At 45.3% G+C, this 144,179-nt stretch overlaps 1 protein-coding gene across 1 annotated transcript; it reads right to left on the minus strand.

Moving 5' to 3' along the window:
• Window positions 1-26,159: 26,159 nt before the first annotated feature.
• LOC311226955 (E3 ubiquitin-protein ligase TRIM71-like) lies at window positions 26,160-105,772 on the minus strand (the record flags this gene model as incomplete). Its single annotated transcript, XM_084312423.1, has 7 exons — window positions 26,160-26,732; window positions 32,490-32,630; window positions 33,393-33,890; window positions 38,120-38,362; window positions 50,116-50,250; window positions 70,777-70,944; window positions 105,002-105,772. 7 exons carry the CDS (start codon window positions 105,770-105,772, stop codon window positions 26,160-26,162), a joined length of 2,529 nt encoding a protein of 842 aa, XP_084168549.1.
• Window positions 105,773-144,179: the final 38,407 nt, after the last annotated feature.

A 144,179-nucleotide genomic window follows, 5' to 3' on the forward strand; every position in this document is an offset into this window, starting at 1 on the left:
TCCCTGGTCTAAATGTCTTCCCTATCTGTGTTGGTTTTGTGATCTGGTCAGTGTTGTGTTTGTGTGTATTTATATTTCAACTTGGTAATGTTATGTGTCACTCTGTTTCCCCAGCTGAGTCTAATCACCTAATTACCCTCCTGTGTCAATCAGTGTCTGTATATATGCCTGTTACTTCCTGTCTTCCCTGTCACGTCATTACTCTGTGTTCCCTGGTTCCAGTCGTGTTTTGCTCGTGTGTTTGTCAGCTGTTCACTGAACACTTTTGTAAGTAGCATAACTTGTTTTGTGGAAGTCTTTATCGCTCCTTGTCACAGAGGATATTATTATTTATTGTGTTTATGATTTGTAGGGCATTTAGCACGTTTGGAGACTTGCCCTCTCTCTTTGTTTTTGAGCCACTCATACCTACATTAAAGGAGCAGTGCTCATATTTCAAGATTCAACACCTGCCTCCTGTCTATCCTCTGCTGGTCTGCGCTTGGGTTTTACTCTGTCCACCACCGTCATGTCTAATCGTAACACTGTGGTGGAACTAGACTCGTCAATTATGTCGTAGACGGATCTTCATGATCAATATCGGTTTAATAGTGAAACACAATAGAACAAAGTACATATAGATTAAACAATCTTGGGCGGAGGAGTGCTCTCATCCTGGCCAGCTAGAAGAACACTGAGGGAGAGATGGAGACACTGAGGGAGAGATGGAGGGAGAGATGGAGACACTGAGGGAGAGATGGAGGGAGAGATGGAGACACTGAGGGAGAGATGGAGGGAGAGATGGAGACACTGAGGGAGAGATGGAGACACTGAGGGAGAGATGGAGGGAGAGATGGAGACACTGAGGGAGAGATGGAGACACTGAGACACTGAGGGAGAGATGGGGGACACTGAGGGAGAGATGGAGACACTGAGGGAGAGATGGAGACACTGAGACACTGAGGGAGAGATGGGGGACACTGAGGGAGAGATGGAGACACTGAGGGAGAGAAGGAGACACTGAGGGAGAGGAGGAGACACTGAGGGAGAGATGGAGACACTGAGGGAGAGATGGAGACACTGAGGGACACTGATAGAGAGATGGAGACACTGAGGGAGAGATGGAGACACTGATGGAGCGGTGGAGACACTGAGGGAGAGATGGAGACACTGACACTGAGGGAGAAAAGGAGACACTGAGGGAGAGGAGGAGACACTGAGGGAGAGATGGAGACACTGAGGGAGAGATGGAGACACTAATGGAGAGATGGAGACACTGAGGGAGAGATGGAGACACTGATGGAGAGATGGAGACACTGAGGGAGAGATGGAGACACTGATGGAGAGATGGAGACACTAATGGAGAGATGGAGACACTGAGGGACACTGATGGAGACACTGAGGGAGAGATGGAGACACTGAGGGACACTGATGGAGACACTGATTGAGACACTGAGGGAGAGATGGAGACACTGAGGGAGAGATGGAGACACTGAGGGAGAGATGGAGACACTGAGGGACACTGATGGAGACACTGAGGGAGAGATGGAGACACTGAGGGAGAGATGGAGACACTGAGGGAGAGATGGAGACACTGAGGGACACTGATGGAGACACTGAGGGAGAGATGGAGACACTGAGGGAGAGATGGAAACACTGAGGGAGAGATGGAGACACTGAGGGACACTGATGGAGACACTGAGGGAGAGATGGAGACACTGAGGGAGAGATGGAAACACTGAGGGAGAGATGGAGACACTGAGGGACACTGATGGAGACACTGAGGGAGAGATGGAGACACTGAGGGGGAGATGGAGACACTGAGGGAGAGATGGAGACACTGAGGGACACTGAGGGAGAGATGGAGACACTGAGGGAGAGATGGAAACACTGAGGGAGAGATGGAGACACTGAGGGGGAGATGGAGACACTGAGGGAGAGATGGAGACACTGAGGGAGAGATGGAGACACTGAGGGACACTGAGGGAGAGATGGAGACACTGAGGGGGAGATGGAGACACTGAGGGAGAGATGGAGACACTGAGGGACACTGATGGAGACACTGAGGGGGAGATGGAGACACTGAGGGAGAGATGGAGACACTGAGGGAGAGATGGAGACACTGTGCTTAAGAGTAGAGGGGGTGGGGGCTTTAGCCCCCTTGGCTCTCATCAAGGTATGAGATTGTTAAACTATTGTTGGGACGACCAAAAGGGATTCCTAGATAGCACTCCGGGTAAGAGGGAAAATAGTTATTTAGAATTTTGGGTGAACTGTCCCTTTTTTCCCTTGTGCCTCCCTAGAACTGGTAGCACTCATGAGGCTTAAGAGATGAAAGTATGGATCAAGTTGAAAGTCCTATAATTTTAACTGTTTACTATTTTTTTTTTTTAATCCCACAATTAACATTAAAAGCCTAATCTCAAGATATCTGTAACAAATTACAAATATTTCAGAATTTTAACCACTTATATTCGTGTTTGTTTGATACTAAGTCCGTTTTTATTGAAAAGAAACTGAGAAACGGCCATATTCATCATATATCTATACATTTTAGACACCATATTACAGCGTGTGAAAACTGGACAAAATCCCTGTGAATAAGAATCTGCCATTATAAAAAAGAAAGGTTGACTATTTCGGTCAGAAATAGCGGTCAGAAATAGCCGAGAGGCTAACGTTAGTAAGCACCGGTTATTACTAATCTATTACTAAAAGGTATGTATTGTTTTATAGTGCATGCCTGGTGTCATTATTCTGTTTATTTATCGATATATGATGTGAAAATTAGGGAGGAGATATTATTTTTTTCCTATTTAGACTGTTTTTATTGCGGTTTTGTGTTTTTATTAACATGGAAGTGGATGGGATGAAACTGGACGCCAGGGTATCTCGTGTACCCCTATATTACTAACTTTTTTTTAGAGCGTTTCAAATCATAATCTTTTGACATAATGAAAATATATGTAAAATGAAGATATGGTCCAAATGAAATAATAATAAACACAGACACCGCTGTGCTCACACACACACACACAACAGCAGCACGGTGGTGTAGTGGTTAACACTGTCGCCTCACAGCAAGAAGGTCCAGGGTTCGATTCCCGCTTGGGGACCAGGTTTCCATGATGCCAGGTACCCAGTTGGGTGATCTCCCAGGCCTTTCTGTGTGGAGTTTGCATGTTCTCCCCGTGCTCGCAAGGGTTTCCCCGCCGATAAGATAAACCCAATGGAAAAACATGCACAACAACAGATCGCTAACGCTGTGGCGTCCTTGACGAAGACGGGCAGGAGCACTTGGATTGGTCCCCGGGGCGCGGCTCACGTTGACGCCCTATCTGCTCCCGGCTGCCCATGGGGGGAAGGACGACGGGATGGGTCAAGTGCAGAGACTCAATCGCATCGGCGACTGAGAAAAAGACAATGCATGTGTGTGTGTGTGTATCCCGGTGTGTGTGTGCCGCTCCAATTGCATGTCCAGTTCGTTGCATGCCGAATAAAGACCCCCTAAAGAGGTCCTGCATTATTACAAAAAGTAATTTGTAACTACCCCCCCCCCCCTCACAGTGAACTGTGGTGTTCCACAAGGAAGCATACTAGGACCACTACTGTTCCTAATTTATGCAAATGACATGTCGTCAGCTTGTGACTGCAACTTGTTCCTGTTTGCGGACGACTCAGCCCTGCTGGTCTCTGACAAGAACAAGTTACAGGTTGAAAAAACCCTCAGCTCGGAACTAGGCAAAATCTGCATATGGCTCGCCGACAACAAACTATCATTACACATGGGCAAAACAGAGTCCATTCTCTTCGGTTCAAATAACAAACTCAGCAAGACCGACGGCTTCTCAGTTACAGTGGGTGACAATATTGTCACAAGGAAAGATGAAATTACCTACCTGGGTTCCATCCTAGAGGCTAATCTTTCCTGTGACAAAATGGCATCCAATGTAATAAAAAAAGTCAATCAACGAACTCGATTCTTGTACCGGATCTCCTCCCTGGTAAACAAGAAGACTCTGGCAGGAGCACTCATTCACGGGTACTACGACTATGCTTGCACCTCATGGTACCAAAGCACCTCAAAGGCACTAAAAACCAAATTACAAACATCTCAAAACAAACTAGTCAGACTACTGCTTGACCTGACTCCTAGAACCCACCTCACCCCTGCACACTTTGCCAACCTAGGATGGCTTAGAGTAGACGACAGAGTACAGCAACTTGCAATGGGCCTGGTCTACAAGATACACTACACGACCAAGGTACCCATGTACATGTCAAAATACTTCCCAAAGGTCAGTGAATACCACGATCACAACACCAGAGGGAGCTCCACAAATCATGTAAAACCCAGATTCGGCTCAAACAAGGGACTAAACACGTTTCGCAATTATGCCACAACAATGTGGAACGCCCTACCCAAAGCTGTAAAGGAATGTGAATCACTACCCACCTTCAAAAACACTCTCAAAGAACACCTACGGGAGACTGCAATTCAAAACTGGCCCCTACAAATGTCCTAACCCAGTTGTACAATAAAGACCAAGCATGGCTTTGTCAGTATTCCAATGTAGTTTTTTATTTTGGTCCGTGGTCTTGGAATGACCTTCAGTCAAGCCTCAAACTGATGGCAAAGAAAACTGGGGGGAGAAAATTAATGAATGTGGATGAGAGCCTCGACATTAAGTGGTTGTTGCTACGGCTGTGGGGGTGCTGGAGACATGATGCAGTAGACTTTTATACACATGAGTCTCCAGAACACGGCGCAACCAATCCCAAGTCAATCGGCACTTTCTCGGCCGAGCTATAGTCGCTTTTTCGCACCTACTCCTGACAAACTACGCATGCGCAGATTGATAGACCTAGACTCTGTGGCCAATCTGCGCATGCATAGTTCGGGCGAAAAAGCGATTATAGCTCAGCCGAGAAAGTGCCGATCGACTTGGGATTGGTTGCGCCGTGGTAAACTAAATACAATACAAAATGAACGGAATACTAAAGAAAATAGATCTTATGCGTTATGAACAGTAACTTGTTCGAGAAATATAAAGCTGAGTGCCAATACCCTTCGCAACACGTGATTTAGAAATAAGGCTATCTGACATTTCAAATGCTTGCTTCTGAGATGATGATCAATACAGTAAACATTTATTTCTGATATAGGTGCTGATCAGCAGTAATGCAATGTCATGATTATTATTATTCTGAAGTTATTATTATTATTATTATCATCATTAAATTAAGAATTAATTAATAATTCATTAATAAGAACTTGTCTCCTTCACTATAATCTAATTATGGAATCAGATATAGGCCAGGGCTTTACAACTTAATAAAGAATATATATTAAATGGGATAGGAACTAAATTAAATGTATACCATATACAATGAAATAATATTATAATCATATTGGACTATATTCCGTTTATATCCCATTTAATTGTATTCAATCTCTTTATTAAGTTGTAAAGCCCTGGCCTATATTTGATTTCATAATTAGGTGAAGGAGAGGAGTTCTTATTAATTCATTATTAATTAATTTTTAATTTAATAATAATAATAACTTCATAATAATAATAATCATGACATTGCATTACTGCTGATCAGCACCTATATCAGAAATAAATGTTTACTGTATTGATCATCATCTCAGAACCAATCATTTGAAATGTCAGTGCTATAGCCTTATTTCTAAATCACGCGTTGCGAAGGCTATTGGCACTCGGCTTTATATTTCTCGAACAAGTTAGATTCTGTTTATATACAAGCATAACCCCAAGGCCCACAACGTTATATAACGATATTTAAATAATGAGTACGATTGCATGGTATCGCTGCATGAGCTTGATTTGATATTGTCCTTCGAGATATTCGATAATATCTTTCACGGTCATGTCTCTCTGCTACAATTACTGCTGCCATGATCACCTGTTTAGAGGCTCATTTACATAGAAAGGGGAGATTTTCCGCCCATGTTACCTCATTTAAATATACGCCAATTGCACGGACGCAAAGCCTATGTTTACGCATGAGCAACCTAATTTCATTCATTTGAGAGTGAGATGCGCCGGCTTTGCTTCGGAAAAAACATGCAAAGTCTCTGTGGATTCCGGCCTTAGTGTTGTAGAGGGAGAAGAGAAGGGGTCCTAGGATCGAGCCCTGGGGGACAACCGTCCGCAGGGGGCGGGTGGCCAACAGGGTCCCTCTCCATGACACTTGGTAGGAGCGGTCATTGAGGTATGATGTCAGCCATGTCAGCGCAGAGCCAGCCACTCCAATTCCTGCGAGGGACGCGAGGAGGATCTGATGGTTGACTGTGATGAAGGCTGCAGATAGGTCTAGGAGAATCAGGACAAAGGAGAGGCCTTTCACTTTTGCTAAGTGTGACCACTATGAGGGCTGTTTCAGTGGAGTGGCCAGTCCTGAAGCCTGACTGATTAGGGTCTAGGAGGTTATTCTGTAAGTCGAGATAAACAGTAAGTTGGTTGGATACAGCACGTTCAAGTGTTTTAGAAAGGAAGGAGAGAAGAGAGACAGGGCGATAGTTGCCTATGACGGTGGGGTTCATGGTTGGTTTTTTTATGAGCGGTGTGACTTTGGCTTGTATTAGGGAGGTGGGGACCACCCCCGAGTTGTGGGAGGAGTTGATGGTTGCAGTTAGGAATGGGAGGATGTCTGGTGCAGTGATGCCAGTAACGCGTTACTAAGTAACGCGTTATTGTAATCTGATTACTTTCCCCCGAAAATAGTAATCTAACGCGTTAATCTTTAAAAGCCAGTAATCTGATTGCAGTTACTTGTCCAAGTGGCTGTGCATTACTATTTCGTTACTATCTCATCATAAATTCATAATGCAGGCGGAATGCAGTATTTTATTTCGTTTTCGACAGTCAAAAATACATTTTGAGCTGTTTTTCTTTTGGGAGTGACGTGGTGTGGCAGTGAAAAGGTTAAATACAAGAATGTGTCCCGCGGCGTGACTGGTCCCTCTGTCTGTGAGTGACTCTGCTTTTGTCCAATCACATTCCCCATCCACAGTCTGCGAATCAGAGGCAGAGTAGGGCGGGTCTTCACAGCACGTCATGTGACATATGCGCCAATCGTGTGACAGCAGGGCTCCGTCGTCGGAGAATTCCACCCCAAAACGCTTGGCAAAATTAAAAGTGAAACCGCAAGATGACTTTTGCGGTTTCTGTTCAGAATTCCACCCCAAAACGCTTGTCTAAACGTAGCCTCAGTCACTACTTCACGGCGGAGGAAACAAAATACTGTCTACCGCTAAAAACAGCACATCCAATTGCATTGAAAGCATCTGGAATCACAACACTAGCCGACGCTTCGACTAGGTACAGGAGGGTTGATGGTGGCAGAGCAAAAGCTCTTATTTGCCAGATTTACAGTTAATTTACATGTTAAAGAGAGACTGATTGTATGTTTATAGAGAGACATTTATAAAAACAATTTAATAGTTACAGTTGATATAATTGAATAGTTCAGCCTGCATTTGTTAGATGTGATACACTGGTTTTGTAAAACCACTGGCTGGCTGCTCTAATGCTGTGAGCATCATAGACTGTTGCTTTACCATACTTGATGGTACAGAAGCTGAAGCACTAGTTTAACAATTTACGTTATGTGCAGAGAAACAAGTTAAAAACAATTTATGCACTTTCAATAAAGCGTTTAAAAAAAAACTGTTGGGGGAACGACGACGACTTCGTAACCTAGTTACTTTCAAAGTAACTAAGTTACTCTGATAATCAAGTAATCAGTAAAGTAACTTAGATTACTTTTTAAAGGAGTAATCAGTAATCAGTAATCAGATTACTTTTACAAGTAATCTGTGGTATCACTGGTCTGGTGCTATGGTCTGGAGGAGTGGGGAGGGTAACTGATCCAGCTGGCATGTAGTCGGGCGGTTCGACGTTACCAGTGTCAGGGTCCCAGCTTCTCGCAAATCTCCACAAAATGAACTGACTGTCATGTGTTATTCTTACAGAGCACATTCAGAAGCCTAAATAATTTTGCCACAAAAGTTGGCAAATTATTAGGCAAATTATTATTATTTGAATGAAAATAAATCTCCTATCCTACTGTAGGTCTACAACTAAATTGTTTATTAAGCCTACTTATTTCACAGTGGCACAGGATCATTTGCCAAGCTTTTGTTAATTTTCAAATAAAATATAAAACTATAATCTTTGTCTTGGTATGTTAATCTGGTCTTGTTAGTAGTAGAGGAAATGGCATGTTTGTAGCCTAAAATATATTCTAGCCTACATCATAGGTGGAGACCAGGTTAGGTGGGGTTCGTAAAAATATTCCCCAACTACCCAAGTGGGGCCTGATTGAAATTTTTTGGGAACCACTGCTGTAAATGGTTGTGTAGGAAGTAGATGATATTCCTTCAAGAGGACATCCTGTACCATCTGCCCATTCAGATTTCACTGACCAGAATAACTCTACAAATGACACTGGCCTGAGAACAGTCTGACCAATTACCGCTACATTTATGACTCAATACAATAGCCTTCCGTATCTTTGAGAAAAAGTATTTAGGTATTTTACATGATTGGCTGCCAAATACAATTTATAAAATACATATGAATGAAATACGTATTTCAAATACATGAAGGTATTGGAAATAATGCCCAGCTTTGAGCACGAATCAGCTAGCCTAGTTGGTAGCTATGTAAAGTGTGTGCATGTGTAATGAAAAAGGTCTCTGGATATCTGGCTGATCGCTTGCCTTTTTGTAGTGTGTGTAGACAGAAGTCTTTCAAGTCTGTGTGTGTGTGTTCATTGTTACATATTCATTTTCTTTGTCCTATTTACTCAGAATTGCACATTAATGTCCATTTTATTAATTAATCTACCTGTTAGAACTAGATGACAGATGACATTCGGATTTAGAAGTTAGTGAGATTTTGAATTAGCCATGAAGAGTAAATAACATTCATATTTAGAACAGCTGGCAGATTGAGTTAGCTAGAAATGTAGTCGGTTGGCGACTGCGTTGATATTTTCATTAATGGTCTTGTTTAATACTACTTTGAACCGCTATTGTCGACCCTGTGTATTCTCTATCTCCAAAGAGACACTGCACTAGCTCAGATATACAGTATACAACAACTACCGGTATGTCTGGTTCCTCCTGCCAATCAGGGAATGTAAGAGACTGTAAAACAGTCGCTCAGTCATGAGATAGTCGATACGGCAAGAAAAGACTTTAAAGGTGTTTGCGTGGAATACCGGGCAAGATCAATGTCTCTCACTTGGTCTCTCTCCTTTGCCTTTAACCCATTCTCTCTCTCTCGCCCCCCCCCCCCCCCCCCCCCGCCCCATGCATTGCATTTACCCCCATGGTTCTCCTTGCCAATGCCCATGGTCACGATGAGCAGCTGATACTCCTCCAAGTACTAATACCTTATTGGCTACGAAGGTGCCACAGGCAATCTCGTCCTTCAGAGTTTAGACCACGTCACTCCTACGTCAAGACCGTGGGAATGTTTTCAGAAGGTGGCGAGAGCTCCTTGGGACCCATCACGTCTGCACACGCCACTGTATCGCTGGTCGACACCGTGGCACCACTTGGGATCTTGCTGAGCATTAAAAAAAAACAATTGATTTAATTGAATTTAAATTGGATTTTATCGGCATGAAGTGTATAAATACTTACTGCCAAATTAAAATCAACTGGTAGGCTACAAACAATCACTAAAATTCTCACACTCCCAACATCTCTCTTGTAACCAAAATTATGGAACCCATCAATTCATATTCCTCTCCACTAAATTAAAAAACCAAAATGGACTTTTGCGATAACTGTATACAAGTGTTCGACGGAAAGGTACGGACACCCGTAGCTTGATTTAGTTAAAAGAACAATTGAATTCTAAGATGCATCTGTGACTTGACCAAAAAAAACTGGCCTCACCCGACCCTCTCGATTTATAGGACAAAAGTGACTAATGGGTGCCGCTGAGGTAAGACTGTGCTGGAGAAAAGGCAAAATGCTGGAGTCAGGACTGTCACTGAAGTGACAACCTGGATCTCTCTGCTCGGTGCAGCATCTTCTCAGTGTGCTAATTGGCTCCTCTGAGAGCCACTCACACACAGATGCACGCCCACACACAAAAACACCCACACACAAAATACACACGTGTACGCACACGCACCGGCACGCACACACACACACACACACACAGCAACAAGGACCTCCCAGCCATCTGGAGGGGGCGGCGTGCACATGAAGGTGCTTCAATCTCCAGTCTCTCTTTTAACATCCCTGTGGTGGAGACGTTTGAAGGTTCCACCGACCTGCTGTTGTTTGATCAACACCTTGTTGTGTCTTGTCACAGTCATTTTCAAGAGCACTTACGGTTCAGATCAGAACGGGTTCTCTGTCCAAGAAAAAGCCATGTCTCTTCTCATTAACCCCTCCTGTCATCACCACCTGTGTACAAGGTATCAAAGCGGCTCCAGAGTAGGTTTCGATGCCTCACAGATTGTGTTCTCGCGCGCCTGGGGGTTTGGCGGTGGATTCTGGAAGAATTGGCTCATTCTCCCGTGAATTTATCTTGTGTGATTTCTGTTCTCAGGCTGAACCTGAGATGTGTCACTGCTGACCTCAAGTTGTAGAGGAGAGGAACTACATCTCAGACCAGGGACGTGCACAGGACTTTAGAGGGGCAGGTGCTCAAAGGCTGAAAAGGGCACTATATCAATGTGTATTTTAACTGAGCACGCTCAGCGAGCAAGCCTGATTTTTAAGGGCCCTTTTCGGGTGGGGGGGGGGGGGGGCTTTTTATGCTTTTTGGGGGGTTTTGGTGATCAAATATTGAATATTGAACTATAATAATCAGTGCAGGAGCTCACTTATCCTTGAAAGACACTTTTATCACTGACTTAAAAGGCCCATACATCTCCATAAATGTTCAGGGGGGAGGGAATAAGTGCTTACCCTACAGACCCCAAGAAGTGCTGTATATTCGGCACGGTGGCGTAGTGGCTCATGCCACAGCCCTCGGCTGCTTCCGGCTGCCCTTGGGGGGGGGAGGACGACGGGATGGGTTAAGCGCAGAGGAGTATCACATCGGCGATCCTAAAGAAAGACAATGCATGCATGTGTGTTCCGGTGTGTGTTAAAAACTAACCACTGTGTGTGCCACTAAAACATTGAGTGTCGTTGCATGCCGAATAAAGACCTCTGCGACAGGTCCTGCATTATTATTATATTCTGTATTGTTTAATATAAATGCATTTTTTATTCCAATCCCGATTTGTATTTGAGATTCCCAAATCCCATCGGACTTGATTTCTTTGTGTACCTCAATGAGTGTAATACCAGCATTCAACTGTATGCGCCACAGCGGTTTCTATCATCATCATCATCACCACCCATGCTATGCATAAAATATATAGGTCCGCACAGAGGCACGCTGAGGAGGCTGTGCAAACTGCAATGGAATATGGGGCATCTCTCTCTCTTTACCTAATATTTTGATTCTATCCTGACATTTTTCAGTTGGAAGGGCGTCTATATATGCGTAACCTCCCTGGGAGGTGTGTTCCACCCTCTGTCCAACGCAATGTATTTCCCCATTGCCCATTTCTAAATCGCCTCGTTTAAAACAAATAAAGCATTAACATTGGCATGGTGTACATTTCTGTGCTTATTCATCCACAATCTATAGCTCAACATGAAAATATTCGCAATTAATCATAAAAAAGATCTGCGAAATTTTATTTCAACCAAAAATGTTGGTAGAAGGGAACTCATTTTGTGCAAAAATGGAAAGCTTTTCAATTTCCATGAAGCAGAATTGTTACAATAGCCGATAATCCATTTTCCCAATGATAAATCCCTATACGGGTGGAACAACCAGTGACGTCAGACTACACCTCCCTATTGGCATAGCAGGGACTGGAAAAGCTGACGATACCTTTTCCCCCCAGTATTCATTTATGTATTTATATTCATGTATATCTAGAGGAAAATCATCATATGGACACAAAATTATATTCAGATAAATATATCTTTCGTTTTTTTTTTACTCTTAGTGAGATACAATATGCTACCATGTCAGAGACAAAGACACTGAACATATTTTTTAAGTATTTAGTATGTATAACGCAAATTAATTTACCCAAAGTAATGAAAAGGTTTTTAATATATATTTAGAATAAAGGTTGTGGCACGTTCATCCCTGTGTATAGACTACTACTACAAATTTCCGAACTTTTTGTTCTACGTTTATAATTGTAATATTCTGCCTATTGTTTTGACTATTTAGTTTCGTGAAGCAGCATTAATTAATTAATTAATTAATTAAATTTTAATTTAGGACCTGCTCCGAGGTCATCAATTGGCACACATGCGATGCATGCATGCAATTCGTATCTGCAATTAACCCATCCCGTCGCCCTTCCCCCCCAAGGGCAGCCGGGAGCAGACAGGCGTCAACGTGAGCCGCGCCAGGGGACCAATCCAAGTGCTCCTGTCCATCTTCGTCAAGGACGCCACAGCGTTAGCGATCTTGTTGTTGTGCATGTTTTTCCATTGGGTTTATCTTATCGGGGGGGAAACCCTTGCGAGCACGGGGAGAACATGCAAACTCCACACAGAAAGGCCTGGGAGATACCCCACCTGGGTAACTGGCATCATGGAAACCTGGTCCCCAAGCGGGAATCGAACCCTGGACCTTCTTGCTGTGAGGCGACAGTGTTAACCACTACACCACCGTGCCGCTACTAGTGCTAAGTTTTGAACCCAAACGCGGAAGTGAAAGTGCGTTAGGGAAAATATACGTACGCGAACGGGCACTTCCGCATCTCTACAGTGCATCAAACTTGACCAATATGGCGGTGTTCTGCCAAATTCTACTGCACACCAGAATTCTGCTGCCAGCGCTCCTGCGCATGACCCACTATTGTTCACTCAACAATATTCTGCCACCTTACTGCAGGTGTGACTGGTTCTCCAGTGGTGCCTCATCTTTCAATACCGGTATTTATGTATTGATTGATTGATTGAAAACTTTATTAACAGATTGCAGAATGGGTACAGTACAGTACAGCTCAATACATACAATTGTTAAGAGGATGCAGACCAGAGAAAGACTTTCGTCTTGTTTACATCAGGGTCCCCCCATTTTCAATTCATCGTAACATACATGACATACAGATAGACAGTATACTGCTACATCTATACATTTATGACATACCAGATTTGCAAATACAGTACTGTTTGTGATACGAAAAGAGTCCAGAAAAGAAGTATATACATTTGACATAGAAACTGTACATTGGAGGAGGTTGGGTAGGTGGGGGGGTACTGTACATTGGAGGTGGTTGGGTGGGTGGGGGGGAGGTTGGGTAGGAGGGGTGGGTGGGGGACACTGTACAACTGTACAAGCAACACTGTACATTGGAATATTGACAAGACCATACTTGGTCATTTTTACTGTACATTGGAGGGGGTTGTGTTAGGACATTTACATGGGCCAGTTTCGAATTGCAGTCTCCCGTAGGTGTTTTTTGAGTGTTTTTGAAAGTGGGTAGTGATTCAAATTCCTTTACAGCTTTGGGTAGTGCGTTCCACATTGATGTGGCATAATTGCGAAACGTGTTTAGTCCCTTGTTTAAGACAAATCTGGGTTTAACATGATTTGTTGAGCTTCCTCTGGTGTTGTGATCGTGGTATTCACTGACCTTTGGGAAGTATTTTGACATGTACATGGGTACCTTGGTCGTGTAGTGTATCTTGTAGACCAGGCCCATTGCAAGTTGCTGTACTCTGTCGTCTACTCTAAGCCATCCTAGGTTGTCAAAGTGGGCAGGGGTGAGGTGGGTTCTAGGAGTCAGGTCAAGCAGTAGTCTGACCAGTTTGTTTTGAGATGTTTGTAATTTTGTTTTTAGCGCCTTTGAGGTGCTTTGGTACCATGAGGTGCAAGCATAGTCGTAGTACCCTTTAATGAGTGCTCCTGCCAGAGTCTTCAGGGTATTCTTGTTTACCAGTGAGGAGATCCGGTACAAGAATCGAGTTCGTTGGTTGACTTTTTTTATTACATTGGATGCCATTTTGTCACAGGAAAGATTTGCCTCTAGGATTGAACCCAGGTAGGTAATATCTTCTTTCCTTGTGACAATATTGTCACCCACTGTAACTGAGAAGCCGTCGGTCTTGCTGAGTTTGTTATTTGAACCGAAGAGAATGGACTCCGTTTTGCCCATGTGTAATGATAGTTTGTTATCAGCGACAGCGACCCATATGCAGATTTTGCCTAGTTCCGAGCTGAGGGTTTTTTCAACCTGTAACTTATTCTTGTCAGAGACCAGCAGGGCTGAGTCGTCCGTATGTGCAACAGGGTTGAGAGTTCAAAGGATTTATTGTAATCTAAGTGGGAATGAGTTTGACTGTATTTAAAAAGCTCTCCATACGCCAATCGACTGTAAACACAGTGGTATAACAATGCACAGCCAATCAAATACAATAATAAACTATTTTGATATAATACATTCAAATGTACCTGTCCATGTTCTAAACAAGAAAAACTATGATCAAAATCTCATTTCTGTTAGACTTCAACAGATAATGTAAAATGAATTCAGTTGCAGAATGTAGATGAGGTCGTTTTCCAGTTACAGTTGAGTTTCTTCTTGTCAGTTGCATGTTATATGAATTCAGATGCAGCAACTTTATGAACCCAAGTCGGTAATTCGTATACAAGTTGCTTCTGTAACGCTGCAGCCTTATTGTCCTCCTTTTCCTCTCATTTCCACAAGAGGGCGTGGTAACACACTGAGAACCATGTCTGTATGGTGTGTCCCTGGGATCACAGGGGGCCTTGGCTTCCCCTGTAGCCAGCATCAATTAGATTGATTGACGACTTAAGTCTCCCTAGACTGGAGGGCAGTGGAGGCACCATCAAATGGTTTCCTTAAATCACATCCTCACGTCAAGGTGTGCCTGCAGTCTTCTCCCCTTGTACCTCCCAGTACAACCGGACATCAACAGCCCCCCCCCCCCAACTAGCTTTAGGGTCAGTGACATTGGGTAGATGTTGTTTTGATGATGCCTTGGGGAAGGTTCGGGAGCGGTCAATGGCTCTGGATTTAGCCCGTGTATACCCAGGATGATAAACAAATCCAGGGACTGATTATCCGACATGCCCTTCTAATGCTAGGATACTAATAACCCCGACAATGGTCTATTCTTCACAGATATGCGTGTGGCAGTGTTGTAGTCTAGTCACAAAATCTCAAGTCTGAGTCGAGTCTCAAGTCCGAGTCACCAAAGAAGAGCCCGAGTCGGGTGACCCCATTACCCTAGTCCAAGTCATCAAGGTAGAGTCCACTCCACTCTGGCAGTAACCTCTTAGGTCTACATTAAACATAAATTACACAGCGGTCACCATTTTCAAAGGGAGTTTATTTACTTACTTGAGTACTACAACACTGGCGTGTGGAATGGAAACGGGTTAAGTAAGAAAGTGGAGACTAGCGGCACACAAGAGGTTCCTCTCATCGACCTCCTTCAGGTTTTGCCTTGATGGGAGTTTCTCTAGTGTGCAGTAATTCACTCTTTTCTATCGTTCTTCGCAAAGCACCTCTTCATCTGCGTATATTATCACATCAAATAATATTCAGAATTTGCTGCCATGACAACTTTCGCTACTACTCTCTGTGCAGAAAGGATTATCGTCCCGTACATGTCAAGTATCACCTCGAGTAGGAACAGTAAAGACTATACAGAGTTCAAGTGCTGGTTTAAAAAAAAAAAAAATCAGTTTTATGGCTCCGCTCTCATCAGTGTGTGTGTGTGTGTGTGTGTGTGTGTGTGTGTGTGTGTGTGTGTGTGTGTGTGTGTGTGTGTGTGTGTGTGTGTGTGTGTGTGTGTGTGAGAGCTTTAGCCTTGGGGCAGTCAAGGCTGTAAAGGGAAGTGAAGGCAGCATTGAACAGCAGTGTTGTGCAGGGCGGTATTCCACTAAAGAAATTCATAGTCCACCCAACAGTCTTACATTTACATTTAGCTGACGCTTTTATCCAAAGAGACTTACAAGTTCTGTACGACAAGTCATCAGGAAGGGCACAACTCTATCAGCTGAGTAACAATGTTCATCAAAGTGTTGAGTGCTACAGTGTAGGTTAGTTTTTTAGGACAAGTGCATGACAGTAGGGTTAGATATCTTTTTTTATTTTATTTTTTATTTCAGATAATGGTTGAAGAAGTGCGTCTTTAGTCGACGGCGAAAGATTGGACGGGTTTCGGCTGTTCTAACTGGGGTGGGTAGTTAATTCCACCATTGTGGGGCAAGGACTGAGAATAGGCGGCTTCTCCTTGATGACCCTCCCGGAGCTCGGATAGGTGTAGGTCTGAGGCGGCCAGAAGATGCAGAGTGTATGGGTCTTGAGGGTGTGTAGTTAGAGACCATTGACCGGAGGTAGGCGGGAGCGGTTCCCTTTGCCGCACGATTTTGTTAGTTGATTTGATCGACCGATCTGTAAATTGTGTTTCTCCCACGTGCGATGATGCAGAAGGAGCTCTGTAAATCTACTGCTTACCTGAGACATGCTTAGAAATGTGGACACAAGTCATTCAGCGTAGAAAGAAAGCATAGGAAAAATTACAAACGACTTAAAGGAACACGCCAACTTTTTGGGAAATTAGCTTATTTGCCATCTACCCTGGAGTTAGACAAGCAGATACATACCCTTTTCTTCTCTATGCATGTATTAGGCTTGCACATTAGGCACAGTGATTTCATCACCTCAAAATCCCTCCCTGTTGCTTTTCGAAAAACTGGGCTTTTGAGGAGATGAAATCACTGCGCCCAGGCAACAGTGGTTTGGCAAAAAAAATCTGAGTATACATCTGCTTAGAAAACGAAAATGTAGAATTTTATTTTTCTCCACGTGGTAAATACACAGGTCACAACATGTTTACAGGAAAGTGTTGGAGTTGTATTTCGTGACAGTTGGGAACTAGGCTACACTGGCACACCTACTTCCAGTGAATGATGCTAAGCTAGGATAACGGTGCGGCTGTTCCCTAAGCCTAATGCAGAAGAAAAGGGTATGTATCTGCCTGTCTAACTCCAGGGTAGATGGCAAATAAGCGAATTTACCAAAAAGTTGGCGTGTTCCTTTAAGGTCAAACCAACCTCTGAATCGAGCAGGGGGACAGCCCAAATTGTGCATGTGTACCAATTATTATCAGGTATTTTGAACTAATAGTCACCTCTCTCACTAAAATAATAGTCTAATATAATTTTGTAGATAAGAATCAAACAAACCAACAGAAAAGTGGCAACTAAAGTGAATAAAGTCTTTATTTATTGTTCAGCTGGTTCATATACAGTAGAAACTGTACCGCAAACAGAGAAACTCTAGGATTTGGCCTTGAATGCACAAGGTGAAAACTCGCCACAATAGTTGAATCCTTTCTATATGAACTAGCCGTGCAATAAAAGTTTTTTTTAACGTTTCACTTTAAGAAAGTTGTCCTGCTTTTCCATCTCTCCCTTTTCTCACATTTACAGTCCAGCCCCTACCTAACAGCACCTTCTTTAGTGAGCTCCCACTGACTTCCTACCTGATTGATTGAACATTTTATTAACAGATTGCAGAATGGGTACAATACAGTACGGCTCAATACACACAATTGTTAAGGGGATGCAGACCAGAGAAAGACTTTCGTCTCGTTTACATCAGGGTCCCCCATTTTCAATTCATCGTTCACCTAACAGCACCTTTAGGACAACGGGATGGTTAGGTGCAGAGAACATTTAGTCAGCGACTCAGTGCATGCGTTCCTGTGGGTCGCCTATCGCATGCGTGCGTGTTAATCTGATGACAAATAAAGACTTCTACTAACGGCACCTTCTTTAGTAAGCTCCCACTGACGTGCTTTCTACCCAACAGCACCTTCTTTAGTGAGCTCCCACTGACGTGCTTTCTACCTAACAGCACCTTCTTTAGTGAGCTCCCACTGACGTGCTTTCTACCTAACAGCACCTTCTTTAGTGAGCTCCCACTGACGTGCTTTCTACCTAACAGCACCTTCTTTAGTGAGCTCCCACTGACGTGCTTTCTACCTAACAGCACCTTCTTTAGTGAGCTCCCACTGACGTGCTTTCTACCTAACAGCACCTTCTTTAGTGAGCTCCCACTGACGTGCTTTCTACCTAACAGCACCTTCTTTAGTGAGCTCCCACTGACGTGCTTTCTACCTAACAGCACCTTCTTTAGTGAGCTCCCACTGACGTGCTTTCTACCTAACAGCACCTTCTTTAGTGAGCTCCCACTGACGTGCTTTCACCCGTTCGCTCGTCTCCATTTGCAATTTAATTTCATACTCATGCATCTTAGGGTAGAAGACAAAAAAAAGAGTCACACGATTCAAAGAAATACAAGTTTATTTAAGTGTAAACAAAAAAACTGCATAGGAAATGTTTAAAGTCCATCCAAGACAGAGTGGGCGGCAGGTGGCTGATATATTATAGTCTCCTTTACCTTATTTAGACTAAAGACCTGACATCTGCACTTCCACTCAGCACTGTGTGTGTGTATATAGGGGGGGGGGGGGGGGGGGGGGGTATAGTGGCAAACACACTTTGTTGCAGACAAAGAAACACACACACACACACACACACACTTGTGGCATAGGTGGTGGAAGCGCCAGCAGCTATCTAAACTCAGCCGGCCACACTGGCCCCCGCCCTGCCTCTTGGACTGTGAGGAGCATACATTCAGTGGAGTTCTGCTCAGCGACGACGAGGATGCGTTGCACAAACACACGCACACTCACCACAACGACCAGCTGCCCCAGAGAGGCACGGGAGACGGGACAGAACCGAGACCGGATGAGTCTGTGGCCATTTTCCACAGACCAGAGACTTTGTCACGTGTGTTAAAAAAGGGATACATTCACGTTTTTTTGTTGTTGACATTTTAAAAAGGACAAACATTTTGGGAAATTAGCTTACCGTCTTCTCCAGAGAGAGACAAGAAGATACCAGTTTCCTCTCTGCGAGTTCAGTAGAAGGCTATCTGGCTGCGTTAGCCTAGCTTAGCACAATGAATGGAAGCGGACATGACCAGTTAGCCTAGGCATTGTCCAATTAACACCTCTCCCGAAGGATAACCGGTCATGTCCGCTTCCATTCATTGTGCTAAGCTAGGCTAACGCAGCCAGATAGCCTTCTACTGAACTCACAGATAGGAAACTGGTATATATCTTCATGTCTCTCTCTGGAGAAGACGGTAAGCTAATTTCCCCAAATGTTGGCATGTTCTTTTAAGTTGGTTATTGTTCTTTGTTGGGAGGGAAAACATTCACGGTTTGTCCTCCCAGTTCTCCCCTGAAATGGCTTGCTAGCATTGTTCGCATTCCTGGTTGAAACCACGGGGCACAGCTAGCTCCAAACTCGCAGCTAAGCTGTGGCCCCCATTCGTTTCAACGAGGAATGCAAGACATTCCAGGGCGACAAGGGGGACAGACGTAGAAACCCTTCTTCCAGAAAGAAACGTAGAGTGTGAACAACAACAACTAAATCCAAATGTACACAGTATTCCAAAATGCTCCGGCTCCACTGGGTATCGAGAGCTACTACAGTCGCGGAACACTCGGCACAGCGAAGAGTTAGCCAAGCGTTGTTGCTCTGAACGGTCTCCGGAGCCTCTGGTCCCGTCTCGTGTCGCTCCGGGGCAGTTGGTTTTGGTGAGCGAGAATCAACCTGATCCCAGTCGACCCTTTTCTTCAAAATAAAAATACATTCTAAAAGGGCCGATGAGCATCAAGTGATCTGGAGTATTTGTACTTGTGTTTAGAAAACAAATGTTGTGTAGTATGTGCGTGTGTGTGTGTGTGTGTGTGTGTGTGTGTGTGTGTGTGTGTGTGTGTGTGTGTGTGTGTGTGTGTGTGTGTGTGTGTGTGTGTGTGTGTGTGTGGAGAGGGGGGGGGGGGTATAACAGTAATCTGGGGAAATTAATTGAAAGCATTATTCTTTTCTTATTTTTTCAGACTGAGAAATAATGTGTTCTATAATATGCAAATGGACACACGGAAAATAATCAGACTAGTACTTGAGGGCATAAACGGAGAAAAAAATCACTACATCATCACTACGGGACACGTTTCACTGGGACGCCTGCCGAACAGGGCCGCCGAGAACTACCTGAGTTTATCTTTTTTTTTTACTTTCTAAATTTTCCAACTTTTTTTTTTCTTTAAAGATTATACAATCGTTAAAAAAAGGAGGTCTATGACCTTGCCCACGTCACCTGGTGCAGTTTTGCTTTTTTCTTTTCCTTTCCCTCTCTCTCTCTCTTAAAGCCGTGAGAGGCCAGAAATAAAAAATGGTGGACAAAAGCACGGGGGCCCAATAAAAACCCACCCAACAGGAAGTGCAGTCGACCAATCACGTGCTCAGCAGCCGTCTCTACACCTCGCGGGTTCTTACGAGACAGAGAGGGGGGGGGGGGGGGGGGGTCATGCTGGCTTTGCTTGATGTGCACGGGAGTCGTTTGCACTTTTTCCCCACTCTGGGCAGTGAACCCTTAGGTTCCGGTGACTTGAGTCGAATACAAAAACGATGGAAGAATGTAAAATCCATGTTCATTGGGAAGGAGATCTGGTGAGCTATGTATGCCACGCGATATAGGCAGGATCACGTCTACGATGACCCGTAACTCTCAACGTTTCAATGGTCTCGAGTGCAATAGCACAATATATAATAATGACACTATCAATATATGCATATTAGAGGGGGATTTTAACAATTAAGCATGAATGGGCGGGGGGGGGGGGGGGCACACCAGCGTCTGTATAGTCCGCCTACTCACCACCTTAGAAATGTAGGCATGACGGGCTGAGCCGTGATCGTGCTCTGCAGAGCCTTCGGAGAACAGGAAATACAATCGCAAAGGTCAAAAGGTTAATTCCATCCAACGCCATCCTAAAAACGCACACATACACATCTTTGGGTATATATTTTGTGATAGATTTCAGCTACCCACCCCAACTGCGTTTTCAACACCTATCTGAGAGACGTCGGTATAATACAAGGATTTTTTTTTAAGCATGCAACAAATAATAAAAAAAAAAGTTTAAAACACATTTCTTTTTCTCTTTAAGAGTGAAGACCTAAGGATCTTAAAGATAGAATTCTGCAAACTTTGTTTAAAAAAAAGAAGAAAAAAAAGAAAAAGAATGATGCAGACATGACTGAACATTTCATAGAGTAATACTGAAACGAAGACAGTTGTATCATCGGCAAAGCTAGGTGTTAAAAGCAGCAGGGTCTGTGGACTCTTAACTGGCTGGCCATTTTTTAGTTTTTTTTTGTTTTAGTTTTTTTAAATGTGCTGACGTCTCTCTCTCTTGATAACGCATCATATACACGGGCTTATCGTCACCGGGAAGAGACGTCGTAATAATCACTCGATGTGTTCCTTTAACCACAGCTTGCATTGTCAACAAAAAAAATTGAGTTTTAGACTCATCTCAAGATACGTTTTTTTACAATCCTCCACAGCTAAGCGAACACAATGCATCTCTTAAAAATACATCTTCCTTCGCTTGTGGAGCAATGGTAATTTGTGCTGAAATAAGAGGTAATTCTTGTGCATTGAAAAGGCGGACTGCTCCGAGTCCCTAGACTTTTTAAGAGGCCACTCCCTCTTTTCCCCCCCTTGCGCACAGTAACCAAAGTACAAGTGGAATCTACACGCTCGCTATGAGGTCAATCAACATGGGGCCCAGCCCTCCTCCTAAGTGCGTCCAATCAGAGAAAAGGATTCATCCTTTATGATACTCTGAATCGTTTAACACTTATATCTATGATATAATGGTCCAATGAGTTTTTTTTTTCTTTTTTCTTTTTTTTTACAACAGTGTATTTCCCAGTGCCAACCCTGTTTGGCACAGAACTCAATATCTTTTTTTGGCACAATGCTCATATCTGCAATATTTGGTTTCTTGAAGATAAAAAAGGCATAGGCTACCAGGTAATTTACAGTAGATTCAACAAATGAAAACATGGATGCAAGACAGGAGCGGTGACCATAATGCATCTTTGATGTTTTTCTTTTTAACTGGAAATGGAGCCACTGTGATTGAGATCTTTGGTCCAACAAGCATGGGGTGGGGTGGGTGCTCGTACTGTAGCGCAGGAGGAGGACCCAAAAAAACGAGGTACATTTGTCATTCATAAATATAATCAGATGAGGCATGTTTAAATACGACAAGAGTAAAAATTGAGGTACACAGTATGAGGTATATGGGAGTTGAGGTATTTGAATGTTCTGAGGTACAGTAGGTACATGAGAGGTTCTCGAGGTATTTCGATAGATGAGGTATATATGAGAGGTGAGCAAAAAAAAAAAAAAAAAACACAGAGGCAAATTATATTTGAGATATGAGGATGTGAAATCCTGGTCGTGTGCACACTAGCGCTCTCGTCTGGAGGTCAGAGCAACTCGAGTGAGTCATGCAATAGGTCCCGTATCTCTGTGGCCGACCGAACCTGAATCGTCTAGCAACACGCTCCCCGTTGGGAGAGCGGCCGCGCAGAAACAAAAGGCCTGCAGGGAATTAATGCATGCGTCCACAAAGGTATGAGGGTAAATGTCAAGTTGTCATGTCAATACTAATTAGCTTGGGATGCAAATGCTAATTTGAAAACGCTATTTCGAGTCTCGGGGTAATGTAATTGTTGATAAGCACGGGGGGGAGGGGGGGGGGGATTGTGGGTCGGGCTGACGTGAGAAAGGGGCAGAGGAGGGTTCTCTTTGGTGCGGTGAGACCCGGGCCCGGTTTCCCCAAAAAAAATACGTATTAGCACTAAGAACCACGGCCCATTGACTCGGAATGGCACCAGGTTGATCTTATAGAGAGGGTTTTGGGGAAACCGAGACCACCTCTCCACTCTTCTCTTTTATTTTCTCTTCTCTTCTCCGCACTGACCTGTTCAGACATGGTACAAAAGGGTCTTCCTTCAAAGCCACCATACAACTTAGCAACTTTACATGGCTAGCAACCATGTCTCTGCAAGTTGTAAAAATGACCTGTGCATATCCAACATCACCCCAAGCAGGCTTTACATCTTAATTCTCCTTGCTTCAAGGCTGGGATTGACAGTGCTGCAAACTCAATGTTTTTTTTTTCTCTTTTAGTTTTTTCTTTCTTTTTTTTTGTTTTTTTTTGTTTTAGACTTCCCAGCATCAATGATGATTATTCGACAAAATGTCTTTGAGGGGGGGGGGGGCTTTAAAGTTTCTTTAAATACCACTTAGACATTGTGCAGAAGGTCTACCTTTGGTTGATTCCACTAGCTCATCTATAGACCTCCCGTATTTAGGGCAACGGTCTACTAACATGCATTCTAGAGATCTCCCCCGACTCCAAACAATCATCAATAAATAGGGCAGGGCTTTGCAATTATGCCCCTAGACATTTTTGGGCGGCACGGCGGCGCAGTGGTTAGCACTGTTGCCTCACAGCAATAAGGTCCTGGCTTGGAACCCTGGCAGGTGGGGGGGGGGGGGCCGTTCTGTGTGGAGGTTACATGTACTCCCCCGTGTTTGCGTGGATTTCATCCGGGTTCTCCGGTTACCTCCCACACCAGAAGACATGCACGCTAGGTACACACTCCTGCTATTTGCCCTTGACCAAGGCACTGGCATTACAACTGGAGTTGGTCCCCGGGCGCTGCACTGTGGCTGCCCACTGCTCCTAAGTAGTTAGGATGGGTCAAATGCAGAGGACACATTTCCCCAAGGGGTTCATAAAGTATAACTTACTTAGTAAAGGATTGTATTAAATCTCAGGCCCCAGGAGCCGATCGGAGTGGCATTTTAACCACAATCCAAATCTAAAGGACTGCTTGAAGATTGGCTTTTATTGATGTCAGTCTTGTCCTCTATATAGCCAATCACATGTCTAGTTTAGAGGCTTTCTAATCTTCTTTTTAGCCTCACCAGCAAAAGGTGTCAAACATGATTAAATCTCTTACAGTAAGATCACTAGCAGATCCACATCTTGATAATTCATCTCTAAAATCCTTTGGTGCGTCCTTCCTTTCGGAGGAGACAAAGCTCTCCTTGCATACTGATCTTCGTATGTTTACTACGATGCACGAGCTGGACTGTAACAATCCAGCTTTTCTTTATTCATTTATCCATCTTGACCAACGTATGGGCTATAATTCATGTTGCCTCACAAGATGGGGGCAAAGGGGAGGGGGGGGGGGTAATTGACCAATCACGAGCACCGCCTACCTTGGCAACACCTTGACAACCACCTTTAGCTTGTCCTGCACGTCAACATCAGTGTCTTGACAAGCTCGAAACACCAAGCCGATTTTATTTACAGAGGGTGCCGTTTCTATCCTTTATCTGAATTTGCTCAAATGTCAGCATTGAGTTTGTGTGGTAGATAGATCTACAGTATCTGTAGTGTGGGAAGACCTCAACATCGGATGAAAACAAACACAGGATCTAACGTTATGTCTGTTCAAAGGTGGGTGACTGTTATTTAATTCACTGTAGCGTTAATAGTTGCTATATAGATGCAGCCAAGCCGACAATAACATATTAGCATTAGTTACTACTAGCTACTTAGGCTAACGACTGCTAAAGCTACTCATGTTTGCTATCCCTCTAAAACCGACGCCCAGCAAAGGATAGTGGTAGCGTTAACATGTCATAATGCTATTGAACAACTTTCTACTACTTACTTAACCACTACCCCTGGCTAGTCCCCGGTTGTCTCATGCAGAATTAATGCTAGTTAGCAGTTATAGCTCTATGTAACATTAGCCAGCATGCTATGCCAGTGGTAAGAATAGCATTAGGAGGTTAGCGCTACCATGTGTTAGCCTTCGTTGGATCACCTTGGATGTCGTTTCACAGAATGTTATTGTGGATGGCAAAAATGGTCCGTCATCATCGGTCCTATGAAGTAGTGAATGCAGGGGCACGTTCAATCTGAAAACGATTCGTCAGGCCGAACGCGACCGTGGTCAAGCTAAGGCGTTTAGCAATGGTTGTTAAGGTATGATTAGAGGGTCAAGAAAATAAGGCGGCTCTTGGAATCGGTCAATTGGATACTTTGGGTACATATAGGATTGGGGGATTATTTCCATGAACTCCTAATTTCCTAAATCATCAAGGAATTCATCCTGGCCAAGTCAGCATCAACCGTGACCAGACAGCCAGTAAAGCTAGAAGGAGATCCTGAAAACGACTGATGGGTTCTACGACACCCTGAGCCGTCTCTGATTCGGACAAGTTTGGCATCACTTCAAGCATTCTTCTTAGAGCCATCGTGACACTATACACTCTAAAAGAGCCACAACGAGACAAAAGGGTTGATGCATTAACAAAAAAAACAAAAAAAGAGATCAACTAACGAGCCTAAAAACATGAAATGACGCCACTGAACACTAACTTCCTCTCCGGCTAAAGCCTTCTGAATGAATCATGCAGCCTCTAACCAGCGGTCTGAGTATTGTCTCAGCAACAACATTCAGGAGGTTCAGTTTTAACTCATATTTCCAACCGCACAGCAAGAATTCCATTAATCCTGTGCAAATATCAAACTGAAGAGTCTTATTCCTTTTTTTGTCTCTCTTTTTTTTTTATATAAAGTATTGAGGTAGACTTTTTTTTTCTCTCTTTTCTTCTTTGTAAAACTTCACGGACTACGTAAATCTCTGCTCAGTGACTATGAGTACATTCATAAAGAGCTAGATGAGGTAGGTATGGAGCAGAGGGTATACAAGGTTTCAAGAAAGGTGAGAAAATTCCCTGAGATGGCGCCGCGAGGAGAGCTCACAGGGGAGGGTTCAGAGCAGCCGAGGAAGGGAAAACATGGCTCTATTTTTGTTTTTCCTACTGATTATCAATTCGTAGTGGTCCCCTTGGTCACGCATACCACAAATATCCCATTTAGAATATGAACGGAAATGTAAAAAATAAGGATCGACAGTTTTCTTTTCCCTTCGTCGCGCGTTTCTACGTTTCTCCTCTGAAGCCTCCCTCTACTCTCCCCCCGTTGTTGTCGGTCTGTTGATTCGTTCTCTCTCCTCCATTTCCTGTTCCCTGCTAAGATACGGAAGGGCAAATGGAGCGAGAGAAAGGGAGGGTAAAAAAAAAAGAGGTGGAGAACTCTTTCAGAACTTGAGGATGCGGTTATTTCCAAAGTCGACCACCACGATGACTCCGTCGGGCGTGACGGCCACGCCGGAGGGCCGATCCATCTGTCCAAAGCCGCTCCCCTGCGTGCCGAATTTGCATAAAAAGTTCCCGTTGGGCTCGAACACTTGGACGCGGTGGTTCCGGGAGTCGGCCACGATGATGCGGTTCTCCTGGTCCACCGCCACGCCCTGGGGCCGCAGGAACTGCCCGTTCCCGGTGCCCTCCGAGCCCAGGAAGCGGGCCGACTGGCAGTCGGGCCGGATGACGAGGAGCCGGTGGTTGTTGAAGTCGGTCACCACCAGGTGGTCCTCGTGGTTGAAGGCCACCCCCCGCGGGGAGTCAAAGTGTTTCCACAGGGCGCCCTCGAAACCGTACTTGTTGAGGAACGAGCCGTCGGGGGCGAAGAGCTGCACGCGGTGGTTCCTGGTGTCCGAGACCAGGATCTTACCCTCTGAGTTCACCGCCACGTCCCAGGGGTAGTTGAACTGCCCGTTCTTGGTGCCTTTCTCCCCGAACTTCAGCAGGAACTGGCCCTCAAACGTGAACACCTGTCAGACGGAGCACACGCCAAGTCACAGGGTGAGCCAGTGTAGAATCTGGGCAGCGTTTTCTTAGAAGATAAAACCATTAAGACAATTATATATAGGACCTGAAGCCCGAGAGAGTGTTGATATATAAAGAACAGTCTATTCTTATTTCTGACCCAAGTGTCAACATGCTAGTTAGCTAGACTAGATGGGTATCCAGATGGCATCTCTCACAGGGGGAACAAATCTAGGAGAACCGAGGTTGTCTATCTATCTATTTTCAATATATATATATATATATTTTTTTTTACCCAGGAACCGTGCACGGGGTGTAATGGTACACAGAAGCCACGGTTCAGTACGTACCTCGGTATAGGGGTCACGGTTCGGTACAAGTTCGGTACAACAGAAAAAATATATTTATAATTATTAATATAATTTTTTTTTTAATAATAATTTTTTTCATTTAATTTATATATTATATTTATGATAATTATAATAATAATTTTTTTTTTTCACTTTTTCGCCTTATTTTTCTCCCATCCCAATTTCGCCTCGCCAATTCTCCCCTCCCCTGTCTCGAACATTGCTAGACTATGCCTCCCACTGGTCGGCTGCAGTGAGGACCAAGCCTTGCATCACGTGTCCCCTCCGGTACACGAGGAGGCAGCTGTCGCATCTTTTCACCTGAACAGCACGATCTCTCAGTGGCGAGGAGTAACGCGTGGGAGGCTCACGCTTCCCCCGATACTTCCCGATTCTGCTGTACAGGTGCACCAACCGACCTGTAGGAGTCGCTGTCCACAACGTCCAATCCCCACCCACCGGCTTTCCCACTGCTAACACTGCCAATTGCCAAGCCGGTAGCAACGCCGAGAGCTATTATTATTAAATAGAATAATTTTCTATAGGCTTGCCGTGGTAGTCAGTGATACTGGTGTCATTCTGTGTTCAGGCATCCAGAGTAGGGTTGTCACGATACCAACATTTTAGTTTCGATACTATACCAATATTAATTTCGATACTTTGATACTTTTTTTTTTTGCACTCAAAACAGTTGCTGTACAAGGTTTCTGAACCCAGCTTTCTCAACTGTATATATATTGGAACTTGGTCCACACAGATGAACTCTGAGACTGCCCTGTTGAGCCTTTTATCATCTTTGGACTAATTTGTGTACTTAATATGCTGCTCAAAAAAAGCTGGGAGGTTAGGTTGCTGGGAGTCACTCTGTGAGCCAAATGCAGCAGACTTCTGTAGTTAAAAAAAAATCATGGGGTAGAAAAAGTATGGTTGTATTATTATTATACATTTGTCATAGCAGAGGGCCTAATTAGTTTGAGATGTAATAACCTAGAAAACATTTTGATGAGTGACTGATTATATATAGCCTATCATAATCTAGAACTAGGTTATGTCATATTGTAGGCTGTTTAACAAAAATAAAATAGATTTCCGTTGTCTTTATACAGTATTATGTATGAACCATTAAATGGGCAATTGTCAAATGTCTCTGTATAAATCACGTTTTGTGACTAAGCTATAGAGATGCAGTGTGCATCAATTCATTTATGTTGTGGGTAGGCAGCAGGGGATGCTGTGTTTACTAGCTTACAGCACGGGAGTTTAGGCTGTGTATAGCTTATTATTAGGCTTTTCAATTTATTTTCTGTTCTTGCGGGTGGCGTTGTAGACATTTTCTGGTGCTCGTATGGGGAACTTGGCCCCTTTCGTGACTGTGATGCGGCCCTGGGTTGAATACGCATTCACGTGTTCGGCCGGGGGTTGCATCGCAGTCACGAAGGGGGCTAAATAAGGAACTGAACGAGAGCTGGCATAGCTCATCCAACAAATGTTGGTATCAATGGCATGACTACAGTACTGATAGGAGCTACTGTAGCATTGGCGTAACGTTAGTTGTCATGCCATCGGCAGTTGCAGTGGGGATCTTTATTGACGTTGGCTAGCTAGCACATTTAGCATAGAATCAACTCGGCTAACGTTAGCTTATATAGCTAGCGAACTATAATTCTAGTTAAAGCTGGCTGGCTGGCGTTAATCAATGGGGATCCTCGCTGCGATTGTCGATGGTTGTGGTGGCTTGCGTTACGTTGATGCTAGCTCTCGTGACTACGGTTCCTTGTGCGAGCATTGGAGGGTGTCCGCTGTGCTGTTCGCAAGAATAGAAATCTCAATCTCTTTCCATCAGAGCTCTCTTCCGGTAAACTAGCGCAACGTCACCACTGACAGCAGCGCTGTGCTCCAATAGGAAGGCATTCGCATGCATAAATGAATAAATAAAAATAAAAAAGTACCGTTTTTCCCCAAACGCAGTATAGTATCATTTCGAACATAATACCGGTATACCGTGCAACCCTAATCCAGAGTAAATTAATTGCCTAGTGCCCCTTTAAAAACGTATAGGCTTGGTAAGTTTCAGTTTCACTTCTAGAGAGGATTTAACTTCACGTGAAGCCGAGACTGAAGACTAGAGAACAGATGACATGTTACACAACAATGGCAGAGGATTATTTGGATTTAAACACAATAGCAGTTCAACTGGAGAGGAGCTCAGATGATCAGTCCGAAAAAGTATGTTTATTTTTTTTATTTGATCAGCGTGAGTCCGGCGGGGGAGAATGGTGTTGTTGTTTGTTGGCGATGCATGCAGAAGAATTTTGCCAAAACAAACCAATAGTATCCAGCTGCAGAACGGCAGACCAGCCACACTCTCAGACCCAAATAAATCTTTTTTCTTTTTTTTTATTTCTTTTTTTTTTATCCCAATTTCTCACATTACATTCACCCTGAATGTTGACGTTATCCAGGTGAAAAGTTAACTTCATTCAAGCGAGGCATTGCAATCCTTGACATAAATCATTTGATGTATAATTAAATCAAAGGAAATGCGTTTGGGTCTGAGAGTGTGGCTGGTCTGCCGTTGGATACTATTGGTTTGTTTTGGCAAAATTCTTCTGCTCTGTGTGACAATAAATAAATGAATGATGATATGCAATTTAAAACCAAAACTAAGGCCTCAGTATGAGTTTAAGACGTGAACATGGTCATGTTTGTTGAATAAAAAATAAATAAAAAAATAATAATAAAAAAAAATAAATAAAAAAAAATGTATATCTTTTTTTGATCGGATCGGGAAATATCGGTATCGGTAGATACTCAAAATCACATGATCGGGATCGGATCGGGAGCAAAAAAACGTGATCGGGACATCCCTAATTGTAATGAGGCTGCAGGCTGTTCTTCTAATGTAAATGTGCCTTTCTCCGTGCACTTTCGCTCGCTCTGAAGTCGGACTCTGTGTGCCCGGCCACGCGCACTGTTCTCGCACGGACCTCGCGAGTGCCTGCATGAGCGACTGGTATGTTTGCACTGTCACGTATTCGTCGTATGGCTGCATGTGACGGCCGTACCGTAAATTCGCGGGACGAATACACGTACCGTTACACCTAGGGATGCACCGAAAATTCGGCTACCGAAAATTAGCGGCCGAAAATGGTTAAAACGGCTCTTTCGGCCGAAAGGGTTTTAGCACCGAAAATATATGACAGAAAGTCAAATAACGTGTTGTTGTGATGACGTCATCAAAACGCGACTACAGACATACCGGTAGCATGCGCAACATGTAACGTGAGCAGCTTGGCAGCTCTTCCTGCATTCTACAGCCTGTGATAACTAACTCCTCTTGGGAGTAGGGATGCCCCCCGAAACCCGGTTCTAAACTAAATTAGAAAAAACCGGAGTATTGATCAGCTCCGACGTTAACGGTACTGCTATCAGTAGTCTAGGAGCGGATTAGCTACGGAGCTAACAGTGTACCATCCATCTGCGACGCAACGGTGGCAGCAACAGTGGACACTGAGTAATGTTAACGTTATGACGAGTTCATACTACACTACACGTATGAACTCGACATAACGTTAACGTTACTCCGTTTAAATGAAGTGTTTAATTAGCAGCAATCTGTTGTTGAAAATGTATCGTTAAACCGGAAATGGAAATGCGAGGACAGGAAGTCGTCATCAATCGTTGTAGTCTTTTAGTCTTAACAGTCTGGAATTAATGTATGCATTCAAAAGTGCTGAATAAATGTTTTATGGGCCCATAATAGTGATTATTAATATTATTTAAGTTAAGTTTAGCCATAATCATGTCTTTTGCCATAATCAGGTAGCTAAAAAAAAAAAAAAAAAAAACATATATATATATATATATTTATATTAATCATTTTCGGCATTCGGTTTTCGGCCAACTGTTTCCTATTTTCGGTATCGGTTTCGGCCAAGAATTTCCCATTCGGTGCATCCCTAGTTACACCCCTAGTGCACATTGATCTACATCTTCAGTTTCCACATCAATGTAAATGTGCCAGAATGAACTAATGAGCTAGTTTTCTTCTATAGTCCCTGCCTACCATTCATGTCTTTATGGTGAGGGAAGAAACCAGAGTACCCAGAGGAAACCCACGCGAACACAGGGAGAACATGCAAACTCCACACAGAAAGGCCCCCTGCTGGGGTACGAACCCAGGACCTTCTTGCTGAGAGGCAGCAGTGCTAACCACTGTGCGCCACCATGCACAATTTAAGGTGCCAGAAAGGGAGATAAGTAAGGAACGGGTGATAACAAATGGGCATATTATGCCAGGGAGAGAGAGAATTGGGAGTGTCTCTTTTGGTATCACTTTGGTATTTCACCTACTTCGGAAGCCCTCTCAGGTATTTCAGCTTGGAGGAGAGAGGGCTTCTTCTGTCTCCTTTTTCGGTATTCAGCTCACACAGAGAGAACCTGAGAGCAACCTAATTGTAACTATTATGCCGTTTATGCCAATAAAGCTGAGTTATAAAGAGAATACCAGGAGCCTGTGTGTCATATATTATTTCAAGGGGAGATTTCATTGAAGTGACTTTACAAGTTCAACAACATCCAACAACACAACACAGAGTCTATCCTGAAGGAAGACAGGATAAGTAACAGTAATTGAAAGTCAATGAAATCTAACACCAGGATTTCTATTCCATCTGCGTGAATTCAAGGTATATTAGCAAAAAGGTGACACTAAATAATGATTTAATTTCTTTAGATATTTCTATAATTTCTGGCGGCTGAGTGGCACAGTGGGCAAGGCGCTCACCACTAACGCAGGATATGCTGGTATCGAGCCCAGCTCTCGGCGTTGCTACCGGCTTGGCCGGCCGTCATACTAACACAATTGGCAGTGTTAGAGGGTGGGAAAGCTGGTGGGTGGGGATTGGACGTTGTGGACAGCGACTCCTACAGGTCGGTTGGGTGACGCCAGTGCGGCGGAAACAGGAAGTATCGGGGGCAGCGTGAGCCTCCCACGCGTTACTCCTCGCCACTGAGAGTTCGAGCTGCTGCGGTGAAAAGATGCGACAGGCTGCCTCCTCGTGTACCGGAGGGGACACGTGATGCAAGGCTTCTATCCTCACTACAGCCGACCAGTGGGAGGCATAGTCTAGCAACGTTCAAGACAGGGGAGGGAAGAATTGGAAATACGAAATTGGGATGAGAGAAAATAGAAAAAAGTGGATTAAAAAAAAAAGATATTTCTATATTTCCTGTGAACACGTACTTTGCATACTTTTCTGAAATGCTCTTCGCAGTCCAATTTGTAGATATTGTGTTTTAGTTGCATGTATCAACAAGACAACGTGAACAATTTTACCTGCAATCAACAGAATTTATTTTGACATCATGGTATTTTTTGCAGTGCGACTGAGGGGCTGAGGGTCAGCTCACCTGTACACGGTGATTGTCCTTGTCGGCCACAATGATGCGTCTCTGACTGTCACAGGCAACCCCGGCTGGACGGTCAAATTGCCCAGGCCGGGATCCCAGAGAGCCAAACTTATGGTGGAAGGCACCGCAAGGCTTGAAGATCTAGAGACACAAATATAAATAACAAATATAGTCAGGATTAGGGGTGGGACAATACCAGTAACTCACGGTACAATACTGATATTTGGCCCTCGATAACGATAACATACGATAATCAATATATTGCAAGAAATATCATCCATGATACGATTGTGATATCTGTGTAACTGAAGAAGAATAAATACCCATAAGAAGGCAAAAAGCAGGAATTATGTATTTATTCAGAGAATTTACATGAACGCTTATCAGATTCTTTAGTGTGCATCACAAACTGGCCAATTGTACATGAAACAATGTACAACAAATTGCATAGTGCCTCTTTAACACACTGACCGCAACTTGATTGTTATTAACTATTAATTATGTCCCCAACAGAATACTTTGTTACCATCTACAATAATATATATATACATCATCCGTTTAATCTAATAAGATAACGTTTCCAGTCTGTTCACCTCATTCACAAAATGTTTTTTTTTATGTATATACCATCACAGTATCAATATAATATTGGCGCGCAAAATTTTACGATATATTGCTTTATCAATTCCCCCCCCCACCCCTAGTTAGGATATAGAGTCTAGAAATTTACTGGCGAGGGAGGGAGCGAGGGAGAAAGACTTGAAAAGGGGGAACGATGAATTGTAGTCAGCTTGTGAAACTGAAGTTGTTATCATGAAGATGCAGTGAGAGAAGGGCAAGGAGGTGTAGGAGGTGCATCATATAGAAGGGGGGGGGGGTTTGAGGAGCGAGGCCAGTGTCTACCTGTACACGGTTGTTGCTGCGATCAGCCACCACCACATATCCCTCCTTGTCCACGCTGATTCCCCAGGGCCGACAGAGCTGTCCGTCTCCCTCCCCCTCGCCCCCGAAGGCCGACACCGGCGCCCCGAGGGCCCCGTAGCTCCTCCCGGACTTCACCGTCACCTTGAAGGGGCTCCCCTGGATGTGCTGGTTACAAACCAGAACCGACACCAGGTGCTCCCCCTCGCTCTTAGGCAGGTAGCCAACCGTGTACGAGCCGTTCTGGTGGTCCGAGACCTCCGCCGCCGACAGGTTGCCATCGATGGCGGACATGATGATGGCCGACACGGCGTCTCCGCCGGAGAGGCGCGGCTCTCCGTCGTGGTCGTATCCGATCACGGTGAAGGAGGCGGCCTTGCCGCGGAGGGCGGTTTTGAGACCTTCCCCGTGGGCTTTGGTGACCGGCGCGAAGGCTCCGCTGCTGATTAGGCCCATGGACTGGATGGCTATGTACAAGGCCTGCGAGGAGAATCAATTAAATACATCCAGTTATTCACATCGAAATATCAATATATCATATACACATAGCTAATCGCATAATATCAATATATCATACACACAGCTAGGCATGTTATATATATTATATAATACATCATTTAATCACATCAGTCCTAAGATGTAAGACCCAAGGGCGTAGCTTTGGTTTCAACATGGGGGGGGGCGACACAATCTTTGCGTCAGACACTTAATTTTCTGCATTCTGGTGTACTTTATGCACCAGTTTGTGCCTTTTCTGCATCAATTTATGGTGGAAATGTCTTTATTTATGTAAAGGAAATAAATGTATTGTATGCTATTTTTATTTTAGTTTATTCATATTATATTGGGTGCTGCTATGGTCGAGGAACCACAACAAAGTGAATTTCACTATTTTTTTGCTATACGCTACTAAATGACGTGACAATAAAGGAATCTGAATCAGTAAGGCTCTCAGGCATTCTGTATTGCTTTCAAATAGTTATTCTCCAGTAATTGTTTCTGCACATTGAAAACATATCACACGTTTTAAAACAAAATTCTCTTTTGGAGAGGGAACACATTTATGTCTTCTTAATATTGAGGGGGACATGTCCCCTGCAACCCCCCTAAATCTACGCCTATGATAACACCTTGTTCCTTAGCCCTCCAAGAGGCAGGAGCAACTAGCTTTCTAGCCGTCCTTAGAACAAATACTACTACTACTACTACTACTACTACTACTACTACTACTACTACTACTACTACTATGTACTACTGCTACTACTAATACTATGTACTACTACTACTACTACTACTACTATGTACTACTGCTAGGGGTGGACGGTATGGTCTAAAATTTATATCACGGTATAATTTGAAGCATAGACGGTAACGGTATATATCACGGTATCATCGTTTTTGATAATTTTTTTTTTTTTTATATAATTTTTTTTTTTTTTTTTATATAAAATATATATATTATATAATTAGACTTGTACTTGTATTATCTGCGAGACATCGCCACCACGCAACAAGCTCTACTGTCTGTGTGTACATTAGTAGCCTCTAGCTACGGCCAGGATTCTCCGGAGCTGCAGCTGGACCTATACTCGAGTAGCCTCGAGCTACGGCCAGGATTCACCGGCGCTGCAGCTGGGCCCTAGTATTGGTATAACGTTAAATCACATTCACAAGCCCTCAGCTCGAATACGCATCGAATCAGTGTTATAAGACATTGATATCAGGAGCTATCTGTAGCTACTGCTAGCCGGATATATAACGTTAATACAACGCCTCAGTGAATTATTTAGTTCAATGGGACATTTCGTTTTGAACGGTGAACTAAGTTGCGTTAACGTGAGCTAACGGCTAACGGAGCTATCATACACGTCTACTCTCTACTAGACTTGATGGAGCGTTTGTTGATGTCAGGAGCTATCGGTAGCTGGCCGACTAGATACCGTTCGGTTAGACAATGCCTCATCATGTATTAAACTAAAAGTGAATAGTTGACTGGGTCATTTTGTAACGGTAGCTAAGCTAACGTTAGCTCAGGGAGACGTCCCGTCCCACTACTACTAGTAGACCCGTGTTTACATGCGTGCGGGAGGGGCTGGCACGCCCACTGCGCGAAGCCTCCTAAATAACTTTTTCCAGTTCGCACATATCTATTATCTATGACTAATTCTATCTATTTTTAGGGGCAAATGCGAGTGAAATAGTCGCGCTGTGGTTACATGACGTCATTGCTATTTTAGAGCTGCACTACCGGTTACACGGTATAGGCAAAATCCATACCGTAGAGCAAATTCATACCGTTTATACCGTATACCGTTTATACCGTCCACCCCTAACTACTGCTACTACTAATACTATGTACTACTACTACTACTACTACTACTACTACTACTACTACTACAGGTGGAGCGGTTCACAAAATCCACTGTTCAGGTTGTGTCAAGGTTTTCGGTTCGGTATACGCTGTTTTTTTATTTTTTTTTAAACGACTATGTACTACTCCAAAAAGACCATACATCAGCATAAGATATATAGCCTAAATATAATACAACTTTTCAGTTATTCTCAAGGATGTAGTCATGCAAAAACTGAAAGAATGAGGCAGTTTGACATTAGGCACATCATTTTGACAATGACCGATTAGAGCTAGGAGAGATTTTGGTACAGCAAGAGGGAAGGCATTGCTGATTTAAACATGCTTCTCATTTATTTGGTAAAAAAAAAGAGGTTTACAGACTGAACTGACTGAAAAATATAGGCTACATTTGTCAAAGTATTAAGAAAATAATTAAACCTTTCTATTTGTGTGGCCACATTATAGACAAAGGCCATCAACATAAAGTATGCATAATTATGCTCAACCAGCACTACTTTCCTTTCTTTAAAATAAACAAAAAAAAACAATGTCAACAATGTTTAAATTCCCTGATTGTCAGTTCCTAATGGAAAGTTTAGTTTTCCGCTTGAAATTAAAGTGCAGTATTTGAAATACAATGAAAGGAATATGGCTGGATTTATTATCAAAAAGGAAAAGTGTCACTGTGTTATTTAAAATAAATAAATCATGTGTACTAAATATATATATATATACATTAACTTTTTAATTGCATGAAACATTATGAAGTATTCTCTTATGCAGCTTTTCCACTGCATGGTACCTACACGACTGGCTTTTGCTTTTTGAGCGTCTTGGTAGCCATATTTGAAGTGACGTCAAACGAGGAAGTCAATAGTCAACAGTAACATGGCGTTGGAACCTGGAGAAGCCTGATGCATGAAGCTAGGCCTGCCACGATAACACATTTTGCTGGGCGATTAATTGCCCCCGAAAATATCGCGATAAGCGATATTATTGCGACCGGTTAGAGAATTTTTTTTGAGAAATTTATTTCCCAAAACTTTTATTTTGAAGCCCACCGCTCCGTCTTTTCCGGTGTTTGACTTTTATTTTGAAGCCCACCGACCGGACCGGAAGTATTGTTGTTATTATCCTAAGCAGAAACTATGAGCCGACAACATGTCTCGTCCGGTTCTGTTTTTGAGCTAATGATAAAACAAATTGTTGGTGAACAACTACCTTTCGGTTAGTTTTAACGTTAGCTACTAACGTTAGATGCAGCTACTACAGGCAATCAACGATGAGGAGGAAGCGTCAAAGCAGTAATAGAATAGCTGTGGTGCGTAAGCACTGCAGCACGACTCGAAACTACCGGAGTGTTATAATAAATTAATTCATGTTTAACTTGTCCCCGTGTCCAGTCCTTTGACTAGCCCCACCCGTTCATTGTAAACAATGATGCATGTAATTGTATTAACGTTATTCTGTGTTGTACTTGTAGCTATGCTATACGTTGTATTTCGTTTGTTAGATATTTAGCTAATGTTGTTAGCATGGAATGAGAATCAAAGCTCTATCTTTCATCTTTATTTAGCAGTCCAGTTTCTCCGGGCAGTAGCGAGTAACTACTTGGGTCTAAAAATAGCTAACGTTACACTACAAATAATGCTACTTGGTTAAAAGGAGCAACACTATTGAGAAATGTCTATGTGGCGTTGCCCCACGGAGCACCCGTGCTGTACTCTAGTAACGTCAGCGGCCCGCCTCCCAACACGGACAGTGACTGAAGGGGCACTGGTTCCGCCTCATTAAAACAAACGCGCAAATAGCAATTAATCGCGCCCGTCAAAATCATTGCATTCATTTTAATTATCGCAGCAATTAATCGATTTATTGCTTATCGCGGCAGGCCTACATGAAGCGATATATAAACGAACAGCCAATAAATGTGAAGTTATCTTTGAACCTCTGTTGTCAAGCCTCGTCAATATACACCCCCCCCCCCCCCCCCCCCAATGGAACTGGTGTCGTGGAGTCACTTCGCTGTGAGCGTTTCCATGGTTAGCTTAGCTAGCGGCTAATTTAGTTACCGCCTCTCTGTCTCTGGGTGTGTGCGTGTGTGTGTATGTGCGTATTTTTTTTGCGCATCCCTTGAACCGAACAATACACACATGCCCCGAACCGTGGAGGTCGTACCAAACGGTGTACGGTTTGAATGCGTACCGTTCCACCCCTAACTACTACTATGTACTACTACTACTATTACCATGTACTACTACATATTACAACTATTACTACCACTACTACTATGTACTAGGTATGGCCCCTAGCTTCTGTTCCAGCGGACGCTCTACCGTCCGGCTGCCTCACGCACCTGGTCTGGAGGGGTGAACATGAAGCGGTCGTCCTCCTGCGGCTGCAGAAGGCCCCGCAGGGACTTGAGCTCGTGGATCTGGGTGAGCATGCGCTCGCGGGCCAGCAGGACGTCCAGGTGGCGGCCTTCGTCCAGCACTTGGCTGACGGCGGCGATGGTGCTGTCCAGCTTGGTCAGGCTCTGGTGCAGCTTCTCCACCTGTAGGTAGAGCGACTTGGCCTTCACCTGACGGATCTTCTCCACCTGTGGGGGGGGGGGGGGGGGGGGCAGAGGCGGGGAGGCGAGACGGGGGGGGATCTTTTAGTGTGCGTGTGAGAAGAAGAACGTGAAAAAGGAGACGCGGTTGAACAGTTTCTTTTTTTTTAAACTTTGACCAGTCAGCTGGTTCTTTTTTTTTTAGCGTTTATCGCTTTTTCATCGCATTCATACTTGGTCAAGTTCGACCGACAGAAGCAGGCTGAAAGGGTTCAGATGGGGGGGAAGACACTCTGGGAAAGGCACGGCTGCCGTCCGGGATTCGAACGCGCTCAGCCCCAGATCCGTGACGAGCACGGTTGTCCACGGCGCTGAAATAGCACTCGCGGTACGTGGTGAGCTACTGGAGCTCCCCTGGTTGAACAGTTTCAAGTGTCATTCTGCATCCCGTCGAGGCCAGCGAATCAATTCGGATCACTTAAACCCCAGAGACCTTTCCTCGACCAATATACATATTAATGTGGGGAATGGAGACCGACACAGTCACACACCACAGAGACAGAAAGAATAGAGCATTCAACGGAGTCTTGGAACTGAGAAGAGAGACCGGGGGCTTCGCTTACAAAAAGAATAGAACACAATAAGCCTGACCTGCCCTATGTTAAGGAGGACTGTTGGAGCAGTGGGGTACAGGGGGACTTGGCTGAAACAAAAGGTTATCCGAAGAGAGAGAGAGGCCCTTTGTTAACCCTTCGTGTAAAAGCAGAACTGTAGTTTGCATCTGTGGGACTAGGGTTACAGTTTTATGGTCACTGCGGACAAAGAGCAACTTAGGCTTTTTTCCGGCCGAACCGGTGACTAGTCTCTTAGTCACTCAGTTGAAACGCAACGCACACACACAAAGAGCGAGAGGGTATGCATTTCAAAGAGTCGTGGAGCACAGGCTTGTGTGAGAAAGAGAGTGGGAGCGAGAGAGAGAGAGAGAGAGAGAGAGAGAGAGAGAGAGAGAGAGAAAGGAAGGAGAAGCTGTGAGTGTGCAAGGGGGGTTAGGGTTGCCTGTAATTACTTTATCAGAGCGCCGAGTCAGGTTGGGGGGGGTGAAGTGTATATTGTGTAGCCCTATATGGGGCATTAAAGAGGGAACACGGGTAAGTGAAAACCTCCTGCGTGACATTTTGACCTCACCTCTTACACTACACACACAACCACAACCCCACACACACACACACGGAAGCTGTCAGATCTGAGGCAGTAAGATGTAGGGTGGTTTTTTTACGATGTTACTGAGTCCGCTCCAAGCGGAAGGGTAGGAGTGAGGGCTTTCTTTAATGGTACACTGGCAAGGATCAAGTTTAATTAATGGGTCGGTCCACCCCACACACGCACACACACACACACACACATACGCGTCAGGTTAGCCCAGAGCAAAAACAACACACACGCTCACAGATGTGAACACACACACACACACACACACACACACACACACACACACACTATGTCTAGTTTGACTAGTAGGAGTGTCCGTGTGTATCACATAGGAAGGAGCTATAGAGTAGCTTCCCTATGACAAACAGTGTTCTACCAGTAGCATGTTGTGTCATTATTCAATTGGTGAGACTCTCTTGAAAGCAAGGCTTTGCCGGGGGCCGCAGGGGTGAAGGCCTCTCTTTGGCCCCGGAGAGGCTCTCCTTTGCTGGGAAACCCTAAACCTGGGGGGGCCCTAGGTGTCCGGCTGATAATATACACACCCCATTATAGCTTTATTGAATTGCAGGCTTTAGCGGTTGTATCGGTTACCGTGTGTTTTCTGAAGGTAGTTTAGTGTGAAGAAACGACCGCTTATACTAGTTTATTTTATGTCCAAATCTGTACTTTAACAATAATAATAAATACACGCGTTCCTCGTGTGTACTCGACTCACGTGTAACCTACATCCCGGGGGAATCGCGATGACGTCCCACCACCAACGTGCACAAATATATGTGCATACAAACACAAACACTAACTTGTGGAAAAACATGAGTCATATGGTCCGGGGCGTGGCTATAGATCCGGGTCATGCATCAACACTGCCGTTGCCTTGGGGGGCGCTCCATAATAGGATCGCATAAGACACAAACAACCCCGCCACACCTCATAGCCGCCATACCTCCACATGCAGACACTGCTACGCTTGAGTGGCGTGCCGCGTTACAACCCCGGGGGGGGGGGGGGGGGGGGGGCGTCATGTTTGAGGACACGCCCACGGAGGCCCTTCACATGACACATCGACCATAAAACAGAAACACTATCCGTTACAACCAACCCCTCGTAAAAGACGTGGGGGGAAACAACATAAACAAAGGGGGGCGGACCTGCGGAGGTGTGTGCACGTGGAGGTGTGTGTGCACGTGGAAGTAGGGAGAGACCGGGAGGGGGGGAGGGAGAGCGAAACCAGAAGAGAGAGGGAGTGAGCGAGAGAGAGGGAGAAGGAGAGCTAGAGGGAGTGGAAGAGAGACAGAAGCCTGTTTTTACACAGCCTGGTGAAGGCGGGAAAGTGGTGCCGCTGTTCTGACTCTGTCTGTCCTGTATAAAAAGGTACGAACCGGCATTTATGCCTAATCTATACCGGCGAGACCTACATGTAGCTGGCCAAAAAATGTAATTGCGTGTCAAATCGACGCAAGCTGACATGGACAGCGCAGAGCTGTGATCGCTCGCTGGGCTGGGCTGGGCTCGTGTTCCTCTGACGTACTGTACATCCGTATTTACCGTTTGTCATCGGGGGCTTGTCGGAGCATGATTGATCCTGATTAACTACATTACAAACATGGACCAAATCAATGAAAGACTGGCCAAGGAAGTCTGAAAATATAGCCATTTGTACGACACGACGCAGCACAGTCACCTAGTGGCTAGGCGGTGTACTGCAACCCACGCGTTGAGCTGACGTGGAAGTATGTAGGTCTAGCTCCCACACGATAACCAGCTGACGTTGAAGCATATTTCGGCCTTAAAGGATAACTCCACTATTTTGGGAAATTAGCTTATTTAACATCTTCCCTGGAGTTAGACAAGAAGATACATACCTTTTTTGTCTCTGTGCGTGCATTTTAGCTTTGGGAATAGACGCTCCGTTAGCATAGCTTAGCTTCATCACTGGAAGTGAGGCAGGACAGTAGCCTTACAGTGCCTTACAGTGTATTGCAAGGTCTGACATTGACCAAACTTGATATGCATGACCTTGGTGGGCTCTAGGTCAACTCCTGCAAAGGGGGTCAATGTCAGACTTTGCAATCAAAAGTTAGGGGGCTAATAACCCTTGCCATAATTTCAGTGCGCCCCCTAACTTTTGATTGCAAGGTCTGACATTGACCCCCTTTTCAGGAGTTGACCTAGAGCCCACCAAGGTCATGCATATCAAATTTGGTCAATGTCAGACCTTGCAATACACTGTAAGGCACTGTAAGGCTACTGTCCTGCCTCACTTCCAGTGATGAAGCTAAGCTATGCTAACGGAGCGTCTATTCCCAAAGCTAAAATGCACGCACAGAGACAAAAAAGGTATGTATCTTCTAACTCCAGGGAAGATGTTAAATAAGCTAATTTTCCAAAATAGTGGAGTTCCCCTTTAACCCTTTCACTGCCATACTACAGAAGGTTAACCCTTTACTATCACACTACCGACGGTTAACCTCCCTCTCTCACTAATTTACGGGAGAAAGAAAGGATAATGTCGTCACCACCGCAGAGTCTAGAAGATGATGATCATTCTGACCTCCACCGGCGCTTCGTATTGGGGCGGGCGTCGCTGAGCAATCCCCGCCGGCATTGTCTCCGGCTCTGCAGCTGGATACTATGCCTCGAGAGGAGGTCGGCTGTGTGAGAGCCGACGGTCTTTCTGGGCGGGTGGTGTTTTGCGACGCGGGCCTCAGGTGTGCAGTTGTGAGGGGGCAACTGCACAGCTTGCGTAAGGTCGGCTCCAGGCTAGAATCCCTTCGTTGCCTCTCCATAGCGGATAAAACAGTGCTCCTCCTCAGTGAGGTCGTAGCTTTGTTTTCCTGGGGCCGTGATTCCGAGTCTGCGGTTCAAGTCCCCGGGTCTCTGAAAACGGATACCCTCTTTTCAAGACGAAAACACCCGGCACAAAGGATGCAAGCTTGGTGTTTCATTATGAGAATATCTCCGAGCTCAGGATGGCTGCAGCCCGCGTACTGCCGATGCCGCTGTGTCTGGTAAACACTGTTCTGTGAGAGGGACGTGTGTTGCCTTTCCCTTTTTTCTTTTGGATAAAAAGAAGGAGAGACAGCGGCTGTCTGAAGTGTTGGCCTGTATCGCTATTCCTCACGTTATACAGCTTCAGTAGTAGCCGTTTTAGCTTGCTACTGCATTAGCTGGTGGCTATCGATAGCCGGTAAAAGCTAACTGTTAGCCAGTTAGCTGTTAGGCTAAGCCGTTAGCTGGCTACTACGTTAAGGCTAGACACGTTAGCTTGATGCTATCAGTCAGCCTAGAGTTAGCGGTTAGGTTGTGCTAAAACCATTGGCGCTAGCCGTGAGGAAGTAGCGGGCCCTGAGCACTCTGACTACGGCATCATCTCTGGCAGAAGATGTCGTCGGGCCTGCACCATGACCGGCCTCAGGATGGGGGCCGGTCACGCTTCGGAGCGGCGTGCCAAGGGGAGAAGGGCCTTCACCTGGTTTAGGCCCTGTCCGATACGCTGGCGATGTGGTGTCACCAGTGACCGTCGGGTGGGGTCTCGATGCCACGGCCTCATCGACCTCACCAGGCCCCTTTTTTCAGGGGGTCCTAGCCCCGGGTGGGAGTGGTCAGGCAGGTGGTCGGGTACACGAGGTGAAAGCTTTCATTTAGGTTATGATTAAAGGGACAGTTCCAATAGAGCAAAGCGCTCGCTATTACTCATATAACTAGGGTTATATAATAACCTTCGTTATAGGCCTTAATGTAACTTGTATGTAATATCATAACCACAACTATTTAAGTGGAGCGCTGCCCTGTGCCACTATCCCTGCACCAACCTGCGAGAATATTGCTCCATCCAGCTATCATGAAAGGTGGGATAGAACAAAGGCTGACCACATGATATAATAATAATAATAATAATAATAATAATAATAATAATAATAATAATAATAATAATAATAATAATAATAATAATAATAATAATAATAATAATAATAATAATAATAATAATAATAATAATAATAATAGCTACATGTTTTATGTCCAATTAAAAGAATATGCAAAGTGAGAAACCAATCGAGTTTTGGTAAAAACTAAAGCACAGAGCACTCGTACACCAGCCCAGCGACAAAACAGCATTGTCTGCTTCAGGATAAAGCCACGTTTGGGTCATGGAAATGTAGGCTATGTGACAACATGTAATGACTAATGTTTAGATGGAGCCTAGCTGCATTAGTAGCCTACAGACAGGGCAGGAGCGAGACTTGCGGCCATCAGAACTGGATTGCAGATCTTTGGAGATACTCCAATTACTCCGTTGACTCCCCACTTGTGATTTTTGAACCGGAAAGTTCCGATTACACTTCTAAATTGTGCACATTTGAAAAGCCTATAGAGAAATAGTGTCATAACTCATCGCCCTTGAGTCATGCATGTCAAATAGATTTCCCCCCAGCTATTCTGACTCCTGCTGCAGTCGTCTGCCTTTTTATTCCAATGTCCAAACAAAAGCTTCTGATCATTTTCTCAATTGTTTGTCCTCTCTGACGGAGAGACGCAACAAACAGTGGTATTTGTTAATTTTTAAGGCCCTTATTGGTAAAGCTACCTCCTTATACTACATCATTATTGGAATGGAATTTTGGAACATATGGAACCTTAACACTTTCCGTGCCGGCCGTGCCAGTCCTATATACCCTGTTGAGTGCCAATGCTCTATTCAATGACAGAGCTCTCACATTTGTGAACGCATAAACTATATCTTAAATGATGGCTATGTGTCTAATACGACCGTCGCTTATCAATGACTTGTTTGCAGTCAACATTGTCGAAAAGGATTTTTTTTTTTTTTTTTTATTATTATTATTATAATTTTTTTTTTAATCGGTTCATTTCCGTTTTAAACCATTTTGAAAAACGCTAGTTTTTTTAAACTTTCAGGGGAAAAAAAGATTCTGCAGGAATCGCGCTTTACTGTAATACACAAAACACGTTTGGCCTATTTATGAATCGTTTTCAAATAAACGCTAGATTATCGATAGTATATGTGTACTTATGCACGCTATAGAAGCGGGCTGAAAAATTGATTATCTTATTTCCTGATCAGCTACACACACTCACACACACACATATGGGGCACGTTGATATATAGGTGAAAACAGCTCTGATTATCCCAATACTGGTCAAATAGATTCTTTACCTCAGATCAGATGTTCTCCAAAAAGATTATTCCAATTCCTGATCACCATTCCAAATATCGATCACGTTTAATAATAATTAATTTAATTTATATAGCGCTTCTCAGTAACCCGAAGTCGCTGACAGTAGTCGGGAGCAAGAGTACAAACAAAGAAACGAAAGCAAAGAAACAAAAACAAAGAAACAACAAAGAAACAAAAACAAAAGGAACAGACCATGGGGGGAACAGGGGAGACAGCATGAAAGCACAAAAAAGACTGGAGACAGACATCAATCAGGTTGGAGGGGGGGGGGGGGGGGGGGTTAAGCGGAGTGGCAGAGCTTGCGGCATTATGTAGCCCTAATCCGCCATGATTTTCATTCGAAGCTCAGCTCACCTGCCAGCGCAGCGGTCCTGCGGTCCGTTGTTGACAAGTTCGAATCCCATAAAAAAAATGTTAACGTGTATTCTTTCGCCGGTTAAGGTTAGGCATGGTTAAGGTTAAGGTTAAGGTTAGGCATTGTTTCGGAGTTGGTTAAGGTTAGAACGGTTAAGTTTAGGCGCTGTTAAGGAGCTGGTTAAGGTTAGAGTTTGTCTTAGAGAATGGCAATATTCTTTCTATGGTTAAGGTTAAGGTTAGGCATGGTTAAGGTTAAGGTTAGGCATTGTTTCGGAGTTGGTTAAGGTTAGAACGGTTAAGTTTAGGCGCTGTTAAGGAGCTGGTTAAGGTTAGCGTTTGTCTTAGAGAATGGCAATAGACAGCCTATTTCCGCACTGCCGCTCTCTCGCGCTGCCGCGGTCACATGGTCAAATTGTCACATTCTTGCACTCCTCCGCTGTTAGAAAGCAACACGCAGTCGGGGTGCAGTACGAGAGAAGGCCCGATCTCCGAAGTTTTTAAGCTTGGATGTCGGGACAGTGAGGGAGGCAGTGGAGGAGGACCGGAGGGAACGGGTGGGGCAGTAGGGAAGAAGGAGATCAGTCAGGTAAGGGGGGGCCAGGCTGTGGAGGGCTTTGAAGGTGAGGAGTAGTGTTTTAAAGTTTATGCTGTGTTTGATCGGGAGCCAGTGGAGGGAGTGGAGGACAGGAGTGATGTGTTCGCGGGACCGGGTGTTAGTGAGGAGTCGGGCGGCTGAATTTTGGACCATTTGCAGTTTATGGAGGGAGCGGGAGGTGATACCAGTGAGGAGGGAGTTGCAGTAGTCCAGGCGGGAGGAGATGAAGGCGTGAATGAGGGATTCAGCAGCGGGGGGGGGAGAGGCAGTGACGGATTTTTGCGATGTTGCGGAGGTGGAAGTAGGATATTTTTACAATGGAGCGGACGTGGGGGTCAAAAGAGAGGGTGGGGTCAAGGAGGACACCAAGGTTTCGGACTAGGGGGGAGGGGGTGATGGTGGAGTCATTGATGGGGAGTGTGATGGGTCCGGATCTGGTGAGGGTGGTTTTGGTGCCAATGATGAGAAGTTCAGTCTTGTCACTGTTCAGTTTGAGGAAGTTGTGAGTCATCCAAGTTTGGAGTTCAGTGATGCAGGATTCGATGTGACTGAGGGGTGGGCTGTGGGGGGATTGTGTACTGATGTAGATTTGGGTGTCGTCAGCATAGCAGTTTATTGATCCAATGTTTATTGATCCAATGCTGGGTGGTCGAAAGACATATTTCACGCTGTTCTGCGGCTCGGCAATGAGTGGGTTTGGCTCGGATTACATGCCTGACAAGTAAAATGTGGATTCCGGACTCTTTTTTCCCCATGCGTTTCATTCAGTGCAATCCAATGGGGTGCAGTACCATCCGGAGAGACGATAGGGGGCGGTATTTTCCCTGTTCGAGCTCAGACAGATCCCCACTGGTAACGTGAGGCTAGATTGATGAAAAATGTATGGAAATCGAAAAAATAACGATTAAAAACTAGATTTCTCGTCAGCTGGCACTGAAAGTGTTAAGGTCCTTAACACATTGAGTGCCGACCATGAGATTAGTCGGGTTAACTCGCCATGCGTTGAGTGCCAAGGCCAGAGAAAACCCGAGAAAACTCGGGTTTTAATCGTTATTTCTTTTATTAGCAATATCCATAAATTTTTCATCCATCCAGCCTGACGTTATCATTGGGAATGGGTCTGAGCTCAAAAAGGGCAAATACCGCCCCCTATCGTCTCCCGGATGGTATTGCACATCATTGGATTGGATTGGGTGGGGCTGTGCATCAGAAAAAAACTCTGCTCCCGGGGTTTCCCTTCTCTGGCAAGCAGTATCTGTTACCACATTCACTGGGGAGGCTGGGAGCAGCTTTCGATTATGTGTTTTAGACTATAACGTTGGATCAATAAACACAATCAATATTTGGAATGGCGATCATGAATTGGATTAATCTTTTTGCAGAACATCTGATGTGAGGTAAGGACTCGGTTACCAGTTTTGGGTTAATCAGATGTTTTTTTCACAGCGATCACAACGTGTGTGTGTGTGTGTGTGTGTATGTGTGTGTGTGTGTGTGTGCGTGTGTGTGTGTGTGTGTGTGTGTGTGTGTAACGTTAGCGCTAAGCACGGCATGGATAATCGTTTTTTCAGCCCGCTTCTCTAGCATGCATAAGTACACATATACTATCGATAATCTAGCATTTATTTGAAAACGATTAATAAATCAGCCAAAAAATGACAACATGTTTTGTGTATTCCACTAAAGAGCTATTATCGCGGAATTTCTCTGGAATTACTAGAAATCTCCAAAACTATACTCGTATTCAAAACGGTATAAAACGGAAATGTACCAATGAAAAAACAATCCGTTTCGTACATGTTGACTGCAAGCAAGTCATTGATAAGCGAGGGGCGTTTTAGACCCATATAGCCATAATTTAAGATATAGTTGAAGCCTTCGCAAATGTCCCAGACCTCCCATTGACTTCCTTATTGGCACGGTAGCCCTAATATGGTCAAAGGGGCGTGGCACTGAATGTGTTAAGGTTCCTAGAGTTTGCTCGATGATGCCCTCTAGCTCATGGAATGAACTCAAACTGTCCTTAAAGCTTGAGATTCTCCCCTCTGTTGCAGAGTTTAAAATCGTATCCTTACTTTTGTCTCGCCTTGTTGTCTTATTGTTGTGATTTTATATGCCTTTTTTGGGGGGCTTATTTCTGTATGTACACTCAACGTGACTGTAAATTAGGGAAACCTCAGTTACCCTTTGAGTTTAAATAAAGGTTTGAAATTAAATTAAAAGTATCTATCCACAGCTCTCTGTACATACTTGCACATACGCTTTTTGCATATATGTAGATACTATATCTATATCTGTACATATCCCTTACCTACTCTTACTAGTTACGCTGTTGGCTAGTATGACTACTACCATACAGTCTTTATACTTACATCTTACAATATTAATATTACAACAATATCAGTAGTACAAATTCATATATTTTACACCCACACATGCACACACTCACTTTAAACAGACAACTCACTGCAGCACCCACTTTAACCACTTTAGTACACCTAAGCACACTTTATATCTATCTGTAAATAATTTGCACTACAACCCATACCTCATTACACCTTACTGTAAATTATATTGTACCTAAATTGTACCTCATCCCACTTCTGCTTTGCACTGTATAGTATATTGTATGGTAACTCGGTTACTTCTACTCTACATAGAGCATTGTAAATATGTATATACTGAAAATGTTTGTCTACGTACTTCTATTTTATACTTGCTATACTTATTTTATTATCTATTTTTGCCTAGCACAGTCTCTGGAGCAAAACAGAAAGAAGCATTTTGTATAAAAGTATTCTGTACTTCTGTATGACAACTAATAAAGAAACTTGAAACTTGAACTTGAATCACCTGTACAGAAGGTCCAGGGTTCGATTCCCGCTTGGGGACCAGGTTTCCATGATGCCAGGTACTCCGGTGGGGTATCTCCCAGGCCTTTCTGCGTGGAGTTTGCATGTTCTCCCCGTGCTCGCAAGGGTTTCCCCCCGATAAGATAAACCCAATGGAAAAACATGCACAACAGATCGCTAACGCTGTGGCGTCCTTGACGAAGACGGACAGGAGCACTTGGATTGGTCCCCGGATTGGTCACCTGTACATTATATATTACTATTGCACGTTACGGTTACATTTGGTTGGATTTCCAACTTATTTTCGTTGTCATCATACAGCACAAGTACAGTACAATAAAATGTAATCTAATCTGAGTTCTTTGCGGCTATGGAGGAAGAGGATATGGCTGAGGTGTTTCGTGGTCATGTCATAGAGTCTAGGCAGGAGACCTGAGACACGCTGCTCTCCGCGGTGGCTTTGACAAAACCACAACCTCTTTCTCCACCACGCGCCTCTGCTGCTGTGACTTTAATTAGATGTATTTGTGGTTTTAAGAGGTGATGTTGTTCCAAGTGGGATTCTTCCTACCGCTGGGCCTCGCCTCCTGACTCGTCTCTGCCGTCCATCAAAAGGGGCACTTCACCAAAAAACAATGCCGATTTATTTTGCACATAATCTATCGCACACACATCCGCAAACTGTAACCGGTTTTGCTCGCATTCATTTAGTTTGACAGTTATTGAGAGTAAAGGAGTTTGAATATGACCACCAGTGATGTCATCGGGGACACTGAATCCTCGTGTTGTATTGATTACAGCTCAATTAAATATGAGACAAGATATTGCTATATTTCCATCTGCATCCTTTCATGGTGCTGTAATTAACATGACACAAGGATTCAGTGATGGTGGCCATATCCAAACTCCTTTACTCTCACTAACTGTCAAACTAAATCAATGCGTGTAAAACTGTTCAAGGTTTTTGGACGTGTGCAAGATTATGTGCAAAACAAATCAGCATTGTTTTTTGGTGAAGTGCCCCTTTAACTACTGTAGGTTAGTGTGACTCGACTTCCCCACTGCAAGCAAGTCGCTGTCATTCACGTGTCGTTTCTCTCCCCCTCTACATTGACAAAAGAAATGCTACCTGCGCTACACTGTATCAAAACTTGACACATTGTCAACGCGTTGAAGGACATTCCCGCTCGTCGCTTTGATGTGAATGGCCCCGTTTTAGAACGTTTACAAATCGGACATAATGAGGAGTCTTCTTTATGACAATATTGGGGGATCTCTGGTTGAAAGGGCCTAGAGAGGAAGCAGAGGGGGAGAGAGAGAGAGAACCTTCCACAGTAGTAGAGAGAGAGAGAGAGAGAGAGAGAGAGAGAGAGAGAGAGAGAGAGAACCTTCGTAGAGAGAGAGAGAGAGAGAGAGAGAGAGAGAGAGAGAGAGAGAGAGAGAGAGAGAATCTTACTGTACCTTCCACAGTAGTGGAGAGAGAGCGAGAGAGAGAGAGAGCGAGAGAGAGCGAGAGACACAGACAGAGAGAGAGAGAGAGAGAGAGAGCGAGCGAGAGCGAGACACAGACAGAGAGAGAGGGTATCTTACCTTCCACAGTAGTTCACACTCGCGCTCCTCCAGGGCCTTCTTGTGTCGCAGGACGATGGCCTTCACTTCAGTCTGCACCACCTTGGCCTTGATCTCCACCTGCTCCGCCATGGCCTGGGCCTTCTCCATGCTCAGCTGGGGACACAACACACACAATCATTTAAAACAACACTGGTTACAGGGAATTTGTGTTGGTGACGATAGCGCATTCGACGACTTACAAGCATCCCAGTATAAGGCTACGTTCAACACTGCAAAGTAGGGATGTCCGATATTATCGGCCTACCGATATTATCGGCCGATATCGGCATTAAAATGTGATATCGGAAAATATCTGTATCGGTTTTCAAAAAAAAAAAAAAATTACATTTCTATAACCTTTATTTACCCAGGCAAGCAAGTAAGAACAAATTCAGATAAAAATTTTTGTCAAAAGTATGCATAATGTTGTGTTAATTCCACAACAAGTGATATGTAATGTTAATTACCTGAAATTATTCAGTTTTTTGGGGGTGGAAACCCTGCATATATCGGTATCGGTTGATATCGGTATCGGAAATTAAGAGTTGGACAATATCGGTATCGGTAAAAAAGCCAATATCGAGCATCCCTACTGCAAAGCCTTAGTGCTCAATTCTGATTTATTGCGCAGATCTGTATTTTTTTGTTTGGCTGTTGGCATTATTTTTATATATATATATAAATGTGGCCAATATCAGCTTGCAGAACTGGTCATGTCTCCTGAACTGACCCGCATGCGCAAATTAACAATAAAGAAGATGGACGTAAAGACAAATGCGAGTAGGGCTGCACGATTAATAGAAAGAAATATTGCGTTCTTGATTCATAGACCTATGCTATCTCATTATTTTATATATCTCAGATATTTAATATATCTCATAAAATTATGATGATTTCTTTTATATATAAAAAAATAAGAATTTAATTTTATTTTATTTTTTTACTTAACTTTTAAACGATGACTATTCTGACTTGAGTTATTTTGTATGTTACAAGAGACTTTTAAGTTTAAGTCAGGCACTTTCATATTATGTTATGTTTAATTTTTTTTAATACATTTTTATAATATTTTTTTGCATTTTTACAGCTTTTTCAGGTCACGCAGGACCGATAGAGGAGAGGGTGAACAGGAGGAGATGTGGGGAAGACATGCGACAAATATCACCGGGAGCGGGAGGCGAACCCGGGATGGCCGCGTAGGTGTGCGAGGCACTATGCAGTGCGCCACGAGGGCGGCCCTATGTTTAAGTTTAAGTCAAGAACTTTCATATATGTTATGTTGAATGTTTTAAAGATTAATTTTTTTAGCGTTTATCGCTTTATTCTACTGGGCAGTCCAGTAGAGAGAGAGAGAGGTGAAACGGGAGACAGAGTGGGGGGAAGACATTCGACAAATAACGACGGGTTCGGGAATCGAACCCGGGTCGGCCGTGCCACGACTCAGCGTGCTATGTGGTTCGCCACTGGGGCGCCCCATGTTGAATGTTTAAGAAAGAGTGCAATAAATGATTTTATTGAAAAAATAAGAATTGTGTGAGAATCATGATCTCAATTCTTAAGAGAGAAAAATCGTGATTCACATTTTAGCAAGAATCGTGCAGCCCTAATCTAGAGTGAAGTGTGAAAGTCGCATGACTGCTCATACTCAGGTCACGTTGCAAAAGAATCAGACCTGTATCTTATTTAGGACCAGATAATGAAAGTGGACCCAAATCAGAAGTAAAAAGATCAGATTCCATGTGATCTATGCTGCTCACACTGTTGTGGGGGGAAATAATTCTGCAAAGAAATCAAGATTTGGGCCACTTTGGTCTGCAGTGTAGCCTCGGAGAAACACATGGCGGAGGCCTAATGACACACAGTGCACACAGCGCAGTCTCTTTTAAGTGCCCTCTCGTACATTGCTACATCTGGTAATCTGAACGCCAATACATTAGGGGCCCATAAAAAAAAACACAGTTGCTCTACAGTCAAAACGTGGATGGATTGGGGGATGAGGAGAGAAAGCCGGGGATTTACCGTATTACCGCTTCATCTCCGTCTAGACCGTCTCAATAAATACTCAACTCCGGTACGGAGGAAGACAGGAAGCGGGACCGAGCAGAGCAGGAAACATTAAACCGAGGAGGCTCCGCGCCTCACATGTCCCTGGCGAGTGGCTGGACAGCCAGGCACCTGCCTCGGTTATGACCTATTCTGTTCTCACGTTTAGCCACAGGTTCGGAGGGGAAATAGGAAATGAGGGTCAGGAATAGGAAGTTACTTCACACGACACGGTGTGATGCAACTTCCTGCCGCGGTTGAATCCCCAGTATCTCTTTGTGGCTTGCTTTGTGGCATTTTTTTTTTTCAGGGACCGACAGGGATTTGATTCGGGGGGTCTCTCTGTTGATAAACTCGTCACACCACCAGGCTCCCTTTATCGTGAGCTTCACTATTGCAGAAAGGACTGACCGAGGGGGCATTATGATGTAATGCCAGACAAAGAGACAGGAGTTGAATATGTAAATGGAGGGCCAACAAAAGCAATTGCATCATACAGACCCGGGAACAAACTTGGCATTATTTTAGTTTAGCATTTGCTACAAGCATGCATTATCTTAATTTAGCTTGTTCTACTAAACTAAAATGCTAAGTTCCCCCCCCCCCCCCCCCCCGAGTATTTTCCTCTGACATTTCTTTGGGGGGGGGGGGGGGGGGGGGGGGCTGGACCTCACAAGGACGAAGCGGAGCAGGATAGGGCCTTCCTTTGTGACATCATCCACAGGGATCAAAGGTCACCCAAACCCCCAGAGGTCATAATCTGTGACCCCCCTCCACACCCCCGTCCCCTCCACACCCCCGTCCCCACCCCCCAGTGGGAGGGAACAAAGCCCCCAGCAGCAGGGTCCTTTTCTCTAATGTCTGGCTATTTGAGACCGGCATCTAAAAGGGTCAGCTAAATCTGTCCCCAAAAAGAAACAGCGGGGAGGGAGACCTGGGGAACGGAGGGGATGGCTGTTATCAATAGGACTGGGGAAGTGGGCGGGGAGTTAGACGGTTGCTATGCGTCGCTACGTCATCTTTGGTGGGTTACTTACATCAGGGATTCGCAAACTTTTCAGGCCGCGACCCCCAAATAACGGTGTCAGAGAGTCGCGACCGCCACTATTATAGGAGGTAAAAGAAAAATTTAAGATTAGAATTTTTTAATTTTTAATTTAATTTTTAATAAATTTATGGTTGAAACATGCAAACGTACACACACTAATAAGCATTGGAGGCTTTTAACCAGGGCCGGACTGGGGAAATCATTCAGACCAGGAAATATAGTGCAAAATATAGCCCCAGTCAGGCCACTTTTTAAGCAGGGGGTCTGGGGGTCCCCCACCAGGATGTTTTTTGTTACAAAGACTTAATTTCCTGCATTCTGGTGCAGGCATTTTTTTATTTGTATCCTTTAAATGCCAGTGTTTGTGATGGCATCACAAATTATTGTTAAAAAACAGGCTAGCATATGTATGATTAGCAACAACACTGATTTTGATGGATTCAGTTTTTTTGTCATGTCAGATTGAAAAAAATACAATATTTTATTCAACTTCAGCCCTGATCATAACACCACATATTAATTTTATAATTCTAACTGTTACAAAGGATCAGATTAAACCGAATATATATATTTATTTATTGATATATATTGCATAGTATTTGTATATCGTTTGATATCCCTTGTATATTCCTTGTACATATACACGGAATATCCCTTTAGTCCAGCCCATAATAGTTCATTCTCCTATTGGACAGCGGTCCACCGGCGCCAGGGACCGGCCCCCGGAGCCAAGTTCAAAGTCACCGACACGACATGTCTGTACTTGCCCCGGCCCTGCCCAGGGATACGGCGACAGAAATGAGAGTGGCACTATTTGCGCACCGTGCGTATAAATACGGCGCAGGTGAATGTAGAAGCCCCTTAGCCCCCTTACCTCCGTACCCTTCGTCCTTAGTATGTTACCGATAAGTTGAAGCCTCACCCACGATACAACGTGCGGTGAAGTATGGCCTGTTTGGCCTCAGAATAGAGCATCGAGACCGCGTGCGAATTAGTAACTGAATTGTCAGAGTTTGGCGCTATACCGTCGAGTGCGACATATTTCTATTGAGTCTTTAATAGTCTATTTGTGTATAGTGTATCGTGCGGTTAGAATTCTATAGTGACCAGCATCTCCAACGCTTTCTCGTATTAGCTAGAGTTCTTATCCAGGCTGGGCCGACCGCATGGCGCTTTCACCCGAGGAGACCTAGGCGAGAACCGTATGGACATGTACACTGGATTAATCTACCCGACGACTACATAGCCCTTTGCGGCTGGAATATATTTGCTTTGGTCCTATGATTTATGGAGCGGATAATCGCCGACGCCTGCACGTGTTGGATTTACCCCGAGAGGAGTCAAGTCGAGTCGGCGCTCAGAGAGCCTGAGGCCGCCTAGCTTTCTTCACTGTAGAGCTACAGTCTACCAGAGAACCAAGCTGTATTCGTCTGTGGATCAAGAGACTACTGCACCGGCTTCTGTACCTGAAGTCTCCCTAGTCATCGTTGACCAGACGTCCTACTACCGACAGATCTTCTACCCCCTTGCTGGCTTACAACCAGTGGGAACCCTTTCCAGTATCTCCCGCTATTACTAGTGTACCATAGATATAATTCCCTAAGATTCAGGTTGTATAATTACCTCCTGCGTAACCAGAGAATGGACATTCGTTATTGATTTGCCTACGCATACTCCTTTGCCTTACAAGTGCATTCAAAGAATAATGTAAAGTATCCTATGTACCTTTTGCTCCATTAAATACTTGATTAATACCTTTGACTGGAACCGATTTCATTGTGGGAAGTGTTCATCATATTCATATATCGTGTACTGTATGGCCAGTAATTAAAGTACATAAAGCGGTAGTGGTTTAATGATACCATACTTATCAATACAGTCAGGGAATTGTACCCCTCAGTTACACTAACCATTTAAATGCCAGTGTGTGTGATGGCATATATTTGCAATATATCAAATGCAAAGTAGAATTTCTGGGGGGGATTATTACAGGCTAGCATGTGTCAATGATTAGCAACAACAGTTTTTTGTAAGGGTCCCGCCTCCACCAATCACATGCGGCTCCCTTTGTGTGTGTGTGAGAGCAAGAGAGAGAGAGAGATAGTTCTCCAACTTGTGTGAGTTGCAGTGATCTCCTGGTTGTTCCCCACCTAGGTTATCTAACTATTGCGCTGCTGCAACTAGAAACACTGGCCTGGCCTGCTTCTAAGTTCAGTGGCCTGACTGCATAAAAAAAAAATTATTATTATTATATATTTTTTTAAATCATCTGGCGACCCCCCCTCGCGGCGGCTCGACCCCCACTTTGGGAACCCCTGACTTACATGATCAGGTTGTATTGAGAATTCTCTGAAACTGTGAAAACGGAGGTATGGATGGGGAAAGAGAAGGGTGGCATTTCTCCCATGATGGTTGTGATGTTTTCTGTGGCAGCTTCTCACACAAGACCAAATCATATTTTATTCCAAACATCTGCCAGGTCGACGCACCTGTGTGTAGTGTTCCTCTACAGGTGGCAGCTTTGTGATGTCTCCCGACATCTCCTTCCCAAGCCCTAAGCCCTATACTTGGGAGAGGGGGGGGGGGGTTGCTTAGCAAACACCTTTCGCCATCATTTCCTGCTCTACAGTTCTTTTTTTATTTTATTTTTTATTATCTTTTCCCCCCTCCTTTTGCCGTTTTTCTCCCATCCCAATGTTAGTCGTTATGCCAATTCCAAATCCCCTTCCTGGTCGTTGCACACTTACCCCCCCCCCTACCGTCGGTCCGGGAGGGCGAAGACTATCACATGGTTCCTCCGACACATGTGTAGCCAGCCCACCGCTTCTTTTCACCTGGCAGCGCGGACTCTCACTGGGGAAGTGTAATGTGTGGAAGGGTCACACTACCTCCCTCCAGATCATTCCCTCGCTGTGCAGGCGCCCCGACCGAATTGTAGGAGTCGCTGTTTACAACGACCAGGACCCACCCTCACCGGGTTTCCCACCCTCTTAACACTGCCAATTGTGTCAGTATGGACGGCCGACCAAGCCGGAGGTACCGCAGCTGGATTCGATCCCACTGTCTCTGCGGTGGTAGACAGACGCTTAGTCCGCTGCGCTAGCCGGCCGCGTGAATATTTTAGGCAACCAACTTGTGTTTAGCGTTTCTCTGATTGGCCACTACGCCCATGTGACCGCGGCAGCGCGAGAGAGCTGCAGCGCGGAAATAGGCTGTCTATTGCCTCGCGCTGCAGCGCGGAAATAGGCTGTCTATTGCCATTCTCTAAGACAAACTCTAACCTTAACCAGCTCCTTAACAGCGCCTAAACTTAACCCTTCTAACCTTAACCAACTCCGAAACAATGCCTAACCTTAACCAACTCCGAAACAATGCCTAACCTTAACACTTTAATCGCCATGGGTTAAATTCATAATTTACCATCCCTCGCCAGATCTATTTGTCTATGGAGAAGTTCCCCTTCTTTGCAGGGCTATAACTTTTTAAATTCTATTGCTAAATTGCCATTATTATGGCCCATTCAATGTCCTATATGTATTGTTCAGGGTGTAGCAACGTTAAACTTTTTCATTCACATATTCATACTAAAATATGGTCTAAAGTATAAGTATGTTTTTATCGTTTTCTGCAGCTTTCTCCAGAACTTGATTTATAGCTCCAAATGCATTATATGCATGATGAAATACAGTTTGATAGCGATCTGTGCCAGATAATAAATTTCAACTGGAGGTACTTCTAGAAGTTTCTACGCATCATCTGATGATGACCGGATGGGCGGGGGATCGTTTATAATTCAGTGGGCAGCGTTAGATGATTCATCCAGAGTTCATCAGAGCAGTTAGTAAAGAACACGTTAGAATATAACGCTGAATCTTACCGTGGCTTCCTCGTGCCGCTGGCAGATGAGCGTGGAACAGAATTTTTTCTATTATGGGATGTAGAAATGCCCGATCCATTTCCAGGTTGTATAATAGTATATACGTCCAAATCATGTTGTTTTTTCGAGTTATTTGCACCGATCGATGTTCACTGTATCAAGACGGAGTCTCTCTAACGATAGCGAGTGGCCAGACCACATATGGATGAGCACTACCGGTTCAAAGGTTAATATCCGGTTGGCGATCTGCCGATCTACCACCAGATGGCGCTCTTGAACCGCTAGAGAGTTGAGTGGAGCTTTGCACTGTGTCTCAGGGCGCCGGAAAGGAAATATGATTTCGATGACAGATTTCTGAAATATTGACATCAAAGACGAGTTACGGCGTCTTCGGCAGAATGAGCATGGCTCGGAATGACGTGAAAACTCGTTCCCGGCGATCATAGTGTTAACCTTAACCATAACCAACTCCGAAAGAATATTGCCATTCTCTAAGACAAACTCTAACCTTAACCAGCTCCTTAACAGCGCCTAAACTTAACCCTTCTAACCTTAACCAACTCCGAAACAATGCCTAACCTTAACCTTAACCAGGAGGCACTACCAGTTGAGCTAGTTGTCGATGTTAAAAAAGGGGGGATTACTGCTACATAATGCTGCCGCGATACATAATGCTGCCGCGGCAGAGCTCCGCGGCAGAGTGGAGCTGCCGCTCCGCTCTGCTGCTGCCGCGTCGCCGCGGGGGCGTGGCTAGACGCAAGTTGGGCGTGGCTAGACACAAGTTGGTTGCCTTTAATATTTAGGCTACCCGGCCGCCCTCTGCTCTTCAGTTCTATAGTATTTCTTGGGAGTTTATCGTCTCTCTTTTATTCTCATCTCCTATTCACCTTGTGTTTCTAGACAACAACTTCCTATCAGCTCTCAACACAGTATCTAGAGGGATATATTAACCTTGAATGAAAATTGTAAAAGAAAAGAATGTTCCATTTCTTTACAGGTATCTCTGCTATGAGGATAATGATCTAGCAAAAAAAATTGCTTATCGCTATGTATATATTTTTTTCTACACTAGTTAGCATCTTTATCATGCAGTTCAGCTACGGGAAATGAAAGGACAGTGGCAGAAGTGGGCGGGGCTTATAAGGTGAATTAGGGCTGGAAGATGAACTCAAAAGTTACCGTACCGACATTATGCATCTCTTACTGTACATTCAATATCGAAATATCGTCTCGCTTTAAACTGCGTCAGTTTGACAATTAATAACTAGCGAAAAACTGACGTGGGGAGACATGCTAGCACGTTTGGTCTCAACAGTGGCATTGTTGATATTCACAACAAACTAGACCATTTCTAAATGTAACCTATTCGATATCTACATGCCAGAGAGCAGTCTTTTTCATATTTGTTGAACTTGTTAAGATATACCTATATTCGCTCCACCTCGCCTAGTGAGTCGAAATACCCGCCTAAAGCGAGGCTGCATTCATTAGCCTCCGTTCACGTCTTTCAATCGACTTTGTACGCATTCGCACCGCCTCTAAATTTTGCCTCGTGTTGTATTCAAAGCGTAGTACATTAGCTACCTAATTTCACCCATGTTGGTTCTGTGTGTTCTGTGAATGCATTCCTCCAGTGCATAGGTCATTTAATTTTGGGCCCCTTTATTTCAACTGAATGTTGAAACCCAAGCCAATCACATGTCGACAGACAAACACCAGACATGTCGACAGACAAACACCACAGACATGTCGACAGACAAACACCACAGACATGTTGACAGACAAACACCACAGACATGTCGACAGACAAACACCACAGACATGTCGACAGACAAACACCACAGACATCGACAGACAAACACCACAGACATGTCGACAGAAACACCACAGACATCTCGACAGACAAACACCACAGACATCTCGACAGACAAACACCACAGACATGTCGACAGACAAACACCACAGACATCTCGACAGACAAACACCACAGACATGTCGACAGACAAACACCACAGACATCTCGACAGACAAACACCACAGACATCTCGACAGACAAACACCACAGACATGTCGACAGACAAACACCACAGACATCTCGACAGACAAACACCACAGACATGTCGACAGAGGGCCACCACAGACATGTCGACAGAGGGCCACCACGATGGAGGATGTGGTATTTGTCCGCTGGTGTTATTTTTTTATTATTATTATCGTTTCATTTATTGTTACCAGTGTTGTAGTACTCGAGTCTGAGTCCTGGACTGATTTTCAGGACTCGTGACTCGACTTGGACTCAAGCATTGACTGCATTCGGACTCGGAAGCTGCAGACTCTGACTCAGACTTGTTGATTGACAAATAGTTTTTTTTGTAATAGGCCCTAATCATTTGGCATAAGATATTGATGGCTAGTGCATTCGTTTGGCTATTGTGTCACAAAGTAAATAAACTCCCTTTGAAATGGTGACCGCTGTGTCATTTATGTTTAATGTAGACCTTTTTTTATTTGTACGTCAGCTCTTTGACGGCCAGAGTGGAGTGGACTCAACCTTGATGACTCGGACTAGGGTAATGGGGTCACCCGACTCGGACACTGGGGACTCTAGATTCGACCTCGAGATTTTGTGACTCGACTACAACACGGATTGTTACAGAGGTAAAAGTGATAAGGATTTCAGATCACCCACCCAGCTGTGTCTCTCATTGCTCTATTCTATCTTTCTCAGGTTCTCTTAGGTTACGTTCACACTGCAGGCCTTAGTGCTCAATTCTGAATCATTGCTCAGATCATATTTTTTTTGTTTGGCTGTTCACATTATTATAATTATTTTTTTTATGTGGCCAAGATCAGATTTCAGTGTGAACTGGTCCCACTCCTGAACTGACCCGCGTGCGCAAATGAACAGTAAAGAAGTTGGATGTAAATAATTGTGACAATTGTCAATCTAGAGTGACGTAAAGGTTACATGAAAGTCGCATGACTGTTGCAAAAGAAATACCTGCATCTGATTTAGGACCACATCAGAATTGAAGTGATTTGTGCTGTTCACAATGTCATGAAAACAAAAAAATTTATCCGAGTCACATACGAGCAAATGTGATATAGGGCCTCGTTTGCCTGCAGTGTGAACGTAGCCACACACACCCTTCTCATTCTCATGTTCAACTCTTGTTTAAAAGGTAAAACGAGGAAAGACGTGCCTTTCCCTTTCTCTTCCCCCTCTGAACATTTTCATGTGAGCAGCAGCTTGGAATACAAAGGAGGTCAAACAGACCAATCAGACCACAGAGAGAGGCAGCTCTGACCAACCAGCAGGTCACAAGTTCAGGGTCATAGGTCAGGGGAGATAATGGGCGTGGAGTGGGAGGAAATTTCCTACCCCAGGGGATAGGAGCGTGTGTGTGTGTGTGTGTGTTTACATGCTCTCTGGCGTCAGCATATCGCGCCCGAGGTGACCCAGGATAGAACAGACAAACACGCACGAAAAAGCAGCACAATAGCGCATCAGCAGATGGTAGGTGGTGGTTCCTATTGGACTCCGCTGCCTGAACGTGTAGCTGCGTGGCAGGGAGGGACGTGCCGTCCATATAAGCAAGGTAAGCAGTGAAAAAAGGAAAAAGAAAAAACACAAATAAAAGTACCAATAAACTGTTTGTTTTCATTAGAGTCGTCATCTTTGGACCAAGTGCAGCGCAGAAGTCATTCATTTAGTTTTAGTCTTTTTGGCACCGCCCGCTGGTGTAAGCACCGTCTCTCTCTGCTTTCTCTAGCACCGATTCGAATGCATGAGAAGACTGGATTTAAACCACAGGCAATGAATTTGTTCCCTCAGCCCGCTAATAATATGCCCAGGGTAAGCATGCTTGCCAACCAATCAGTAGCTCCTTCGTTCCGGTACGTTATCTGTTACTAGGTACATTTAATTAGGATGTATTTTTTATTTTATTTTCTTAACTTTTTCGCCTCCTGTTTTTTATTTTTATTTTTTTATCTACTTTTTTCTCCCATTTTCTATTTTTCTCCCATCCCAATTTCGTATCGTCCAATTCTACCCTCCCCTGTCTCGAACGCTGTTAGGCCATGCCTCCCACAAACCGGCTGCAATGTGGACGAAGCCTTACATCACGTGTCCCCTCCGGTACTCGAGGAAGCAGCCGTCGCATCTTTTCACCTGTACAGCGCGATCTCTCAGCGGCGGGGGTCTGTGTGGGAGGGACACGCCGCCCCCGTCGTTTCCTGATTCTGCTGCGCAGGCGCACCAACAGACCTGTAGGAGTCGCTGTCCACAACGTCCGATCCCCACCCATCAGCTTTCCCACCCCTAACACTGCCAATTGTGTTAGTATGAACGACCAGCCAAGCTGATAGCAATGCGGAGAGCTGGGCTTGAACCCAGCGTCTCCTGCATTGGTGGCGAGCGCCTTGCCCACTACACCACCTAGCCGCCCCGCCTCCTGTTTTTCTGTATTTTTTCCTCCCATCCCAATTTAGTCGTTATGCCAATTCCCCCCTCCCCTTCCTGGTCGTTGCGCGCATGTGCCCCCCACTGGTTGGTCTAGGGAGCTCTGAAGTCTATCACATGCTTCCTCCGATACATAGGAGACAGCCAGCAGCCTCTTTTCACCCGACAGCGCGGACTCTCATTGGTGAAGTGTAACGCGTGGGAGGTCACACTACCTTCACCATTTCCCTCCCTCGCTGTGCAGGCGCCCTGACCGACCTGTAGGAGTCGCTGTTTACAACGACCAGATTACCACCCATCACGTGCATGACATTCGCGCTGTCGACTAAGAAATATGAAATCAGTTTTATTTTTTTCCAAATTCCATAATTTTTTTTTCCAGATTCCGTTTTTTTCGTTTTAATATTTCAGAATTCTGTATTTTGCTTTGTACGCTCATTTTACCATCAGAAATAGTGTCTAATAAGTGGGAATGAATAAATGTCCACAATTTAATAAGATATAACAGTCCATTTAATAGGGCTGTCTTAAATACTTTGAAGCTTCGAAGCTTCGTTCGATGGGCATGGGATTCGAATATGAAAATAAAATTCGATTATAAAAAAAAAGAAAAGAAAAAAGCATTTGTGCTTGGCACAGTGTGTAACAACTAAGTGTATTAAAATATTTGTATGCTTACCCAATCCCAAAGCTCACGGCACGTGCCTGCTGCGTGGAAACTCAAAAAGATTTGTTTAGTCAAGTTTGATTTCCATAATGGTCAGCAACCGAAATGCTGGTACTGTAGGTTCTGGTCGTATGTTCAAACCTAGTGGAAGAGAGTAGAGCCTGCGCACTAGAAACACCAAGCGCACACCTTTCTATAGACAGCCTCTTTGATCCTGTGAAGAGCCACACAGAGCCACGAGGTGTACGCATGGGGTTTGTTTGTAGCATGTCTCTCTGATGTATTACAGTGTAACACGTGCGACGTACAGACCTATGATCGACTCGATTCGTGTTCCAGTGTATGTTCTATGAAGTATGTTTACATTTACATTTAGCTGAAGCTTTTATCCAAAGTGACTTACAAGTTCTGTACGACAAGTCATCAGGAAGGGCACAAATCTATCAGCTGAGTAACAATGTTCATCAAAGTGTTGAGTGCTACAGTGTAGGTTAGTATATTAGGACAAGTGCATGACAATAAGGTTAGTTAGGGTTAGATTATTATTATAATGTTTCTTTTCATTTCAGATAATGGTTGAAGAAGTGAGTCTTTAGTCGACGGCAAAAGATTGGACGGGTTTCGGCTGTCCTAACTGTGGTGGGCAGTTCGTTGGACCATTGTGGGGCAAGGACTGAGAATAGGCGGCTTCTCCTTGATGACCCTCCCGGAGCTCGGATAGGAGTGGGTCTGAGACGGCCAGAAGATGCAGAGCATGTTCCAGGAAGTACTTAGAAATCAGGTGTGCTATAGTGCTCGGGTGGAATGTTGTCTTGGAATTTCCTGAACATACGCACATTGCACACTTAAACCCACCCACTCAAGATACCTTGCGTGTCTGACCCATAGAAAAAGGGGTCATACAAGGGAGGGAGGGAGGGTTGGACGAGGAGCAAACAGTGCCGGAGGAGGTAGAGCGAGGACACGCAATGACGTGACGTTACGCGACCCGGCTTGTAGATTGGCTAGTGTTTCAGGTCTCTGGCGAGTCTTCACACAAGGTCGTCACCTTGGGCTCCTTCACCTTCCAGGAAACTCATGCAACACTCGTCTCAGTTAACTGCCCTGGTTGTGCCCTGGTTTCTACAGCTCCACCCGGGGCAACGACACCTGCATCCGTCTCGAAAGCCCGTTTTCAAACATGTTCAAAATGCACTTTTCACTAGACGAAATGGTTAAGCGCTCCACTAACCGCCTCGGCCGGTCCTTCGTGCCGGTGACCATCAGGCTCCACAACCGTGGGCATGGACTGCTGCCAGCAGCTGGAGAACTAACGGCTGCAGAACTCGAGAACTATTAGGAATGGCTGTCCACTAAGTGTGTGTCTGACTCTTAACCACCAAAACCTGCACAGACTACAACGTATGACATATATCATGCCAGTTAGGGTACCTTGTGTATACTGCACCTTGTGTATACTGTTTACATTACATTTAAAAAAAAAAATGTCATTTAGCTGACGCTTTTATCCAAAGCGACTTACAAGTTCTGTACGACAAGTCAGCAGGAAAGGTACAACTCTATCAGCTGAGTAACAATGCTCATCAAACAGTGCTGAAACTTGGGTGCCATTTACTTTTACTCACCTAACCAGAATAGGGCATACAGACCCCCATATGCACCTTTGTTTACACTGTTTATTTTTCACATATTAATTATATTGTTTACACGGTTCATTTTTATCTCATATTTTTATATTCAGCAATTCATCAAATTGTATTGCCTATGTCTTTCTACTATTACCCTGCCCATACCTGTAACCCTCTCCCCCATGCTGCTAAATGACACCTGAATTTCCCCACAGGGATCAATAAAGGAATATCTCATCTTATCTTAGGCTTACATTAGGGCCAAAACTATTAGTTTCAGTTTCGTTTTGAAGAACACTACGTAATGGCAGGCAAGTTAGACGTCGTTTTGTCTCCTGAGCACCGAGTGATGTACATGTAGTACAATGCCAAAGCAGTAGGTGGCGATGTAGTTCAAACATGAAGGCCATTTTCAACCAATCAGAAAGGTTGAACGCGCCACTACACTTCCTGCTAAAAAACAACAGTCCACCATCTTTAAATACCTCGCGTGAGCCATTTAGCAACATAGCATTTATTTTTCAGCAAGAAACAAAATGCAATAAAAGTGCAATAAACAAAAACGGATACATTCACTGTGTTCTGCCTCTCATTTGTTGATGAAACAAAACCAACATCAACACAATTTACCACCAAGAGCGGATCGTTTAGTCTCACAAAAAGATCTCAGATGTTGTTAGCTACATGCTAATGTGAATGGCATTCTCCATGTATATAGTTAGCATCGAGGCTATTAACGTAGTAACGTTAACGCTAGTAGAAATGGATGAAAACTTTATTTAACAGATTGCAGAATGGGTACAATACAATACGGCTCAATACACACAATTGTTAAGGGTATGCAGACTGTTTGGAGTTTGGACTGGGGTCCTTATAACAATACCTTGACAACACAAAGTTAGTAGCCGCAGCTACTTGGGACAGCTCTGCTGTAAACACTGGAAATAACCGTGCGTGTTACACATGAATAAGCAATCTGAGGAGGACGCAGCTGATATCCTGTATAGCCTCCCCATATGGCCGGTTGGTGTCGGGAGACAGCAAATTATATTAATTATAGCGCGATATTGCAAGTGACTCCCAGAAATAGTTCTGATGTTTGGACTAATGGACGGAGTCGAGGTCCAGCCAGGGGTGAATTTGGCGTCGGTCTCTACTGCGCATGGGCATTGGGCATGAACGGCTCCATATCTGATCTGCGCAAATTACATGGCACTGTTGTCGGTGAGTTTTCAAAACGAAAACACCCTTTCAGCGTTGCCGCTAGGAAAACGCGTTTTCCTGCCAAAATGGCGTTTCCTTTTAACTTGGACATGCAAACGTAATCATTCGAAAATACAACATTGCTGTTTTCCCCCAGTGTAACCATGGCCTTAAAGACATTTGCATATGGCTTGAGGAGTGCTTGGGTTTTTAGATGTTGTTTTGTGGAGAAGGATCATGGAGAACCTTGTTTAATTCTGTCTGGAGATGGAACATCACGAGGGGCGGCCAGTGGGGAGGAGCGTATGGTCTGTAGGCTGTAAAACCCATAGATATATATAGAACACTAGATAGCTTGCCTGTGCTGCCGGCCAATGGAGAGCGACGTCACTGAACCGCCGCCATCTTGCTCCAGTTAGCCTTGAGTGAGAGTGAGTGAGCTGCACAGACAAAAATACTCATAACTCACTGAAATATTGACGGATTTACAAACGGTTTGGTTTATTACAAGCATTATTAACGCGGCTATGATTCAAGCGGTTTGTAAAAAAAAACATCTTTAAATTTTTTTTTTATAAGTATGCAGTATCACAACTACATCTTTGATGTTTATAGCAAACCAACCCGTTTGTAAATCCGTCAATATTTCAGCGAGTTATGAGTATTTTTGTCTGTGCAGCTCACTCACTCTCACTCAAGGCTAACTGGAGCAAGATGGCGGCGGTTCAGTGACGCTGGTGACTCCGCCTTAAGCTATCTAGTGTTCTATAGATATCTATGGTAAAACCCACGCAAGACTGAGGGAGCTGGAGGTGAATTTCTGACTGCAGCACATTTTGCACAACGATCCTGAAAACGTTATGTCTCGAACGACATATCAGGGGCCCGGGGGAAAACCATAGATTATTAGATTCATGTGATAATCGCGGTTCCACCTATTTGCGATTCTGTGTTGTTGTGCAGTTTTTTGGGTGATTCATGCGTTACTCTGCGCTTTGCACATCCTCTTAACAGAGGGACCCCCCTGACATGAGCCGTTTCCATCTACAACCGTTTATACAGCGAGAGGGAAGGTGACTCGAGGAAGTTCCAACTGAATCTGCTTCTTAAAGTTTAACAATTATGTTCTTAGGGGCATTATGCAGTTAACTGCTGTAAAAAATAATAGAGGCCTTTCACAGAATGTTTAGATGCCCATTTGTCCTCCAGGCCGGAAGAAACAACGGTTGCTATGTGCAAAACAACAGTTGCTAGGTGTTATAAATGCAATGAGTGGCAGTAGAACAGCATTTCTGAAGAGCAAAACCACCTATCTGAAAAATTCACATTGTGAATTTGTTGTTTGTTTCATGTTGTTTTCTTGCAGAGTGCTATTCCTTAACACTTTGCCACCCGACCACGAGTTAATACGGGTTTCGAATCCATGCGTTGTGGACAGAATCACGTATAAAGCCGTGGCAAGTTGTTATTGCTTTTATATCATTTTAATAACCGGGTCAAGGTCGCGGAGCGGCACTGCATATATTCCCTAGTCTGTGAATTCGAGGATGTGCAATACCGGCCAGATCCTCTTAGGGGCGTCATCGCTCCACTGCAATGTGCCCTGTGGGCGAATGGATGACTTTTTTTTTTCCCTTTCAATGGAGATTTTCAGTACCCGGATTCTGAATCAGCATCTTGTACCATGGGTTACGTTTCGAATCGCAGATTTCACCATGGAATAAGGGGATTTATCATCAGCCAATGGACATATCGATCTACCAGATGCCGATCGATAACGGGGAAATACTCTGGGGTATCTCACCGGCTCATGGTAAGATCTTTTTCACATAAATTACAGACGGATCAGAGCTTGCTATGATACGCAACCAGCCGAGCAGCGTATGTGGCTAGTTACACGACCACTGTTATTGGTAATCAATAATAATAAACAACGTCCCCCGCCCCCCCCCCTTTGATGCATACATGCTTTTGGACAGTCCTGATGATATGCAGTTTGAGTAATTTCTTTAGCATATGTAAAACGGAAGTGCCGTTGAATATAACGTTAGCAGCTATTAGCCCTATAACTAGCCTTCCAGAAAATATACGAGACAAAATCCGCTATAATGCTTATATTCACAGCGCTATAAAATGACAACCTATTGATGCATTTTTTTTTTCTTTAAGCCATTTTGAAGGGACGGTTTATGAACTCAATTGACAATGAGAATGGACAGATAGCAATACTATAAAGTATAGATTTAGCTGTAGAAAAAGACACCGGGTCTGTTTACAAAAGCTGGTCCTCAACCACTATATTAGACGCATCCCAGCGGTCGCCAATGTGTTAACAGTTTGAGTGCCAGCCATTAACATTGGAAACATGGTTAAATGCCAGCACCCACTTCAATGATAGCATTGTGAACTCTCTTAAATTATGGCTATGTGTCTAATCTGCCTGTCGTTTATCAATGACTTGTTTGCAGTCAACATTGTCGAAACGGATTGTTTTTTTATCGGTTCATTTTCGTTTTATAGCATTTTGAAAAGCCCTCGTTTTCAAGGAAAATATATAGATTCCGTGATAAACCCCCTTTGGTGGACCAAAATATTTTGGGCCCCCCCCCCCCTAACAAAATAGTCATGAAATGGGCCATGTTTAAATTTATTGAAATAATACCAATATCGTGACCTTTCAAATTGGCCATATATTTTGTTTTCAGAGCTGTCATGAATGAAAAGCCAGCTTCACACAGATACTGTATGTGGTGCTGAATGGTATCAACACCTTAACTGCTGCATCATGAGATACTTGGTGGGCCATGAGATGAGATACTTGGTGCTCAGCACCACACTCTGAAACTAGCTCTCTAGGTGGTATCAGATGAGATTTCAAAGAGTTCTTCCAAGAGTTTGGATGGAGATGTGTCAGGAAGCTTTGTCTCAATGTTGTCTGTAAAGGTTTTTTTTATCCAGAGTAACTTGGTGATCCTTTTCTGTGTTTTATTAAATAATGATTTTCAGATTTTGAGAAATGGTATTTTCATGGAGAACAGTGCAGCTGCAACAGATAGCACTTTAGTGATAATTTTCTGTAATATAATTTTTTTTTTTTTTTTAATAAATCTCAAGGCCCCCCCTGTCATGCCTCTGCGCCCCCCCCTGGGGGGCGCGCCCCCCACTTTGAGAAACACTGGTCTAAAGTAATGGGGTGCAGTTACACAGGGAGAGACGATAGGGGGCGGTATCTTCCCAATTGAGCTCAGAGAGACGCTGCAGCACTAACCCGAGGCTCGATTGATGAAATATGAATTAAAATCGGCAATAGACAAACAAACGCTATATAGCGTCTGGGGCACTCAAAGGTCGGCATGAACTAACGACAAAAAACGTCCATGGCACTCAATGTGTTAAGGATACCCAATACAATACATTGTTTTTGGACTATATTTTGTGTTAACAATACCGACCAGGTATTAGTGTCTCGCAAAGTGCAGGCACTTTTCTTTTATGCAGATAGGTTTTTCCGCACTCTCTTTTATGCAGATAGGCGGTTTCTCCACTCTTTTATGCAGATAGGAGGTTTTACCGCACTCTCTTTTATGCAGATAGGAGGTTTTACCGCACTCTCTTTTATGCAGATAGGAGATTTTGTTCTTTGGCCATCAATATAATCCTTTTTACATATCTGCACTACACTCAGTACTGCCAATTTATATATTTTATACCCAGTTTAATCACCTGTACATTGTATATTACTATTGCACTTTACTGTTACATTTGCAGTCTTTATAGAACAGGAATACATTTTCCAGTGTTTTACCGATTCCCACTACCGCTGCACAGAAATTAAAAGTCCCCCCCCCCCCCCCGAAAGTTGTTACCAATGGTTACGAGGCAAGAGACCTCTATTGAAATCATAATTGATTGAACAGGGGTTGAATCAAAGACCAGAAGTGCTTGAGCATCGAATTGTAGCTCTAATTAATTGTGATCTAATAAAAAAATAATTTAAGTGCCTGGCAATTGCCGCCCCTTCCCCTGCACACACACTTTACTCCTCTCTCGGTAGAAAAACTCAAAAGCAAGCTCAAATTAAGCTCTATGCAAATGAGCACGTGCCGTTACTTGGAACATGACATAGATATCAACGCCGGCGGAGAATAGATATTGTTTGCCGTCGTCGGCCAGACCGTCCTCTTTCCTCTCTCATCCTTTCTTCTCCGCTCTCCTCCCTCTCGGTCTCCGTTCCCTTCACACATAACTTTCTCTATGCAGCACAGCTGGAGCTCAGGGGGGAGGTGTAGGAAGGTCCCACACTGCTCTGCAATCATGTAAATAAAAGACTGTGTGTGTGTGTGTGGGTGGGGGTGTGTGTGTGTGTGTGTGTGTGTGTGTGTGTGTGTGTGTGTGTGTGTGTGCGTGCGTGCATAGGGGGAGGGTCACGCATTCTCCTCCTTTAAAAAGAGGCGGGGACCTTTATTTTCCCTGAATCCTTTAAATACCTCCTCTACAGCCCAACCCCCACCCTCCTGTCCTCCTCCCTCCCCCCTCCCCTTTGACCTCCAGCCCTGCCCCCTCCAGACCTCACCCCATGTGACCCACCCCCTTCCTGGGCCAGCTGGCCACCTCTAACCCCAGGCTTCTCTTGAGGGCCTGGACCCTGGTGACTCTCAAACATGTCTGAGCTGATTGGCTCCAAGAGGGAAGATGCCAATATCCAGCTGCTTCGCCCTACTGACCGAGTCTACCTAAGGGTTGGAAGGGCCTGTGTGTGTGCGCCCGTGTGTGCGTGTGTGTGTGCGTGTGTGTGTGTGTGTGTGTCTGTCTGTGTGTGCGCCCGTGTGCGTGTGCGTGTGTGTGTGTGTGTCTGTGTATCTGCAGCTATTGATAGTTGTACAGTATGGAGATGTTCTGGAGATGATGTTTTGAATTTCATGATGTTTCATGGGTTTTTTGTTCTCGATTTATTGTGATGTGTCTTCTTGACTTGTTTAAAGAAAACTCATCCAGGGGGACATTAACTTGTGATTGCGGGCTTTACAACTTTTTTTTTATTTTATTTAGATGCCATTTCCTCCATCCAGTTAAAGCCTTGCTGTACTGTCAGACCGATCTTATTATTTCCCCATCGTTGACTTGATTGTTGACCCAGAGCATATAGAACAAACAGGACTGTGATCTGATTGCATTTAAACTTTTAAGTCCTTCCCCCGTTAGTAGTTTGTGTGAATATAAATAAATCGCTCAAATAATGTGTGGTGTGCGTTTGTTTTGGGAGAAAGGGTGTGCAGAAGCAGAAACATGCATCTAATCTCCACCACCACCATATATATATTGGGGAGGGGGTTGTCTTTCATATTAGCTATATCTTTTGAGGGGGACAAATTGACCTCTTCTCAATATTGAGGGGGACATTGTCCCCTGCAATCCCCCCCCTAAAGTTACGCCTATAAATGGTGCATTTAAATGGTAGCGCTTTATCATTTTGTTCCTCACATTTGACCCATTCCCTCACACATTCACACACCGACGGCGGAGGCGACCAATGCAAGGACGGTGCCGACCTGTTCATCGGGAGCGGTTAAGGGTCAAGTGTCTTGCTCATGGACACTTCGACGCGCTGCCCGGGAATCGAACCGGGAACCTCCGGATTGCCAGCACTACCTCCCGAGCCACTGTCGCCCCCGGTGGCCCATCACCACCACCACCCGGCCTCCGTCTCACCTGTACAGCCTTGCGTCCCTGCTGCGCGTCGGCCAGCAGCTGGATGGTGATGGCTCTGGAGTCCTGGACCGCGTCCTGCAGGTAGACGAAGCTGTGGCCCATGTGTCGGCCCACGCTGCACTCCCTGCAGATCGGCACGGAGCAGGTCTCGCAGAAGAACAGGAACACCTGTGGGAGGGAGGAGAGGGGGAAGAAGGGCCGTTAAGTAGGGCTATAAGAGACAATTACCGTATTGACACGAATAGAAGGTTTTTATTTTTTTACAGAAAGAAAAAAGGCAGTTTTATATTTGTGGACTAGAGATTAATAGGTTGTCAAAGTCAAACAATTAGAAAATAACCTTCTTACCGTCTTTTTAATGTACACTACTACTATGCTTATACTACTACTTATCATGCTAATATGTCATCTATACTACTATGCACTCGAGAGTTCAAGCTTGTTACTATTTGACGAACAATACCACTGCCAGAGATGTACCTGCTGAATTTGTAAGTTGCTTTTCAGGTCACAGAGTGTAATATCATTATTTTCAGATCAAGGTTTGATCAAATATTTGGGCCAATGCCATAATTTAGGTCCTCAAACTAAGAAATTCTTAGCTGACCAATAGCCATAGGACCTTGACGACTAATTGCTTGATCGATTGCTTAAATCGACAAATCTGCAACATTATGTTTCCTACATGGCACCATTCAGAAAGAGCTCTATAAATCTCTGAAAACTCAAGTGTGGGAAAAAAAGTACAAATTGACCAACAAAGTCTTGGTCGTCTAAGGTCATGTTTTGAGTCAGGTCATGTTTTTAAGCCAGGTCAAGCCTGTGAACCAGGTCATGTTTTTGTTTCAGTTTTCAGTTTTTAGTTCTTAGTTCAAGTAAATCCACTGTTTTTTTTTATGTTAAATAAATGTCAACCAGTAATCGTGTTAAATAACCGTGATCTCAATATTGACCAAAATAATCGTGTTAATGTATTTTTTTACATATAAATCGAGCAGCCCTATATACACTACATGTTAACACTTTCTATGCCACTCACGAGTTTTCTCGGAATTATTAATATCTCGTTGAAAGCCACTCACGAGATTTCTCGGATTTTTTTTTTAGCGATCTGAAATCATATTGCATCACGCGAGCCTACCCTAGTCTACCCGAGCGCCGCCGGCGATCAGATGTGGAAAAAAGCGCCCCCTATCGTCTCCCAGATGACATAAGGGATTTTGGAATGGACTCAATGAAAATGGATGGGGAAAAAAATCCTGTACTCCACATTTTCCAGTCCACTGATGCAGCCGGGGTTATCAGAGTTCATTCTGGATCCTCTGAGCCCCGCGGAATCATGTGTACTACTGTATCACGTTGGATCTATACACTTATCGATTTTTTCCGAATGGTGATCAGGAATTGGAATATACCAGTTGGATACCATCTGATGTCAGGTAAGGAATCTATGTTATCAGTGTTAGGATAATCAGACTAATTTTGATGAAGATATAAGCCGTTTTGTGAAATGGGCTCTATCGGTTTCACTGTAAAAATCCAAGAGGAAATGAACACAGCGATTATCCGTGCGCGGCTCGAATGTGCGTGCGTGCACGTATAATATTGATCATCTAGCGTTTATTTGAAAACGATTCATAAATAGGCCGACAAATATCAACGTTCTGGAATATTCCAGTAAAAGACGATTATCATAGAATGGTCCAGAATGGACAGTTTTTACCTCAAAACGGGTGCTTTTCAAAATGCTCTCAAACGGAAATGAAGCGATAAAAAACCAATCTGCCTTGACAGCACTGACTGGAAAAGGATTCTTTGATAAGCGACGGGCAGATTAGACACATAGCCATAATTGAAAACATAGATTAGGCGATATTAAGCGTAACATTGGCGCCGATGGTGGCATTCAAGAGCTAACTCTGGCACCACCTCGAGGCACTGAAAGTGTTAACATACTGTAAAGACTACAAAAATGAATGCATCAATAGGACCTGATCAGTCATGGTACACAGGGCTGTGATTGGGCAGATGAAGTCATGGTACACAGGGCTGTGATTGGGCAGATGAAGTCATGGTACACAGGGCTGTGATTGGGCAGCCTGAATGCCGCCTACAACAGAACTGCGTTTCCGCGTCTCTGATTGGCCAGGTCATTTCTGGTCATGTGACATGTACGCCCAATCGTGGGACCGCAAGTTTCTACACTGGTTAAGCTTAGGCGCTCGTTCGAAGTTGGTTAAGGTTAGAGTTTGTCTTAGAGCATGGCGATAGAACGCCAGGTAGTTTGCAGGCTGTTAGACCCGGAAATAGGCGCAGAACTTGCTGTCCCACGATTGGCGCACATGTCACATGACCTGGCCAATCAGAGCGCAAAACTCGAACGCGGAAACGCAGTTCCGTCGTAGAAGGCATACACGCGATTGGGCATATGAAGTCATGGTACACAGGGCTGTGATTGGGCGTTGGGCAGATGAAGTCATGGTACACAGGGCTGTGATTGGGCGTTGGGCACATGAAACCATCCCATTCCTGCTGCAGTTTGAAAAACTAAAATCTTTGTGTGTGCCTCAAAAGTCATGAGACGTAATTACTCACATGTCAACTTCCAAACCACATAGGAACGTGTTGTATGTTTTTCTGCCTACAGCAGCGCTAGGGTTTTACATGAGGACATCCAAGCTGCATAAAAACGAATGTGTTGCACTGTGTTGAGTCCCGATCATCCGCTCTAACAATGACAATGAAATAAGATTGGGGGGCTAGATCAATACGTGCTCCAGGAACTTGAGTGTCTCTCTCTCACACACACACACACACGGTTTTCAAAGCCAATGAATGAGAAAGAACATGAATAACAAGCAGTCCATCCATATGCATGCTTGACCAGGGAGGAGAGATACCCATCAGTCTTTAGACTCCCGAGATCTCCTCCCGCCTTCCAACCGTAATGCCTTGGGAAGCCATAGGGATTACCGGCCACACTCCATAACGACTTTTCACCGATTTTCCCCTGCATCTGGTGTGTGTGTGTGTGTGTGTGTGTGTGTGTGTGTGTGTGTGTGTGTGTGTGTGTGTGTGTGTGTGTGTGTGTGTGTTTGTTTGTGTGTGTGTGTGTGTGCGTGCGTGTGTGATATTAACCCTTTCACTGCCACACTACAGAAGGTTAACCCTTTACTATCACACTACCGACGGTTACCGTCGGTAGTGATAGTAAAGGGTTAACCTTCTGTAGTGTGGCAGTGAAAGGGTTAACCTGCTGTTGTGTGACAGTGAAAGGGGTTAACCTTCTGTGTATTGTTGCAGTGAAAGGGTTAACCATTTGGTAGTGTAGCAGTGAAAGGGTTAAAGGGGGCACCTCGTAGATTTTAAACCATAATCCTATCTGTTCTGTTGTGAGAGCAGGACGTGTGATAATGGGACACGCGACTCACAGGCGCGCGCCGTGTCTCTCGGGGAGCTCAGCCGCATCGGCACCCAGAGGAATTCCTCCGGGTGATGTCACCGAGAGGAGAGCAGACCTCTAGCGAACGGCAGCCAGACACCCATTTCCTCAACCGGTTCTTTGACTTTCCTCGAGTTGGACCTCTACTACAGTTGACAATAGTTTGAGGAAATGGTGTTCTGCAGTTCTGCTCTCCTCTCGGTCACCATCCCCCGGAGGAATTCCATAGGATTAAAGTAGAAAATGGGCAAAGTGCCCCTTCAAGGCTAAAACAATGTGCTATATTATATGAAATGACACACAGAGGAGATATGACATTCCATACGAGATGGCGTAGGATTAAAGGTAGCATTATACATTTAGATTGATACCACGGGTCAATGGGTTTCAACCTTTTTAGTTTCGCGACCCCTGCAAAACAGAGGGATGCCCGTTCACGGACATGGTCAAGCATAGACAGAATGGTGAACTCTTGACATAAAGTAATGATTTATTGATTTATTTGATTATTCAGGCTATTTAACTTGACTAATGACTGGAGGAGGGCTTTAGACCACAGATATTCTTCATTTCACGAGGAGATAAAGCATCTAGACCAGGGGTCAGCAACCTTTTTGACATGGAGTGCCTGTTTGAAATATAGTTGTAACTAGTGTGCCTCAACAATATTCCATGCATCGTAATTTTTTTCTTCTCATAATCAGGTATTTTTAATGATAATTTTTACATTATTACATCATTATTGTTATTGTTATTATTAACAATATTATTATGATGGTTGTATCAACCCTAAATCTGAGTTGGGGGGGGGGGGGGGGTGCAATGCAGACAAACAGCTGCATACAGTGCGACCATTTCACTCACATTTGCCCATTCATTTTTGGACACATCACACACCATCGGTTTGTGTACTGTACGTGTGCTGTCATAGCTCCACCTACAGGCCTAATGGAGAACACCAGGAGAACACCAGGATGTGAATGGAGGGTGAATGTGAGGTATATCGTGTAAATAAGTTTTGATTGATCGCAAGACTACACTGTAAAAAAAATAATAATAATAAGTTACCAGAACTTGTATTTCCAGCTAAATTGAAATAATAAACAAATAAAGGGTCTCAATTAAATATGTGGTAGTAAAAAGAACCTGTTGGAGGATTTCAACAAGATAAATGCGACAACAGTGCAAAATATTTCACTATAATATTTCAAAGCAAAAAAAATAAAAATAATTATACTTTTTTTTTTTTTTTTTTTTTTTACTGCTGCCCCCTGTGCCTATGCAAATGCCCCCGCGTGCCTATGCAGGCACGCGTGCCTAGGGTTGCCTACCCCTGATCTAGACGATGTCGTATTTGCATATCTTTTCGCAAATTCCCCCCAAATCATGTAGCTAGTAGCTACCCACTTAGGGCTGTGATATACTCGATCGTAAGCGGCCGGCATTGCGAGCAGCATTGTTCACCTACTTGCCGGTGTATTTTGCACGCATAGCGAAATACGCCATCTTGCGCACGTGAACACAGAGTTAAAAGCAAGTGTAGCATGGCGGCTCTAACGGGCCCCATGCCCCCAGGTTGAGAGCCACTGCTCTAGGTAGGATACAGTGTGGAAGGCTACAGGTAGGTAGGATACAGTGTGGAAGGCTACAGGTAGGTAGGATAGAGTGTGGAAGGCTACAGGTAGGTAGGATACAGTGTGGAAGGCTACAGGTAGGTAGGATACAGTGTAGGGCTGTCCCCGAAGCCTGTTCTTGGGCTTCGAACTTCATCAGGGTTTTTCGAACGGACGTTTGAACCTTTGTTTTTAATAATAATAAAAAATTATTAAATTTAAATAAAATTCTTATAAATATCCTCAAACTAAATCCTCATTTTGAATAAAGTGATTAATCTGATTAAATTAGTATTTTTTTATATTTATTAAATCAACTTTCTCTAATGAATATAACTCATCAGTTTTAATACTATAATATTAGTGTAGCCTAATCTTTATCTGCAACTGTGAAGAAAACCCCCATTGGTTTAAACAGAATGAATAGACGCATACAAAAGAATATTAAATTTTTTTAATTCGAATGTTGATTTAGAATTTGAATGCCAACGTAACGAACGAAGGTCCGAACGAAGGTCCGAACGTTCAAACGTTTGGCCTCAGCCCTAATACAGTGTGGAAGGCTACAGGTAGGTAGGATACATTGTGGAAGGATACAGGTAGGTACTAGGATACAGTGTGGTAGGATACAGGTAGGTAGGATACAGTGTGGAAGGATACAGGTAGGTACTAGGATACAGTGTGGTAGGATACAGGTAGGTAGGATACAGTGTGGAAGGATACAGTGTTGTATGTCAGGGCACGAAATTAACTTTTTGACTCACCGGCCAGTGGTGGGTAGATTCTATTCTACCCGCCAAGCATATTTCTTACCGGCTAAAAAAGAATACGCATTTTTGTGTCACATATATATACATTTTGTTCAGTACATTTCAAGTAGATAAGCTATTACGTTGAAGAATACACACTTAAAGAGGCCAGAGTTAAATTTGTACTCTCTCTCTGAAGTCTAAACTTCACAACACACAATCTAAAACCCCTCCCTACCTCCCTCTCCCAAACCGTTCCTACAAATTTTATGTTGCATGATCATGTACATTTATTTTGTATAATTTTTTTAACATTTAAATTTAAATATCAACATTATCTGGCAATCCTCAGTAAATACTATCAAACTCATGTCATCTGGTTTTTTTCATGCGCACGCGCACACACACACTAAGGCTGTCCCCGAACCCTGTTTTTAGGGTTCGAACGTTCGCCAGGGTTTATCGAACGAACGTTTGAACGTTCGTTTTTTTTTTTTTTTTATTAAATATTTTTTTAATATTTTTTTAATATTTTCTTTTTATAAATAATTTAAAAAAAAATATTGTATTATTATAGATCCTACGGACGGCGGCATTGCATAGTCTATTGGTGAAAAACATGTTTACAGTGGTGGCTGTTCATGTAAACATGTAATTAAACAAAGCACTCAGAAGAAAATAAACAAGCTACTGCATAGATAAACAAAGGCATTCGTTTTGTGGCATTAACGTTATATAGTTAGTGTTACACGTTCAATAACATCAGCATATTATTTACCCAAACATAGCAAGTAGCAAGCATTACTCGTCCTTCCGTTGCTCATAGAGCCCTGAGTTGTACCCATTCTGCAGTCTGTTAATAAAGTTTTCAATCAGACACATGTATAGAAAGGCTTTGTTTTATTATAACATTCGTTGCAGTAAAATCATTATGCCTCGTTTGGTCATCCTCATCTACGTTCTCGGCGGAGAGCTAACGTATTAGCTACGGTAAGTCTGTTGTGCTTCTCGCAAGCAGATCAATGGCGGCATTGCCGGAAGTAAAAAACGAATAAACGCTTGCCGATTGGTGGTAACAGCAGAGGCGGGTGCAAGCGGTGTGACATAATTGGCAGAATCGCCTGTCAATCAAAATTGTTCTATTGCATTGGTTGAGAGCTCTGGTTGAGACAATAGTATCCAGCTACAGCCCGGCAGACCATACTGGTTGAGCCGAGCGCCGCGCCTCTTCACATCGCCTCAACCCCGCGCGCCTCCTTTATTTTTTTTTCACCGAACGTTCGAACCCATTAATTAAAGTCCGAATGTCAGCGTAACGAACGAACGTTCGGGCTCAGCCTTAACACACACACACACACAGAAAGGGCTCCTTAATTGAACAAGTAGAGAGAGGGATGGAGAGAGAGCCCCGCTCCCCCTTTCTAACCTCAAGCTCAACTGTTTTCTGTCTGAGCAGGATTTGCTAGTTTAGCTTAGCTAGTGGCTAACGTTATTTTCCCCCAACGGAAATGAATGACTAGGATGCCAAGCTTGTTAGAAGCATTGGAATTTACACTGCACATAGAAACAGCATGGGGGGAAATGCGACCAAAGCACTCTGGAGCTATGCTATTATGTCTTCACACACGGACGTTTGTCACGTTTCACAAGCTGTTGTTGTTGGGTGTATACGTAGCTACCTTGGGCTACTTCTGATTGGTGAGCAATGAGAGCACACTCAGCACAGCACTTCTGATTGGTAAGCATGACTGGCACGCAAGAAAAAAAACTTGAATCAAACTCGCTGTATAACGTATCCCAAATCGCAGGCTTTGCGATTTGCTAAAAGGAGACACACCGCAGTTTTGTTACCCGCCATGTGGCGGACAGACCTCTCAGTGTCACTCGCCAAACCTAAAAGATGCCCGCCATTGGCGGGTGGCAGGCTCTAATTTTGTGCCCTGGGTATGATACAGGTAGGTAGGATACAGTGTGGAAGGATACAGTGTGGTAGGATACAGGTAGGTAGTAGGGCTGGACGGTATGGTCTAAAATTTATATCACGGTATAATTTGAAGCATAGACGGTAACGGTATGTATCACGGTATACAGGGAGCGAAATTAACTTTTTGACTCACCGGCCAGTGGCGGGTAGATGGGAAGAATCTACCCGCCAAGCATATTTCTTACCTGCCAAATTTTCTTTGATTAAAAAAAATATATATATATATATATATTTTATATACATTTTTTTTTTAAATAAAATATATATTATATAATCATACTTGTAGTTGTATTATCTGCGAGACATCGCCACCACGTAATAAGTCAAAATGCTCGCTATCTGCAAACAGCTCCACTGTCTGTGTATACTTGAGTAGCCTCCAGCTCCAGCAAGGATTCTCCGGCGATGCAGCTAGACCCTATACTAATACTCTACATTCAGCATGCAAGGATTCTCCAGTGCTGCAGCTGGACCCTATTGGTATAATGTTACGGTTCTTTGGTCAAATCACATTCATCAAGCTCTCAGCTAGAATACGCATTGAATCAATGTTATAAGACATTGATATCAGGAGCTATCTGTAGCTACTGCTAGCCCGCTAGATAACGTTAAGACAATTTAGTTTACTGGGACATATAGAGCTAACGTGAGCTAGCTAACGTGAGCTAGCTAACGAGGGAACGGAGGTATTATGCACTCGAGTCGACTATTGCTGGAGCATTTGTTGATATCAGCAGCTATCAGTAGCTAGCCAGCTAGATACCGTTAGACAATGCCTCGTCATGTATTAAACTAAAAGTGAATAGTTGACTGGGTCATTGTTTAAACAGTAACAGTAGCTCATGGAGGTCCGATCTAGACTAGAGCAGACTGCCTCTGTGTTGATACGAGCAGAAGCCAATAGTATCCCGCTGCGGGGCTGGCCCGGCTGGGCGGATATGACTCGTTGCCACGTTTTTTTTCAAAATAAGAATATCATACGAACTGAATGTTGCCAACTGCCGGAGCCATCGATATTATGACTCTAGCTGCGCTTGGGGCGGAAATGAGACTCGCACAGATTTTCAAAATAAGAGTATCGTTATGAACTACACGTCTACATGCCACACGGCGGGCAGACCTCTCAGTGGCAAGCGCCAAAGGTAAAAACTGAGCGCCCCTGGCGGGCGGCGGGCTTAAATTTCGCCCCCTGACGGTATATTAACTTATCTGTCTATATAAATGCTTCTGAAGGGCTAAAACACTGGTATGGCAGCTATTATTGTACTCTTGTATTACTAGGACATATTTCACATAGTACAGAGGTATTTTAAGAACATTTGATTTGATTTAATTAGGGATCCCCATTAGCTGGTGCCATAGCAACCAGCTAGTCTTCCTGGGGTCCACACACAAAAAAAAAATACAAAAACAATTATTATTGCAAAAACAAAATTATTAAAAGTCAGTACAAAAGTCAGTACACACAATGCATAATGAAACTACTGTAACAATTAAGATAGCTAAAATTACATTACAGTGTAAAACAAAAACAAAAAATTACTTTACAGTGTTAAAAACAATTTAAGAGGCGGTCAGGTGGCGTAACAGAGATTGCGTTCGTCACCAACCCCGGAGCGGCTGTTCGAATCCAGCTCACAGCTCCGGGGTTGTCACCAGCTTGGCTGGCCGTTCACACTAATACAATTGGCAGTATTAGAGGGTGGGAGAAGCTGGCGGGGTGGGTCCGGGTCGTTGTAAACAGCGACTCCTACAGTTCGGTCGGGGCGCCTGCTAAGCGAGGATAGGATCTAAGTGGGATAGTGTGATCCTTCCACACGCTACGCCCTCTCAGTGAGAATCCGCGCTGCCAGGTGAAAAGAAGCGGTTGATTGGCTGGACGTGTGTCGGAGGAAGCACGTGGTAGCCTCCACTCTCCCAGACCGACTGTGGGGGGTAAGTGCGCAGCGACCAGGAAGGGGATTGGGAATTGGCATAACGACTAACATTGGGATGGGAGAAAATCGGGGGGAAAGAGGGGGAAAAAAGATCAATACAAATTTAGAATAACAAATAAAGCATAAAAGACACACGCAACATCCAATTTGGTTTTTCTCCAGCGCGACCAGCGCGTCTTTCGTTATTGGCATGTCTAATAATGCTGTTATTAGAAAATGTGCGTGCACGGGTACAACAGATCAGTCAACAATGTCCGTGGTTTGATGCAGTCAGTGGACGGCATAATCGGCCAAAACCAACCAGTGATCCCTCCGTTGTCCACAGTAATGTGGCCGGTTAGCCCGTCCAAAGCGCCCGACGTTGTGACTAGTTGTGTTCAGCGGGACTATAGCGATCAAGTATACATGCATATTATCTTTTACGTTGTTCGTTATATATCATATGTTTTGTCTAGAGAGAGAGAGAGGGAGGGAGGGGGCTGCTAGAGTGGAGCTAACGTTAACTTGCTGAGGCTACATCGACATTTAACATTACATAAGGTTTTAGCACGACGTGGGCATATGAAATGACAATTGCGCGTTGACACGCCCACTGCGCGAAGCCTCTGTGCTCCCTAAATAACTTTTTCCAGTTCGCGCATATCTATATCTAATTCTATCTATTTTTTAGGGGCAAATGCGAGTGAAATAGTTGCACTGTCGAGCCCTGGCTGTGGTTACGTGACGTCTTTGCTATTTTAGAGCTGATCTACCGGTTACAAGGTATAGTCAACTAAAAATCCATACCGTAGCGCAAATTCATACAGTTTAAATACTGTATACCGTTTATACCGTCCACCCCTAGTAGGTAGGATACAGTGTGGAAGGATTATATGATAGTGTGGAAGGATACAGGTCGGTAGGATACAGGTAGGTAGGATACAGGTAGGTAGGATACAGGTAGGTAGGATACAGGTAGGTAGGATACAGGTCGGTAGGATACAGGTCGGTAGGATACAGTGTGGTAGGATACAGGTAGGTATGATACAGGTAGGTAGGATACAGTGTGGTAGGATACAGGTAGGTAGGCTACAGTGTGGAAGGATACAGTGTGGTAGGATACAGTGTGGAAGGTTAACAGCAGAAGTGTTTCTTTTGGTCTGCGAATGGTTTAAAAGGGACAGGGTAGAAGAAAGGAGTTTGAGACGGACTGATCTGGAGAAAATGTCCCCGTCTCAGGAGGACAGAGGGGGAAATGTTAGTTAACCTCATTGCTCAAAGCTAAATCCCCCTTTAAACCCACGTCTGCATGGTGATTGGTTGTGATGAGGGGTTAATTAAATATGCGCTGACCATCATATCCCAGGGAGACGGAGGATCAATGTCCTCCAATAGGAGAAGGGCTGAGTGGAAGAGGGAGGGGCCTGCAATCAATCCATCAATAACGGCTGTTCCCTGAGGGAGCAGTATAATATAATGAGACACACACACACACACACCTCCCCCTCTGTGACTTCCGCACCTCCTCCTCCACATAAGCTCCTCTCTGCTCTCTTTCTTCTCCTCCATTCTTGCCATCGTACTTTCTTCCATTGAGCTGGCCCTCTCTTCTCCACTCTTGTCACTCAATTTCCCTCTCCTCCCCCCACCGCCTCCCCTCCCCCTGCCCCCCTTTCAACATCTCAAAATTCCAAGGCGTAGGGAAGAACAAAAGGATGGAATGCAGCTGGGTAGGAGTGGTGGAGGAGGAGGTGGGGGGGGGGGGGACAGAGGGATGATGGACAGAGAGCTGAGGTGAGGTGAGGGGAGAGGGGGGGGGGGGGGGGGGGGGGGGGGGTGGTGGTGAAGGTTTGATGGGAGCCAAGAATGGATGGATGGATTCTAGCGATCACCCAAAACCACAGCACACGGGTGACGAAGCAATCAGCTACTGTACGTCAACCCCCCCCCCCCTCCCCGCCCCCCTTAACAAAAGTCCACCAGATCTTTGTTTTTGAGTCTTGCTCGGCACGGAGGTTAGAACTTGGGGACATGGAGAGATGAAACCGACCGATGACCCCCGACGCCATCCCTGAATAACAACGGAGTCGCGTTTCACTCCCCGTAGATCCTGTGGACGATAGTAGTGAAAGACTTACTATAGAGACAAGCTGCGATCTGCTACTCATGTGTCATCAACAGCACAAGAGTCCTTGAGGTGTCTCACACACACACACTCTCTCTCTCTCTCACACACACACACATGGTTGTGGATTACATAACACATTGGCCTCTTGGAATGGTAGTCAATATTATTGACTCACGCGCAAGACACTGGTTCTACTCAGAGATCCCCATTCAAGTCTCTCTCGCTCTCCCCTCTCTCTCTCTCCCTTTCTGTGAAGCGTGTACATAACTGTGCTAATACCTGTAGTGTGTAGACTTCTGTAAATGTGTCAGTATGTCAACAGAACCATGACACACATTTTCTTACATTTAGAGATCTGTCAAATGTGAATAGATTTGAGGGCAGCTAATATTTTTTACCTTTATATTCCTCATTATATATATATATATATATATATATAATTTGTATATCCATATCTTTCTATCTTTTATCTTCTCACATAGTACTCTCATACATTATTCAAAGCTTAATAACAATAACACACCACACAGCCTCAGAGAATGTCTGCTCCATTACAAACAAAAACAGAAATGCACACGTACAGACAAAGGAGGGGTGATTAACACGTGTACGGGGCCTTCTCTCGCTGTTGGGGAGGAGATGGATTCATATCACAAACAGAGAGCCCTGCTCTGTGGCACTGTGCTACTCTGGGGTGGGGGGGGGGGGGTGAGTTATTGTATTTCATTAGTGCACCGGATGTTACTCTCCTCCCCTCCCCTCCCCTCCCCCCCCTCCCCCCCCCACCCACCCCCATTACACAGACTCCCCCTCACCACTTTACACACACACACTACTGGTTTATTGCCGGACATTTACGCAGGGATGGAGCTTAAGGATTCAGGGCACATTTAGATCCCACTCAATTCCTGGGTATCTTTGCATTGGCCTGGACAAGCCACGGGGCAACAGGCTGGTCAAATGTCCACCTTTGGAGCTAGATTCCTGAACTCGGGGGGGTTACAAGTTGTGATTTTTTTGTTGAATAGTACTAGTCCCTTTTGCTTTTTCCATGCCGAGTGACTCATTTCCAGAAGAAAACGACACGTTACGGGCCTACATCTTGTAAGCACTAGATTTAAAAGAGGTCCTCCTGCGTTGGGAATGTTTACAGATCTGTCCATTTAAACAAATCATTTAGTCGATAAAGCCCCCTTATGACTATTACTAGTCGACGAACACTTTCTTTGGCTGAGGACAGCCCTGCTAAATGCTAAAGCAGATGCACCGTGGCTCCAGCCCTGAGCTAGCATGGCCCTCCCAGTCAGTGAGCTGCAGTAGAATCCCCCCCACCCCACCCCACCCACCCACCCTCACAGGGACTGGGAACTGGGGGAGAGGGCACGAGCTCAACTAGCCAGTAAGATCACTCGCTCGCTCCCTAGCACTCGCTGCCTGCGTGAACACTGGGTGGGGGGAGGGGACACGGGCTAGTAACATCACACCATAGTGCCAGAAAGAGTGGCTGCTCTGGGAACTGTGAATGCAACGTTCTCCCCTGGAAGAACCACCATTTATATATGGACAGTGTTTCAATGAAACGGTAGAATAACCCGCGACCCCAGTGGCTCTAGAACCACGGGCCACTTCTCCTGGTACAAGTCCAGTCCCGTTTCCTAGTAAGAGCCGCGTAGTCAGTCGGACATTTCTCTGAACATTGGGTCCTTTCCGCCGTAATTGTGAACACTAGACTAGCGTCATACAGCCCATTAGGGCGAGGAATATTTAATCGCGGCGACGTTTCGCTTACGGCTAGGCAATAACAACAGTAACAAACCACATTGAATAACTGCATTGTGTGAATAATAAGACCATTGCTCGCACCTCTTTCTACACCACAGCCCCTGGGGGCGTGTGAGCTCACGTGCACTCTCTCTTCCATGTCCTTCAACGGACAGAAACAGGAAAGGTCAGAAATGAACAGACACACAAACACTCTATAAGGAAGTATTTTGGCCTGATGTCACCATTCAGGACTCCAGCCAAACGGCATTAACCTAGTTCTCATTACGGCAGGGCTTCTTTTTTTTTTCTTTTTTTCTTTTATATATAAACAAATGAACAAATATTTGACTTATTCTACTCACTAAGCCAGACAGTCTTAGCAGATCTGTATCTGAAATAGGATATGTCGGATGAAAAACGTCAGACTAGCAAGTACAGTCTATACAAGTCTATATCATTTAATTTTATTTCATTCATTGGCACTTAGATATGTAATGCTTAAAGGCGTGCGACAACGGTAGGAGTCGAAATCACTGTGTTTTAAGCGGTGCCTGCAAGTTGCGTCAGGCGCCTATACCTTTAAGAGTGAGATGGAGAAACTGCATGGCATTCTGTTGGCCTCTGGCTATAGACTAAGAAGGCTCTGAAACAGACACACCCACGCACACCCCATTCCAACACATCAGCCAAAAGCAGGTGTCAAAGAGGGCTAGATATCAGCTAACGAATAGACGCACAAATGCACACGGACAACTTAAGAGCTACGATGTGTAATATTTCTTTGTTTGAATTGCTCCAAAACACATTTTACATGAACACACTGGCCCACAGTCTACAGTGAGTGAGTTTCATTGGCCAGTGTAGCAGCAGTGTAGAGATATTCCATTCTGAAGTTTTACAGGGAGGCTCGTCCCCTCTAACCAATCAGAGAAGCTCGAAAGGGATTCATGGTCGTCATGTTTAATGGTCGAGTCCAAATGGTCCCAAGTTGTTATTGAACGTCATTTTTATGTGGTTGTGTCATTTTATTGTCTCCAAACAATATGAACTTGTATATGATCTTAAAAAGTGTCGTCTTAAGTTTAGAATCTATATATATATATATTATTATTATTCATTATTATATATTTTTTTTATTCTTTCATAGTTAGTGATATCAATGAGAGTTTGATATTATTATCCGGCCTTACTTCGTACCATATCGGGACACATTGTGCTTTTGCCAGAGAAAGCTATGCTAACAGTGGGTAGTCTTGCTCTCACAGTGGGCGGGGATGCAGAACTGATAGGGCAGATAGAGAGAGAGGACCACCAGCTAGCTTCCTCCTCTGCTTCATCGCCCTCCAACTCACATAGTAGGGGAAAGAACAGGAAGGGGGAGGGGGGCTGTGAGGAGGAGAAGGAGGAGGAGGGGTACCCCGGTGGTAAAATGCCAGGCGCAAGGCTAAAACCAGTCTGGAATGTCAAGAGTGGATAATCTGTGGAACACCCAATCCTAACATTCCCGCCAGCTTCAATCCCAGGAATACCATCTGCCCCTTAAAGCTCCTTGCATACGAGTCCGCGATATCCCCCCTCCGCCAGCTCCTTCCACGCTAGTCCCTATTTCTCCTCTCCTAAAACAAACTCTTATGTTTCTCTCTTCTTCTCCTCCTCCTCCTCCTCCTCCTCCTCCTCCTCCATACCCCCTTTCCTTCCTTCCTCCTTCCCCCAGCCCGCGTGGGCCCCACCCTCCCGTGGCAACCCCCGTTGGCTTGTTGCCACGGACAAATACACATGGACACGCCTGCTGATGTTTTGAAACTCGGCCAGATACTACATAGGGGGGCGGCGGCCGAAAGCCGGCGCTCTGATTGGTTGACCCAGCAGCAGCAGAGAAGGAAAACAAACCCTAGTCAGCTGGCCTCCGCAGCCTGCATGTGACGGAGCGCTGCACGCACCAATGGAACGGCTGTGGGGGGGGGGGGGGAATAAAAAAATAAAGAAAGAAAAGAGGGGAGAGGAGAAGGAAGGAAGAAAGAAAGAAGAAGTGAAAGGGAGAAATTGGAGAAAAGCAAAGTATGGAGGGAACAGAGGAGAGAAGAATAAGAGAAAATAAAGGAAAAGAAAACAGGCGCGATAGAGCGAAGGATAGAAAGAGAGAGAACGAGAGGAGTGAGCTATAGAGAGCGAACGAGAGGGAAGCGGAGAAGGGTGTGAACGCTAAGCGCGGCAGACGAAACATATTGGCTCTTGCACATGTGACGTGCAGTGTGTGTGTGTGTGCATCGAATCAACTATTTACAGCTACTGTAAAAATGCAGGAGACATTAATCTCAAGCACATAGAGTATATTCATATAAATAACTTCTAAAACATCGACTGACCAACAAATAACTTGTTCAAAAGATTCAAATTCGACACGTTCGATTATTGCAGACTGAATCACTTAAAGAGCATCCAAATCACTAGAACGGTTAGAACCGCGTCAGATATTAAAAGGTTATGATTGTCCAGTGGCTCGGGAGGTAGAGCAGTTGTCTGGTAATCCGAAGTTTCCTGGTTCGATCCCTGCTCCTCCCGGGAAGCGTGTCGAACTGTCCTTGAGCAAGACACTTAACCCCGCCCAACTGCTCCCGATGAGCAGGTTGGCACCTTGCATGGTCGCCTCCGCCGTCGGTGTGTGAATGAATAAGTAAAATGTGAGGAACAAATTGTAAAGCGCTTTGGATAAAAGCTGCTATATAAATGCAGCCATTTACCATTTACATCAAAGTGTTGGCTAAAGAATGGCAACCGAGTCATTGTTGGATTGAATCGCTACAGCCCTAGCGCGTGATACATCAGGGGTCAAGCAGTCGCTCGTAGCGGGGGGCTGTGTGAGACGACAACAACAGCCCGCGTGGCGCGCGCTCAGTTAGCAACGCACAGGCCTCCCGCGGAGTCACACGGAACCCTCCGTCATTAACCCTTGTGACATCACACATGCTGTGATTTCCCGGAAGACCGTCATCCCCGAGGAAGACCCTTTTCTTTCTGCTTTTCCTCGCCGACGCCGGCTCTCGTCTTCGCATCCACGTGTCTTCCTGTTTGTTTTGCGAGTGACAGCTGTGGCCCGAATAACAGCGACGTAAAAGGAGCTCTGGTTTCGAGTCGACGGTGAGCCGTTTCCCCGCCCTTTTCACACACATACACACACACAGACTCACAGTTTGTTATGCACATATAATTACACAAATGTCTGACATACCAGTGTGGCAGCCTAAAGAGCGTGACCCTTACAAGGAAACGGCCTGCTTACACAAGCAAGCCGACACTTCCACATGGCTGAATACCTAAGGTGTGTGTGTGTGTTTGTGCGCATGGTATGTCTATCGACCCGGGCGTTCACTGGAACACCCAGAGCAAAGTAAAGTGCAAAAAGCCTAAACGGTTGACTGTTTAACGTCCCAATCCAGTCGACGGCGTTTACCTCGCCACAAAAAACCTGTGTGTCCAGTCGCTCGTCGTTATTATTAGGAACTGGTCGCTGCCAGTTCTATCGGCCGGACGATAAGCCCCGCTGGTTGGACAAACGATTGGCTAACGTGACAAATGCCTTCCTTTTCTATCCATTAACTTATACGGCCCCAAAAGCCCAGAGATGGACATCAAAGCTGCCCCGCTGCATTCAGGGACACACGCACGGACGGACACACACACACACACACACACACTCACACTCAGCTCGCCTTCCTCTAGAGAAGCAGGCACACTCACAGCACACAGGAAACATAAGGGCTGCTCTCTAATTACAGGGCACATGTTGTGCATTAAAACTCTGGAAGTCCAACTTCACATAATCTAACTCTGCTGCCTTGCTTGGAAACACACACACCTTCAGGGAGGATAACTGCCCACAGATGGGAGATGCTCCAAGAAGGAGAAACTCTTGAAATGTCAATGCCTGCAACTTCCACGAGTGATGAAATGTAATCGTTCTGTGCTCTGGCAACAGATGCTAAATCACGCCTTTCTACATCCATATAACATCCACTGCTGCCTCTGACACACACAGGAGAGAGAGAGAGAGCTGATGAGAAAGGCAGGAGTGCACTGAGGAAATCCCAGGTGAGAGAGCGAGCGAGAGAGAGAGAGCGAGAGAGAGGAAGGAGAGGGAGGTATAAACTCAAGTTACGGGAATTCCTTTGGCCTTGTATCAGTCTCAGCTCTGGGTCAGGTTTCCTTGCAAACACCATCACAGTGTGCGTGCGTGCGTGCGTGCGTGTGTGAGAGAGGGGGGGGGGGGGGGGGGGGCGGGGGAAGAGAAAAATGCTAATGACAAAGTGAGTGCATGTGTGCCTGATACATGTTCCTCGCACGTTGGTCTATGTTGTTGTTGTTGTTGTTATTACATTTAGCAGCGCTGGAAGAGACCCTCGACTCCATTGTAACACAGAACTTAGAGGTTCCCAATCTATAATCTATAGAAATTTACCATAAAGCATTTTTGGCTGTATAGGGCGTATAGATTCCTGAAGAGTTTTGATTTGTAAAATGGAAAGTAAGCCTTTTCTCACCTTCTCACAACTCGTAACATAATAACAAAACATGTATAGCATCGAAATGGATTAAAACGTGGGTTTAGTTAGCGCACAGTGTCTCGAGGATGCCCCATTTGTTTGCATTGAGATTACAAGATTGTGCATTCAAAGAGAGAAAAAAAGACACTTGTTCCCCTCGAAGGAAGCGATCCAATACGGAGGGAATAAGAGTTTGTTGTGTAATAAGTAGACCGAGCTATGACACCAAGCCTCTGCCTTCCCCCTTAAGTTAAAGAGGAAAAATGAAACAGTTTCCATTCGGGACAAAGTGAAACGGTTCAAACGGACAAGCTAAGCAGTGGCCCTCGTCCCAGTGCACTACAATACCCAGCAACCACACTCTGTCCTCTCACTGTTCAACTGACCCCGCCCCTCACCTCTGACCCCCGCTATAAAAAGACTCACCGACCAGATGGGGCGGGGGGGGGGGGGAGGGGGGGCGTATTTGTGTGCATACGAAAAGAGAGCGCACGTGCACAGTCAGAGGCGCGGCGCCGGGGGGACCTTCCCCTCTCTCTCTCTCTCTCTCTCCCGGGGCAGTCGTCATGGAGACAACAGTTTAAATCGGAGAGGCACTGAGTCACATTTTGCCGGATTATCATATCATTAGCCAGGCGCTTCCTCTCTCCCGGACGGAGCGGTGTGTGTGCGTGTGTGCTGCGTATGCATGCGTGTGTGGGAGGTGACATCACAGCGAGTGGAGGGCGTCGTTTGATGTAATCCAATTTTCCATTTCCACTGCGGGCACAGTATGAGGCCGGCCTGTGACCATGGGCACTCCAGACGAGGGACAACTGACATTTATGCTATGCACATACATACCACATAGGCAGACATAATCACTTATGTGTGTGTGTACGTGTACACACAAATACACACACCCTTATAGTATGTAGGCTACGCCCCTATTCAACCCAGAACGCATTGGAACTGAAAACATTGGTTTCACTGGCAAAAAAAAAAAAAGGCCACAATTTCTTAGCAAATCCATATGAGAACTAAAGACTAAACTAAAGAAACCAGCCAATAATCACGTACTGTACCAATTCTTCTTCCGCTTCTATTTCCTTGCACAATGTGCAATTACTAATTGATCTATTTGACTGCTGCTACCTTATTTAACTTTTTATTTTACTTAAAGTACTGATTTTCTTTTTTGTCCGTCAGTGTTTCACTCGTTTGACTCTGTTATTGTGTGTCTATTTTAACACATTGGGTGCCAGCAACGAGAAATCTTGTTGTTGGCCGCCATGCATTGAGTGCCAATGACGAGAAATCTAGTTATTTAATCGTTATTTCTTTTATTAGCAATATCCATTCATTTTTCATCCATCCTGCCTCACGTAATCATTGGGACTGGCTCTGACCTCGAAAAGGGCAAATACCGCCCCCTATTGTCTCCCAGATGGTATTGCACCCATTGGATTGGAGTCAATGGAAATGCATGAGAGAAAAAAACTCTGGATTCCACATTTTACTTCTGAGCCATGTAACCTGAGACTAGGGCTGGACGGTATGGTCTAAAATGTATATCACGGTATAATTTGAAGCATAGACGGTAACGGTATATATCACGGTATATTAACTTATCTTTAAATGTCTATATAAATGCTTCTGAAGGGGTAAAACACTGGTATGGCAGCTATTACTGTACTCTTGTATTACTAGGACATATTTCACATAGTACAGAGGTATTTTAAGAACATTTATTGTGCAAAACTGCAATAGAAAAATACAAAACCTTTTCTCAAGTGTCTGTGGGCAGGTAACGCGTATCTTCGATCCGTGCTTTGACCATGTCTTTAAAGCCCTTTTGATCGACAGTTTGAAAAGGAACCATGTCCACTCCTTACACAAGTAAACAGTGTTTACAGTGTTACTGTAATGCCTTCATGCTTGCTTGAATTTTGGGCAGATAAAAACATACAGCAAGAACTGGACAATACCCACAAAAACTATATTTATGGGCAATTTGGTGAGTTCAGACCTCAACCAAACAAGCATGTTGAGCCTCATGGCTCAGTGGATGATGAAAACTTCGAGATGAAGCCTCGATACAAGCCCATGGCTCGCATTAGGCCTGGCAATTATTTTGCCATTGCTATATACCGTACTTTTCGGACTATAAGCCGCGGCTTTTTTCCCCATTTTTCGACCCTGCGGCTTATATAACGGTGCGGCTTATATGTGGACAAAACCCGAAAATCGAAATATTGCTTTTTTTACTGCATTGAAATGTTATTTATCTGTTCCCTTATTTGATAAACTTAATACAACTTGTAAATGAGTTAATGTTATTTGTCCGACAGTATTGTGTCCCAATGGGAGTCATTCTCTGTAGAGGTGGGAACTTAAAGCTCAATATAAGAACGGCCATGCACCACCACTCACAGAATCGAGAAAGAGCAATCAATCTATCAATCCTGTCCGGGCCGCGTGAGGTTTCCCGTGTTGAGTCAAATTAAGCCACAGGCTCCACTCCTTACATATGGTAATTAAACATTAAAACACATGCGGCTTATAGTCCAGTGCGGCTTATATATGTACACATCATTCAATTTAGCTGCTGCGGCTTATAGTCAGGTGTGGCTTATAGTGCGAAAAGTACGGTACATTGGTTTCTTGTTCGAATGCATTTATTTCTATAGACTGATGTATTTTTCTGCCACACAAAATGGAGCCTCTAATAATTGCCCAAAACGTAAGCTGTAAAAGATAAGCTAAAACGTGTACAAAGCCACTTATTCTGAGATGATAATGCATGTATCTGGATAACCAATGTACGGATTTTGTCGAGGCCGTTAGCGTTATTTTGGGGAAATTGATATCTATAGTCTGGTGTAGTTTTCATCCACGAAAAATGGAGGCTGTTATAATTATTATTGCTCGAGAGTCTATGAATAATAATAATTAGAGCCATAATCCATTTTTCATGGATGAAAACTACACCAGACTCTAGATACCAATTTCCCCAAAATAACGCTACCGGCCTCGACAAAATCCGTTCATTGGTTATCCAGATACAGATGAATTAGCATATTAGATATAACAAATAATGCATAAAAGACACACGCAACATCCAATTTGTTTTTTCTCCAGCGCGACCAGCACGTCTTTCGTTATTGGCATGTCTAATAATGCTGTTATTAGAAAATGTGCGTGCACGGGTACAACAGATCAGTCAACAATGTCGAGCTAAAAAGTGAAGAAGATGAGGCTTCAATATCTTTTCCGTGGTTTGATGCAGTCAGTGGACGGCATAATCGGCCAAAACCAACCAGTGATCCCTCCGTTGTCCACAGTAATGTGGCCGGTTAGCCCATCCAAAGCGCCCGACGTTGTGACTAGTTGTGTTCAGCGGGACTATAGCGATCAAGTATATCAATGCATATTATCTTTTACGTTGTTCGTTATATATCATATGTTTTGTCTAGAGAGAGAGAGGGAGGGAGGGGGCTGCTAGAGTGGAGCTAACGTTAACTTGCTGAGGCTACATCGACATTTAACATTACATAAGGTTTTAGCGCGACGTGGAGGATGCAAAGCATGTTAGACGATTGGACCCGTCGCAGAGTTTACATTACACATAGAAACTGCGCGACTCGCGAGAGAAGTTTACACAGCCTTCAAATGCAGGGCGGAAGAGCTAGTTTGCTTCTAGAATTGAAGGTCCGCTCTGTTCCGCGTATGTCTATTATGAAATGACAATTGCGCGTTGACACGCCCACTGCGCGAAGCCTCTGTGCTCCTAAATAACTTTCCAGTTCGCACATATCTATCTATTTTTAGGGGCAAATGCGAGTGAAATAGTTGCACTGTCGAGCCCTAGCTGTGGTTACGTGACATCATTGCTATTTTAGAGCTGCTCTACCGGTTACAAGGTTATAGTCAAAATCCATACCGTAGCGCAAATTCATACCGTTTATACCGTATACCGTTTATACCGTCCACCCCTACCTGAGACTATTGCATTCATTGAGGCAACCGAAAGCAGCGTGGATTATCTGTTTCGAGGTCTAACGTTGGATCAATAAACGCAATCGATATTTGTAATGGTGATCAGGAATTGGAATAATCTTTTTGCAGAACATCTGATCTGAGGTAAGGAATCTATTTTACCAGTATTGGGTTAATCAGAGTTTTTTTCACAGCGTTCACAACGTGTCCCCTATGTGTGTATATGACGTTAGCGCTGACCAGGTCATGGATAATCATTTTTTCAGCCCGCTTCTCTAGCGTACATAAGTACACATATACTATCGATAATCTAGCGTTTATTTGAAAACGATTCATAAATAGGCCGAAAAATGACAACGTGTTTTGTGTATTCCACTAAAGAGCTATTATCACGGATTTTTCTGGAATCACTAGAAATCTTCAAAACTCGTATTCAAAGTGGTATAAAACGGAAATGAACTGATGAAAAAACTATCCGTTTCGTACATGTTGACTGCAAGCAAGTCATTGATAAGCGACGGTTGTATTAGACACATAGCCATAATTTAAGATATAGTTTATGCGTGCGCAAATATCCCCGTCCTCTCATTGACTAAAGTGCGCACCCCCTGCTGGCAATCAAAGTGTTAACGTTTGTTAACTGATGATAGCTATTGGGATACCCGAATTTCCCCAAAGGGATCAATAAAGTATCTATCCATCTATCTTGTTCTGCTCCGATGGTGATTTCTACTGGAACGCTTAGTGACAAATTAGCTGCATGAGAGGACACACGCCGAACTGAAGAAGCACAAGCAGTCAAAGCAAATAAGTCCGATATTCATTCAGACGACCTCTATAAAAAGAAACGTGACCTCTTACCCCCATTAACCAATAAAACTGAGCTAAAACTAAAAGGGGATTTTGTCCATCCAGTCTCTCTCTCCGTCTCGTGCCTAGCTCTAGCTCTGACTCTCCACTACCTTAACCCCCCCCCCCCCCTCTCTTTATACTCATCTCCTGGGTTGCAGAGTGGAGGCCCGACTCTCGTAGGGTGTGTGTGTGTGTGTGTGTGTGTGTGTGTGTGTGTGTGTGTGTGTGTGTGTGTGTGTGTGTGTGTGTGTGTGACGTGAGGGAGATCTGGCTCCAGAAGAAATGTGTCTGCAAGGAAACGGATCCGGCAGCTCCCGCAGCATTCCCCTGTGACCTCCACACAGTCTACTCTACATCTCCCCTCCTGCAGCAGCACGCCAGGCCCCCCCACCCCCATCAACGTCACCGCCGCACATTCACACACGTTAGTGCAAGGGTGCGTTAGTGCAGTTTAACCAGCGATTCACCAAGAAAAAGGAGCCTATCGAGGAGTTAAAATAACACACTTCAAAGTGCAGATCTTGGAGTGTGTGTATATAACTAACTAATATATATATATATATATATGTATGACTATGTTAGCTAGGTATTTTACGCCTATAATCTATCGTGTGTCTACATCACTGCGGTGAAGCACTTTGGGCTATTCATATATTTTTCCACACACACAACTATTTATTCCACCTCACATTCTCTTCCCCCACAGAGATGTCCGACCAATCGCGGCTCCAGGAGGTAGATGCTATCGAAATTTGCTTAGCACATCTTTTGTTGTAGACACGACTCCGAAGGACCGTTGTGGAGAAAGGGACACCGTTTGAAGCGGCTCTACGCGACAGCAGCGGAGGAGAACTATAAACTCGCTCCTGGTTTGGAGATATAGCGTTCATTGTCTGCTCTGCAAGAACTCCCAGATGACCAGGTTGAGTCCATCCTCACGGCGCAGAGATTATCGGATATACATCCACTTATTGATGCGTACACAAAGATTAAATATGGAATGAGACGGTGGAAAAAAACTGCTCTCAATTAGGGCTGGGGGTGATACAGTCAAAATATAATATCACAATATCTTTCTTATTTTTAACAGTATAACAATATTTGATGGCATTTGTTAGTTTGTTTTTTTCAGTGCAAAGTACAGTGTGATTTTACATCTGTTTTTTCTTGACATTGTGATGGTGCTTTTTCATTCAAAGGGGTATATTTTCATCTAATTTTGATCCCCCAAATCTTTATAAGGTTGGAGGAGCTTCGTCGACGGCCTGTGTTCCTTTGGGAATTTAAAGGCCTAAGTAAGTAAGTAAATCTTTTATAACACTGCAGCGGGGGAAGGTTTTTAGATTAAAGAAAAAAAATATATAATCTTACAATTTGTATCCATCGTTGATTTAAAGGTATAGTAAAAATAGACACCTTTGTATGAATCCATGAAAGTATCCTTTTATATTTCGGTATACCTCCCAGCCTTGTTCTGAATAGAACAATTATTTCCCCCGGTGTAGAAGACGCCGGGGCTTTAATTATTAAATTAAAGAATTAAATATCATCTCAACTTAAAAAAGGAAAACCTCTCAATACTTTTACACTCGACTTGGAAAAGGTTAACGCTAGCTATGCTTAAAAATGTGCTGTTCATGTATGCAGACGACGAGCACCTCTGTTTCAGAGGAGCCGAGCCGTCATTAGAGCGTCAGCCAGCAGTACAAACAGTTCCTCCGACCAGCTGAAGCGCTCCATCGAGAAGAATTCCTCGAAAGAATTACATAACAGTACCGGGTCTGAGACCCCTGCTCTTGGAAAACGCAGCTCTTAAAGACTCACACGCGTCCCCTTAATTGGGGGTGTGTGTGTAATACATGTTTGGAAATGTGATAGTTGACACGCCGTCTTGGCTTTCATCTCCAGCACACCGTGGGTGGTGGGTGGTGCTTGCTTCACCTTGTGTTTGTATCGTGACGGTCACACACATTCTGAACTAGTCGCCGGGCGTCTCAGGGTAACAAAACCCATGCAGAGACAAACAGTGAATCACAACACTAGAAGGAGGGAGGGCATTGGATACTATAAAAAAAAAAAAAGGGTTTATTATGTTTTTTCTACGTTTTCTATTTGATGACCATGGAGGTCTCGATTTTCCCAAACTGTTTTATATTGGGTCTTGTAGTTTGCTTACATGCTGAATAAAATAAAGACAACAAGCCTCGATTCTGCCATTACTCTAGCGACACAGCACTGAAAAGGGCATATCATTTCGAGGATATCCCCGATGCCACTTGGGAGTGCTGTGTGTGAAATGCTGTTTTGTCACAGTAAACCCCTTCAGTCCTCCACAGGACGCAGCTCCTATACCCCCCTCATAGGGCTATAGACGAGGGGACCGGTCTGGACTAGGGGGCGCGAGGGGCTTTGGTGGCTATTGACTAACGGCATTTACAAGTCACAAAGTCATATATTCCCCTTGTGCGAAGCCAATTTAGACGAGACACCTATTGTTTTATAGATTAACGCTCCAGGCAAGTTCCGTCTCCAAGAAGAAATTATGAAATGGGACTTTGTCTATTTTTTACGATGGCCTAATTGGAGCAAAATCGGATGGAAATCTTTAGCGTGACAAACAACAATCTTCATCGAATGGAGTGCGGGGCCGTCCCCTCTTAAGTCGCTTAATCGGTCGATGGTCTCAATCGACAAAGACTTTTGTTAGTCGATTAGTCATTTTGTACGCCTCTTTTCCACACCGCGCAAGTTATTCCCTGACGAATGACGAGCGCGTCTCTGGTAAGCACTCGGTCTAAAGATGTCCTTCAGCGTGACTGCGAGTGGGGAAACACAATTATACAGATTTGTCTGTGAAATCAACTCGATTAGCTGGCGAAGAATTTCTTTAGTCGGAAGTAGGGATGGGCATGAGTAATGGTTTCCCAGATAGAGTATGAGCATTAATTACTCGAGGAGCGATCGCGCAGCGTTTCCGTTAGCCGGTAATTACCGGTATTTGACCGGCAAAATCTGTTGAAGTCCGACATATTTAATCTCTCCGGTCATAATGTCCGGTGAAAATAATTCCCTCTAAACACAATTAGATTATTTGAATTGTATTAAAATAGGCTAAAATTAAATAGCCTATGCGATTAACGAAACAATCATTACATTTGGCGTTGCTTCACCAAGCAGCCGGTCTAATAATGACATCCTGTTGTCAGCGCGAGCTGGCTGCTGATATATTTGCGAGAAGCATGGCTTGGCAGGGTGCAGTACTCCAATTCAGCCATTGGCAATTCAGCTGTTGGGTGGGGGCGCTGCTGACACCGCTGCTCTGCTCTGCCTGCTCCATGCTTCACGTAAATATATCAGCAGCCAGCTCGCGCCGACAACAGGATGTCATTATTAGACCGGCTGCTTGGTGAAGCAACGACAAATGTAATGATTGTTTCGTTCATCGCATAGGCTATTTAATTTTAGCCTATTTTAATACAATTCAAATAATCAAATTGTGCTTAGAGGGAATTATTTTCACCGGACATTATGAGCAGCACCAAGTCGTTGGGAGGTGGAGATATACATCACGGCGCAAACCCACGATAATGTTGCCGTCTCTCTCTGCCAAATTTCTCAGTTCTTCGCTTGATATAATTAATACAAATGTCCAATATAATGGAATTTGTTAGCTCATAAAAATGTGATTATAACAGACTGCTGTTTATTAAGGTCGGGCAGACTGCCCACCGACACCTCAAGTCGGCAGCAGCACGAAGTCTCGAGGGACTTATTTTATTTGGAATATATGAATGACTGTATATACGCAAAAGTAGCCTAGTTTTAAGTTAAAATATTATAAATGCCTTGATGATGTCATTCTTTATATAGGCCTATCAATTGTTTTTAAGCTCAATAAACTCTGACCGGAATTTATCCCATTTGTCCGGTAGATTGAAATCTACCGGACACTCAGACCTGCAAAAAAAAATTCTAACGGAAACCCTGCCGTACCCATCCTGAATTTCCCCAAGGGGATCAATAAAGGAGTATCTTATCTTATGTATGCAAATCTATTTTTAGAATGCATCTTAAAGAGCATGGCGGCAGCAATAACAATGCACAGCGACTGACGTTTATCGTCAGTCAAAACAGTCAGTTACCATTTGTAACAATGACATTACATCGACTCGGTCTGCAGCGAGTCTCTCCAGTAATGGAAATGCAGATTGTGTGTTAATTGTAGCACAGTTAACAGTTAGCTAGCCACAATTTCAGCGTGTCCATATCAATAGTCTATGAGCACTACACAAAGTGGGCAACGTGTTGTTGGCACAATTTGGAAATGCACAAACGCGAATGTGTTTTTATCAGTTTTAGCTAGCTGCATTCCAACGACTCCAAAAAGTAACTTTACTCCTCTCTGAGGCTTTCTGCAACAAGTCACGCCTCGCGGGATTTCCGTTTCAGCGGGGGTAAAAAAATTGCATTTTTAGCGGATGTACTTGGTAACCAAATTTTAAAAATTATAAATACTTTATATAAGAAAAAAAAAAAGAGTCCCTTCAAAAACCACTCCAGTTCAGTTGAAAAGGCGAGTACTTGAGTAATCGATGACTCACAAGTCACGCCCCGTGCCCAGTCGGAAGACGGCTCTATTGGAGCGAAGGTGGAGAAACTGGGTCATAAGGAACTAGCCTATATGAAAGGGAGGGGGAGGGGACATGCTATTGCTAAACATGAAAACTTCCTAAGAAGAGAGCTAGTTAGACCAACGCTGGCCTATCCACCAGAACAACTGGGTGCGCGTGCACGAGCAGGCTGTGGTATATCATAACCATCTGTTTGTGTACACGCCATGGCTGGTTGATACAGTGCGTCCACACATCACCAGACAATGACGTGGCCTGCTCAATGCTCACAGGTAAAGAAAAGCTAGCCTTCTCCTGTGTCATTCCCTCCCCCGGGGCTGGAGCACAGTCAGTCAGTCAGTGAGTGAGTGAGTGAGGCATTACTGGGAAACAGAGCCCTTACTGGAAAAGTCAACCCTCCTATTTACTGGCAATGGGGAGCAGCGGGGGTTGGGTTGGGGGGTGGGCCTCAGACCCTTTGGAAAAAACGGTGGTGGAAATTGAAAATGGGTGTTTGAAATTAGTACTTCACACAGATTAGTGTATAGAATGTTAACACTGGTCATTCTGTGGCAAAGCCCTGCACAGTTACTGGCTTGGTTGGGGGGGGGGGGTACACCTACCCTCACAAATTATGACCTCCTCCATGAAGTTGTCATGTTTAGCAGTAGCATGCCCCCCTTCATACAGACCAACTTCATCAGACCGGCATAGTGTCATCAGAGCTGTGAGGTGGTCGCCGCGCCTCTTTTTTGGGGAAAACAACTAACTGGCTAATAAACAGGAGGTTAGGGCTGTTTAGGTAAAAAAATCATAATCACAAATATTTTGATTGATATTGAAATCACGATTATTAAACACGATTACTCATCGATTCCAGAATATCATGACGACTGAATTCGTTTTGCCCTTCTTCTCAACCAAAGGCTGCCTTTCTGTCTTCTTCTACAAGTTAGCAACAACGTTTCAAAACTCCTCCCCCTCAACACAAGCTGAAACTACTGTTTGGGCTGGCAGCGGAGTGCACCGCTATAAAAGGAAGGGTGCGCTGCATTTACAACACAGGGCAAAAAGGAGAGCAAGGCGGAATGCGGCACAATAATACTAGTTTTATCTAAATGATTTCGTTTTCGTTAGAGTTGTTCCGATACCGATACCAGTATCGGAAATGCCACCGATACTGCCTAAAATGCTGGTATCGGCGAGTACACGTAAATTCTAGCCTCCGATCCCATGACGTCATTTATCTCCTGCGGAGTGAGGATTATAAAATTAACGTGTTTTAAAGTGTGATGCCGTTTGTCATTTTAACAGCAGATACACTTTCTTAAATTCCATTGTCCCCGACAGTGTGGTGTGACGGGAAGCTCGTACGGGATGTGTTTTGCTTGCTGGTGTTATGATAGCATTAGCTGAAAAGCTAGCTAGTTGGAACAACATCCGCTTTAACGTTACATCAAATCAGACGATCGCCTGTCCTTTCTCCAGGACCTGACACTGTCCGTCTATCAACAATAATGCACCCACGGTGAATCATATTTAAGTCAAGTAGCTACTGACTAGCGTTAGTTTCAAGTTTCTTTAATAGTTGTCATACAGAAGTACAGAATACTTTAGTCAGAATACTAGCTGACTAACGTTATCAAATGGCAATGCGGGGAAGACGAGCTAGGTCAGCTAGCTTAGCATGATAACGGTACCGTGGCTAAGGTTGGTGCTATTCATAATCCAGCAATAATGGCTGCAGACCTGCAAGCAAAGTACAGCAAGTTCCAAGTGCCAAAGGATAAGAGTCTGAGGCGGAGTCTCAAAAGAGAATGTTGAATATTTATTTTGCATCGAAAATCACAACATGAACGTTAATACTAGCCAGAGCCTCTGCTACTAACAGACTGGGTAGCGAGTGCAACACTGTCTAACGTCCGTGCGGATCATTGGAGTAGGGTATATCTGCAGTGCCGCAGCCCCATACTCATTGATTAATGATACTAATACTAATCTATACAATCACCTGTTGTTGAATAAATAGCATTACTTTCTAGTTATTACTAAAAACAGTATATATAAAACAGTATCTGTATTCTGTATATAAAAAAAATATATATATATAATTTATATAATTTTTTTTTTTTATAAATGTATGCACTGGTATCGGATCAGTATCGGTATCGGCCGATACCCAAAGCTTAGGTATCGGAATCGGATCGGGAAGGAAAAAAAAAAAAATGGTATCGGAACATCTCTAGTTTTCGTGATCGATTGCCGAAAGCCACAGTCGTAATTTAAACTCAATTGAAACTGGCAGCATTTGGTCACAGCCTACAGCGTCAGGACAAAACAAACAGACGTAAGTCATGCCGAAGACCATCAAGTCCCAGAAATAGTAATAACCACCTCTTATAACCCTTTCACTGCCGCACTACCAAACTGTTAACCCTTTCACTGCGACAACACACAGAAGGTTAACCCTTTCACTGCCACACAACAGCAGGTTAACCCTTTACTATCACACTACCGACGGTCGCCGTCGTGTGGCAGTGAAAGGGTTAAGCGTTAGGTCACAGAGAGATTCATAAGTGTAATATTAAACGTCCAGGTAGGGAAAGGTCCTATACCGCTGAATAGAGAAATACCAGAGGGGAAGACTGAAGGGACAGGACTGAAGATGGATCAAACAGAACTTTTCGACATAGCACAAAATGGTTGATGGCAGCCAGTGTTGGAAAGCAATTGCTTGACATAACCGGACGCTAGGGGTGGACGGTATGGTCTAAAATGTATATCACGGTATAATTTGAAGCATAGACGGTAACGGTATATATCACGGTATCAGTGTTTCTGTTAGAATAATTTTTTTTGCCTGATAGGCAGGCTATATAAAGAATGACATCCTCAAGGCATGTAGATTTATAATATTTTAACTTAAAACTAGGCTACTTTTGCGTATAAAGTCATTATATTCCAAATAAAATAAGTCCCGAGTCGAGACTCCTGCTCCCATTGCAAACAGCGGGGCTGGATTTTGCTAGAAGCATATGTAGCTGCAGAGCGAATTGAATTGAATAAGAATTGAGACAAAGGTGCCACTCATCCTCAGCTTTAAGAATTGACAATTGTGTCAACAAATTGACACATGTGTCAACAAATTGACACATGTGTCAACAAATTGACACACAAAATGCTTAGAGACGGCGCAAGGGTGGGGGGGCGCTGTTTGACGGGCCTGTGACCAGACCTGAAAGAGCCACTGGCTCTGCGGCTCTGCAGCTGCATGCTATTCGCAAATCCACTGCTGCACGCCTTCCTCCCGGCTCCCGCTGCTGCCGTCGTTATCATAACACTACACACATATCTAATGTTTACAGCAAACTGTAGTTGATCACCAGGTATGTTTTATTAACGTAGAATAATTCATATAAGAAAAACGATAGGGAAATATCTTACCTTTCTCCACTGGTTAAAAATGCCAGGAACTGAAATTGAAACTTGCTGTGCGCCGCGGTGATATGTGTTTATTATGAAATGACAATTGCGTGTTGACACGCCCACTGCGCGAAGCCTCCTAAATAACTTTTTCCAGTTTGCACATATCTATTATCTATGACTAATTCTATCTATTTTTAGGGGCAAATGCGATTGAAATAGTCGCGCTGTGGTTACATGACGTCATTGCTATTTTAGAGCTGCTCTACCGGTTAAACGGTATAGTCAAAATCCATACCGTAGAGCAAATTAATACCGTTTATACCGTATACCGTTTATACCGTCCACCCCTACCGGACGCACTACCAAAACAAACGCTTCAAGCTATGCGAGCATCCTGCCGACCGTTTTAACTACAGGCCAAATACAACACAGTGGCGCCTTTATTTCCCACCAAAAGTAGACGGGACCTGGAGAGAAAAGCCAAAGTACCTGTAAATTGAAGCCAGGGTCCGGTTCCCAGAAACAGGAAGTAGAATAGGAATGTGCACACTCCCATTTTCCAGGAGCTAGCTTAAATTTAGTCAGTGTGCATGAGCAGTGGCCAAATGGCCCTACACATGTCGGGAGATATTTAAGTCTTGTTGAAAACAGACAGCGCGCCAAGCGTCCGACTCACTAGTAGGGGTGGGGCCTAACAAAAATAATAGTTTGGTTCCGGTTGCCGTCCGACCCTGCCGATTTAGGTGCGACCCAATTTATTTTATGAGTTTAAAAAATACATATAAAAAAAATTAAAAAAAGAATATCTGCATATTTTTTCTTTTTTTTACAATAAAGTTTCATACAAATCTTAGTCAAACCTTTAGTATTATGGATATTAAACATGCTGGCAGAGTACATGCATCCATGTTGTTGTGAACATTTTAATTAAATAAAGAAATTCCCTATCCATAGTTGCCGTGGGAAAAAATTCAATAAAATAAATTCCCTACCTACCCATGGCCTTAACTGACAACCAACAGGAACCAAACAATATTTTTTGTTATGCCTGGCAATCACCAGAGGCCTCACGATACGATCACGATACTTGAGTCACGATACGATAGTATTGCGATACTAAATATATTGCGATATGCTGAGTATTACGATATTAATATTGCGATATATTGCGATTTATTACCTTTTTTCAACTGCAAAGTAAAACTTTGTCAACATGTTTTATCTAATAAAAGAAAGTTCAGTCTGTTCATCTCACTTCAATCATTTTCATTGCAGAACATGGTATTTTCTCAAGCAGACAGATGTAAACACTGTAATCTGTGTTGCATGTACCTGACAAACTGAACTGTTTGTATTACAGTCATATTCCAACTTAACTGAATGCACATGCGTGTGTGTGTGTGGACTACTGTACTATTACAGGTATTGAAATGAACAATGCAACTTCCTTATAATATTTTTTATGAATAATTAAATATCGATACTTGGCGTCCCTGTATCGATACAGTATCGCCACGCAAAGCATCGCGATACTACTATGTATCGATTCCCCCCCCCCCACCCCTACTCACTAGAGTGGCCTAATAGATGGCGGACATTTTGCCAGGCCTTCTAATTATGCATTTTTATCCCATTCATTCCAATTTAAATAGAGTTGTCTATTTAACGGAGAACGGGGCCCTCCGTGATCAGTCTGAATAGGAAGCAGGAGTGTTGGAAGGGAGACATTCCAAGGCTCCTACTAAAAGCCATTTGCTACTTCTCCAGACCATAATGACCAGACCAGGGAAAACTTTGGGTTCCTGTCCTAATGGCCTTTGTGGCTTTCCTGCTCGGATCACACGGGACAAAAGAGACACGGACAAAAGGGCCCAGGGCCGTGACGCTCCGACCAACGCTCTTCCCCCACTATCACAGGAATACAGGACCTCCAGAATACCTCCACGGCTAGGACTTCCAACAGTCAGAGAAACATGTGGGCTGTTACTGGAGGGGCCTCTCTCTCTCTGCCCTGCATGGATGGTGTGGTACAGATTAACCAGACTCTGTGTGTGTGTGTGTGTGTGTGTGTGTGTGTGTGTGTGTGTGTGTGTGTGTGTGTGTGTGTGTGTGTGTGTGTGTGTGTGTGTGTGTGTGTGTGTAAATCCAGCTCAGCACACGTGCCTGGTCCTCTCTGGGGAACTAGGTGAAGAGCCACTCATCTCCCTTTGAACTTAAGGCCATATGGCCCCCAGTACGGTTCTATACTACACACATAATGCTATTAGACTATAAAACTGTGTGTGTGTGTGTGTGTGTGTGCATGCGAGTGTGTATGTGTATATTTTGATTTGATGTGTTTTTTTTTTTTCCGTGTTACATACAGGTGTATGCCCAGCCCATATGGGCTTACAAGACACATAAACAATAAGTATATAATAGTATACTTGACAAATAACATATAGACCAAGATGGCCACAAGACAAAGAAAATACAATAAAACGTAATATAACACAAGCTGTAAGCAATGTATGTAAACAAAGAAACAAGAGGAATTCATATACAATTATATAGGATAGTGCGTTTTGTCTCAAGTGCCATGCTTTCTCCAAAAATCCTGCAAAACTGAAGATGTCCTCCACAAAACAACAACTCAACATACAACTCTCAGACTGCCCAAACAAATCCGGATTTACATTACATATATGTATACAGTATGTGCGGGTTACACAACTCAAATAATGCTATTAGGCCACTGACACTGTCGGGCCTGTGGGGTCAGTAGGGCAAGGCTAGCTAGTAGCTGCCACTAAAATCGGCTGGCACTATAGGAAAGGCCACAACCTTCAGACTGTGTGTGTGTGTGTGTGTGTGTGTGTGTGTGTGTGTGTGTGTGTGTGTGTGTGTGTGTGTGTACTTAAAAAAAGATTTAGTATGAGACAGTGCAAAGTCTGTAGATAGTATATATAGTATATGTGGGTGTGGCATATATACCAATAATACACATGCATGTTACAATATAAATATTCTGTAATATTTACTGATCAGTCATGATCACAAGTGACTATGGTTATATTCTGTATACTCTGTCTGTATACTCTGTGTGTGTGTGTGTGTGTGTGTGTGTGTGTGTGTGTGTGTGTGTGTGTGTGTGTGTGTGTGTGTGTGTGTGTGTGTGTGTGTGTGTGTGTGTGTGTGTGTGCGCGCACGCATGCCTTTCCATCTAGAGTGCCATGAACTCACCTCGCTGTCATGGTGTTGGCAGAAGCTCATTCGGTCCTGGAAGAGGGAGAGCAGGGCGAAGTTGTTCTGCAGCGACTGGGCCAGAGACACGGCCACGCCGCCGGGCTGACTGGAGTTGCTGTTGCTGTTGCTGTTGTTGACGCGGCCGCCCAGGTGGAGGCTGTCCGCCAGCCGCTCGATGAAGTGGTCCTTGGTCAGCCGCACACGCTGGTGGGCGCGCACGCAGTTGTCGCACAGGTAGTCCTGGCAGTCCAGGCAGTGGGAGCTGGCCGGGTTCTCGTCGTCGCACGAGCTGCACTGGGGCTCCCCGGGCGTGTGGTGCGGCCGCAGCAGGCCGCCGTGGGAGTGGGGGAAGCCCGCCGAGACCCCGCCTCCGACCAGGCCGCGGTGGTGGTGGTGTTGGTGGTGGTGGCCGTTCTTGTTCTGCTCCTGCTCGGAGCTCGTCACCACCACGTCCAGCAGGTTGCTGAAGAGGAAGTTGGAGGAGGGCAGCGAGTCCACGCCCGCCTCGGAGATGGACACCTTCTGGTCGCAGGTGGGGCACCGCAGCTTCAGCGGGTCGCCGGGGCTCCGCTGGCCCTCGATGCACTGCCTGCAGAAGGCGTGCAGGCAGGGCAGCACGTGGAGCCTCCTGGAGGTCTGACTGGAGGAGGACGAGGTGTGGGAGGAAGGAGAGGAGGTGGACGAGTTGGAGGAGATCGGCGCGGAGGAGCCGCAGAGCTCTTTGCAGAGGGGGCACGTCTGCAGGTCTGAGTCTGGAAACGAAGCCATCTGCAGCCAATACCGACTCGATTTAGGCTACAACATAACAAGCTGCTGTGAAGTTGAGGGGTTCATCGTTTGAGACACACGTTGGGTTTGTCTTGCGTTGTTGTGGGAAATAATAAGCTGGTGTTTGAGGTAGATGGATGAAATCAGCACTACAGTGGAAATGGTCCTCATTGACTTGCAGATATAACACTGAACTGAAATAAAGAGGTAGAGAGGCCTGACTTTTTCAAAAACAACGAGTCAGGTGTCGTGGAAAAAGGTGGCCAAGCTATATTTCGGAGGTAAACATTTGATATTCAGTCTCTCTGCAAAAGATCTCGTACAGATTCAGTTGTATAAGGCGTGCAAATAAGAAACAACTTCATGAGAATGCGCAAAACCATGCCATGCGATGATAGTGCGTCTCTACGAAAAACGTGTTCACTGGTTGTTCCGACGGGGGGGGGGGGCAGATTCATAAGAATAATCCTTATTATTAAATTGTGGTGCTGTGCCTACGGGACCTGTAAGCTCCGTCTCTCCTCCCCCAACATGACTACGGTGCTCCGCGCAGAAAACGGGCCCAGGCACCGAGTACCAATAATAATAATAATAATAATAATGTCCCAATTTATCTTGTTACAATTTATTAGAGTCCGTTGTTGTTTTGCTCCTCTAGTCAACCATCGGAGTCAACCACAGCCAGCGGCCGGTGGTAGCAGCACTATACTAGGACCAAAAAAAAACCTTAAATTATTCATCAAAGCATTTGCTCATCATAAGCGACGCGATAGTATCATCATCATCATCATCATCATCATCGCGTATGATGCCCTATAGCTCGGGATCCCTTTTGCGTAAAATGAACCGAGCCTTTGGGTTGGTTTGGAACCAATAATTAACACGATCTAACAAGTCTCTATTGACATGCATGCATGTGCAAGTTTATTACCACTCCTCCGGTGCATGAAAGCGGCCACTTTCCAGTTCTCTCTCTCTCTCTCTCTCTCTCTCGGTCTCTCTCTCCGAGCGGAGGAATGCACGGCGGGGCTTTTCCACACAACGCGCCTCTCCGGAGGCTCCAAGGCACGCCGAGCCCCCCGAGTCCTCCAGTAGCATGAGAGCACACCACCCTCGTCGGAACGGAAACCCACCAGGTCTCTACAACAACGACCAGATCGGTCTTCTATTTAGAAGAAGTCCTCCTCCGCGTTCCGTTCTTCTTCTTCTTCTTCCCTCCTCGGCGATATAAACATAAACATAAGGTGTGCGCTCCTCTGCGCGCTTGTCCTGTCTCATGGGCACGTTGTTTTTGGTTCAGGCTGCTCCTCCAGCCGCTCTAATCCAACTGAGAAAAAATGGACACATTTCCGCCCTAGGGAGGGAGGGAGGGGGAGGAGAGGGAGAGGGAGGGGGAGGGAGGGGGAGGAGAGGAGAGGGAGGGAGGACCGAGGGAGAGGGTTGGTTGGTTGGTTGCGCGCGAGCGAGGCTCGCTCCCGATAATGGGGAGGAGAGCTACTTGGATGGTGTGTGTGTGTGTGTCACACGCATTTTTGTGTGTGTTTGTGTGTCACGCATTTGTGTGTGCGTGCGTGCAAGGTGGATATAATAGAAGAACTCTGGTACAATTGGCTGGTTTTTAAAGTATAGGGAAGCGAAATGAGCAGCCAACTGTCCAGTGGGGTGTATATCAACCTCTCTGTTTCTCTCCCTCAGTATTGCAGAAGATGAGTAGCTCTCTCTGGTCGTAGGGACAGTGGAACAGATACAGCAGGCCCAGTCAACATGCCTCTTTTATCTTTCCACACTGGGCCTATAGAGACGGCTTCACTGGAATGATGTTGCTATAGGGCGAACAGTTCGGACCCAAATGTATTTCCTGTCAAATTGCATTAGCAAACACTGCAAAGGGAAATAAAGCTTGAGTCCTTTAATGTTATCACTTTGAAACCATCTCTATCGTGTGTGTGAGAGAGAGAGAGAGAGAGAGAGAGAGAGAGAGAGAGAGAGACGCTTTTCAGCTTTCAGTGTCATGGAATGGAGCCTTTTTGGGTTTAATTAATGTTGCTTATTTACCCAAGCAAGTTGGCTGAGAACACAATCCATATTTAGAGGCACTGCCTGGAGAGTGGTTGCAGGAGGAAGGGAGGAGTTGACCCACTGACAAACAAATCAAGCATTGTGCCTTTAGGGCCCCTCTCCCCCTCTCTAGGAGCCCCCATTGTTGGGAAAGGGGGAAAAAGGTGAACAAAAAAACTAAAAGAATCTCAGTAAACAATCAGAAAATCTTTGCATTCTTTTAATGGCACACTTTTAAGAATCGTAGGGTGGCAGGGGCATTGGGTGGCAATAAGAAGAAGGGGGAGGGGGGCAAAATAAATAATTTCTTTGGGTCCACGAGAGGGTCTTGTCCAGTTTCGAGTTGTGGTACTGTGCTATGAGGTAGATTTCCACTACCCCCCCCCCATACTGAAAATAAATGAATTCATGGCACTATAAGGGATTTGGGATAAAAGCATCTAACAAATGGCATATATGAACTGTTCTGTTGAAACAGTTGGGGGTTGAGTGGCCTTGCTCAAGGGTCCTTTGATAGTAGTATCTGCTAGGAAAAAAAGTACAATATCAATATATATCACAATATCTGTCGACGAGATCATCCCGTTTCTGTTCACTACAATGCTATCATAATGTAGAGTGTGACATCAAACAAAACTGGTATTTTCAAATAATATCTCCTCAAATACTGAAGATCTCATTCTGAGAGACATTTGAGATAAAGGGATAGGGACATTAATTGTATGGAATACTTACCAGTAGTGTAGTCGATGCGAAGCTATTCTTTACAGACTCCAGTGGTCGGAGTTCTGGCCGGGGGTTCCGAGCTAACTGGAAATTGAACAGGGTCTGCCCTGGATACCAACATGTTTTAATCCACAACACGCAGGCAGAATGGTTACCCATTTCCAACACCATGGTCCTCCAGCGTTTCAGATTCTGCTATAACTTGGCCCTATTTTGTTTCTAGAAAAAAGGTATTGTATTATAACTTACTGGAGGACTGTGGTTTTGTTTTGGAAGGGGCTAACCCTTTGCCTGCATGTTGTGGTGTGGATTAAAACCTTTTTGGTTTCCTGGCTCAGAACTCAACTAACCCTAGACAGTAGGTGTGGTAATTTCCCCCCCATTTCTCTGCTGAGGGACTCGTTCCAGTCACAAGCTCACTTCGTAAAACCACAGCGACTGCCTCATTCACCACTGAATCAGTCACCTCACTTGTTGCGATTGCAATCTCTTCTCTTCTAGCCGGACAGCAGTGTTAAGATCGGTTCGAAATTGAAAGAGAAAATGTATCTCCATATACTTGATGATAGAACATTGTTCTCATTTACTTGTCAATAGACGGTTTCACTGGAATTCTGTTGCTCGGGAACAGTTTGGACCAGAATGCATTTCCTGCCAGTTATTGCATTAGCAAACATTGCAACATGAAATAAACTTGGGTCCATATGTCAAGTTGACATTGTTTACATAGGACGGATAATACCTTTCACGCCAAACACTTTTCTGTAATTGTATATGAAAGAAAATACACTTCCTGAATTGAAAAGTGAATTGATCTAAACCCTGCCAGACAGTAAATGTTTAAGGGATCTCAACTTGGTCTCAGGCTAACATAACTCACTCACACTTTTGACTCTGTGCTCTCCTCTTGAGTGAAACCACAGACTCCATTTAATGACCTTATTGATACTTCCTCCCAGCATCCCCCACAAGCCATGTGCTTTGCAGTCTTCAACATGGTCCGTCCCGTCTACTCTAACGCAGTGGTTCTCAATGTGGGGTCCGTAGGCCCCCAGGGGGTCCCCCAGAAAAGACTGGGGAATATTGTAATTTCACTATTATTGAATTGATTATAATCAGAATCAGCCTTTATTTGTCATTGTATAGGACCCTTTCACTACCAAAGGGTTAACACTTTCACTGCGACAATACAGAAGGTTAACCCTTTCACTGCCACACGACAAAGGGTTAACCCTTTCACTACCACACTACAGAAGGTTAACCTTTCACTACCACACTACAGAAGGTTAACCCTTCCACTACCACACTAAAGATGGTTAACCATCTGTAGTGTGGTAGTGAAAGGTTAACCTTCTGTAGTGTGGGAGTGAAAGGTTAACCTTCTGTAGTGTGGTAGTGAAAGGGTTAAACAACAAAATTGTACTTGCCACTCTAATTATAAAAACACAGGACACAGTTAAAAACAGCAGCAATGTAAAAAAAAAAGTATAAAAACAATAAAATGTCAATATTGCACATAGTTGTAAAGTGCCAGGTGAATGGCAGCATATGATTAGAAATTAGCCCAATGAGAGAATGGCTATTCTGTTAAGAGTTTTCACTCCACACTGTTATCCACCCACCTACACTGTAGACGGTTTCAACATAAACATCCTAATAGACCCAAGTTTATTTCCTGTTGCCGTTTTTGCTAATATGCAAGTTAACCCTTTACCACACTACTGAAGGTTAACCTTTCACTACCACACTACAGACGGCCATGTGGTAGTGAAAGGTTAACCTTCAGTAGTGTGGTAGTGAAAGGGTTAACCTTCTGTAGTGTGGTAGTGAAAGGGTTAGCCTTCAGTAGTGTGGTAGTGAAAGGGTTAACCTTATGTAGTGTGGTAGAGAAAGGGTTAACCTTCTGTAGTGTGGTAGTGAAAGGGTTAACCTTATGTAGTGTGGTAGTGAAAGGGTTAACCTGTAGTGTGGTAGTGAAAGGGTTAACCATCTGTAGTGTGATAGTGAAAGGTTAACCTTCAGTAGTAAGTAAGTAAGTAAGTAAGTAAGTAAGTAAGTAAGTAAGTAAGTAAGTAAGTAAGTAAGTAAGTAAGTAAGTAAGTAAGTAAGTAAGTAAGTAAGTAAGTAAGTAAGTAAGTAAGTATTTATAAAGCACCTTTCATACATGTCATGTAGCTCAAAGTGCTGTACACAAACATAGGCATATATAACGATAAAAGCAATAAAGTCACAGTGATCAGTTAAGATCAATGTTTAAAAAATAATAATAATAATAACGTCATTTGCTGACCAGTTTGGGAGAACAGGTCCGCACAAACATGTCCGTTCAGTAGCAACCGGAAGTAGGAAATGCACTAAACCAATGCACTTGTACAATAGGTAGCAATGTTAGCTCTCATAACGTTAGTGTAGTTACGTTTTTATTAGTGATCACGTATTGTGTGCGTATGTACCCGTTCCCTCATCTAAAGAGTTGGGTCCATAAGGCTTTTCCAAGCCTTATGGATCCATAAGGCTTATCCAAGCCATAGCGTCTTTGTGTTATGTCTCATAACGTTAGCCAGTTAGGAAGTAGGAAATGCACTAAACCAATGCACTTGTACTTGTTTAGCAGCAACTGGAAGTAGGAAGTGCACTAGACCAATAACTAGTAGGTAGCAACGTTAGCTCTCATAACGTGCACTAAACCAATGCTAAACCAATATCTAGTAGGTAGCAACGTTAGCTTTCATAACGTGCACTAAACCAATGCACTTGTACTTGTTTAGCAGCAACCAGAAGTAGGAAGTGCACTAAACCAATGCACTTGTACAGTACGTAGCAACGTTGGCTCTCATAACGTCAGCTAGCCAGCAGCTCCGGGTACAGCAGGTAGCAACGTTAGCTCTGATAACGTTAGCCAGTTAGCAGCTCCGGGTACTAAAAATAAAGCATCACATTAATAAGACAACAGTAATAAAAGTACGGCAATAGGCAAAGTACAGTAAAATAACATTTCAGTAAAAGATCAATACATAAAAAATTAAAACATAATAATAAAAACATTTCAATAAGATACTCGCTTTCCCTAAGGCATGGTACACTATTTGTAAGCTAGACTGTATAGGTACGTTTTTAATTTTCCTTTAAAAATGTGTATGGAGAGGGTGGCTACGTGGCGTAGTGGGCAAGGCGCTCACCACGAAATCTGGAGACGCTGGGCTTGCCTTGCCACATTTGCTTTCAGTTTAGCTGGTCGTCCGTACTAATACACATTGGCCGTATTAGGGGGTGGGAAACTGATGGGTGGGGATCGGGCGTTGTGGACAGCGACTCCATCAGGTCGGTTGGTGCGCCTGCGCAGTAGAATCAGGAAGTGTCGGGGGCAGCGTGAGCCTCCCACGCGTTACTCCTCGCCACTGAGAGATCGAGCTGTGCAGGTGAAAAGATGCAACTGCTGTTACCTCAAGTACCGGAGGGGACTTGTGCTATGTATGACTTAGTCCACATTGCAGCCGGCTTGTGGGAGGCAAGGAACAGCGTTCGTGACATGGGAGGGTTGAATTGGATGATGCGAAATTGGGATGGGAGAAAATATAGAAAATGGGAGAAAAAGTGGATAAAAAAAAAAAAATTGTATGGAGCTGGCGTTTCTGATGTGTGTTGGTAGTGTGTTCCATAGTTTTGGGGCATAGTTGGCAAATGCCATACTTCCTATCCTCTTTTGGTTTCTGGGTGTGTCTAGTAAACCTGTAGTGGATGACCATAGCATTCTTGAGGGCAGATAACTAAGTAGTGTGGTAGTGAAAGGGTTAACCTTCTGTAGTGTGGTAGTGAAAGTGTTAGCCTTCTGTAGTGTGATAGAGAAAGGGTTAACCTTCTGTAGTGTGGTAGTGAAAGGGTTCACCTTCTGTAGTGTGGTAGTGAAAGGGTTAACCGTCTGTAGTGTGGTAGTGAAAGTGTTAACCTTCTGTAGTGTGGTGGTGAAAGGGTTAACCGTCTGTAGTGTGGTAGTAAAAAGGGTTAACCCTTTCTAGTGTGGTAGTGAAAGGGTTAACAGGAAATAAACTAGGTGTATTTCACCATTATGTTTTACAAAAAAACACATAGGAACGTGATACGGCATTTACAGTGCAGTGCATATACTTTTTTCACAGATAGAAATGAGTGCAGATGGGTTTGAGATGTTTCCCTAGCGACACAATTCTGCTGAAACCGTCTTAAGGTTAAGGAATATAAACTAAAAGGTTGAGAACCACGACCCTCTCTAGTCTTCACTACTATATTTGTAAATAAAGATTCAGCAGGTGTAAAAAGGACCAATCTATAATCTATAATCTCCATCTGTCCTGGGTCTGCCGAACCCTCTCAATCTTTATTCATGTCCCCAATCCCCCATCTTCCTCATTGACTTCCCTCTCGGAGCATTTAAATACGTATTGACCTGCTCCCTATAAAAGGTTTGTTTCACAATACTGGCTTTAAGACAGAGGTTTATCCCTCCTTTTCACTCGCCCTAATCCCGGTTTTGTGTCCACACCAACCCTTTTCCATTTACACTAACTAAGCGTTAACTTAAAACCACATTAACTAATCCTCTTTTCTCCCCCTTTGTTTCAAGCGCTGTTCCTCGAACACTTCTTAATTAGGCTCACAGGATGATTGTAAAATGTACAAATGTTTGGGCTGAAAGCTTTTTATAGCTCCATCGGACAAATGTGTCTCCTTAATGCCCCGATTGTAAATTGAAAATCTATAGCCTATAACTGTCAAACAGGATGGAGCACAGACAGAGGCCAGGAAGGAAGGGAGGCAGATGCCTTGTCTGATGTCCTCAGTGACAATCAGACAGAAGCTGCTAACCCTTGGTGGGAAGCCATGTGAAAGGTCTATTCAAAAAAGAAAAAGGGATACAAAGTATACGTTAATTTGTCCAAAGCAGAACACGTTAGACCTGAGTAACGACAACGAGGTTGTGGTCCGGCCTGCTGATAAGGGTTGCGATTGTTTTATTAACAAAATGCTGTAGATTATGAATCTGAAATCAAAAGACAACGCAGGGACTATCCTCTGTGAGAAGCTATCCTCGGGCCCTACTCTGAGGCTAAAGAACCCATGTGCACCCAGGACTCACGTCTCCTTTCAGTTCTGAGTTTTGAGAAGAGTGTTTTTGAATTTCTCCAAGGTTGAGCACCCGGCGACTCCAGTAATATGTACCCTTCCTAAGATGCACAAGGGTTTTAGTTATTGCCCTTATAGGCAGGCCTATCTTTTTTTTTATCCACTTTTTCTCCCATTTTCTATTTTTCTCCCATCCCAATTTCGTATCATCCAATTCAACCCTCCCCTATCTCGAACGCTGTTTGGCCATGCCTCCCACAAGCCGGCTGTAATGTGGACGAAGCCATACATTGCATGAGTCCCCTCCGGTACTCGAGGTAGCAGCCGTCGCATCTTTTCACCTGCGCAGCGTGATCTTTCAGCGTCAGGGGTCTGCGCTTTGGAGGGACGCCGCCCCCGTCGCTTCCTGATTCTACTGCGCAGGCGCACCAACCGACCTGTAGGAGTCGCTGTCCACAACGTCCAATCCCCACCCATCAGTTTCCCACCCCCTAATACTGCCAATGTGTATTAGTACGGACGACCAGCTAAACTGAAAGCAATGTGGAGCGCTGGGATCGAACCCAGCGTCTCCAGCATTGGAGGTGAGCGCCTTGCCCACTGCACCACCTAGCCGCCCTAGGCAGGCCTATCTTGAGTGGCATAGGTAGCCTCACAGAAAAAAATTCTGCCTATGTGGACCACTTTAAAGGTGCTATAGATAACAGTTTTAGGTAGAGTAATCATAAAAATAAAACATCTTCACAGCTTTTAGAAAGGTGCAGAATAAAAGTATTACTTGTACTCCCCTAAAAACAATTATTGATGAATGAATTTCTCATTTAAAAAAAATAGTTTGCAGGTCCAAAATTAATGTTGTTGTTTATGTTGCAGGGATGTGTTCCCTCCCTACCTCCCATTTCCCCACATGGAATGCACCTGATTGGATAGATAACATGCTGGGGCTCTAGTGTGACATCTAGTGGCTGAATGTTATCTATAGCACCTATAAGTCAGAGGCTGTCGCCCTCCCCATCTATACGAAATTATTCTATAGATTTGATAAATTCTCTGAAATCCTTTGGTCGTTTCACTGGTACATTATTACTTGCTACTTTAGAGGTTCCGAGTTTATACACCAACATCTCACACAAAGGCGGGATAGAGTCACAGAGGCACTCCAGCGTTTGGGGCGTGGCCTAGCTAGCCCCTTCTACATTAGTGCCATGGCCAAATTACTTTACGGCTTATTTTTTACGACATACTTTGGCCAGCTAAGGGCAGAGTTATTTATGACCAGAGTTTGGACAGCAAGGTTTCAAAAAGACTAGTGTGTCAGTGGCATCTGACTCGGTGGCTGGGTCCCTTGCCAGACGCACTAAAGAGGCTCCCACTGGGTTTCATTGAGAAAGCTTAGGAATAAATGCATGTCTCTCGTGAGAAAAGCTCAATCTGATCATCACTTGAACTTGGTCTCTAATTCTTATTCAAATCCTGTAAAATTCGGGAAGGTGATACAATCTAATACAAGCAATTCTGCTGTTTGTCAAGTTTGACGATTTGATGATTACTTAAGATCATAGTGAGCTCTGTTCTGCCTTTAATAGGCCTTTTGTCGCAGCTGGCCATATTTCTGAGGATGTGAATATTGGATCCCTCCCTACTAACATTGACCTTCCTTTTAATCATGATTATGTATCTACTTCAAATCATGCCTCTCAGTTTATTCTAGATCCCGTCTCTCAGCGTAGTTATTGAGGCTCTTCAAACCATTGATTTCAAGAAATCTATTGGTGAAGACTTCATATTTCTGCCCTACTAATTGTCTAAAAAGTAAACTTTTTAACCTTTCTATTGCTACTGGTGTAGTTCCCAGAGTTTGGAAAACTGCACATGTCCTCCTCCTCCCTTTGCATAAGGGCTGTTAGATGTTTCTGTAATCAGCCAGTATCTCCTCGTCATCTGTGTTCGTGAAGTTTCTGCGTTGTGTTTATTTCTCTCTCTGAAGTCGACCTTCTCATACTGGCTGTACAATTTTGTCATCCCCCTTAACACTTTCAATGCCGGCCGTGTTTTCCTTTTTACCCCCTTGAATGCCGCCACCCACTTCAATGATAGCGTTAAAAACGCATAATCTATGTTTTAAATTATGGCTATGTGTCTAATCTGCCCGTCGCTTATCAATGACTTGTTTGCAGTCAACATTGTCGAAACGGATTGTTTTTTAATCGGTTCATATCCTTTTTATAGCATTTCGAAAAGCTATTGTTTTCTCGAAAACTTCCGGAAAATAGAAATATTCCCTCATAAACGGCATTTATTGGAATATTCTCGAATACACTAGACACGTTGTCATTTGTCGGCCTATTTATGAATCGTTTTCAAATAAACGCTAGATTATTGATAGTATATGTGTACTTATGCACGCTATAGAAGCGAGCTGAGAAATCGATTACCTCATTTCCTCAACATCACACACACACATACGGGACACGCTGAGATATAGGTCAAAACAGCTCCGATTACCCCAAGACTGGTAACATAGATTCTTTACCTTAGATCAGATGTTCTCCAAAAAGATTATTCCAATTCCTGATTGCCATTCCAAATATCGATCACGTTTATTGATTGATTATTGGCTGCTGTAAATATATATTCCATATATATTTCCATCTCGCGATCACTTCCCTCTTGATCAGACGGCTTGCCAGCATAGTGGAACCAGTAGGCTCCCCCCACACACATCCACCACACATCCACCAGTATAATCGAATGGCCTGCAGTTACACAGGGATAGACGATAGGGGGCGGTATTTTCCCATCGGAGCTCCTAGAGGGGCTGCTGTACCAACGGGAGACTCGGTTGATTAAATATGAATTCAGATTGCTAATAAAAAAAAATAAAACAACAATTTGCGTCGTCTGCACTCAACAGGGGGCATGAAATACCAACATAACACGTCGTCGGCACTCAAAGTGTTAATGCAATCCGTAATCATAAGAATTCGAGACTGGCAGACGTGGTACCTTTCTTGGAAATACGTTGTTTATTTCATAAACAAAGCCTCATAATCAGATGTAACCCTGTTCTGTAATGTCCTTGTTCAGTCTTAATTCATTATTCTAACGATCTCTCTCCTGTCAGCCCGATCGGTGGTCATGCGGCCTAGCTGTCCAAAGGCCTTCCCTGTCAGCCGAAGCCAGTGATGTCGTGGCACTCCATTCCTCCCCCCCCCCCCTCCCCACGGGAATCGTTTCAAAGTCTCTGTCAACGTGTCTGCTCGCGTCTGCTTCGCGTCTTAATCTAACTTACACGGCAAGAAACTCACAGCTATAAACGATAGTCCTTAGCAACGGCTGACCGCCCCTAGCAACCGCTACTTCTCCTGACCTACTACGACCCAGATTTCTCTGTCTCTCTATCTCCCTTCTCTGTGACAACGGCGATGTTGATATTAAAACACCTCTCAGCCTCTCACCCCACTCAAACACACTCCTCTGCTGTGGTGATAATGACCTCGGCAGCTGATAAAGGCCCTTTGTCTGCACAGTCTGGCTGGAGACACACATACACGACTGATACTGTCCTCTTAAAACTAATATCTATATAGGTTATAAACCAAATGCAAATCATCGATTTCCTTCAGGGCGGAGATAGGAGTCAGATATGATAGGATAGACCAATATCCAAATTGTCTTGTTTAGTTAAAATCCTAGAATCTCTTGTAAATGGTCAACTCAAGGAATTTCTCAATACAAACTCTTCTGAACCCACATCAATCTGGGTTCAGGTCTATGCACAGCACTATTTCTGTTATCACTTTAGTTATCTAATTGCCATGCGCATTTATATACGATACTAATGTATTGTATTGCCAATTCTGCTCAGCTAGCTGTGCTTTACTGTTCTCCAAGCTGCACTTAATGATCTTAAACTTGTAGTGAATGCCCATAAAACGAAGTGTATGTTGTTCTCTAGAGCTAGAGGTGTTGGTAGCAAAGACTTTCATATTTCCACTGTACAACGTACCAATATTGAGAGAGTTACAGAATCTAAATACCTTGGTATCTGGATAGATAACAAAGTCACAATCAGATATCATATAGATAATCATGTTGGCAAATTACAACTAAATTATGAATTAGAGAAAGCACGGATAATGAGACACAGATATTCTTTCTTATCGAATTTGCTCGTTATCATTCAGGGAAAAAAGGCACCTAGGCACCACTATGTGTCCGCCATCAAAAACGACCTGTTGGACTGCGGTCAAAAAATACCTGTAGGACTGCGGTCAAAAACGACCTGTAGGACTGCCGTCAAAAACTACCTGTAGGACAGCCATCAAAAACGACCTGTAGGACTGCCGTCAAAAACTACCCGTAGGACAGCCATCAAAAACGACCTGTAGGACTGCCGTCAAAAACGACCTGTAGGACCGCCACCAAAAACTACCTGTAGGATTGCCATCAAAAATGACCTGTAGGACCGCCGTCAAAAACTACTTGTAGGACTGCCATCAAAGGACTGCCCTGTCTCTTCGTTTGGACCCACGGAAATATTAGTAATAATTTTTGGAAACTTGTGTATCAAAAGAGAAATAAAAAAGGATATTTGGAGTTTTTTTCTCCTATCCCGACTGCTCCATGACGAGCAAGGTCTCCCCTACATTTTCAAAAGCCTAGAGAAAGCTTGTCTTAACTCATCACGAGTGCTCGTCAAATTGGTATCAATTACAGCGTGCTTGGAGGCCTATTTCAGAACCACAACCCGACATGCTCCCAGCCTCTCGTTGCTGCACTGACAACACGCCTTCACTGACGTGCCAATTCCAAGAACATGATTTATATATATCATCATTATCATTATCTGTTCACAAGTTGTCATGAAATGCAGTTACTGGTAACTTGCATACATTTGTGGAGATACTGAATAAAAACACGCATTGCAATGCTTTTTTCTCCAAACACACACTTTTTATATTTCCACTACTCCAAATCAAGAATAAAAAAGGATTATAGGTGTCTTTTGATGGCGGACATGATGGTCGTGCCAATTTAACAATCAGACACATTATTGTAATCAGGGCTGTATCTGTGCATGCGCCCCCCATTTTATTGTTTGTTGTTATAAGTTGTCCTTGTGGTTTATGTGGGTAAAACCTTGAGCGTTACACACTAGGATTAGCAGAGACAGGAGTAATATCAGAACTGGAGGTGAAAGTAACCCTGGTTGTTCATTTGAACCCTTTCACTAACACACTACAGAAGGTTGGTCATAATGTCAGTGCACTGAGATATATTGGGGTGGAAAAAGTGCAGAAGCCTCATAAGGAGGTAGTCATGGAAAAAAGGGATTCTCCAACGTGAAAACGTTCACAGGTCGAGGAAATCGACCTGGACTAGATTCTTAGCAAGCAATGCAACAAAAGGCTCTGTCAACCTGTGACACGTGCACTCAATCAAACGCCTGTGATGACACAATGGTAAGCGACACAAAGCTCTGCCCAGCGACTGGAAGAGGGAGCACGGTACTGCTGCTACGACCATGAAAGATGTTCCCACCACCCTACGGACCACTGCATGTCGAGGAAGCAGACGGGGGAAGACGAAGGGAAACACACTAGGAACTAAAATATACTACCTGATGAGTGGACTTACTTAAGCTAAAAAGAAAATGATTGGACAGGGACACTGGGAAAGAGAGAAAACGTGGAAACGGGGAAAGGGGAACGGAGAACGGGAAACGTAACTGGATGCCACTAGAGCCCAACCAACACTGTATCGGTCAAACAAAATATACCAGCGGAGGGCAGTATGTTGTGGCATGTTTATAAAAAAAACTGTCTGACCGGTTCCATCAGGTCAAACACCTAATGGATAGGGAACTTCTGTCAGTGGCAGTTTGTTACATTGTATTCCTAACTTCCTATCAAGTAGCATTCAGTTCATTGTGAGTCACGCTGGTGCAAGCACACATACTACTTGATCAAATCTTGTGTCAGAGGCCATGATATTCAAATTCACGCTGGAATACGACCATAGGAGCAGGCTTCTGCAAAATCATTTGTTACATTGTCCAATTAGCGTTGTATAGAACCCCCTGTTGCTGCCACTACTGGGACTCACCTGTGACATAATTGGCAGTATGGGCAGAAAAAACTGGTTCGTTACACAAAGAGAAATGGACTAGCTTTGCAAGTTTCAGGACTCACCGTTTGCTCTTTGTTTGTGGACATGTGTGCGTTCATGAGCATGTATGTTTCATTCTATTTTCATTCTGTGACCAAATAAATCAAGCTCAACTTCTTTCATGCAACAGTTGAGTCTGTCCTTTTGTATGGCAGTGAATGCTGGACCTTGAAGCCCACCCTGCAGAAGTCCTTGGATGGGTGCTACACCAGAATGATGCGTGTGGTGCTCAACATCAACAGGGATGAGCATGTCACTAATGCAAACTTGTATGGGGGGGTGCTAAAGGTGAGCGATAAAGTGGCAGTCAGGAGAATGAGGCTGGCAGGTCACTGCCAGAGACACCATGAGCTGCCAACCAGCAAACTTGTGCTATGGGAACCAACACACGGGCATCGATCACGAGGACGTCCCACATTAACCTACGTGGACGTACTCAGGAGAGATGCGGGAACAGAATGCACCGGCGAGCTAGCCAGATGCATGGAGGATCGGGATGACTGGAAGCACCGATGTAGGGCCCGTCCGAGAACGACCTAGATAGGTAGATGGTTAGATGCTAGTTAAATCATAATATGTAGCCACATGGGTTTATGCTAGCACCGGTGGACACAAGGCAGCACTTGTGCATGAGGACACGGGGCAGCACGCAGCGCTCACACAGGAGGACAGGAGGCAGCACTTGTGCAGGAAGACATGAGGCAGCACTTGTGCAGGAGGACAGGAGGCAGCACTTGTGCAGGAAGACAGGAGGCAGCACTTGTGCAGGAGGACACGAGGCAGCACTTGTGCAGGAGGACATGAGGCAGCACTTGTGCAGGAAGACACGGGGCAGCACTTGTGCAGGAAGACAGGAGGCAGCACTTGTGCAGGAGGACATGAGGCAGCACTTGTGCAGGAGGACACGGGGCAGCACTTGTGCAGGAAGACAGGAGGCAGCACTTGTGCAGGAGGACATGAGGCAGCACTTGTGCAGGAGGACACGGTGTGAGGATTGGTCCGATTCCTCACGCTTCAAGGTACCAATTACCTTCGCGCACCTGAAGTGAGTTCTAATCAGCTCGGTGGAGCCCTTATATACTCTGGTGTTCCTAACGTTCTGTGTCGGGTCGTTTTGGATTACCACTGGCTGCTGCTTTTTTCCTCCCGTGTTGTACCTCGTCTGTTTTTTCTCCAGGACGTCTGTGGAAGTCGCCGCTGTTGCTTTTCTCTGCCATCCGTTGGATCTCTGCCTCATAGACCGCTTTGCGCAATTGCGCCTTGGTGAGTTTTGGAACATACTTCTTTTGGATACTCTGTTTTTCTCGCATTTTCCTGGACTCGGGACCTTTCTGTTTTTTGTGTGTTTGGGTAACACTGAAGAGGAGCCGCTTGTTGTTGTTACTGACTCAGCTAAACAATTCTGGACTGCATTGTATTCCGTTCGCTCGTCTTGTTGACATTATCTCTCTCTCTGTTTTCCAGAGTGGATCGTCAAGTAGCTGCAGAGCCACAGAGTCAGAGGCGCAACGCCACAGTGCCGTCTCTGCTCTGAAGACGAGCTGCAGAGCCGCAGACAACTCTGCCAAGAACATTTTCTCCCCTTGTGCTTTTTGTTGTTTTCGCTCATTTCTGTTGTGTAAATAAATACGCCCTGGTTTTTGGCTAACTCTGAACTACCTGTCTGTGCCGTGCTGTTGGGGTTGGTATCAAACCATAACACACGGGGCAGCACTTGTGCAGGAAGACAGGAGGCATCACTTGTGCAGGAGGACACGAGGCAGCACTTGTGCAGGAGGACACGAGGCAGCACTTGTGCAGGAAGACACGAGGCAGCACTTGTGCAGGAAGACACGAGGCAGCACTTGTGCAGGAAGACACGAGGCAGCACTTGTGCAGGAAGACACGAGGCAGCACTTGTGCAGGAAGACAGGAGGCAGCACTTGTGCAGGAGGACACGAGGCAGCACTTGTGCAGGAGGACACGAGGCAGCACTTGTGCAGGAGGACACGAGGCAGCACTTGTGCAGGAAGACACAGGGCAGCACTTGTGCAGGAAGACAGGAGGCAGCACTTGTGCAGGAAGACACGGGGCAGCACTTGTGCAGGAAGACAGGAGGCAGCACTTGTGCAGGAGGACACGAGGCAGCACTTGTGCAGGAGGACACGAGGCAGCACTTGTGCAGGAGGACAGGAGGCAGCACTTGTGCAGGAGGACACAGGGCAGCACTTGTGCAGGAGGACAGGAGGCAGCACTTGTGCAGAAGGACACGAGGCAGCACTTGTGCAGGAGGACACGAGGCAGCACTTGTGCAGGAGGACACGAGGCAGCACTTGTGCAGGAGGACACGGGCAGCACTTGTGCAGGAGGACACGGGGCAGAACTTGTGCAGGAGGACAGGAGGCAGCACTTGTGCAGGAAGACACGAGGCAGCACTTGTGCAGGAAGACAGGAGGCAGCACTTGTGCAGGAGGACACGAGGCAGCACTTGTGCAGGAGGACACGAGGCAGCACTTGTGCAGGAGGACACAGGGCAGCACTTGTGCAGGAGGACACGAGGATGCACTTGTGCAGGAAGACAGGAGGCAGCACTTGTGCAGGAGGACAGGAGGCAGCACTTGTGCAGAAGGACACGAGGCAGCACTTGTGCAGGAGGACACGAGGCAGCACTTGTGCAAGAGGACACGAGGCAGCACTTGTGCAGGAGGACACGGGCAGCACTTGTGCAGGAGGACACGGGGCAGCACTTGTGCAGGAGGACACGAGGCAGCACTTGTGCAGGAGGACACGAGGCAGCACTTGTGCAGGAAGACACAGGGCAGCACTTGTGCAGGAAGACAGGAGGCAGCACTTGTGCAGGAAGACACGGGGCAGCACTTGTGCAGGAAGACAGGAGGCAGCACTTGTGCAGGAGGACACGAGGCAGCACTTGTGCAGGAGGACACGAGGCAGCACTTGTGCAAGAGGACACGAGGCAGCACTTGTGCAGGAGGACACGGGCAGCACTTGTGCAGGAGGACACGGGGCAGCACTTGTGCAGGAGGACAGGAGGCAGCACTTGTGCAGGAAGACACAAGGCAGCACTTGTGCAGGAAGACAGGAGGCAGCACTTGTGCAGGAGGACACGAGGCAGCACTTGTGCAGGAGGACACGAGGCAGCACTTGTGCAGGAGGACACAGGGCAGCACTTGTGCAGGAGGACACGAGGATGCACTTGTGCAGGAAGACAGGAGGCAGCACTTGTGCAGGAAGACAGGAGGCAGCACTTGTGCAGGAGGACAGGAGGCAGCACTTGTGCAGGAGGACAGGAGGCAGCACTTGTGCAGGAGGACACGAGGCAGCACTTGTGCAGGAGGACAGGAGGCAGCACTTGTGCAGGAGGACACGGGGCAGCACTTGTGCAGGAAGACAGGAGGCAGCACTTGTGCACGAGGACAGGAGGCAGCACTTGTGCAGGAGGACAGGAGGCAGCACTTGTGCAGGAGGACAGGAGGCAGCACTTGTGCAGGAAGACAGGAGGCAGCACTTGTGCAGGAGGACAGGAGGCAGCACTTGTGCAGGAGGACAGGAGGCAGCACTTGTGCAGGAGGACACGGGGCAGCACTTGTGCAGGAGGACAGGAGGCAGCACTTGTGCAGGAGGACAGGAGGCAGCACTTGTGCAGGAAGACAGGAGGCAGCACTTGTGCAGGAAGACAGGAGGCAGCACTTGTGCAGGAGGACAGGAGGCAGCACTTGTGCAGGAGGACATGAGGCAGCACTTGTGCAGGAGAACATGAGGCAGCACTTGTGCAGGAGGACAGGAGGCAGCACTTGTGCAGGAGGACATGAGGCAGCACTTGTGCAGGAAGACAGGAGGCAGCACTTGTGCAGGAGGACACGGGGCAGCACTTGTGCAGGAGGACAGGAGGCAGCACTTGTGCAGGAAGACACGCGGCAGCACTTGTGCAGGAGGACAGGAGGCAGCACTTGTGCAGGAAGACACGCGGCAGCACTTGTGCAGGAGGACAGGAGGCAGCACTTGTGCAGGAAGACACGCGGCAGCACTTGTGCAGGAGGACAGGAGGCAGCACTTGTGCAGGAAGACACGCGGCAGCACTTGTGCAGGAGGACAGGAGGCAGCACTTGTGCAGGAAGACACGCGGCAGCACTTGTGCAGGAGGACAGGAGGCAGCACTTGTGCAGGAAGACACGCGGCAGCACTTGTGCAGGAGGACAGGAGGCAGCACTTGTGCAGGAAGACACGAGGCAGTACTTATGCAGGAGGACACAGGGCAGCACTTGTGCAGGAAGACAGGAGGCAGCACTTGTGCAGGAAGACACAGGGCAGCACTTGTACAGGAGGACAGGAGGCAGCACTTGTGCAGGAGGACAGGAGGCAACACTTGTGCAGGAGGACACGGGCAGCACTTGTGCAGGAGGACAGGAGGCAGCACTTGTGCAGGAGGACACAGGGCAGCACTTGTGCAGGAGGACACGAGGCAGCACTTGTGCAGGAGGACACAGGGCAGCACTTGTGCAGGAGGACACGAGGCAGCACTTGTGCAGGAGGACACGGGCAGCACTTGTGCAGGAGGACAGGAGGCAGCACTTGTGCAGGAGGACACGAGGCAGCACTTGTGCAGGAGGACACAGGGCAGCACTTGTGCAGGAGGACACGAGGCAGCACTTGTGCAGGAGGACACGAGGCAGCACTTGTGCAGGAGGACACGAGGCAGCACTTGTGCAGGAGGACACAGGGCAGCACTTGTGCAGGAAGACAGGAGGCAGCACTTGTGCAGGAAGACAGGAGGCAGCACTTGTGCAGGAAGACAGGAGGCAGCACTTGTGCAGGAGGCAGCACTTGTGCAGGAGGACAGGAGGCAGCACTTGTGCAGGAGGACACGGGGCAGCACTTGTGCACAAGGACACGGGGCAGCACTTGTGCAGGAGGACACGGGCAGCACTTGTGCAGGAGGACAGGAGGCAGCACTTGTGCAGGAGGACACGGGGCAGCACTTGTGCAGGAAGACACGGGGCAGCACTTGTGCAGGAGGACAGGAGGCAGCACTTGTGCAGGAAGACAGGAGGCAGCACTTGTGCAGGAAGACACGAGGCAGCACTTGTGCAGGAGGACAGGAGGCAGCACTTGTGCAGGAAGACAGGAGGCAGCACTTGTGCAGGAGGACACGAGGCAGCACTTGTGCAGGAAGACAGGAGGCAGCACTTGTGCAGGAAGACACAAGGCAGCACTTGTGCAGGAGGACAGGAGGCAGCACTTGTGCAGGAGGACAGGAGGCAGCACTTGTGCAGGAGGACAGGAGGCAGCACTTGTGCAGGAGGACAGGAGGCAGCACTTGTGCAGGAAGACAGGAGGCAGCACTTGTGCAGGAAGACAGGAGGCAGCACTTGTGCAGGAGAACACGGGGCAGCACTTGTGCAGGAAGACACGGGCAGCACTTGTGCAGGAAGACAGGAGGCAGCACTTGTGCAGGAGGACAGGAGGCAGCACTTGTGCAGGAGGACAGGAGGCAGCACTTGTGCAGGAAGACAGGAGGCAGCACTTGTGCAGGAGGACAGGAGGCAGCACTTGTGCAGGAGGACACAGGGCAGCACTTGTGCAGGAGGACACGAGGCAGCACTTGTGCAGGAAGACAGGAGGCAGCACTTGTGCAGGAGGACAGGAGGCAGCACTTGTGCAGGAGGACACGAGGCAGCACTTGTGCAGGAGGACAGGAGGCAGCACTTGTGCAGGAGGACAGGAGGCAGCACTTGTGCAGGAGGACACGGGCCAGCACTTGTGCAGGAAGACACGAGGCAGCACTTGTGCAGGAGGACACGAGGCAGCACTTGTGCAGGAGGACAGGAGGCAGCACTTGTGCAGGACATGAGGCAGCACTTGTGCAGGAGGACACGAGGCAGCACTTGTGCAGGAGGACAGGAGGCAGCACTTGTGCAGGAGGACAGGAGGCAGCACTTGTGCAGGAGGACACGGGGCAGCACTTGTGCAGGAGGACACAGGGCAGCACTTGTGCAGGAAGACACGAGGCAGCACTTGTGCAGGAAGACACGAGGCAGCACTTGTGCAGGAGGACACGAGGCAGCACTTGTGCAGGAAGACAGGAGGCAGCACTTGTGCAGGAGGACACGAGGCAGCACTTGTGCAGGAGGACAGGAGGCAGCACTTGTGCAGGAGGACACGGGCAGCACTTGTGCAGGAGGACACGAGGCAGCACTTGTGCAGGAAGACAGGAGGCAACACTTGTGCCGGAGGACAGGAGGCAGCACTTGTGCAGGAGGACACAAGGCAGCACTTGTGCAGGAAGACAGGAGGCAGCACTTGTGCAGGAGGACACGAGGCAGCACTTGTGCAGGAAGACACGAGGCAGCACTTGTGCAGGAGGACACGGGGCAGCACTTGTGCAGGAGGACACGAGGCAGCACTTGTGCAGGAGGACAGGAGGCAGCACTTGTGCAGGAGGACAGGAGGCAGCACTTGTGCAGGAAGACAGGAGGCAGTACTTGTGCAGGAGGACACGGGCAGCACTTGTGCAGGAGGACAGGAGGCAGCACTTGTGCAGGAAGACACGAGGCAGCACTTGTGCAGGAAGACAGGAGGCAGCACTTGTGCAGGAGGACAGGAGGCAGCACTTGTGCAGGAGGACAGGAGGCAGCACTTGTGCAGGAGGACACGGGGCAGCACTTGTGCAGGAGGACACGGGGCAGCACTTGTGCAGGAGGACAGGAGGCAGCACTTGTGCAGGAGGACACGAGTTTTGAGCCCTCCTATTCGCTATCGTCATTCTCCCAGCTTCTATGACAGCTAAGGGGGCTGTCACTTCAGAATTTCAGAGAGGCTGCAGTTTGACAGAGAGGGAGAGATATTCAGTCTACTGAGAGGTAGACAGAAACAGAGGGGAGAATGCTTTCTGCTCAAACCATACCACTTGGAAGAAAGCATTCTCTACTTAAACAGATACATTGTATTTTGCATTTGGCATTTGGCATTTGGCATTAAGAAAACACACACACACATTCTAATCCTCCATGCAACCATTTTCTGAACACAAGTGTCTAAACACTCTCTTGCATTTATCCAAGAAAACACACACACACACACACACACACACTTATTCTGATGACTTTGGAATACACAAATACATATTGTATTTTTGCTTAAAAATATTTCCCACACACACTTGAAATGTTTATTCTGAAAACCTTGGAATACACAAATACTTATTGTGAAGATATTGTATTTTTCTTAAAAATATACCCCCACACATAAATTCTGAAAACCATGGAATACACAAATACATATTGTTAAATGTTTAATCTGAAATGTTTAATCTGAAAATAAAAAGAAACTTTTATTTTTTGAATCTTTTATTTCTGAAAATAAAATAAAAACTTTTATTTTTTAATCTTTTATTTTTGAAAAAAAAAAGTTTATTTTTTAATCTTTTATTTTGAAAAAAAATTTAAAATTAAAAAAACCTTTATTTTGAAAAAAATTCTGAAAATTCTGAAAACCGCTCCCCTTCCGAAACCGGATGTCCCGCCTCCTAAACCGGATGTCCCGCCTCCTTGAACCTCTCGACCAATCAGAGAAGCCCTAAGGGGTCATAAATCATCTCAAAAAGGGGGCCTGGCTACAATCCATCAAACTTGGCTATATGCCCATATAAGGTATGGCATACCCCTAAGTCCCGCCCACTTAAACATCTCGACCAATCAGCGGCTCAAAAGTGGCTACAATCAATCAAACTAAAAGGGGCGTGTTTTGCATAATGTAACAGAATGTGCATTTGAATTCTCTCTCTGCAGTGGATATGGTATGGTAGACCACCATGCCCTCACACACCTCTTCTCCAGACAGTGGAAGGTGTATGACCACCATGCCCTCACACACCTCTTCTCCAGACAGTGGAAGGTGTATGACCACCATGCCTTCACACTCAGGCCTCTTCTCCAGACAGTGGAAGGTATATGACCACCATGCCTTCACACTCAGGCCTCTTCTCCAGACAGTGGAAGAAACATGTGAAGTTGATGTGTATGATTGTTTCCCTGCTGTTTATCCAGGGAGAACGTTGCTTGTGAGTCACTGTGGCCAGAGCACAATAGAAGGCAGGGTGCAGCCTCATTTATTTTTTCTAACATCTTGTATTTGTTTTTGTGTTCGTTAAAAAAAAATATAATAATATTACATTATTATTATAAAGAAAATTGGCAGAAAAACGTACAGAAAACCCTTTTTGTTACTGAATGTTGTTCCTGGTTTTCTCCTGTTGGGTAAAGTATTACATACAAAACACAAATACAAATGTTTTTGTTACTGTATTGCATTTGTGTGTTTATTTATATATATATATATATATATATATATATATATATATATATATATATATATATATATATATATTTTTTTTTTTTAATAGATACAGGTTCATTTACATTATTTTACAACCTGCAACAGTGTAACACTGAAAATGCAAAAAGCATAAACCTACTGATACGATATTCATAGTGTTTTGTGTTGAGTGTGTGTTGGTTGGTAGAAAGATCTGTTCATATGATGGAGTCTGTGTCATTTTGATGCAAAAAGAACATTTTGGAAAGAGATTAAACAGTTTGAATGCAGTTTGTTCTTTGTTAGATTTGTAGACTTTTCCGATTGTGGTTTTGTGTTTTGAGAAAACGATTCAGAAAATGTGTAAACAAGTGTGTGAAGAACTGTTAGGCACATGACCCGCTCCTCTGTCCCCCAGGACCTGTGACTGTGAAAAGGAGTACTTGTCCGCTGGCAGTCGCCTCCTCTCTGCAGCAGGGATCCCCAATCCCAGACTAACTATTCGCTTCACAGCAGTCAACTGTTCTCAGGAGCAAGTCTTCACACTCGACACAGCCTCAGCTATAAGCTGGCTCAGGTGCAACCACTTGTGGGTCAACCGTGTGTGGACGTGCGGCCCTCACAGTTGTTGGGAGGCAGAGGCAGTGTAAACAAACATTAGACACGTTAAACACTTTTTGACACAACACCATATTTTTTACAACAGTTTTCTTTTGTATATTGTATATTCTGTATAGTGTTTGGACTTTATTATTTTCACTTTTTGACATTATGAAGCACATTCTCATACAGAACCAAGCATTTCACTGTAATGTACATGTACTTTATATGTGACAAATAAAACAAAACTTGAACTTGAAACTTGATCAAGTTTCAACACTTGTAGGGGACACATTGTGCCTTATTGTCACTGGCGTGCTACAAGATTAGATTAAAATGTATTGTCATTATACAGCACAAGTACAATACAACGAGAATAGGTTTGGCATCCAACCAGAGTGCACATAACAGTAAAGTTCAATAGTAATGATATAGTATCTACAGATATGTAGAAAAGATTATATGCAAGTATGTACAGAAAGATGTGGATATATATATATATATAGTAAGAATAAATAAATATATACGGTATATACAGCATTATTGTACATGCTATCATACAGAGTTATATGGGTTATATGCAGGTGTATAAGTAGGTATAGAGATAGATATAGAGGGAACTAGATATTCCTGACCTCCGTTGAATTCAGATGAATAAATGGCTGTGGATAAATTCAACATGTGGTATCTGAAATAAACAATGAACAGAAATATAATGAATAACAATTGGGGGGAACAGGCATACAGGCGTTGATTATAATAATAATAATGAGAAATTGGTGCCCACTAGTGGCCAAAAACACTAAGATTAAATGCACCTGTTGAATTACCCCAATACACTATTTAGTAGTAACAACTGGGATGTATATATGCCATACATATTAAATTGAGACATATTACAGAGGTTCAGGCTAATATGACATAAAGTGCAATAACAATAATAGATATTCACAAGTCAGGGAGAGATAGGTAATTAACTCAAATATCTCTACACATAAAGTGATCAGATCCTTCTTATACATTACTTAAAGGTTATTATAATATTAACTATGCCACATATGCAACATAAACCAATTAAACACATTCATTATTTCCTTGGTTGCATCAGTTTGAAGTTGATTGTTTGAGAGTGCTGCCTCCTGCACAAGTGCTGCCTCCTGTCCTCCTGCACAAGTGCTGCCTCCTGTCCTCCTGCACAAGTGCTGCCTCCTGTCCTCCTGCACAAGTGCTGCCTCCTGTCCTCCTGCACAAGTGCTGCCTCCTGTCCTCCTGCACAAGTGCTGCCTCCTGTCTTCCTGCACAAGTGCTGCCTCATGTCTTCCTGCACAAGTGCTGCCTCCTGTCCTCCTGCACAAGTGCTGCCTCCTGTCCTCCTGCACAAGTGCTGCCTCCTGTCCTCCTGCACAAGTGCTGCCTCCTGTCCTCCTGCACAAGTGCTGCCTCATGTCTTCCTGCACAAGTGCTGCCTCCTGTCCTCCTGCACAAGTGCTGCCTCCTGTCCTCCTGCACAAGTGCTGCCTCCTGTCCTCCTGCACAAGTGCTGCCTCCTGTCCTCCTGCACAAGTGCTGCCTCCTGTCCTCCTGCACAAGTGCTGCCTCCTGTCTTCCTGCACAAGTGCTGCCTCCTGTCCTCCTGCACAAGTGCTGCCTCCTGTCCTGCACAAGTGCTGCCTCCTGTCTTCCTGCACAAGTGCTGCCTCATGTCCTCCTGCACAAGTGCTGCCTCCTGTCTTCCTGCACAAGTGCTGCCTCCTGTCTTCCTGCACAAGTGCTGCCTCCTGTCTTCCTGCACAAGTGCTGCCTCCTGTCTTCCTGCACAAGTGCTGCCTCCTGTCCTCCTGCACAAGTGCTGCCTCCTGTCTTCCTGCACAAGTGCTGCCCTGTGTCCTCCTGCACAAGTGCTGCCTCCTGTCTTCCTGCACAAGTGCTGCCTCCTGTCCTGCACAAGTGCTGCCTCCTGTCTTCCTGCACAAGTGCTGCCTCCTGTCCTCCTGCACAAGTGCTGCCTCGTGTCTTCCTGCACAAGTGCTGCCTCGTGTCTTCCTGCACAAGTGCTGCCTCCTGTCCTCCTGCACAAGTGCTGCCTCCTGTCCTCCTGCACAAGTGCTGCCTCGTGTCTTCCTGCACAAGTGCTGCCTCCTGTCCTCCTGCACAAGTGCTGCCTCCTGTCTTCCTGCACAAGTGCTGCCTCCTGTCTTCCTGCACAAGTGCTGCCTCCTGTCTTCCTGCACAAGTGCTGCCTCCTGTCTTCCTGCACAAGTGCTGCCTCCTGTCCTCCTGCACAAGTGCTGCCTCGTGTCTTCCTGCACAAGTGCTGCCTCCTGTCCTGCACAAGTGCTGCCTCCTGTCCTGCACAAGTGCTGCCTCCTGTCTTCCTGCACAAGTGCTGCCTCCTGTCTTCCTGCACAAGTGCTGCCTCCTGTCCTCCTGCACAAGTGCTGCCTCGTGTCTTCCTGCACAAGTGCTGCCTCCTGTCTTCCTGCACAAGTGCTGCCTCCTGTCTTCCTGCACAAGTGCTGCCTCCTGTCTTCCTGCACAAGTGCTGCCTCCTGTCCTCCTGCACAAGTGCTGCCTCCTGTCTTCCTGCACAAGTGCTGCCTCGTGTCTTCCTGCACAAGTGCTGCCTCCTGTCCTCCTGCACAAGTGCTGCCTCCTGTCCTGCACAAGTGCTGCCTCCTGTCTTCCTGCACAAGTGCTGCCTCCTGTCTTCCTGCACAAGTGCTGCCCCCTGTCTTCCTGCACAAGTGCTGCCTCGTGTCTTCCTGCACAAGTGCTGCCTCCTGTCTTCCTGCACAAGTGCTGCCTCGTGTCTTCCTGCACAAGTGCTGCCTCCTGTCTTCCCGCACAAGTGCTGCCTCCTGTCTTCCTGCACAAGTGCTGCCTCGTGTCTTCCTGCACAAGTGCTGCCTCCTGTCTTCCTGCACAAGTGCTGTTTCCTGTCTTCCTGCACAAGTGCTGCCTCCTGTCCTCCTGCACAAGTGCTGCCTCGTGTCTTCCTGCACAAGTGCTGCCTCCTGTCTTCCTGCACAAGTGCTGCCTCCTGTCTTCCTGCACAAGTGCTGCCTCGTGTCTTCCTGCACAAGTGCTGCCTCCTGTCTTCCTGCACAAGTGCTGCCTCATGTCTTCCTGCACAAGTGCTGCCTCCTGTCCTCCTGCACAAGTGCTGCCTCCTGTCCTCCTGCACAAGTGCTGCCTCGTGTCTTCCTGCACAAGTGCTGCCTCATGTCCTGCACAAGTGCTGCCTCCTGTCCTCCTGCACAAGTGCTGCCTCCTGTCCTCCTGCACAAGTGCTGCTCCGTGCCTTCCTGCACAAGAAAATAAAAAAAACTTTTATTTTTTTAATCTTTTATTTCTGAAAATAAAATAAAAACGTTTATTTTTTAATCTTTTATTTTTGAAAATAAAAAAAAACTTGTATTTTTGAATATTTTATTTTGAAAAGAAAATTAAAATTAAAAAAACTTTTATTTTGAAAAAAAATCTGAAAATTCTGAAAACCCCTCCCCTTCCGAAACCGGATGTCCCGCCTCCTAAACCGGATATCCTGCCTCCTTGAACCTCTCGACCAATCAGAGAAGCCCTAAGGGGTCATAAATCATCTCAAAAAGGGGGCGTGGCTACAATCCATCAAACTTGGCTGTATGCCCTTATAAGGTATGACATACCCCCAAGTCACGCCCCCTTAAACCCCTCGACCAATCAGAGGGCGTGGCTACAATCAATCAAACTAAAGGGGGCGTGTTTTGCATAATGTGACAGAATGTGCATTTGAATTCTCTCTCACTGCCATGCGGGAGAAAATACTTCAGTTGGGTTTAGGAATGAGGAATATAGTGGGAGGTATAGAATAAATCGCAGGTGGTCGATGAACCAGTTGGGGACCAATGTGGGCTGCTCTGGTCCACCGGTCTGCTCTGCTGGAATGAGGATGAATGCCACGTACACTGTAAAAAATTTAATTAAATCACAGGAAATTCACAGTATTATTTTACAGATTACATTTGTTTTTCTACTTTAAGTGTAAATGCCATAAAAAGACAGTAAATTACCTTTTATCAAAATATTTAACCAATAAATAAAGGTTGTAATCTGTAAATGTATTTGATTTTACTGTAATTTGACAGTAAGTATTTGGAAACCATTGATGCCAGACATTTACCATTTCTTGCAGCTTTTTTTCTTACAGTGTAGTGTGTCCAGTAATGTGATGGTGTTGTATGGACCGAGCATGGTGATGGTGGACGCCTTTGCTGGCCTAACGGCAGCGCACATGGTGATATTCCCTCCACGCTGTCCAGGGACGTTCACAATGGCCAATCATGTTCTGTCCCTGTCCCCTTCTCCTGGCTATGTAGCGACAGCCTCATCAATAAAAACATAAACGTGCTGAATTGCAGCGGCATCCAGCTCCAAGACGATATGAGAAATAGACCTAAATACAATACACTGGGTTAGAGTACTGTACTGTACAGTGCAGACGATAGTACATTCACAGTATAGTACTCACTTGCACATGTTCATAGCACTCACCCTCTGAGTTTTGTTCAAATGGCACCCTGTAGACCAGTTTCATCTGGATTTGGTTGTGCTGTAATACGCGGTCCAATGTAGACGAGCCCACCTGGTAGATGTCATTGAATATTGTGTTTCTGCAATAATGTGTTTCTGGATTTCTCGTAGTCTAATGGTATTGTTTGCCAGCACCATGATTAGAATAGCAGTCTCCTGTTCTGATGTGAACAGCCAGTATCTTCCACCAAGTGTGCATGTGTTTTGTGTGCGTGTGTGTGCCTCAACATGGTTGACTGCAGTCTAAACAACCAGTGTTCGTATATGTCACAAATGTTACAGTACTATACCTGTTTGTCATGTATGTCCCTATGTCATAAATGTCATGTATGTTGTGTATGTCATAAATGTCACTATGAATTGAAAATGGGGGACCCTGATGTAAAAAGGGCACTATACCTGTGTGTGTTTTAACCGAGCGCGCGTAGTGCGCAAGCCCGATTTTTAAGGGCCCTTTTCGGGCGGGGGGCCCCCTTTTTATGCTTTTTGGGGGGTTTTGGTGATCAAATATTGAATATTGACCTATAATAATCAGTGCAGGAGCTCACTTATCCTTGAAAGACACTTTTATCACTGACTTAAAAGGCCCATACATCTCCATAAATGTTCAGGGGGGAGGGAATAAGTGCTTACCCTACAGACCCCAAGAAGTGCTGTATATTCTGTATTGTTTAATATAAATGCATTTTTTATTCCAATCCCGATTTGTATTTGAGATTCCCAAATCCCATCGGACTTGACTTCTTCGTGTCCCTCAGTGAGTGTAATACCAGCATTCAACTGTATGCGCCACAGCGGTTTCTATCATCATCATCATCACCACCCACGCTATGCATAAAATATATAGGTCCGCGGAGAGGCACGCTGAAGAGGCCGTGCAAACTGCAATGGAATACGGGGCATCTCTCTCTCTTTACCTAATATTTGTATTCTATCCTGACATTATTCAGTCGGAAGGGCAGTCTATATGCGTAACAAAAAAAATCTATTTTTATTAAAAAAAAATTAAAAAAGGGCACTTTTTTATGAGGCTCAAAAAGGCAGGTGCTCAAGCACCCCTTGGGCTCTATGTGTGCACGTGCCTGCAGTACTGTTTTTGATACAAGAAGTCTAAAAAAGAGAGTATATACATTTGACGAAGAAACTGTACATTGGAGGAGGTTGGTAGGTAGGAGGTTGGTAGGAGGGGTGGAAGGGGGGGTTGGGTAGGTGGGGTGGGGGTGAACTGTACATTGTAGGTGGTGGTGGGGGGGGGGGGGGGGGGGTTGGGTAGGCGGGTGGGGGGGTAACTGTACATTGGATTATCGACTAAACCTTACTTGGTCCCAAGAAAAGGGTCTCGTGTATTATTGGGTATTATTGGGTCTCTCGTAGGTGCTCTTTTAGAGTGGTTTTGAAAGTAGGGTAGTGATTCACATTCCTTTACAGCTGTGGGTAGGGCGTTCCACATTGATGTGACATAATTGCGAAACGTGTTTAGTCCCTTGTTTGAGCCGAATCTGGGTTCAACATGATTTGTGGAGCTCCCTCTGGTGTTGTGATCGTGGTATTCACTGACCTTTGGGAAGTATTTTGACATGTACAAGGGTACCTTAGTGGTGTAGTGTATCTTGTAGACCAGGCCCATTGCAAGTTGCTGTACTCTGTCGTCTACTCTAAGCCATCCTAGGTTGTCAAAGTGGGCAGGGGTGAGGTGGGTTCTAGGAGTAAGGTCAAGCAGTAGTCTGATCAGTTTGTTTTGAGATGTTTGTAATTTTGTTTTTAGCGCCTTTGAGGTGCTTTGGTACCATGAAGTGCAAGCATAGTCGTAGTACCCTTGAATGAGTGCTCCTGCCAGAGTCTTCAGGGTATTCTTGTTTACCAGAGAGAGAGAAAGCAATACAAAATACCTGTTTGTCTGTCTGTACTCTGTGTGTATGATATGGACTCGTCACTCGTTTAATAAAGTGATGAAACTGTGGTTAGCTCCTGTGTGCTGTTTCTTCGTCTGTGTCTAGTTGAGCAGCAACCGTTGGTCCCATCCTTTCTTTAGTAGAACATCTGTAATAATTTCCTCGTTCACCTACAGAGACTGAGGCAGGGGTTAGACTAGTGTTTTTGTGGCTCGTTTTTATACGTTTTTGAATACGTTTCATGTCCCTATTACACAGAAATGCGTTTTTTGGCGTTTTTTTGTGGATACGGCTGAAACGCTAAATTGTGTTTGCGTTTTGGAGAACCCCTAAAGAACTACCCTATGCAATTTGCATACAGGCCAAACAGGTTCACTGACGATGCGGTCTCCCAAGTACTGCACAGCACCCTCTCTCACCTGGACCGTCAGAAGGGGGGCTATGTGAGACTGTTGTTCATTGACTACAGCTCAGCGTTCAACACCATAGTCCCCACCAGACTGGTGGACAAGCTGATCGAGCTGGGTCTGAGCTCCGCTCTGAGCGCCTGGATACTGGACTTTCTGAGTGAAAGGCCCCAGGCGGTCAGGGTGGGGGGTCAGACCTGCAACACCATCACCCTGAGCATCGGGTCCCCCCAGGGCTGTGTTCTGAGCCCCCTGCTGTACTCACTATACACACATGACTGTGTGGCCAAGTTCAGCTCCAACTCCATAGTGAAGTTTGCGGACGACACAGTGGTGGTGGGGCTGATCTCGGACAATGACGAGAAGGCCTACCGGGAGGAGGTTGAGGTACTGGAACGCTGGTGCCAGGACAACAGCCTGCTCCTGAACATTGGTAAAACCAAGGAGCTGATCGTGGATTATAGGAGAGGACAGCAGGAGACACACACACACCACTGAGGATAAACGGGGCTACCGTGGACAGGGTGAGCAGCTTTAAGTACCTGGGGGTCCACATCGCAGAGGATCTGACATGGACAACACACATAGACTCAGTCGTAAAAAAGGCGAAGCAACGCCTCTACCACCTGAGACAGTTAAGGAAGTTCAGAGTATCTGGGAAGATACTCCAGTCCTTCTACTCCGGAGCTGTAGAGAGCATCTTGACTGGAAACATCACTGCCTGGTATGGAAACAGCACGGCACAGGACAAGAAGGCCCTACAGAGAGTGGTGCGCTCAGCCGAGCGTACCACGGGTATTGCACTACCTCCCCTGCAGGTTCTATACAACAAGAGGTGCAAATCCAGAGCCTGCAGAATAATGAAAGACCCACACCACCCCAACAACAGCCTGTTCATGCTGCTGAGGTCAGGCAGACGCCTGCGAACACCAGCTACTAGGACAGAGAGACTTCGGCTCAGCTTCTTCCCCCAGGTCATCAGAGCCCTGAACACTGAACTCTCCACACACAAGCACACATGAGCACACACACGACACACACACTGTGTAGCCACTTTAACATGAGCAAGCACACACTCATGCTGCACACGCCCACACTTATGGCCACTAAGGAAAGGTCACTTTAAAAATAGTATAGTATAACCGGCGATTGTATAAATTAGCATGTACAGAAAGACCCAGTGCCTAGCAACAGTGTATTGCACTACCAAAGGACCTAGCATGTCCTCCATGCTCTGTAAATAACTTATGTACATATACCGATATGCCCTACTTTGTTACTTGTTTATTGCACAATGTTACTTGTTTATTGCACAATGTTGTTCTATTGGATTCTATTATATGTTATTGCACATCGTTGCCGGCAAGACCACCCGCATTTCATTGTATACTTGTATGCCGTGACAAATAAAACTCTTGACTTGACTTGACCTGGTTAAAGGGTTAGTCCACATTTTTAACAAGCCCATCTTATGTCACAAACTAGAATGAGTTTCAGTCCACACCAAAACTGCACCTGTGTTGTTTTGGCTTTTGAGATATTTAAAGTAGAATGTTTTTGTTAGTAGCCTGCTAAGAGGCTGTAAAACTGTATCGACAATTATATTTCCCTTCCCAGGTCTCTCATTTTATTCTGTTTAACTGTACAGTAGGTTGTTGGGTTCTGTGGGTTGATTGTCCCTAATGAGGGACAGGTGTGTGAAGCCTAATATAGACCTGTTCGCTGTATACGTCAGACTCAGTGTGCACATGCATCACCGAGGCAGAAAGGAACGTAATCCTGGTCAGAACAACAGGGCAGACTACAATATATTAGCATTTGTTAGCCATGCTAGCGATCTAAACAATCAATCCATGCCAAAGCTAGATATGTAAAAGGTGAAAGACATGCTGATTTGGCAAAATTACATCCAGCCGTTTTCATTTGAAACAATTTCTTTTTTTTTAAGATTATTTTTTTGGCGTTTTATCGCTTTATTTCTACTGGGCAGTCCAGTAGTGAGAGACAGAGGATGAATGGGAGACAGAGTGGGGGGAAGACATTCGGCAAATAACGACGGGTTCGGGAATCGAACCCGGGTCGGCCGTGTCGCGGCTGAGCACGCTATGTGGTTCACCACTGGGGCGCCCTTTTGAAACAACTTTTAATCAGGTAAGTGCCATGGTTTCTCCATAGAGCCCCATCGTATTATTTTAGCGTAACAGCTCGCGCAGGTCCGGGGCAACTTAGTTGCAGTGGCTCGATCACGGTATGTTTGTACAGCAAACATGTCTATATAGGCCCTGGTTTCCAGTGTTTAGCGTTGACTCTTGAGGGAAATCGGTGGTTTTTCAATGTATGTGATGTATAGATTGGGGGGAGATGACCACATCTAACGGTGCCGGGTCAGAGAGATCTAAATGTGCATGGTTTGCCTTAGAAGAGGGTGATAGAACGGTGGTTCAGAGCGAGCAGGAGTCACTGAATAGCACCACACTGAGCAGGGCCGAATGTTGACATTCCGATCTGGAACAAGCTGATAGCAGCACAGAGCGAGGGAGAGGGGTGACATCTTTAATGAAAACAGTAATGAAACGTTTTGAAATGTGTGAAAGGTTATTAGCAGTTGTCCTGACAACCAGAAGGGGGTGGGCCGTTGTTGCTAGGACGAAGATCCTATAAGTCGAACAGTGTTTCTGGGTGTAAGGCAGACCAAGAGCGGCTAAGGGCAGACTACAATCTGACTAGAGACTCTCTCCTCTCATCACAGAGAGGGGGGGGGGGGGGGAGGAGGAATGACACATCATCATTAGCTTCGGCTAACGCGAGGAGGGTTTAGGCTAAAGACCAGGCCTGACCACCATTGGACTGAATAGCAGGAGGACGATAGACTGAACACACCGAAAGATCATTAGAATAGAATTTTCAAGGACAATACAATCTGTTAACATCTGAGCTGAGGCTTCTGTTTATCAAATAAACAACGCTTCTCCTTGTAAGGTATTACGCTGTGTCAAAGTGTCGAATTCTTACGAGGGTGGAGAATTATTATGGTGGCGGATCGCACTAACGGGGAGAGATAAGGATTGTACAGCCAGTATATGAGACGTCGGGATCATTAAAATTACACAACGCAGAGGAATTGGATGGAGAGAGTATTATGTTGAGACAATGAACACACGACCGTGTGGTTTCATTACTTTATTCGACTGACTCTTAGGTTACAAACACAGCCCTACCTCGAGCGCTAACCACGCCCGTCTATTAAAGGCACAGTAGCCTACAATGTAACTGCTAGTATGTCACAACCTATACGTAGCATAACAGGACATAACATTTTCCCCCCCCTTCCCTCTTGCAACAGCAATAGAACATTCCAGTCCATGAACAGAAACTGAACACTTCAGTCCACCAACCCGTGGCATTTACCCAGTAACATAGTCCCCATGCCAAGCGGGTGGAGCCCTCACCCTCTGAGGGCGAGCAGGCTGGGGAGCAGGGTCTGGTGGTTGTGGTGGGTTACCTCCCACCCTGGTTGCTTCCAAGCGGGGCTGCCAACTGCGGGTTGCAGCTTGGCTCATGGATGATGCAGGCAGTGTCGGGGCACCCACCTTATGCAGGCGGTTTGAGTGCCAGCGAGAACCATCATCTAGTCTGTAGGTGGCCGGACCCAGTTGACGGGTCACTCGGAGGGGTGCTGACCAGTATGAGCTCAGCTTGTTCTTGCGGTTGGCGTGTTTAATCCTGACCCAATCCCCTGCTGACATAGTGGGAGTCTGTACTCTGTGAGAGGCATCATACCTCCGTTTCATCTGAGCCTGTGAGCTTTGGACCTGATCTCTGGCCTTCTCGAGCCCAGGGCTCTCGCATGCAGGGGCCGGTTCAGCTCTCAAGCAGTCTAGTGGTTGTTTCATTTCTCGCCCAATCATGAGCAGAGCCGGAGAGACCCCTGTGGTGGAGTGCTTGGATGCCCGGATGGTCAGGAGAGTTTGGGTGAGTGCAGCGCTGAAGGTTTTCCCCTCCTCCAGGCAGGCTCTGATTCCATTCTTCAGAGATTTGTTTAGGCGTTCAATGCCGCCGTTACTTTCAGGATGGTAGACCGACGTCCTGATGTGCCTGATGGACCTCAGTGACAGGAACTCAGAGAACTCTGCCGAGATGAATTGAGGCCCATTGTCTGTGGTGACGACACTGGGCAGGCCCCAGCGCCCAAACAGCTTGACGAGGTTGTCGGTGATGCTCTGTGTGGTGATGGAGCTGAGTTCGATGGCTTCCGGCCACTTCGAGTGTAGGTCGTGCACGACCATCAGGTAGCGGGCATGTGCCGGGGCCCCATGAAGCTCTCCGCATAGGTCAACCTGAATGTGCTCCCACGGCGCGGACGGCCACGGGGTCGGGGTGAGGGGTGCTGTAGCCGGCTGGCCCGTTTTCCCACTCAGCAGGCAGCAGGTACAGTTGCGCACCAGCTCCTCTACGTCGCCGTCTATGTGAGGCCACCACACTGTGTCTCTGCAGCGTTGTTTCAACTTAACCACCCCCAGGTGGCCGTCGTGCGCCATGTGCAATACCCTGGCCCTCAGCGCCTCTGGTATAATAGCGCGGTGACCGCGGGCGAGGCACACCTCCCCCCAGCAGGAGAGCTCGTCGCGGACTCGGCGGTAGGGGAGCAGTCTGTCCTCCACCGTGGCTGGCCAGCCGTCCTGGATATAGGCACGGAGATTTGTAAATGTCTCATCTTCAGCCGCAGCCTGCTGCAGCTCAGCCAGCGTGACTACTGCGCTGAGCGGTCCATGCAGCATGTGGACCCAGTCCACGTCGTCCTCCTGTTCAGGACTCGCCTCACCCGCCTCTTTTGTCGTAGAGACGGCTCTTGAAAGAAGGTCAGCTACCGTGTTAGAGCGCCCCGGCATAAACTCGAGTCCGAAGTTGTACTGATTCAGCCTATCAGCCCACCTCAGTAGCCTCATAGGCTTGTGCCCCGCCCCTCGGGTCGCCAGCAGCGCTGTCAGAGACTGATGATCTGTGCGAATGGTGAACGCCCTGCCATACAGGTAGACATGCCAGCGTTCGCAGGCCCACAGACAGGCGAGGGCCTCCCTTTCCCCCACAGAGTATTTCTGCTCGGCTGGTGTGAGGGCCCGAGAGGCAAAAGCCACTGGACGCTCTACCCCTCCATAAACCTGGGATAGCACGGCGCCGAGCGCCACCCCAGAGGCGTCACAGGTGACCAAGGTGGGCGCGGTCAGGCTGAAATGCGCCAGTGTTGGCGGGGACGTGAGCTGCCGTTTGATGACGCGCACAGCCTCCCGGCAGGCCGGGGTCCAGTCCCATACCGCATCCTTGCGTAACAGCTGGCGCAGAGGGGCCGTCGAGTCAGAATAGTGTGGCATGAACCGGAGGTAGTAGGCAGCCATGCCCAGAAAGGAAGACAGCTTGGACGGCGACTGCGGGTCCGGCAGGGACAGGATTGCTTCGGTGTGGGACATGATCGGGGTGATACCCTCCCTGGAGAGCCTGAACCCCAGGAACTCGACCTCAGTAGCTCCAAATGTACACTTCTCTGCGTTGAGTGTGACCCCGTTTTGCTTGAAGCGCTGGAAGACCTGCTCCAGGCGAGCGTCGTGGAGTGCAGCGGTGGGCGCATGCACCACCACATCATCCAAGTAGATGCTGACCCCCTGGATGCCAGCCAAAATGAGTGACATTATTTTCTGAAAACAGCTTGGGGCTGATGACAGGCCAAAAGCCATGCGCTTGTACCTGAAAACCCCCACATGTGTGACAAACGCTGTGAGGTCCATACTGCCCGGTGCCAGGGGAACCTGCAGGTAGCCGTGACGTAAATCCATTTTACTGAAAATCGTGGAGCCATGGAAATGGCTAGTCAGCTCCTCCGCTGTGGGGAGGGGATACTTGTCAGGGATGATGGCTTTGTTTACGTCTGTCAGATCGACGCATAGACGCAGTCCGCGCCCCCCCCGTTTCTTGGCTATCACCAGGTTGGACACCCAGGGAGAGGCGTTGATCGGTTCTATGACGTCCTCCTTCACCAGATGACGAATCTCCTCCTCCACCGCATCACGGAGGGCCAAGGGAATGCGCCGCAGCGGCTGAATGACGGGTCGGACAGACGTGTCCACCGAGGGCTGGTGCACAAATCCAGTCATACAGCCCAGGCCTTCGAACAGTGTGACCTGCAGGACGCGTAGACCCCCAGCGTCGGTCAATGTGAAGTCCAGAGCATGAAACAGGTCTAGCCCCATGATGTTAGCCCCTCTCCGTGTGATGTAGAACTCGGTGTCAGGGATGTGTCTCTTTTTGTACTCCACAGGTAGGCAGGCTACCCCTAAAGTGGTGATCGGGGCGTGGCCATACCCCGACAGGGCGTTTGCTGCTCTAGTCAACGGCACGTGACTGAAGAGCCGGTCATAAGTGGACTTATTCAGGAGCGACACTTTAGCCCCTGTGTCCACGAGGAGTGGTATGGAGGCCCCACCCACACGACATGTGCAATGACTGAATGAGGCCTGTGGGCTTTGTACTGTATTGATGGGAACAGCCCCAGACTGTGCGTGATCAGGAGGAGAGCGACACCAGCGCGCAAAATGGTTAACCCTGTTGCAGTTACGGCAGCGCTTGCCTAGAGCAGGGCAGGACAGGTCCCTGGTTGCATGCTTAGGGGAGCCACAGTTACCACAACGCCTTTGTCCATTCTCCCTCTCCCTCGGCGCCCTGTCTGCCACTCTCTGCACATCGAAGTTGTCACCGTCTGCGCCAGCTGCCTCCTGGGCCACGTTCTGAACTCCAGGTGGAGGTGACGTCACAGGCTCATGCACCGCGCGGGAAAACTTGCGCGCCTCAGAGATAGCTGTCTCCAACTGTTTTCCAATCACTACTGCATCAGCTAGTGTCATGGCGTCCGGCTCTAATAACAGTCTCTCCCTCAGTTGAGCACACAATGTTCTTTCAATCAGCTGGTCGACTATGAGTCCATCCTCCAAGTTCCTAAAATCACAATGCTTGGCTAGCTCCCGCAGGGCAGACACATATTGCGAAACAGTCTCACCAGACCTCTGTGCTCTCTGGCGGAACTCAAACCGGTACATCCGACGGCTTCTTCATGAGCTAAAATGCGACTTCAGAGCCTCGGTAGCAGTAGAGTACTGATCGTCGGCTAATGTAAGCGTAGCATAAATCCGTTGCCCCTCCTGTCCGAGGCAGTGTCGCAGAAGTGCGCACTTCCTAGCTTCTTCCAGATCCTCCAGTCCCAACGCCAATAAATAGTCCTCCAATGACGTTAGCCATCTAACCCATGGAACCGCTGGGTCACCGGGAACAGGTAGAAACGGTGGTGGCGGTGGTAAAACGAAATCAGCCATCCTCGTTCGCCAATTATTATGTTGAGACAATGAACACACGACCGTGTGGTTTCATTACTTTATTCGACTGACTCTTAGGTTACAAACACAGCCCTACCTCGAGCGCTAACCACGCCCGTCTATTAAAGGCACAGTAGCCTACAATGTAACTGCTAGTATGTCACAACCTATACGTAGCATAACAGGACATAACAGAGAGGATAACACAAGAAGACGTGATACTGGCCAGATTGATCAGAATCTAACACTCTGTTGCGGTCGAACAAAGTGGTCAAATGTGGCAGTACCCCAGAACAGACAGACAGAGGAGACAGATGCATAAAATAAACCAGATTTAATAAAATAGAACCTACGTGGACCTACGTGGGGGGAACATGTGGATGCCAGCGGCGAAAATGTGAATGAGGTGTGTGTAAGACAATTTACCGTATGTGTATGTGTGACGGATCATACTGGGTCTGCGTTGTGTTGATGTTAAATGAGAATGTCCCGAGGGGGAGTCGAACAGGGGGCTCCCGCGCCCGCGGGCAACGACACAGGCCGCTGCACTAAGAAGTGAATTCACTCCTAACTACCGTACCTATGCGTCTGTTAACCCTGTTATGAGGAAGTGAGTTTAACTTACCAGCCCGCACTGCCACAGTCACTCGTCAACACACCTGTTTCCGTGACTGTGGACATACCCACGGGCTTCCCCGTTACATATGGGTACGTGTGTAGCGTGTAAAACTAATGTGGTGTAATATGTAGATGTGCAGGGCTGTTGTTCGTTTGCGTGTACTAACCAGTCCAGTATAGCAGAGGGAGGTGGGTTTATCCAGGGAGTGAATCCATCCGTGAGGAGAGGGGAAGAAGTCCAGGGACGCGAGTGGGAGAGAGAGAGCGATAGAGAAACAAAAGAACAAAACACTGGGAAAACTAAATAACGAAGCCAGGTTCGTTTTCATCACGAGAAAAATATGCTAAGACTTGAATATACTTTAGGTTTGACTAACCACAAGTGATCAGAGTACGATCAAGCACTGAGTGATAGACTGTCGGGCTTCTTATGCAGCAGGTGTCTCTGTCTCTGAGTGCGCCCAGCTGTTTCGGATTACGTCTGATTAGACTTGACGAGTTGTGACGAGGTGAGAGTCGCAACAGACTCATTGTTAAGGTTTGTGTCTTCCTCTAGGGGTGTATGAATCACTGTCTCATTGTTCTGTGTCAGGCTCCA

This window comes from Notolepis coatsorum, assembly GCF_963971535.1.
Source record: "Notolepis coatsorum genome assembly, chromosome: 4".
In the NCBI taxonomy this organism is placed as follows: domain Eukaryota; kingdom Metazoa; phylum Chordata; class Actinopteri; order Aulopiformes; family Paralepididae; genus Notolepis; species Notolepis coatsorum.